Source organism: Trachypithecus francoisi, unplaced genomic scaffold (assembly GCF_009764315.1).
Source record: "Trachypithecus francoisi isolate TF-2019V2 unplaced genomic scaffold, Tfra_2.0 Lachesis_group12, whole genome shotgun sequence".
Taxonomy (NCBI): domain Eukaryota; kingdom Metazoa; phylum Chordata; class Mammalia; order Primates; family Cercopithecidae; genus Trachypithecus; species Trachypithecus francoisi.
This window is the reverse complement of record NW_022681457.1, coordinates 107,666,480-107,808,747: the sequence shown is the minus strand read 5'-3', so window position 1 is coordinate 107,808,747 and position 142,268 is coordinate 107,666,480. Positions and strand designations below refer to the sequence as shown.

Below are 142,268 nucleotides of genomic sequence, written 5' to 3'. Positions count from 1 at the left end.
ATGGAGGATACAGAGATCCACCCTGGGAAAGCCCCTGGTTTGAGGGGGAGGCTCAGCTTCTGCCCAGGCAGAGCCACTGGTCCAAGGGGTACCCCTAGGAGAGCTCCTGGTGTGGCGGGAGAGGCACAGGCTCTGAGGAGGCCCCCAGTTTGAGGGGGAGGCTCAGTTTCTGCCCAGGCAGAGGCACTGGTCCAAGGGGTACCCCTACGGGACCTCCTGGTGCGGCCGGAGAGGCACAGGTTCTGCCTAATTGTCTAATGAGGGAGGCTTAGCCTCTGTCCTTGCTCCCTGCTGACGGGGACTCTGGATGCCAGCAGATGTCCCAGGAAAGAAGAAGCAGGGGTGAGAAGGGGCTGAGGAAGGAGGAAGCTGGGCAGGGCTCTGGCCAGAGGCCCATCTCTCCTACCTCACCTTCCCCCATCTGCCCGAGGCCTCTGTACCAAGCCTGTGAGTAACTGCCTGGTGGCGGCACAGCCAGTCATGAGGACGTGATGGGGCGCCATGAGGAAGCCACGCAGGCCCTGGTGAGGAGGACCTGCTGATTCAGGGGCTCTCCAGGCGGCTTGTGCCCTGAGCCAGCTCCACTGTCTGCCTGGGCTGTGCCTGCCCCTTGCTGTGCAGCCCCAGGCCACTCCTCCTTCACAGGCCTCAGTTTCTCCATCTGCACATGGGGACATGGCCCTGGACAGCCTCTCTCCCTCTGTGGCTCGGTCACCTCAGGCCACAGACCCACCAGGAGCCCTCTATCTGGGAAACCTGGTCCTGAAGACCTCCTGCCTCTGGTTGCTGTCCTGGCTGGCTCCGTTCCTCACACCTTCTCAGCCCCATGGCCCCCAGAGAGTTCCTTTGGAAGATGTCTTTGCCACCACAGCTAAAGGAGAGTCTTTGCCTGCACAGTGACTTTGACTTCATGATCTGCGTATCCCCGGGCCGGATGGCATGACACGGTCCTGGTTCTCCTCCTGCTGCACCCTCCTGCTGTCTGTCACCCCCGCACCCCCACCCCATGTTGGCAGGGTGCATAGGGTGGGGGACGCTCAGCAAGAGGGCCCCTCTATAACAGTGACTCCCAGGGCTCATGTCCTGTGGGGCTGTCCCACGGGGGTGTCCCCAGTACCACCTGGCAGGATAAATTAGGAAGATGCTCGCCGCAGTTCCCCATGCCCTACTGTGGACGTGTGGAGTGATTGTCCCCTTCCTCATCGTCATTAGCGAGGCCTTTGTATTACCCTACCCAAGGGAGTGTTGGTCTGGGACCCAAAGCCGGGTACCCTTCAGATGCTATGCTCTAAAGAGTTGGGACTGAGTGTATCTTGCACATTTTTGTAGCCCAGTTCTGTCTTCCAGGTCTGGCACATAGGTGTTTAGTACATATTTTTAGACTCAATGGGTGACTGACTGGTGGAAGAAATGCATCACATGTTATCTGCACAAAGAGGTTGCATGATACTGTCGGCAAGAGAGAGGAGAAAGGCCTGTGAGGGCCCAGTACGGTGCCGGACGCACAGTCAGGGCCTGGTGTGGGCCGACAGTGGTCGTGACACCTGGCTGCAGTTTGACAAGGCTGAGTGATGTGAGCTTGCACCTGTTGCCGTGGGTTCCTTCGGACCTTGATTCAGATTCCTGCCCATGGCCTTTCGGATGGGTCCAGGCCAGCATCTGTCAGAGGAGCTCAGAACTTCTGAAATCTCAGCCTCCAGCTCCCAAAGACTTGTGGGGCCGTCCAGACCCTGAAATTGTAGGCCATGCCCTCAGCAGTAACTGGAAGGGCAACCAGCAGTCTTTAGAGGACTCCATCCGAAAAAACAAGGCCGAGGCAAGACTTCACATGGAGGGTGACTCCTGGGCTGTGCCAGGCTTTGGATCAGTCCCTGAGTTTCTGCTGAACACCTGAGGTGTGCCTTGCCTGGGGTGGGGTGGGCTCCAGGAAAGCTGTGCGAAGCAGCTGCTGACATGGAGTTTGGTGTCAGGCAGACTTGAAGTCAAACCCTAACTGGTGACCATGGAGAAATTCCTTCACCCCTCTGAGCCTCAGTTTCCTCATGTGGCCAGATGACTAAGTGATGCCCATTGGAGCATGGAGCGCAGCCTCGTATGCTGGAGCTTTAAGAAAACAGCACCTACCTTTTACACTTAGTTCTAGGATACGGTCTTGACCCTAAGTATCTCTCTCACATTCCAGCGAGGGAGATGGAACTGGAGAGAAGAAAGCTGGTAGTTCATGAATCCCACCATGGCATGGATCCCATGTGACATGCAACTGGGAAGAGCTGAGACAGAAGCTCATCTAGATTAGAGTGATCAGGGAGGGCTTTCTGGAGGAGGTGGCCCCTGAGCTGAGCCCAAAGGAGGAACAGGCTGTGGACAGGTGGATGGGAGAACAGAGGGTGTGTGGGCAGGGGGACAGGGTGTGGGAGCCGTGGTGGTGGGATAGGACCCATACACTGAACCTAGGTACAGTGTTAATGGGAGGCAGTGGGGTGACCTGTAGACTCTCAAGGACAATATGGGGTGTAACAAGAATGGGGTGGGAGGCAGGGCCCACAGTCTTCTGGTGGGGGTGCAGGTGAAGGTTACTGAGTTGGCCCGGTTTAAGGAAGGTTTATTCCTTCAGCACCCAGTAGAGTTGAAAATGGGTCTTGGCAGTTCAGGGGAGAGATGAGGGTGGGGGGCTACAGCCTCGTATCACCTTCAGGATAAAGTCCAAGCCCTCAACCTGGCCTGCAGGGACCTTTGGAATTGGGCTTCTTCTCACCTCTCCAGCCTGAGCATCTACACTCCAATCCTCTAGCCATGTTGTGGCACACCCAGTTCCCTGAATGTGCCTCTGCGCCACTGCTCCATGGATCCTTCTGCTTGGAACGCCTTCCCTCATAACCACCTGGCAGACCCCTACTAACCCCTTAAGACTTGGGTTAACATGACCTCCTCCATGATATCTGCCTTGATCTGCCCAGGAGGATGGTGGCAGGACACCCTCCTCTGTATCCCATAGCACTTGCTATCCACAGACTTCATAGCCAATTCATTTTGCTCTCATGATAACTGGCTGTGTGACCTTGGACAAGTAAATAAACTCCTCTGTGCCTCAGTTTCCTAATCTGCAAAATAGGGGCAATAACTGTAGCTGCCTTGGTTGGGCTAGCACTTGTAAAGACTTCAGAAGAGTGCCTGGTGCTTAATAAATAGTAAATGTTACCCATTATTAAAATATTATTCTGGCCGGGCGCGGTGGCTCAAGCCTGTAATCCCAGCACTTTGGGAGCCGAGACGGGCGGATCACAAGTCAGGAGATCGAGACCATCCTGGCTACACAGTGAAACCCCGTCTCTACTAAAAATACAAAAACTAGCTGGGTGAGGTGGCGGGCGCCTGTAGTCCCACTACTCGGGAGGCTGAGGCAGGAGAATGGCGTGAACCCGGAGGTGGAGCTTGCAGTGAGTGAGATCCGGCCACTGCACTCCAGTCCGGGCGACAGAGCGAGACTCCGCCTCAAAAAAAAAAAAAAAAAAAAAAAAAAAAAAAAAATTATTCTTACCTCATAGGGCTGTTATGAGGATTAGAAGTTAAGTGCTTGTATCATGCTTGGAACATAGTGAGCCCTAAGGAATGAGAGCTATCATCCCCACCGTCTTCATTGTCCTCCTCATCCCTGCCATGATCCTCACCATCCCCAATACCATCCTTACCATCCCCACTGCCATTTCCATCATCCCTACCACCATCCCCAACATCCCCACCATTTCCACCATTCCCACCATGGTCATCATCACCCCCACCATTGCCGTCATCATCCGCACCATTCCCACCATCCCTGCCATCCCCACCACCATCCCCATTATCATCCCCACTACTATCCCCATTACCATCCCCACCACCATTTCTACCATTCCCACCATGGTCACCATCACCCCCACTAACCCCATCATCATCCGCACCATCTCCACCACCATTCCCACCATCCCTACCATCCTCACCACCATTCCCACCATCCTTACCATCTCCACCACCATTCCCACCATCCCTACAATCCTCACCACCATCCCTACCATTATCCGTCATCCCCAATATCCCCACCACCATTCCCACCATCCCTACCATCCCCACCACCATTCCCACCATCCCTACCATCCTCACCACCATTCCCACCATCCCTACCATCCTCACCACCATTCCCACCATCCTTACCATCCTCACCACCATTCCCACCATCCCTACCATCCTCACCACCATTCCCACCATCCCTACCATACCCATCACCATTCCCACCATCCCTACAATCCCCACCACCATCCCTACCATTATCCATCATCCCCAATATCCCCACCATCATTTCCACCATCCCTACCATCCCCACCACCATTCCCACCATCCCTACCATCCTCACCACCCTCCCCACCATCCCTATAATCCCCACAACCATCTCTACCATTATCCGTCATCACCACTGTCCCCACCATTTCCACCATCCCTACCATCCTCACCACCCTCCCCACCATCATCCTCAACACCGTCCTCATTACCATCCCCACCACCATTTCCACCATTCCCACCATCTCCAATACCATCCCCACCATCATCCCCAATATCCTCACGAGCATCTCCATTACCATCCCCACCACCATTTCCACCATTCCCACCCTCCATGCCACCATCCTTACCATCCCCACCACCATCCCCACCACCACCCTACCATCCCCACCATCACTACCACCATTTCCACCCCCCCACCACATCCCCACCACCATTCCCACCATCCCCACCACCATCCCCACCATCTCCACCATCATTCCCACCCCCCACCCCTCCCATCCCCACCAACATCCTCACCATCCTCACCATCCCCACCATCCTCACCAACATCCCACCATTCCTACTATCCCCACAACCATCTCCACCATTATCCCCACCACCATCCCCACCAACATCCCCATTGTCCCCACCACCAACCCCACCACAATTTCCACTACCATCCTCACATCTCCACCACTGTCCCCATCATTCCCACCACGACTGTCACCATCCCCACCCCCACGATCTCCCCCAATCCCTATTATCTCATTATCATCTCCACCATCCCCACCCCCCATCATTTCCACCCCAATCCCCACCAACTTCACCACTATCCCCACCATCCCAACCACCATCCCCACCTACATCCCACCATCCCCACAACTGTCCCCACCACCATCCTCAACATCCCCAACATTCCCACCATCCCCACCACCATCCCACCATCCCCACCAACATCCCCACCAACATCCCCACCACCATCCGACCATCCCCACCCCCACCGCCACCAACATTCCACCATCCTCACCAACATCCCACCATTCCCACCACCATCCCCACCAACATCCTCACCATCCTCACCACCATCCCCATCACTATCCCCAGCAACATCCCACCATCCCCACCATCATCCCACCATTCCCACCACCATCCCCACCAACATCCTCACCATCCCCACCAACATCCCACCATCCCCACCACAATCCCCACCACCATCCCCAACAACATCCCACCATCCCCACCATCATCCCCACCACCATCCCTACCAACATCCCACCAACATCCCACCATCCCCAACAACATCCCACCATCCCTACCACCATCCCCAACAACATCCCACCATCCCCACCACCATCCCCACCAACATCCTCACCATCCTCACCATCCCCACCAACATCCCACCATCCCCACCGCCATCCCCACCAACATCCCACCATCCTCACCACCATCCCCACTATCCCCACTATCCCCACCACCATCCTCGCCATTCCCACTACCATTCCCTTCATCTCCACCACCATGACCACCACCATCCCACCATCACCCCTATCATCCCACCACCATCCCCACTATCAGTTTGCCCACTTGCCTCCTCCACACTGTGAACCCCTAAGGCATGGCTGTGCTTTGGCCATCTCTGATCTCAGTGGGATGCTCAGAATCAGGCATGTAGTGGGTGCTTGGTACACTTTTCTTGGGCAAATGAAGGAAGCAGGGCCCTGGCTTGGAAGCTGCTGAGGAAGGGAAAAGTGTGAGTGAGGTTTAGGAGGGAGAGCTGTCAGGACCGGAGCCCCATGGCTAGGGGTGGGGGTGGTAGGGAGAAGACTCCAGGCTGGTGCTAACCTGGAAGCTGCCCATCCTAGAGGAGCCCATCCTCTGCAAAGCAACTTCAAAACCCTTTGGATCCAGCCTCTATTGGAGCAGGTGAGTATTAAAAGGGATTTGGGAAAAAACAGATCCCCTCTGAAGTCAGCTCTCCCTAAGCCTCTGGTCTCGGGGACAGTCCGCAGCCTTGGACTCCACCCTTAGTCATAGCTGTTGATTCTATTGTAGGAGGTGGGGCACTGGGTGACAAGGTTGTACATACCTCCAGGAGGATCTTCTCAACAGCCTGAGATATGGATGGGGGAAGGGAGAGCCTGGGATGCAAGCTCACAGGATGGGAGAATTAGGGAGGGCTTCCTGGAAGAGGTGCTTGGAGCTAGGATATAAATCGACAGAAGGGATGAACGGCACCAGTGGACAACATGGAGTTGAGAAGAACGAGCTCTGGGTCCTCAGGAGCCCAACCTGTCCACCTCTTGCCACCTGATGCCCCTTCTCTGGTCCCAGCTCTCATCAGCCCCATCTAGCCCACTGCATCTCCCTCTTTCCTGCCCTGTCTCCTTAGCGTCCACTCCCTGCACAGCATCCTAGGCTCAGAACCTTGCAGTGACTCCCACCTCGCTTGGAGTCAAAGCCAAAGGGCCCAGCTGGAGGACAAGGCTCTGCATCCCAGGCCCTGCCTGCTGCGTCTGTCTTCCATCCCACCCTCTTCCCTCCCTCCCTTCCTGGCCACAGAGGTCTTCTTGCAGCTCCATAAATCCTGGAGGCAATTTTCCAGCCCAGGGCCTTTGCATAAACTTCCCACTAACTCCCCCCACTGCCCCCGCCCCCCGACCTGGAACGCTCTATTCCTGACCGTGTCTGGGGCCTTCTCATCCAAGGTTTCAGTTTAAATGTTGCCTCGCCCGGGAGGCTTTCTCAGACACCTCTTTATTTTCTTCCTTTACAGACCTAATCACGATTTATAATTAAGTGCACTGTTTTAAAACTTATTATCTCTTCTCTCCACCAATATGTCAGCTTCATGAGGACAAAGCTCTGTCTGGTTCCTTATTGTTACATCCCCAGAGCTCCAGGCAGTGCCTGGCATCTAAATAGGCCTTTGAGTGAAATGGAATTCTGTGCTTTGACATGAGGAAGGAGAATCAAGGAAGGCTCCCTGGAGGAGGTGTTTAGAGATGGGAAGAAAATGCAGAGAAGATGGGTGGTCAACAGTGAGGACAGGGTTGAGGTGCTCAGAGATAGGTGGAATGGGCCCAGGGGAGCCCCTTTACCCTCCCTGGAATATTTTTAGTCCTACCTGAGCCCCGAGAACTTCTGTCTAGGTGTGACCTTGCTTCAGGCAAGCTGTCCTGTAAAATTCCAGAGCCAGGTATACCCAATTCTGCAATGTGGTAGCTGCATGACTGTACAAGTCCCTTAACAACACTGGGCCTCAGTGACCTCATCTATTAAATGGGTTGGTGATGATAATGGTCAGCATTTATGGATGTTCCCACACGGTGCTAAGTGCTTTACACATATCAGCTAACTGAATCCTCACTGCTGCCAGTGAGGCAGGTACTATGAATCAGAGGCCCGGAGAGGGCTCCATGCGGTTGGTCATACTGGTGAAGAGCTTGGTTCCATGCCTGGTGAACTCTCAGCACAAGGGTCGCCAGTGAAACTCATGCTGCAGGCATTTGTTTCCCTCCGAGGGACAGCCCCAGTGCCCCTGGACGCTAACTAGGACTGAGTCAGGCCTATCCTCACTGGAGTCCCAACCTTGAGGCTGCCTGCACGGAGTGACGTCTGCAGATATGTGGGTCTCTCTCTGAACCTGGTCAGGCTTCACGCCCCTCAGAGCCTGCCCTGATGTTACCCCTAGCAGGGCTGTGAGTCACCTGGTTCCACCTCCCTGGCTGTGAGCCCAGCCAGCTGCTTTTGTGCCTCACATTTTTATGCCAGTTAATTACAGCCATTACTGTCATTATGAAAAAGTTATGTGATCTCAAGCAGGTCCGGGAAGGCCCCAAGGCACCTGGGGGAGCTGTCATCCATGGATGTTTGAGAGGAGGCTCTCCCGTGCCTGCCTGTTCTGTCTTCCATTGGACTAGGACCCTTTGAGGTTAAAGATGGTGTCCCCCATTAGGCTAGTGTCCTGGACAAAAATTCTAAAAGAATCTTTTAAAGGGCATGACTGAGCTGGCAAGAATGTAGAGGAAGCACTCAAAAGCCAAAAAAAAAAAAAAAAGAAAAGAAAAAAAAAGAATGTGTACACAAATCAATAGGGGGTGAGCCCTCGACTGGCAACTGGCCTAAAAGATTCCTGTAAACTAGAGCTTTGTTGTTTTTTAAGTTGTGGTCAACTTTACGTAGAGTAAAATTCACTCTTTTTAGTATAAAGTTCTTTGAGTGTTGACAAACGCAGAGTTGTGTACCCCACCTTCACAATCGAAGTATAGAAATTTCATCTGTCGTCAATGTCCCTGAGTCCTTCGGAAGTCAATCCCTGTTCTCATCTCTGCCACCTGGCAAGCACTGATCTGTCTTCTCTTCCTATATTTTTGCGTTTTCCAGGATGTTACAAAAGTGGAATCATCCAGCAACATGCTGTCTTTTGAGTCTGTCTTTCACTTAGCATAAGGCAATTGAGATTCATCTGTGTTGTGTTTCTAAGTGTGTTAGTATTGTGCAGATGTGCCACAGTCTGTTGATCACTCACTTGCTGAAGAACATCTGAGCTGTCTTCAGCTTTTGCTTATTATGTATTTTATTTATTTATTTATTTATTTAGACAGTCTCTCTCTGTCTCCCAGGCTGGAGCGCAATGGCGTGATCTTGGCTCATCGCAACCTCCACCTCCCAGGTTCCAGCGATTCTGGTGCCTCAACCTCCCGAGTAACTGGGATTACAAGTGTGTGCCACCATGCCCAGCTAATTTTTGTATTTTTAGTAGAGACAAGGTTTCACCTTGTTGGCCAAACTAATCTCAAACTCCTGTCCTCAAATGATCCGCCCTGCTCAGCCTCCCAAATTACAGGATTACAGGGTGAGTCACTGGGCCCGGCCTCATTTATTGATTTTTAAGACAGGATCTTGCTCTGCTGCTCAGGCTGGAGTGCAGTGGTACAATCATGGCACTGCAGCCTCAAACTCTTGAGCTCAAGCAATCCTCCTACTTCAGCCTCCTGAGTAGCTGGGACTACAGGCGTGTACCAACAGGCCCTGCTAATTATTTCTTTATTTTTTGTAGAGGCAGAGTCTCACAATGTTGCCAAGGCTGGTCTCAAACTCCTGAGCTCAAGCAATCCTCCCACCTCAGTTTCCCAAAGTGCTGGGATTACAGGTATGAGCCACTGCACCTGGCCTGCTTTTGGTTATTATGAGTAAAGCTGTTACAAACATTCATGCATAGATTATGGTATAAATGTAGTTTTTTCACTTCACTTGGGTAAGTAGCTGGCAGTGAGATTGCAGGATTGTATGGTCAGGGTTTGTCTGACTTCCTAAGAAACTGCCAAACCGTTTTTCAAAGGGGCGGTGCCATTTGGTACCCCCTCTCCCACTACAATGTAGAGCTTTGCTTTGAAGAGATGCAGGGGAGATAGAAGACGTAGCCCAAGGCCTGACTGAGTAGAAAGTGGGGTTTGAGATCCCACACGAAGTCAGAGCTTCTGCAGGCAATATCCTTAGTGAAAGGGCAAACTGGAAAAAGATCTTCCTTCTAACGGGATATGGCAAGAAAAGCGGTGGTCTTGGCTTTCACTCAGAATAAAGACGGAAATAAACTCTCCCCTGAGCCAGCCCTCAGGTGAGATCAGGGCCCAAATTCCCACTTCTTGCTTGTTCCAGAAACACCAGGCTGAGAACCTAGTTTCAAGGAGTCCCTGGTGAATAGAACTCCCAGGTCTCCAGCAAAAGCAAACTAAAATCCCTTCTAGAGAAATATGCATCAAACCACACCTTATAAAGTTCCTACAGTTAGAGTCCTAATGATCATGAGCTCACAATGAAAACATTTAAAAACATGCAAAGAAACCACAAACAGAGGAATCAGACCTGTAAACACTTCAGGTGTTGGAATTAGAGTATTGGGTAATAAGGGTGCTACATAATTTAAATAACAGCATCCCACTGGGCACAGTAGCTGACACCTGTAAGCCCAGCACTTTGAGAAGGTCACTTTAGGCCAGGAGTTCAAGACCACCCTGGGCAACATAGTGAGATCCCCCCCATCTCCACAAAATATTTTTCAAAAATTGGCTGGGTGTGACGGTGTGAGCCTATAGTCCCAGCTACTTGGAAGGCTGAGGTGGGAGGATCGCTGGAGTCCCGAAGTTTGAAGCTGCAGTGAGCTATGATCGTGCCATTGCACTCCAGCCTGGGTGACAAAGCGAGATCCTGTCTGTAAAAAAAACAAAAACAAACGAACAAAAACAAAAAAAGAAGCCTAAAGCATAAGCACACAACAAGAGACTATTAAAAAGGACCAGACTTAGTTTCTTATAAAAATTAAATGTACATTTACCATATGAGCCAGTAATAATTAAGTATTTGCCAAAGAGAAATGAAAACATGATCATGAGAAGATTTGTATATGAAAGTTCATAAAAGTTTATAATAGCCCAACACTGAAAACAACATGAATGTCCATCAACAGCGAGCAGATAAGTGAATCGTAATTTATAATGGAATACTACTTAGCAATAACAAGCAATGAGCTGTGGATACTTCCTTTTGTTTTCTTTTTCTCTTTTTTTTTTTTTTTGAGACAGAGTCTTGCTCTGTCGCCCAAGCTGGAGTGCAGTGGTGCGATCTCGGCTCACTGCAAGCTCCGCCTCCCGGGTTCACGCCATTCTCCTGCCTCAGCCTCCTGAGTAGCTGGGACAACAGGCACCTGCCACCATGCCCGGCTAATTTTTTGTATTTTTAGTAGAGACGGAGTTTCACCGTGTTAGCCAGGATGGTCTTGATCTCCTGATCTGGTGATCCACCCGCCTCGGCCTCCCAAAGTGCTGGGATTACAGGTGTGAGTCATTGCGCCCGGCCTCTTTTTTTTTTTTTTTTTAGGTATCCTTGGAAGAGGGCCAAGTGGGTGACTTGTGAGATCAAGTGTCAGATACGTTCAAAAACATGAATCCAAAAAACATTTTGCAGAGAGAAAAAAACAAGATGCAAAAGAATACCAAGTCTATGATTTCATGTATAATTATTTGCAGGACACGCAAAAATCTCATCTATAACCACAGAATGCATGTGAGTGGTTGCATGGGGACAAGGGCTGAGAAAGGGATTGACTGCAAAAGGAAAAGGGACCTTTTGGGGTAGTGAAAATGTTGTAGCTCTTGATTGGGGGCGGTGATTATGTGAGTTTATACATTTGTCAAAACTCAGCAAACCATACACTTAAAATGAATGCTTTTACTGTATGTAAATTATATACACATGTAAATTACACTTCAGTAAAGTTAATTTTATTTATTTATTTATTTGAGACAGAGTCTCTGTCGCCCAGGCTGGAGTGCAGTGACATGATCTCAGTTCACTGCAGCCTCTGCCTCCTGGGTTCAAGTAATTCTCCTGCCTCAGCCTCCCAAGTAGCTGGGATTACAGGTGTGTGCCACCACACCCAGCCAATTTTTGTATTTTTAGTAGAGATGGGGTTTCACCCTGTTGGCCAAGCCGGTCTTGAACTCCTGACCTCAAGTGATCCACCCACCTCAGCCTCTCAAAGTGCTGGGATTACAGGTGTGAGCTACTGCGCCCGGCCCTAAAGTTAATTTTAAAACTAAAAAGGCGTTTATCAGGATGGGAGGCCTAGCTGGGGTCACTTTTCAGATCTTTTTCTTTCACATGCTGATCATGCACCTTATCTATTTATTTATTATTTTTATTTCTTTTAGAAACAGGGTCTTGCTCTGTGACCCAGGCTGGAGTGCAGGGGCAAGATCTTGGCTCACTGTAGCCTAGAACTCTGGCCTCAAGTGATCTTCCCACCTCAACCTCTCAAGTAACTAGGACCACAAGTGTGTGTCACCACATATAGCTTATAAAGCAAAAAATATTTTTGGCGAGGGTTTGTGGCACGGGGTTCCACTATGTTGCTCAGGCTGCTCTTGAACTCCAGATTTCAAACAATCCTCCTGCCACCACTTCTGGTGATCATGCTCCTTCTTGAGACCCTCTCTCTTCTGGGACACCTCACTCTGTCTTGGGTTTCCTCCTACCTCCCTGGCTCCTTTGTTCTCCCCAAACTCTAGACGTTGGAGGGCTCAGGGCTCCGTCCTTGGGCCCCATCTCTCGCCTACCTACACTCACTTCCTAGGAGATCTCTGGCTTTGAAATTGTCTGCCCACTCCCACAATTCTATGTCCAGCCCAGACCTCTGACTTTGGAGTCCAGTGAGATTAACCAGTCCCCTCCCCTGTGTTGCCCCTTGGAGGTCTAATAGGCACCTCGACCTCACACCTGCAAAACCATCCTCCTGATGTTCAGCCCTGCAAACTCACCCCTCCCTGACACTTCCCCATGCTTCTGGGTGCTTGTGCCAAAACCGTGGAGTCATCCACTCCTCTCTTCCTCTCACACCCCACAGTTGATCCATCAGTGAACCCTGTCGGATCAGCCTCCAAAAAAATCATCTCTGACTGTTTGTTACCTGCTCCACTACTTCCTCCCTGGTCCAAGCCACCATTGCTTCTCACCAGGATTACAACTGCTTCTCTGACTGGTCTTTCTGCTTTCTACCCTTGCCTCCCTATAATCTGTGGTCAGCAAAGCAGCCAGAGGGATTCTGACAAGTTATGCCTCTCCTCTGCTCAAACCCTTCTGGCAACTCCTGATCTCACTCAGAGGAAGTGGACCCTTCCTTTGGCCTATAAGGTCAATATGATTCTGCCTTTCATCTCTCAGATTTCATCCCCTAGTACCCTGGTATGCTTTGGCAGTGCCCTCACCCAAATCTCATTTTGAATTGTAGCTCCCATAATTCCCACATGTTGTAGGAGGGGCCCAGTGGGAGATAATTGAATTGTGGGGGTGGTTTTCCCCATACTGTTCTCGTGGTGGTGAATAAGTCCCACAAGATCGATGATTTTATAAGGGATTTTCCCTTTGGCTTGGTTCTCATTCTCTCTCTTGCCTGTTGCCATGTAAGATGTGCCATTTACCTTCCGCCGTGATGGTGAGGCCTCCCCAGCCATGTAGAACGGTGAGTCCATTAAATCGCTTTTTTTTTTAAAATAAATTACCCAGTCTCTGATAATGTCTTTATCAGCAGCATGAAAACAGACTAATACATAACCTGTCCCTTCTCCTCCCCACCCCTGGGCCACACTAGCCTCCCAGTGGTTCTTCGAATGAGTCAACCAAGGTCCTGCACTTGCTGCTCCCTCTTCTGGATCTCAGATTCTCCAGGTGTTCCCATAGCTGTGTCCTTGCATCCTTCAGGTCACTCATAGTTTGTTTTGCTAGAGAGGCTTCCCGACCCCTGTAGAAATCAGTGCCCTTGCCCTGCTCTGGGTGCTCATCATCACCAAGGCAAACCTTGATCACCTGGCTGAGGTAGTGCTCATCAGTTCTCACTTGTTATGTGTTGAATTGTGTCCCCTCTACTCACCTAAGTGAAGTAGACTGAAATCCTAATCCCTAATACCTCAGAATGTGACCTCATCCGGAGACAGGGTCTTTACAGAAGTAATCATGTTAAAATGAGGTTGTGAAGGTGGGCACTAATCCAGTGTGACTGGTGTCCTAATAAAAAAGGGGACATCTGGAGAGACACGCACACAGGGAGACACTGTGTGAACATGAAGACGGTCATCTATAAGCCAAGGAGAGAAGCCTGGAATAGCTCTGGTATGATTAGGTTTTGTGTCCCCACTCAAATCTCATCTTGAATTGTAATCCCCACAATCCCCATAATCTCCTCATGTCAAGGGAGAGACCAGGTGGAGGTAATTAAGTCGTGAGGACAGTTTCTCCCAAGCTGTTCTTGTGACAGTGAGTGAGTGCTCATGAGAGCTGATGATTTTATAAGGGGCTCTTCCCCCTTCACTTCTCCTTCCTGTCACCTTGTGAAGAAGGGGCCTTTCTTCCCCTCAGCCTTCCGCCATGATTGTAAGTTTCCTGAGGCCTCCCCGGCCATGCTGAACTGTGAGTCAATTAAACCTCTTTCTCTTACAAATTACCCAGTCTTGGGCAGTTCTTTATTGCTGTATGAAAATGGACTAATACAAGCTCCTTCTTTCACAGCCCTCAGAAGAAACCAACCCTACCAACACCTTGATTTTGAACTTTCAGCCTTCAGAACAGTGAGAAATTTGGAAACAAATTTCTGTTAAGTGACTCAGTTGTGATATCTGGTTATGACAGCCCTAGGACATTGACACAGCACTGTAAAGTTACTCCCCCACCCCACCTGTCCATATTCTCCTCAGTAGATCTACATAAATTATTCTTCTCCATGGACAATATATGTTTTAGTCATACTTTTGTTTGCTTAGCCATTTGTTTATTGTCTGTTTCCCCCAACCAGACTCTAACGCCAAAGGTATTTTTGACTCTGTGATTCACTGCCATATTTTAGCACCTAAAACAGAGCCTGGCACACAGTAGGCACTTAAATATTTGGATGAACAAAATTAATGAGCCAGCAACGACAATAATTGGAAATGGAATGGAATAAATTATCTAGTTGAAAACATATATTGTGAGAATGGATGGAAAAGCAACTTTGTACTAGGGTAAAATATAAAATCAGGCCAGGTGTGGTGGCTCATGCCTGTAATCCCAGCACTTTGGGAGGCTTGAGGTCAGGAGTTTGAGACCAGCCTGGCCATCATGGTGAAACCCCATCTGTACTTAAAAAATACAAAAATTAGCTGGGCATAGTGGCATGTGCCTGCAATCCCAGCTACTCAGGAGGCTGAGATAGGAGAATTGCTTGAACCTGGGAGGCAGAGGTTACACTGAGCCAAGATTGCACCACTGCACTCCAGCCTGGGTGACAGAGTGAAACCCTGTCTCAAAAAAAAAAAAAAAAATATATATATATATATACACACACACACACACACACACACATATATACGTATATACATATGCAAATATACAATCATAGGAAGTAGAGAAGCAAAAGAATAGGGAGAGACACACCAAAAAAAAAAAAAAAAGCCAGCCCAAAGGAAATAGGTTCAGCTTTAATAAACGTAGAAAAGTCAGGCTTTAAAGCAAAAACGTTGTGAGGAAACAAGGGAGTTACCATATAATGTTAAATGGTTTAAGCATTGGAATACTGAAACAATTATGAATTTGTGTGATCTAATAACATAAGTTCAGAATATATAAAGCTGGGTTTCCTGGGTTTTCTTTTTGCCTCACATATCCCAAACCGGAGAAGCAGCAACCCAAAAACATCAAGGGATGCAGACAAGTAAGCCCCAAGAAAAGCTGTCTCTTTCTAGCCAAAGGACCAGGAAGAAGCAACTGAGAAAGACAAACTTTCAGATGATAACTGCTCTACCTCAGCCAAACACTGCAGAAAGAACTGTGACCTCAGCCTCACCCTTCCAGGGAAGGCTGAGCGGGGAACTTTGACTTCCACCTTTTCCAGACTACAAAGAGATGCCTCAACTTTTCAGCTGTGGTGATGTCAGACAAGGCCAAGGAGCTGGACTTTGAGTCTCACTAGGTGATAATGAGTACCTTCATAACTCTGTAATATCAGTAGACCATACGGTGGGGCCTGATCGTCCACCTCTACACTGCAGCAATGAGGAGCTGACTGTGGTGGTAACAGAGGAGCCCTAGAATTGCATCAAGGCTTTCACTACCATCCAGTGGTAATGAGGACAATCTCCACTTCCATGCCAACAGTAGCAGCCATATGGGGAGCAGCAACAAAACACCCCTGTCCCTCTAAGCCTGGTGGGGAGCCTGAGCTCTCACTTTCACTCAACGGTAATCAGAAAGCCCTCCCCACTAGATGTCAACAGAAGCTGAATGGGGAACCTGAACTGCTACTTCCTCCTGGCAAGAATGAGATGGTGCCTCTCTTTTCCTACTACAGCAGTGTCAGAGAAGGCCTGCTGTAACATAGGGTTTCAATAAGATCCAGAGTTTTATAACATAACACCCAAATGTCCAAGCTTCAATAGAAAATCATGTCATACCAAGAACTGGGAAAATCTCAAGCTGAATGAAAAAAGATAATCAATAGACATCAACATTGAGATGACACAGATCTTAGGATATTAGAATTATCTGACAAGGGTTTTCAAACAGCTATCATAAAAATGCTTCAAAGAGCAATTGTAAGCACTCTTGAAATAAATGAAAAGGTAGAAAAGCTTGGCAAAGAATAGAAGACACAAAGAAGAACCAAATGGAAATTTTAGAATTTAAAATACAATAACTAAAATTAAAACTTAATGGATGGGCTCAACAACAGAATGAAGACAACACAAGAATTAATCAGCAACTTGAAAATAAAACAATGTAATTACCCAATATGAACAACAGACAAAAAATAGACTGGAAAAAAAGTGAACAGAACTTCAATGACCTGTGGTTAATAATAAAATGACCTCAGGTTTGTTATATATATAAACTCATGTCAAGGAAAAAAGTAATAATAAAATGACCTAACATTCAGTCACTGGAGTTGCAGAAGTAGAGGAGAAAGAGGGTGGGGCTGAAAAAGCACTCAAAGAAATAATGGAAAAATTTCCCAAATTTGGCAAAAGACATGAACATACAGATTTAAGGGCTGAGTCACTCCAAACAAGATAAGCCCAAATAAATCTATTCCAAGACAAATTGTAGTCAAATTTCTGAAAAGTAAAGCCAAATAAAATCTTGAAAGTAGGGAGAAATAACATCTTGCTTATGGAGAAAACAATTTGATAGACCAAAGATTTGTCATCAGAAACCATGGAAGACAGAAGAATGTGGCACAACACTTTTCAAATAATCAAAGAAAAGAAACATTAACCTAGAATTCTACCGTCAGCAAAAATATATTTCAGGAATACAGATACACTCAGATGAGAGAAAATTAGGAGATTTTGTCACCATAAACCTACCCTATCATTTCCTTTATGGAGAAAGGAAATGATAAAAGAAGAAAATTTGAAACATTAGGAATGGAAGAAAGACAATAGAAAGAGCAAAATTATGATAAACACAATAAACTTTCTTCTCCTAAGCTGTCTAAATTATGTTTGATGGTTGAAGCAAAAATCGTAACACTGTCTGATGTGATTTTGAATGTATGTAGATGAAATATTTAAGACAATTGTAAACGGGGAAAAAAACAATGTGAAGAGAGACAAGTTTTCCATACTTCACTCAAACTGTTAAGATGATAATACCAGTAGATTGTGATTAGTTGTGTGTATATAATGTAGTACCTAGAGCAACCACTAAAAAAATTTATACAGACAGATACACTAAAAAACACTATAGATGATTAAAAAATTATAAAAAATAGTTCAAGAAACCCACAAGAAGGTAGGAAAAAGAAAACAGAGAAACAAAGTAAAATGGCAGGTCTAAACCCTAACATATAAATGATTACATTAAATACATTTAATGGTCTATATAGACTAATTAGAAGATGGAAATTGGTAAAGTGGATAAATAATACTACACTAACTATATGCTGTCTACAAGAAACTCACTTCAAATATAATGATATAAGTAAGTTTAACACAAAAGGATGGTAAAAGATATACCATGTCAACATTAATTGAAAAACAGCAGGAGTGGCTATATTAATATCAGATAACATAGACTTTAGAGCAAAGAAATTACCAGGGATAAAGAGAGTCGTTACATATGATAAGAGTCAATTCACCAAGAAAATATAGAAATCTTAAATGTGTATGCACCAAACAAGGGGTCTACAAAATATATGAAGTAAAAACTGATAAAACTGAAAAGAGAAATAAACACATTCACAATCATAGTTGAAGGCTTTAATACTCTTTCAACAATTGATAGAACAATTAGACAGAAACCAGCAAAGTTCTAGAACTCAACAAACACTATCAACCAACAGTATCTACTCAACATTTTGTATCAGCTCACCCAACCAAAGTAGAACACACATTGTTTTTCAAGAACCTGTGGGACATAAACCAAAATAGACCACATCCTTGATCATATAACAAATCTCAAAAAATGTAAAAGAATTGCCATTGTAGAGTGTGATCTCTGACCACAATGGAATTAAAATAAAAATCAGTAATGGGAAAATTTCCAAATGCTTAAAAACTAAACAGCACACTTCTAAATAATACATAGGTCAAAGAAGAAGTCTCACAGAAAATAAAAATACAACATACCCAAATTTATGGAACACAGCAAGTGCTGAGAAGGAAATCTAAATCACTAAATACTTACATTAGAAAAAAGAAAAAGCTTCAAATTGATACTCTAGGCTCCCACCTTAAGTAATTAGAAAAAGAAGAGTTGAAGAAACCAAAAGCAGCCAGAAGGAAGAAAATAATAAAGACAAGAGCAGAAACCCAAGAAAATAAAAATAGAAAAACAATAGGGAAAATCAGTGAAACAAAATCTGGTTCTTTGAAAAGATAAATACGATTGACAAATGCCTACAAGATCAACAAAGAAAAAAAAAAGAGAAGACACAAATTACCAATCTCAGGAATAAAATGGGAACATCAAGGCAGACCATGCAGACATCAAAACAATAATAATGGAACACTAAAAACAACTTTACAAGCATAAATTTGACAACTTAGATAAAATGGACTACTTTCTCAAAAAGTACAGACAAAATTCACCCAATGTGAAATAGGTAATTTCAATAGCCATATAGCTATTAAAGAAATTGAACTAGTAATTTTATTTTTTCATGTTTTCCTCTATTTTATTTTTATTTTTTTATTTCCATAGATTTTTGGGGGAACAGGTGGTGTTTGGTTACATAAAGAAGTTCTTTAGTGGTGGTTAGTGAGCTTTCGGTGCACCCATCACCTTAGCAGTATACACTGTACCCAATTTGTAGTCTTTTATCCCTCACCACACTCTCACCCTTTCCCTTAAATCCCCAAAGTCCATTGTATCATTCTTATGCCTTTGCATCCTCATAGCTCAGCTCCCACTTATGAGTGAGAACATGTAAGTTTGGTTTTCCATTCCTGAGTTACTTCACTTAGAATAACCATCTCCAGTTCCATCCAGGTTGCTGTGAATGCCATTATTTCATTCCTCTTTATGGCTGAATAGTATTCCATGGTGTGTGTGTGTGTGTATATATATATATATATATATATATATACCACAATTTCTTTATCTACTCATTGATTGACGGGCATTCAGGCTGGGTCCATATTTTTGCAATTGTGAATTGTGCTGCTATAAACATGAGTGTACAAGTATCTTTTCCTCAGGGAATTAAATCTAAGACCTAAAACCATAAAAATTCCAGAAGATAACATCAGAAAAACCTTTCTAGACATTGGCTTAGGCAAAGACTTCATGACCAAGAACCCAAAAGCAAATGCAACAAAAACAATGATATACAGGTGAGAATTAATTAAACTAAAAATTTTCTGCATAGAAAAAAACAGCAGAGTAAACAGACAATCCACAGAGTGGGAGAAAATCTTCACAATCTATACATCCAACAAAGGACTAATATCCAGAATTTACAATGAAAAAAACAAACAATCCCATCAAAAAATGGGCAAGAAAAAAACAATCCCATCAGAAAATGGGTTAAGGACATGAATAGATAATTCTCAAAAGAAAATATACAAATGGCCAACAAACAAGTGAAAAAATTCTCAACATCACTAATGATCAGGGAAACGGAAATCAAAATCACAATGTGATGTCACCTTACTCCTGCAAGAATGGCCATAATAAAAAAATAAAAAAATAAAAGCAGATGTTGGTAGAGATGTGGTGAAAAGGGAACACTTTTACACTGCTGGTGGGAATGTAAACTAGTACAACCACTACGGAAAACAGTGTGGAGATTCTTTAAAGAATTGAAAGTAGAATTATCTTTTGATCCAGCAATTCCGATACTGGGTATCTACCCAGAAGAATTAGTAATTTAAAAACTACTGAAAAGAAATCTCCTGGCCCAGATTGTTTCACTAGAGAGTCCTACCAATATTTAAAGAATTTACACCAATTCTACACAATTTTTCCAGAAAACAGAAGAGGAGAGGTCATTTCTCAATTTATTTTACCAAACGAGTATTACCCTGACATCAAAAGACATGAAGCTTAAATTGATGGAACTCCAAGAACTGGACAAATTTACTAATATAGTGGGAGATTTTAACATGTCTCAATAATTGATAAATAAAGCAGACAAAAAATTAGTAGTCAATAGGAGATCTCATGAACACAAATAAAGCTCCATCCAATCAATGTATAGGTGACCCTGCATGGGCCATTACACATTTTTCTTAAGCACATAAAACACACATGAAATCTGATTATGTGGGTATTGGCAAAAGCAAGTCTCAACAAAATCGAAATAAAGTGTATCATCCAGACCACATCCTCTGACTCTAATGCAATTAACTTAGAACTCAGCAAGGATAATAAGAAAACCCATGGCCGGGCGCGGTGGCTCAAGCCTGTAATCCCAGCACTTTGGGAGGCCGAGACGGGCGGATCATGAGGTCAGGAGATCGAGATCATCCCGGCGAACACAGTGAAACCCCGTCTCTACTAAAAAATACAAAACACTAGCCGGGCGAGGTGGCAGGCGCCTGTAGCCCCAGCTACTCGGGAGGCTGAGGCAGGAGAATGGCGTAAACCCGGGAGGCGGAGCTTGCAGTGAGCTGAGATCCGGCCACTGCACTCCAGCCTGGGCGGCACTCCGTCTCAAAAAAAAAAAAAAACCCTATTCATTTGGAAATTTTAAAAACCAGTCATTTAAACAACTCATCGATTAAAGGAGACATTGCGATGGCAATTCTGAACTGAACAGTAGAAAGGTCACATATGAAAACTCACGAACTCAACAAAAATCGTTCTTAGAAAGAAATGTATCATCTTGAATGTTTACAATAGGGACGAAGAACGGCAGAAAGTGAATGAACTAAGCGCCAAACTGGAGAATTTAGAAAAATAATGACATTAACCCCCCAAAAGGAAAGATCAATGTAAAAGTGGGAATTGGTGAAAAAAATAGAACTGGGGATCTCAATGGGCTTGAATGTGTTCCAAGGCCGGGTTTGCCTATGCCTGTCCCATCGCTTATCCCCAGAGAGTTCAGGGAGCCCACAGCCAGGGCTACAACTGGGGGCACGGCCAGCTCTGAACCACGGGAAGAGCCTAGCCCCTGCAGGTCAGGAGTTGAGGGGACAGGATGCTCTGGGCGCTCCCTGGAGGAGGCGGGCATCTCCTGAGGCCTTTCTGGAGGCTGCTAATACAGTGGGGAAATCAAGCATGCACTTTGGAAGCAGACCGAGCCAGGCTGGCATCCCAGCTTCCCACATAGGTGTTGCGTGACCTCAGGCAAACTGTCTCAACATCTGGAATCTCCTTTTTTTCTTCATAAAGATGCCTGGTCTTACAACCTTTGAGACTTGAATGAGGTAATGTTATGTTCAAGTGCTCTGCTCTGGGCTGGCACACGGTTGGTGGCCCATAAACAGTAAGTTTCACTCCTTTCCCAGTGGGAGCAGCTCAGCTGTCTCAGCAGAGCCCTTTCCACTGCTTCGGGATCCTGGTGGCTGGTGGGGGTGGGGACAGGGAGGAGGGGTGGTACAAACCTCTACAGAGTGCATATGTTTTAAGTGTAGAGCTCTGGGCCAGATGCCATGGCCAGGTCCTGGGTTAGCCTCCTCAGGGGATGCCATAGGGATGGATACAGAGCCAGGAGAACAGCCCCACAAAGGGCAGCCACCTAGGCCAGGTGCTGCGGCTCACATCTGTAATCCCAGCACTTTGGAAGGCCGAGGCGGGCGGATCACCTGAGGTCAGGAGTTTGAGACCAACCTGGCCAACATGGTAAAACCCCATCTCTACTAAAAATACAAAAAATTAGCCAGGCGTGGTGGTGGGTGCCTGTAATTCCAGCTACTTGGGAGGCTAAGGCACAAGAATCACTTGAACCTGGGACGTGGAGTTTGCAGTGAGCTGAGGTCATGTCACTGCACTCCAGCATGGGAGGCCTTGGGACTTGGTTGCTGACTGGAGCCAGAGACTCCATCTCAAAAAACAAAACAAAACAAAAACAAAGAGCAGCCCCCCAAGAAACCGTAATACAAAAGACCTTTCCGACATCCTAACCTGTCCCCACAAGGACAGCTGGAGGGGAAGTGCCGCCTTCCCCTGGCTCCAGTGTTGCAGAGAGCCCTGGCCCGGGATTGGGAGCCAAGGTTGGTGACCTTGGGCAGGTTGCCACCCTTTTCTTCTCCTCACCATTCCCACCTGTAAAAGGCAGGGGTTGGACCAAGTCATCCCCCAGGTCCCTTCTGGCTCTGACCTTTGGGGATTCCCAGCCCCTCCCAGCCTTGACTTTCAGAGAAGCTATGGGCTGGCCAAGGCTGCCCCTTGGCAAATGTTTCCCTTGGCTCACGCAGAAGCTGTGCCCCAGGCTCCCTAGTCCAGACCAATAAGCCAGGCTCATAAACGCCTGGCAGGGCAGCTGATCTCCTTCACATAAAAGTCATTTTCCAAACAGGATTGAGAAAGGCCAGCTCGGGGGCACTGGGGCAGAGAGTGCCCGGCTGGCTGAGCCTTCCCGGGCCACTTCCCTCTGTCATCTGCCTCTTCTTGGTGCCTCCCTCCCTCCCCCTTGCCCTCTGGAGATAAACCAGGGCACCAGTCCTGCCTCCTGTGTGGCCTTGGTCCTGTCACATCTCCTTCTGGGCCTCAGTTTCCCTATCTGTCAAACAGGGAGGCCCATCCCTGGCTGGCCGCACTCCTGGACTGTGAAGAGTCCTAAGAGAGGCAGTGTGTGACAGGCCTCGCCAGGAGTGAGCAGCGTGCTGGTAGGGAAGCAGCGTGTGACAGGCCTCGCCAGGAGTGAGCAGCGTGCTGGTAGGGAAGCAGCGTGTGACAGGCCTCGCCAGGAGTGAGCAGCGTGCTGGTAGGGAAGCAGCGTGTGACAGTGCGTTGTCAGGAGTGAGCAGCGTGCTGGTAGGGAAGCAGCGTGTGACAGTGCGTTGCCAGGAGTGAGCAGTGTGCTGGTGAAGAGTGGCTCTTGGCCCCTGGGTGACCCTCCCCATGCCCCCCAGCCCGGACCTCTAGTCTTAGCTCTGGCCTCCCACCCTGTCCCAGAACCACATGCCCAGAGGGAGCTCTGTGCACATGGGCAGAAGAGGCCTTGTGACTTGGTTGCTGGCTGCATCTGCTGGTTGTGCTGCCTCCCCCATCAGACAAGGAATCAGAGCAGAGGCTTCCTGAGGACCAGAGCTGCATCTCATCCATCAGACTAGGACCCATGAGGACAGCAGCAGCTTCGTCTCCACCCTCAGAAAGAGGTGGGTCTTGAAGGCAGCAGTGGGTCCTTTCCACCTGCGGGAAGAGCGTCCTGAGGCCTCCTCCATCAAAAGACTCCAGTGCAGGGCTGGGTCTTCCCCATTAGATTTGAAGGTTCTCAAAAGAGAGAGGGGCATTGCCTACCCCTTAACTCTTATATGACCGGAGCTGTGTTTCCCCTATCAGACTAGATGATCTGTGTGTTCAAGGGCTGTGCCTCCCCATCAGATTGGACGCTTCCAAGCACAGGGGCTGCTCCTCCCTGATTAGCAAGGAGGCTCCTGAAGGACAGGCCTTTTATCTCCATGCTGTCTGGGGTCTCACTGAGCATGACCTGAGCCTCCCCTTCAGACTGTGGGCCGCACTGTCTCCCTTCAGAGCCAGCAACTGGGAGGCCTGTGCTGGATGTCTGGGAGAAAGGAGGATGCATGTGAACTGAGGGGAAGTGGGGCAGGAAGCGTGTATTAAGGCAGAAAGGTGGCTCAGAACCAGGTGTCCACCCTGCCAGGCTGTGCTGGCACCTCGTGCTCCCAGGGCAGAGGGCCAGGGCAATCAACCTAGGTGATTCACACCCAGGTTGGAGCTGGTTGCTTCTCAGACTCAGCCCAACCCTGGCTGGACTCACTATGGGTTACTTGGGGGGAATCCTTGTGGGGACATGGAGGCTGGGGGCACTGAGATGCTGTAGGGGAGGGGACTCAGGAGATGTAAGCCTCACCTGGTCTCACTGAGTCAGAACTGGACAGGCCCCTGAGCATCAGCTACCCAAGTCCCTCCTTGGAGAGGAGGCAGAAGGTTGCACAGCCGGTCTCCAGGGTCTTAGGACAGGGACCTAGGGATCCTGACTCCTGGCCCAGTACTCCTTCCAAGCTGGTGACACAGCTTGTGTTGTTAGAGAGGCCCCTCCCATATGAGTGGGGAAGAGAGAACCTCCACTTCCACCTAATTGTTAGAACTGAGTCCAGCTAATCCAGGCGGCAGGGCAGGGGTCTTTCTGGGAGCTTTCCTAACCACCCCCATCCTTTCTTCCGGCATCATTCCTCCTCCTTCCCTTTTATTACTCTCCTCTGGCTTTGCAAGCCCATTCCTCTGAAAGTCTCTTATAAAGGGTCGCTTTACATAAGACTTTTCAAAACTGACCCCCCGGTAAAGACACAAGTAGATTCATGCAACCAGAGGTTGCAGCTACACAGGTTGGCTGTGAGCAGAGAATCTCCTTGAAGTTTCCTGCTTAATATCTGTGCGCGTGTGAACTGAGTTCCACTCCACAATACACGGCTGCTGTGAGTGGTTGGACAGGTTGTTCTCTGCATACAGAGGAGGAGTCGGGGCTGACTTCCCATCCAAGCGCCTCTTGCCAAGCTTTGTGCCTGGTGTGGGGCTCATCTATCCCAAAGAAGGGGCATGCTTTTTTTTACTTTGCACAAAGATGCCTTAAGGGCCAGCAGAGGCCCCGCCATGACACGGCCAGATTTGTCTTAACATTTTCAAATACTTTTTTTCTCGCAAATTGTTGGGTAAATTGATGCTGCTGCAGGGAGCTGGGCCATGTTTCTCAGGGGGCTTTGTGGATCTGGATCACGGCTTGAGAAGCTCAAATTGACCCCAGATCACAACCTCCTGCGTGGTAAATGAAGACGATGGGTTGGCTTTATCTGTAAATTAAAATTTGGGCTTTTAAATATCTTGTAGCAGGCCAGGCATGGTGGCTCACGCCTGTAATCACAGCACTTTGGGAGGCTGAAGTAGGTAATTTTTTTTTTCTTTTTTTTTTTTTGAGACGGAGTCTCACTCTGTCGCCTGGGCTGGAGTGCAGTGGCCGGATCTCAGCTCACTGCAAGCTCCGCCTCCTGGGTTTACGCCATTCTCCTGCCTCAGCCTCCCGAGTAGCTGGGACTACAGGCGCCCGCCACCTCACCCGGCTAGTTTTTTGTATTTTTTTAGTAGAGACGGGGTTTCACTGTGTTAGCCAGGATGGTCTCGATCTCCTGACCTCGTGATCCGCCCATCTCGGCCTCCCAAAGTGCTGGGATTACAGGCTTGAGCCACTGCACCCAGCCTGAAGTAGGTAATTAACTTGAGCTCATGAGTTCAAGACCAGCCTGGGCAACATAGAGAAATCCTGTCTCTACTAAAAATACAAAAATTAGCCAGGTGTGGTGGTGCATGCCTGTAGTCCTAGCTACTTGGGAAGCTGAGGTTGGGAGGATAGCTTGAGCCTGGGAGGTGGAGGTTGCAGTGAGCTGAGATCATGCCACTGAGCTCCAGCATGGGCAATAGAGCCAGACCTTGTCTCATAAATAAAATAAAATAAAAAATAAAATAAAATAAGATAAAAATCTTGTAGTGAATGTTATTTCTGGAATGCTTTTGACTCTAAGCCTACCAGCTGTACATGTGGTTACTTGACAAAACCTTTTCTGGTTTCTATCCTGGTTTGGGCATGTTTTCACTATATGGAAAAAAATGTTTAATTGCTTATTGAAGTTCCCATACATAAAGTACATACATTTTAAGTGTATAGCTCAATGTATGTTTACATATAATTACAGCGGTGTAATCACCACTCTGATCAAGATACAGAACATTTCCAACACCCCAGAAGGCTTCTTCATGCCTGCTGCTAGTCAATGCTGCCTCCTCTAAATGTAATTACTTTTCTGACCTCCATCACCATAGGTTAGTTTTGCCTGTTCTTGAACTTCACATAAATGGAAACATGCAGTATTTAGTCTTTTGTGTCTGGATTCTCTTGCACATCAATATGTCTGTGGGATTTATTCCGGTTGTTGCATGGAACTGTGGTATGTTCTTTTTCTTTGTTGTATAGTATTTCATTCAATGAAGGTACTGTAAAGTGTGTATGCCTCTTTCTATTGATGGACATTTGGGTTATTTCCAATTTGTGGTTATTTCAAGTAAAGTTGCTATGAATGTCCTTATACATATCTTTTGGTGGGAAATGGTCTCATTCTTCTACGGTGTCTAGGAGTGGAATTGCTGGATAATAGGTGTGTTAGTCCGTTTTCACACTGCTATAAAGAACTACTTGAGACTGGGTAATTTATAAAGGAAAGAGGTTTAATTGACCCACAGCTCTGCATGGCTGTGGAGGCCTCAAGAAACTTGTAATCATGGTGGAAGAGGAAGTAAGCACCTTCTTCACAAGTCAACAGGAAAGAGACAGAGAGAGTACAGGGGAAACTGCCACTTTTAAACCATCAGATCTTGTGAGAACTCCCTCACTATCATGAGAAGACTATGGGGGAAACCATGCTCCCCCATGCTCCAGTCACCTCCCACCAGATTCTTCGCTTGACACGTGGGGATCATGATTTGATATGAGATTTGGGCAGGGACACATATCACAGGGAAAGTATGTGTTGTGCTCCAACTCTAACAGGTACTGCCAACAGTTTTCCAATGTGATCCTACCAATTTCCTTTCTCACAGGGAGTGTCTGAGAGTTCTATTTTTTCCACATCCACATTGCCAACACTTGGTATTGTGAGACTTTTTAACTTTGGCCATCCTGGTGGTAGTGTGGTACAGTCTCCTTTTAGTTTTCATTTGCATTTCCCTGGTGACTAAAGAAGTCAAGCATCTTTTCCTATGTTTATTGGCCTCTTGGTTTCTTTTACTGTTTTTAAGTGAAGTACCTGTTCAATTTTTTTTTCGTTTTTGGGGGAATAGAGTCTCACTTTGTCACCCAGGCTGGAGTGCAGTGGCGCAATCTTGACTTACTGCAACCTCCGCCTCCTGGGTACAAGCCATTCTCCTGCCTCAGCCTCCTGAGTAGCTGGGACTATAGGCATGCACCACCACATCTGGCTAATTTTTGTATTTTTAGTAGAGATGGGGTTTTGCCATGTTGGCCAGGCTAGTCTCAAGCTCCTGATTTCAGGTGATCCGCCCACCTTGGCCTCCCAAAGTGCTGAGATTACAGACGTGAGCCACCACGCCTGGCGAATTTTTTTTGCTCATTAAAAAATTCAGGAGGTTTGCCTTTTTCGTATTTATTTGTAGCTGTTCTTATAAATTCTGGATGTCAGCTCTTTGTCAGATATAAGGATTGTGAGTTACCTCCTCTATTAGCAAATTTAACTTGCTTATTCATCAGCTCATTCCAAGAGCACCAATAATGAATGAGCCAGGCCCTGTGCTGGGTGCCGGGTTATCAGAAAGAGTATGATGTGGCCCTCATTCTTGAAGACAGTTCGACCGTGGTGGAGGAGACAGGCATTTAGAATGAGCAAGAAATAAAGGTGGCTGTTAAGGGGTCAGCTCCCCTCACCAAAGTAACTTTTGATTTACTTACAAAAATTTTCTTAAGATTTCTTCAGAACCCAGGTAAAGTAAAAAAGCAAGAGTTTCCTTATGCTTATTTTCTGGGCTGGGTTTTTAAATCCCTTGTAGTGAATGCTGCTTTTAGAAGATTCCTTGACTCCATCAGCTGAATGCGTGCTCATCTGCTGATCCCTCCCTTGGTTTCCACCCTGTTTTGGGGAATGTCAGGCTGGACTCACCAGGATGTGGTCAAATTCTTGGCCCTGGAATCCAGTTCCTGGTGCTCAGTGCAGGTAAGTCAGATCCAGCCAGGAGGGCAGAGGCTTTGGTGGGGAGTGGGGGTGGGGCCAGGCTGGTGAATGCTCTGGAAAGCTGGGGCCAGTTTAGAAATCGTCACCTCTCCTGAGAAAACTTGCCATGTCAGGCACAGCCAGACTTCCCCTCCCACTCCTCAGGCTGCCAGCCCTGATGGGGACTCAGGGGGGCTGTGAGTGGCATGGGGACAGAAGCCAACACATTGGAGTGAAGGGGCCACACTGAGGCCACAGGGGGTGGGCATCATGAAAGCCGGGCCCAGGACATGAAAGAAGCCCACGGCCAATCAGTCCATGAATGATGGGGGGCACCTTGGCAGGCTCGGGGGCATCGTGTCCTGGAGTCTGAGAACAGGCACAAAACGGCAGTGCACAGGGCACCGGGCAGGGCACAAGCCCTGCATTCTAACCTGGGCCCTGTTCCTAGCTCACCCGGTACCACCCAGCTTCCTTCTCAGTTCTCTGCTCTAGTGGCCCATGTGTCATTAAGGGCCCAACAGCTCTTACATTGTCTGTAGCTTATCTAGGAAGGAGGTACTGTGAACACCTGGGAGCAGGTAGGGGGTGGGACTGGCCCAGAGTGACCACAGGGAAACAAGGGGTGTGCTGGACACAGAGGCCTGACACCCAGTCCCTTCTTCACTCTGCTGCTCCACTGTCACCTCCCAGGAAGGGTCCTGACCATGGCTGGACCCAGAGCCCATAGTCCTGGGGGGGGCTTCTCTATGTTCATCATCTGAGACACCAAAATAGATGCCCCTTTATCAACTAAGATGGACCCCAAGGTTAAGGAAATAAAAGTTACCTACAGGCAGAAGGTCCAAGGCCTGGTTGGTATGGCAACTCCCTAAATTCCTACCACTGCAAGAATAACCACACCGGGCCGGGCGTGATGGCTCATGCCTGTAATCCTAGCACTTTGGGAGACTAAGGCGGGCAGATCACTCACGGTAAGGAGTTCGAGACCAGCCCGTCTTTACTGAAAATACAAAAATTAGCTGGGTGGTGGTGGTGCACGCCTGTCATCCCAGCTACTCGGGAGGCTGAGGCAGGAGAATTGCTTGAACCTGGGAGGTGGAGTTTGCAGTGAGCCAAGATTGCGCCACTGTACTCCAGCCTGGGTAACAGAGTGAGTGAGACTCCATCTCAAAAATAACCACACCCTTGCTAAACTCCCAATAATAAGAGCTGTCAGGCAAATCATCTCATCCTTCCTGACTTGGATTTATAACCCAGACCACTATAGCTCTGACCAGATAGAGGAACTGCCTTACAAACTTCTTCTTCTCCTTCTTCTTCTTCCTCCTCCTCCTCCTCCTCCTCCTCCTCCTCCTCCTCCTCCTCCTCCTCCTCTTCTTCTTCTTCTCTTCTTCTTCTTCTTCTTCTTCTTCTTCTTCTTCTTCTTCTTCTTCTTCTTTCTTCTCCTTCTCCTTCTTCTCCTTCTCCTTCTTCTTTCTTCTCCTTCCTTTTCCTCTTCTTCTTTCTTCTTCTTGTTTCTTCTTCTTCTTCCTCTTCTTCTTCTTTTTCTTCTTCTTCTTCCTCTCCTCCTCTTCCTCCTTTGTCTTCCTCTTCTTCTTCCTTTTTTTTTGGAGACAGGGTCTCACTCTGTTGCCCAAGCTGCTATTCAGTGACGTGAACACGGCTCACTGCATCCATGACCTTCCAGGCTCACGTTATCCTTACACCTCAGCCTCCCAAGTAGCTGGGATTATAAGTATGCACCACCATGCCTGGGTAATTTTTTTGTTTGTTTTTTGTAGAGATGGGGTTTCGCCATGTTGCTCAGGCTGGTCTCAAACTCCAAGCAATCCACCCGCCTTGGCCTCCCAAAGTGCTGGGATTACAGGCATGAGCCATTGTGCCTAGCCTCAAACATCCTCTTCTGATATGCAACTGCAGTCCTTAAGCCATTTCAGCAGCTTATAGAGTCCGCAAACAAAATGTCTTTGTGTCCTACACCTTTTGCTGTAAAGAGCCAAATTCCACCTCATTTTAGTACTAGAACCCTAGCCCAAAGTGAACATGGGATGTGCCTGTGTGCATACACTCCCCTCCCTTCATAAATATGGATAGCCTTTCCCCCAAACCTGCTGAATATGTGACTCTATTGTGTGATATGGGCTCCGTCAGGCACAAAACCCAACCTGCCCTTTTCCTCTCCTGAGAGAGAGCACCTCTGGGACACGCCAGAGACTGTCTCTTCCTGGTATGTAAATTCATACCACCAGTAAATCTCCTTTCTGCTATGTAGCCATCCTGGTGGTCTTTTGGGCAACATGCTTGTCTGGGAAGAGCTGTCTTGTAATCTCTGCGTCTGCATCAGACTCTGCCAGACGCTGCCCGCCCCAGATTGGGAGTTCTGAGAGGACGTGGGGCTGCATCCTACCCCAGCAGCAGGGTCGTCCCACGCCAGCAGCAGCATGCCAGGTTGGGGACACGTGATGGTGTATAGTGCAGCCCTGAGCAGCCTCAGGCAGACTCCCTGCATTCTTGTTCCCAAACCCCTCCCTCCCTGGGTCAGGAGGCTGGGGTGGGAGGCCAGGTAGATCACAGCATCCATGCCTAGATGCTCCCTGACCCCCAGGAGCCAGAAGTGCTGTCTCCTGAAGGTTCTGGAAACCCGGGATCAGCCTACGAGGCACCAGGGCCACCTTGGAGAGTGGAAATGAGGACCCCAGGCTCCAGAGGGCATGAAGGCAAGGTGAAGTTCAGGAGAGGTTGAGCCTAAGGACCCTCAGAGGCCATCACACTACCCCCTTCACCCAAATGATGGAGACAGGAAAATCATGACCTAGACTGGACCACCATGGCCCAAGAGCATCTCTGACTTGTCTTGTCCCCCAGCCAGGAAGGGTCCCCCTCTTCCCCACCTGCTGTATCCCAGGACACAGGGCATATACGTGGAGAAGGAAGGGCTGCAGGGCGAGGCGGCCCACACTTTGGCTCAGGACAGGGGTGGGACCAGGACACACAGGAAAACAGTCTGGGGTCCTGGTAATGGCAGGAGCATGAGCTCAGGGTCGGGCGGCTGGCCTGGATGACCTGTGGGACTCTTCCTCTCTGAGCCACGCTTTGCTCACCTCTCCCTTCCTTGTGGGATGCAAGAGGCCACGGCGAGCGAAGGTGTGTGCCAAGAGCTGCCACTCAATGTGAGTCAGCGTGCTGGCCTTCCCTCCCTTTCTCCAGGGGGCCTCAGTCTTTGAGGGGAGCCTGAGGACACGCTTCGCTGATGTCACTGTGGGGGGTGTACAAATGGCCACCCTGCTGCTTGTCGGTTCTACATGGGTGTCCAGGCTGGAGAGCAGGGTGTGGGGAGACGGAGATGCCACTGACAGGGGCCTGGTTCCCAGAAGAGAGGACGAGTTTGGGTGGTCCCAGAGGCGCCCTTCCCAGAAAAGAGAGTAGGAGGCAGGAGGTGGGCATGGAGAATGCGGAGGGGGCATTGACAGTTTCTAGAGTGTTGGCCACCGCCCATCTGATAAGACCTGGAGCCTCATTACCAAAGACTTAATGAGATTCACTTAGTTTTCTTAGGAGCCAGGCGAGGTGCCAGGGGAACTGGCTTCCAGCCCCAGGCTCTGCAGCTGGCTGCTGTGTGACCCAGAGCCAGGCACCACCCCTCTCTGGGCCTCAGTCTCCTTATCCATGACCTTCCTGCCTGCACCCTAACATTCAGTGTCATTGGCTGAGTTACCTGATGGCTCCCAGCCTCAGTTTCTTCATCTGCACATTAGGGATAAGTACAGCTATCCACCTGGGAGGTGTCAAGGGAGCGTGGCCCCAGCACCCAGCCCATGCACAAGTTCCGTGATCATTACCTGTCTCCCCCAGCCCTACCTGAGTGCTGGAAGCAGCAGACTTGGGAAAGGGGAACCCGCACGGAAGCAGAAAGTGGAGAGGGAGCACATGGGCTCTGGGGCCCCAGGGTTCCTGGGCTCTGTTCTGCCTGCCTGGGAGCTGTCTCCTGCTCTCCTTCGCAGGGTCTCTGTCCTTTTTTGTTCTGTTCCTCCCTCTGTCTTTCAGTTTGTCCTTCTCCATCTCAGTCTCTGGTTGTCTCAGTCTCTCTTTGCACCTCACTGTCTCTGCCTTTCTCTGCATCTCTCTTCCTTTGCCGGGTTCTCTCTCTCTCTCTTTTGTCCCTGTTTTGGGCTTTCTCTGTCTCTGTCTCTCTGTTTTCAGTCTGCTTCTTTCTGTTTCTGTTCATTTCTCTGTATGTCTTTGTCCCCTGCACTCCCGTTCTCCTCCCATGCTGTCCTCTCCAGGGGCCCCTCTGGCTTCACTGAGCCACAGGCCCAGGCTGGGGTGTGAAGAAGCAGGAGCTCTCCTGTCAAATGACGCTGAGTGCCCCAGTCAGGGCCATGGGGGCCACACTAAGAGCTCTGCTGAGGGGCAGCTGAATCCTTTTCCCAGGGAATGTGGGGGGTACTGGCCAGCTGTGGGATGGGCGGCTGAGAGCTCTCGTACCACTGCAAATCTAGATGTTTTTCACTGACATCAGCTTCCTGGTCCCCCTGAACCAAAGGCCTAGCAGGTCCCTTTCTGTGTCCTTTTGGAATGTGCAGTCCTGCTTACCAGAGTGACAAGGGGAATAGAGTTGAAACAGGTAATTTCCCAGCCCAGGAGCCTGTGGGGGCTGCTTAGAGAACAGCACATTCCCTGGGAGCCAGAGCCATCTGGGAGGGCTTCCTGGAGGAGGTAGATCACAAGGGATCAGGATGGGGACTAATATGTACTGAGTGCCTGGTGGTGCTTCATAAATATCAGCAGATTGGGAGATAAGCACAGCCGCCTCCCTGGGAGGTGTCAAGGGGCATGTATTGTAAAGGCCCAGAGTGGTGAAGCGTCTACCATGGTCAACCAGATAGTGAGTGGTAGCCTTGGGTGGGGCCTGCCACTGTCCCCATGCTCTGTCCACTACTGGTGTGGCTGCTCCACTTGTAACCATTGCTTCTTCCCCTCCACCCCCGGTGCCACTTCCTCTCTCCCTGGTTGTAGGGGAAAGAACATGGGCTGTGTGGCCTTGGGCCAATTGCTTACCCTCTCTGGGCCTTCTTACTGGTGACAAACAGACTGGTGATTTTCTTAGAGGATCTATACAACCTCAGGCTGCTGCACCAGGGTTACAAGGTCTTCTGGAGGGGAATAGATGAGCAGATAGGCTTTGACACCTGCTTGCTTTGTCCTGAGTGTCTACTATTTCATCTGCGTTAAATGCAAAGCCCGTGGGACTTGTGAGTTATCTCTAAGCTTTCTCCTTTCCTGACTTTCTGGGAGTGTGTGTACCCCCATTCCCTCACCCCAGCCATCAGGGCCCTTTCTGAGATGGGCCTCTTTCCTGGCTCTGGGCTAGACCCCAACCCTGGCCCTTTCCAAGGCCAGCAGGAACTGGAAGTTCTGCGCTCATGCCCTGGGAGGCTCCAGGCTCTAAGGGGTGCTGGAATGATGGAGTTGGGTGGCCAGTGCTCAGAGGACCTTCATGGTGTGGGGACAGCTGGAAACTGGGTGTTTCCTGAACCCTGTTGCCACCAGGCCTCTGTCCAGGAGGGCTGCTGGGGGCCAAGGGACCAGACACCAGACAATGACATCTTGGGCAGGGCTGAAGTTGGGGTGTGTGACACAATGGGAGGGCTGAGGCTGGCAGTCCCTGCAGCCTATAAGCACCAGCAACCCACGAAGTGATACAGACACCCTCTGGCCTCATCCTCCTAGGAGCCAGTTGGATGTAGCAACTAAAATGCAAGCTCCGAAGTTCCATGGACTCGGGTTGCTTCTCTGCTTCCATCCTAATTAGCAAGAGACCTTGGCCACATTGCTTAGACTCTGACACTAGATTTTCCCCCTCTGCGAAGCAGGGACAATAGCAGTGCTCCCCTCCCGGGTCTGTTGCAAGGATTAAGGATGATGTCTGCAAAGTGCTCTGTCAGAGCCGGCATACCATAAGTGCTCAATAAATGCTGGCTCCCATTGTTAGTATCCCTTCCCTCCCTTTATCATGGTGGAATAACCAACTCCCTGGTAACAACACGTTCACACTCCCACACTCCCCATCAACCACTCTCAGCTATAAAGCAGGCTGCGACCAGCTCCTCTTCATCTGTTCATTACCTGGCCCATGCTAGGGGCCCAAGAAATGTCTGCTGAATAAACGAGTGATTTTGGGAAAGGTGCTGGGCCCTTCTGTCCCGTGAAGGTCTTGTGAGACAGTGTCTCGTCAGCAACCTGGATTGTGAGAACCACAGCAGACGGGCCGGATCTAGATGGAGAGTCTCCATTGGGCAGAGCTGACCCTGGGAAAGAAAAAGAAGAGTTTTTCAAGAAGGCGTGGCAAGGGGCCCAAGAATCCAAGTTTCTAACTCTGGGGCCGGTTTTCTGTCTTTTACCGCAGTTTGCCTCTCCCTGGCTGTGTGGTTTATGGCAAGTCACTCTCTGCCTCTGTCTCCACGTGTTCAAGGAGGCAGCCGGTCCAAGGAGCCTTCACCGAAGAGGCTGCCGATATGTGAGCCCTGCACTGGGGATACCCTACAGAGGTGCTGTCCCCCACCCCCTTTCCAGATATGAGTGTCCCCCAGCTCTTAGTGAATCAGTAGAAGGTGCTGGACCTGAGCTGATTCTCACAGTGGGACTTCAACTCTAGCCCCACGTTGGCTGACTTTAGATGACTTTGGGCCCTGCTCTGGCAGCTGCAAGGACGAGCCAATGTCCTGGAGGGAAACCCCACATTCCCTGGGACTATTCAAACAAAGGTTTGGTTAAAACAAAGAATTCTCATGGAGAAGAGTCTGAAGGACCCAAAACACATACTTCTTTTTTTTTTTTTTGAGACGGGGTCTTGCTCTGTCGCCCAGGCTGGAGTGCAGTGGCACCATCTCAGCTCACTGCAAGCTCCACCTCCCCAGTTCATGCCATTCTCCTGCCTCAGCTTCCCGAGTAGCTGGGACTACAGGTGCCCGCCACCACACCCGGCTAATTTTTTGTATTTTTAGTAGAGACAAGGTTTCACCATGTAAGCCAGGATAGTCTCGACCTCATGATCGGCCCGCCTCGGCCTCCCAAAGTGCTGGGATTACAGGCGTGAGCCACTGCGCCCGGCCCAAAACACCTATTTCTATAGACATCCCATCCCAAAATAAACCCATGGATCAAACCAGACCCAAATATAAGGATGCTGTGAACCAGATGGCTCAATATTCCACACTTTCCCCATCCATTAAACTCCACCCAGGGTGGGAAGGGATGGATTTCCCTCAGTTCTCAGGGCCTAGAAGAGCAGGGCTTTTTTCCCTCAACTGGTTGAGTTTTACTTTGTGAACACCATGATTCCTAAAACCAGTTATATTTTCTTTTTCTCCTGGGCCACCAGGGAACTCATGGTGAAATCTACCAACCGGAGAGGATGTCCAGACCTGTCTTTTTCTTTCTTTCCTCATTATTTGACTTAATTTCCTCACTTGAAAAAAAAAAACAAAAAACAAAAAAACTCACCTTATTCAGGGTGTACTTTATGGGCAGTCTTAATTTTTTTTTATTAGGATGTGGGATGTAAATCTATAAAAGAAGTGAAAATGCTGAGTCTTCCTGTGGAGTAGGTGCTGGAGGGGAAAAGGTGGAGTCAGGGGAGGGAAGGGGAGGGCAGGAAGGTTGGTGATGGGCAGAGATTCACGGAGACTCCCAGATCAGGGAGCAATCCCCCAGTAGGGGCAGCAGGAACGCCCAGAGGAATTTTGATCGGGACAGAGGTTGGGCACTGAGTGAAAAGAGGTCCCTCAGAGGCTGGTCTCAGGGGACTTGAATGCCACACAAAGTGTCTATGTCTTGAGCATCAAGCATACGCCAGGCACCTTTTACATATGTTATTTCTTACTTCTAAATTATTCCAGATTTTAAGCCGGGTGCAGTGGCTCACACCTGTAATCTCAGCACTTTGGGAGGCCGAGGCAGGCGGATCACCTGAGGTCAGGAGTTCCAGACCAGCCTGGCTAACACAGCAAAACCCTGTTTCTACTAAAAATACAAAAATTGCTTGGGCGTGGTGGTACGTGCTTGTAATCCTAGCTACATGGAAGGCTGAGGCAGGAGGATTGCTTGAATCTGAGTGGCAGAGGTTGTAGTGAGCCGAGATTGTGCCACTGCACTCCAGCCTGGACTACAAAGTGAGACTCCATCTCAAAATCATAAGTAAATAGATAAATAAATTCAAATTTTACCATTTAGGAGACTGAGCCTCGGAGAAGTTAAATCACTTGCCCAGAGCCCTGAAATTGGAAAAGCAGCTGTGCCCAGATTGGAACCCTAGATGGTAGGGCCCCTTAGTCCTTCTCTATCTTGGGGGGATCCAGGGAAGGCTTTTCAGCAAGGAAATGATGCAATCGCATACACGTGTCAGAGGGAACATGACGGCTTGTGGCAAGGAATGCAGTAAGCCTGGGGCCAGGAAGACCAGGAGCTGCTGAGGTCTCAGCTGAGAGATGGTGGCTGGAACCAGGATGGTGATGGTGGAGGTGAGGATGGGGGCAAAGAGGAAGGGAAGGGTCAAGAGATGTTTGGGAGGTAGAGCTGACGGTTAGGAGGTGTGTGGGAGGGGGAGGGAGAGGTTGCCTGGGCTGGCTTGGGCGACTAGGGTGGAGGTGGCGCCATTTGCTGAGATGGGAAAAGTCAGCTGGGGGCAGGGAAGGGGCTGATGTGCTTGGAGGCTGCTGAGTTGGCCACCTGTGGGGATGACTCGCCTGGTCACAGCCCCCCAAGGGCAGAGGACACAAGCCTGCTCAGCTGGAGCTGTGCCATGTCCCGCCCTGCCCTATGAATGGTGTCATTAACACTGCTTGCTGATGCTGGCGCACGGAGCCAGGGATGTCCCCGGACTCGAGGAGGGAGTTGGTAATTCCTGCAGGTCCGCGGTGCCCAGCAGAGCCTGGTCTGGATTTTGGGTGCTGAGGGGCAGTGTGAATTGAGTTGGGTGACCTATGGTCCTCACCACTTCCTGCCATTAGAGCCTCCGATCCACCCTCTGGCCCTGTAGGAATCAGTGGGTACCCTATTTTCTCACAATGGCCAAGTCAGAACCCCCAAGATTTCTCCCCCATTCACCAGAAGGTCCGGGATCCTGCCCTGGGTGCCAGGAGCACAGGAAGGGGCTGGGTCAACATAGGGAGCTGAGCAGACTCAGCAGATGTCCAGGACTCTGACTTCTGGAACGGCATCTGCATATAAAAAGTGCCTCATAGATGTTTGTTGAATGAATGAAGACTTTGGATCCAAATCTGGCTTCTTGTGACTTTACTGTGTCACCCTGGGTGAGTCACTGCTTCTCTCCGTGCTATGGTTTACCCAGCTGGAAGTGAAGGGACTGGATTGATAGTTTCAGGGACCCTTCCAGCTTGAAGTTGGAGGATCCTGGAGAACAAGTGGAACTGTCCCTGTGGTACCCTGGGGGTGCTGGGAGGGGAGAATGGCCTCAGACAGGGGGTTACAAGAACTGGGCCCTGCTGATCCTCCCTACCCTCCTCTCCATGGGGTCCTAGGTAAGCTCAGGCACAGCAGGCAGCGCGAGTGTGTGTGTGTGTGTGTGTGTGTGTGTGTCTTAGGGAGAGGTCTCCCAGACCAGAAGAGCCCACAGCTAGTGTCAGCAACACAAGAGTAGCCCCAGAACCTACCCCGATTGGCCCCAAGGTCTGAGGCAGGCAATTTCCATGTCCTGATGGTGCCAAGGCTCCCTGGGGCCCACATTGCTTACCATCAAGGGTATCAAATGACTTCCCCAGCCAGAGTTATTCCCTCCACCCCTCTCCTTACCCACCAACACACAATAACCAATGCTAGGGGCCCAAACTCATGGCCCAAGGGCTGGGTCTGGCCTACCGGTGGGTTTTGTTTGACCTCAGTATTCTGTTCCTGAGAAACACTGACTTAATGTTTCTCATTAACCCAGCAGGCTCTGGTCCCTCTGCAGCAGTGACCACCCGTCCCTATTGTCTCCCAGCTGTCAACGTCACACATTTATATTATCTGCCTGCACCCGGAAGGTGTCTGAATTTGGAAACTGATCTAGCTTAACAACCCATTTTGTAGATAGGGAGACTGGGGAGTTGTGGGGGGTGATCCTAGTGTTTCTGGATGAATGAGGTCAGGCTGCTTGCTCTTGTGGGCCAATAAGGAGATGCAGACAGATTGAGAAAGAAGGGAGTTTATTTCTGCAACCGGTTACAGGGAGAAGGTCAGAGTAAGTCACCAGACCAACTTGAAAGCACAAGTTTTTCTCCAGTGTTGTATACATTCTAAGCTGTATGCCTACGTGTGGGAGTACACCTTACCAGCAACTAGGTCTGTTTCATTCCATCTTTATCTAATCTTTAGGGTCTAGGGTCTGGGAAGCTTTTTCTAGAGCCTTGGAAAGTTTCTTAATCTTTTTTTGAAACAGAGCCTCACTCTGTTGCCCAGGCTGGAGTACAGTGACATGATCTCAGCTGACTGCTACCTCTGTCCCTAGGTTCCACCAATTCTCATGTCTCAGCCTCCTGAGTAGCTGGGACTACAGGTGCACACCACGACATCTGGCTTAGTTTATTTTTTTAGTAGAGATGGGGTTTCGCCATGTTGCCCAGGCTGGTCTGGGACTCCTAGCTTCAAGTGATCCATGCACCTCAGCCTCCCAAAGTGCTGGGATTACAGGCATGAGCCATTGCACCCAGCAGAAAGTTTCTTAATCCTAAATGGGCCCTGGTATGAGGTGTATGTGTAAGAATACTTTCATTGTTTCATCAGACTTTTGGGTCTGAGAAAACCCAGGCGCGGTCTTAACGGGCTTGTTTCCACATTCCAACCCTCATACTCGGACACCATTTTCTTCAGTTCTCTAACGTTTAACTTATACATTCATCAGAATGAGAGGAAAGAGCTCTCTCTGTGTGTGTGAGAGAGAGAGTGGCTGCTCTAGCTGCTAATGGAAACCCGGCTTGCCACACTAGGTTCATGGAATCTTAGTCTGTAGACACCTGTTTTCCTGGGCTCTGTATCCGTGGAGTAAACTTAGAACTTGCCTTGGTGCCTTTAGGTGTAATGTACTTTGCAGATCAATAACGTTTGCAATAGGAAAGATTATTTCAAAAAAGACCTTCAAAATCAATAGTAACCAAATAAATGTTTATGTCATTATCACTAAGGTCTCATTTCCAGATCTCTGCTCCAATATCATTTCTTCAGATTGGCCTTCTCTGATCACTTGACTTAAAACAGCACCCCATCCCCTCCTCTCTTCTATTTTATTTGTCCGAATCACTTCCTGATATCACAGTTTCTATCCCACCAGCTTTCTACCTGCCTGCCCTCCGGGATGCCCCATGAGGACAGGGGCTTGGTCTATTTTATTCACTGTGGTATCCCCAGGGCCAGACTAATGTCTGGTACATTTTGGGTGCTCAAAAAATAAAATTGTTGAAGAAGAGTGAAAATGAGGCCCTGACCATTGTAGCCCCAGCACCAGACACCTTCCCTATAGCGGTTTCTCGGGTTGTTCCAAGGGCTTCCTGGGGTCATCTTAGAGTTCCCTAGTCATTGGGCAGCTGGCAGGCCTCTACCCTGCATGGGGCCCCGTTTCAGGCCAAGTGGGGCCGGCCTCCCAGCTTTATGTCCTCCTCCAGAGGAGAAGGGGGCAGTGATGTCACAGAGGTCATCGCTCCTCCCCAGTCTGACCGATCAAGGCTGAAATCCCAAGTTCAAAGCGACCACAGCATGGGTGTGCAGGTTGTGGCGTTTGTGGGCTGTAGGCAGGGCAGGGACCCAGGCGGGTCATGGTGTCTTAAAAGAATGTTCTTTGAGCTGGAATAATGAAAAAGGGAGGCGGGGAAGGAATAGCAGAGGGTGGGGAGAGAAGCCAAAAGGAGGAAACGCATCTTATTTTTCCTTGAAGAGAGAATAATGAGGGTGACTTCATTTTTTTTTTTTCCAACAGTAAAAATGTTGTTTGCTTATAAAAGTGATTCAAACAATACACAAAAGCATGGGGAAGAAATGACCTGATATTCTGCCTCCCAGGGATCTAGTCAACAATCAGCCCACCAGGGTCAGATGGCCTGGGCTCAAATCCCAATGGGACCAACTTCCAACTGTTGACTTGCGAGGGTCCTCAACTTCTCTGTGGCTCAGTTTCTTTTGCTGTAAAATAGAGATGTGCCAGTCCTCCTCTCCTCCTCCCTGCCTACCCTCTGCTCTTCCTCCTTGCCCCCTTTCTCTTTCTTCTATCTCAAAGAACATTCTTTTTTTTTTTTTTTTTTTTTTCCGAGACAGAGTCTTGCTCTGTTGCCCAGGCCGGAGTGCAATGGTGCAATCTTGGCTCACTGTAACCTCCACCTCCCAGGTTCAAGCAATTCTCCTGCCTCAGCCTCCCGAGTAGCTGGGATTACAGGTGCCCGCTACCATATCCGGCTAATTTTTGTATTCTTAGTAAAGACGGGGTTTCACCATGTTGGCCAGGCTGGTCTCAAACTCTTGACTCATGATCCACCCGCCTCGGCCTCCCAAAGTGCTGGGATTACCGGCATGACACTGCACCCGGCCCAAAGAACATTCTTTTAAGACACCATGACCTACCTGGGCCCTTGCCCTGCCCACAACTGGCCAAGGGCACATCCTGCACATCCATGTGGTCTGTTTGAACTTGGGACTCCAGGCTTGATTGATACCTGCCACCCAGTATTATTGTGAGGATTAGGTAAATGAATACATAGAAAGGTCTTAAAACAGTGGCACATGGTGAGGGCCATAGATGTGTTTGCATCATCGTTATTGTTGTCATCATCACCATCATCATCATCTTTTTAGACAGCTCTTTATGCACCAGCCTGCCTTTCTTCCTCCCTCCCTTTTTCCTATCGTTCACCTATCCATCTGTCTGTCCATCCATCCACCCACACATCCATCCATCCATCCATCCATCCGTTTAATCTTCTCTAATGGGAACACACCCATGTGTTCTGCAGGAACCTGCTTTTTCCACTCCGCATTCCATTCCATATGAAATGGACACGACTATGTCAATAAATGCTCTTAAACAAAATGACTGAGGTCCTGGTGGATTGGGGTTTGGGGTTTGGGTGATGGAAAACCATCCCTGAACACCTGTTTCCCTGAGTTCTGTATCCATGGGGTAAAATTAGACTTTGTCTTGGTGCCTTTAGGTGTAATGAATTTGCAGATCAATAATATTTGCAATAAGAAAGATTATTTCAAAAAGATCTTCAAAATCAAAAGTAACCAAAAAAATGTTTATGCCATTTTAACATTTCCTGTCTCCCTAATCAGGCTGGGGTTCCTGCAGGCAGGGACTGTGTGTCCCCCACATCTTCCATCAGACGGATAACTCTTCAGGCAAGGCTGTTTCTCCTCTGTCTCTCTCTTTCTTGCTCTTCACTGCCCTCCCACCCCAGCCCTGTGGACACCAGAGTTCTGGTTTGTGTGCCCCGTTTTCCACTCTGTATAACAGCACCCTAGAAGGAGAGGACCACATTACTGAGGAGGGGTGTCCTGTGATTCCAGAGGGAACGGCTTTTCTCATCACCCCTGATGCCCGATATGAAGGGAACATGTCACCTGCAATTCACCACCTCTACCCCAGGCTCTAACAGACATCTCATGTTGAATGAGTCCAACAGAGAATGGCCAAGCTCCCTGCCCAGCTTTCCTTCCTGCAGCCTTCCCCATCTCTCTGATGACAACTCCATCCTTCTAGTTGCTCAGGTCCTACATACTCCAGTGATCCTTGACCACTCTCTCTCTCACACCCACATCCAACTCATCAGCAAACCTCATCGGCTCTACCTTCAAGATACATTCGGGATCCAACCACTTCCCACCACCTTCCCTGTTACCCTGGGACCAAGTCACGCCATCCGTCACTTGAATAAAGGGAAGAACCTCAGTGTGCACCATCTAATGTCATACACACTTTACTCATTTAACTTCACCTATGATCTGTCTCCCCCAGAATATAAATGTCATCAGAGCAGGAATCATGGTCTCTTTTGTTCGTAGTTGTATCCTCACCACCTAAATGAGTGCCTACCACATAAAAGACGACTAACAAACACTTGTCAAATTAACAAATGAAGTTCTGCAAAGAGCCTCAGAACAGGCTGAAGCTTGCTGTGCTAAGCTGAAAGAAGAGGGATTTTCAGAAATGAGTCCATGCTCCCAGGTCATTGCTCTGAGCTCTTTTTCAAGTTCCCTCCTCTCTGGCTCCCCAAACTTGCCTGGGGTGGCTTCTGCTGTCTGTGCAGTCTGGGCACAAGGGCCTTCCCTCACCTGGTGGGGGTGGTATTGTGTGGTGAGACGGGTGAACCTGCGTGGAAGTTCTAACTCTACCACTTACTAGCAGTGAGGCCTGCGGCCATGATTCTCTTACCTGCAAAATGAGGATACAAGTCATAGTTGTTAGCATTTTAGTGAACACCAAGAGCCAGGGGCTGTGCTAATCTTCTTACATATAACTCATGTCTTTCCCACATCAACACAGTGGGACAGGTACTACTGTTATAGCTGCCAACTTACACATGAGGCAGCTGAGTCACCGAGAGGTTAAAAGATTTGATAAGGATCACAGGTGGTTAGAGGCAGAGCCCGCACATAGTCAGTCCTCAGAAACACTGACATCATTGAATAGGAGTTCAGGCACAAGGAGTCTTTGGAGGGGAGGACGGGGGTGCTGGGGAGCTCTGGAGGGTCTCCTGTTGGCAGCTGAGCCCTGCTCCACCCGGGGTCGCCAGCTGAAGCTCCCCTCCCCCGTCTCCCAGAGAGGCCATGGGCACCCTGACCTCCTGGATTGACAGCCCTGAATGAGGAGGGTGTGGAGCCAGGAGGTGGGGACCAGGCTCAGGCAAGCTAATCAGGTCACAGGGTGAAATTAAAAGGGAGGAGGAGGCACCAACCCGTCAGAACTCACACTTCTTCCTGGCAAAGAAGCGCCCAGGACAGGAGCTGGGGAGCCGGAGCTGTTTTAGGAGGCTGGGAGCCAGGTGACAGGATGGCCCCAAAGAGAACTGCGCAGCTGTCCCTGAAGATGCCTACCCACGCTGTGTGTGTGGTGGGAGTCGCGGCACACGTGGACGTTCGCAGGTAAGAGCTGGGAGGCACTAACCTGGCTGCAGAGGGCTGATTTAGAATGGAGGTCAATGCGGTGGGTGCCTGATAGACAAGTCAGGCACATTGGAGAGGATGCTGGCAGGAGATAGCAGAGAAGGTGGAGTTGGCTATGGAGCCTGGAAGGAAGGAACTAGGGTCTGGTCAGGTCCTCCTTGGGGCCCCAGCTTCTGGGCACTGGGCTCAGGACATTGGCCTCAAGCCCCTGGATAAGAGTCCGGCCTTAGAATTCTAACTCTGAGCCCTGGGGTCAGGATTTGGGATCTGGGCCCTGAATTCTGACACCTAGGTAGAATTTGTGTGGAACATCAGATGGCTCAAGACGGGGAAGAGAACCGGTCCCCCCATCCCTCAACTTCTTGCCAAGCCCCCATCTCTCTGAGGCGAAGGGACATGTGTGGTAGCTTGATCCTTGGAGGTCAGCCAGGGGTAACTAGATAGTTAGGAGTGGTTAGGAAATATTCGGTGAATTAACATGAGGAGAGAACCTGAAGCAAGAAGGCTGGGGATCGTGTTTGCTGTGACATGATGGTGATCACAGTGATTATGGTAATGAACAGTGGTGATGGCGATGATGGCAGTGATGGTGGCAATGATGACATCTGAGGAGGCAGCAGTAGCATTTGCTTCTCCTGTTGACCCAAATCTTTCCTGTGCTGGCTGTGCCCAGATGGGGACTCGAAGACTAGTTTCCCTACCTGACCACTAAGGGAATTGGATTTGGTGATCTCTGGTGGCACTTCCAACTCTGACAGGCTGTCTATGGATTCCATCCCTGCTGGACCAGGTGGGGTTGAACCCCCTGCAGATAGGGGGCTCATGGTGGCAGTCTCCCTCAAAGAGGGGCTGGGGGCTGGGGTCTGTTACTGGGTGGGATCTGAGCTCCTATCTCCCTCTTGGGACTCAGCCCCTGTACCTGCTGGTCTGGCTAAGGTATGCAAGACCCAGCTGCCCACCTGGCCTCCAGTGATCCTCTGCCCGAGAAGCCCTTCCTGCTTCTCTGTTGGCCAGTGGTCTGTGACCCCAGTGGCAGGGCTAGGGAGGAGAACCAGGAGCCATGGAAACCAAACTTTGACTTTAAGTTGCTGCTGGGAGCCCTGGTGTGGGGGGCTGGGTCTCTCGGGTCTAGGTGGCCAGCAGAGACCCCATTGTCTCTTGCCCTGTTAACATAGGCTTGCCAGATTTAGCAAATAAAAATATAGGATGCCTAGTTGAGTCTGAATTTCAGATAAATAACAAAAAGCTTTCTTAGTATATTGCATGGGAGATATTTCTACTAAAAAAATCTGCTGTTTGGCTGAAGCTGAAATCTTTTTTTTTTTTTGAGATGGAGTCTCACTCTGTCACCTAGGCTGGAATGCAATGGCACAACCTCGGCTCACTGCAACCTCCGCCTCCTGGGTCCAAGCAATTCCCTGCCTCAGCCTCCCAAATAGCTGGGATTACAGGCACCCACCATCACCCTGCTAATGTTTGTATTTTTAGTAGAGATGGGATTTCACCATGTTGGCCAGGCTGGTCTCAAACTCCTGACCTCAAGTGATCAACCCACCTCGGCCTCCCAAAGTGCTGGGATTACTGGCGTGAGCCACCGTGCCTGGCCGCTGGAGCTGAACTCTAACTAGGCATCCCACATTGTATCTGGGAATCTACTTTCACACCAAGAGTAAAAAGGGTCCCTTGCAGGCTCTCTTCTTCTCATTTCAGGCTTCTGCTCTCATCTGAGGGCATGACTGTTTCTAGAAGGTGATTTCAGAACCTCTGGCTCTACACAGTGCTGCTAAGGCCAGAAGCATTTCATGGGGAGCCAGGAGACCTGGTCTTAGCTCTGCCACTGACTTCCTGCCTGATGCGGGCCAAGTTGTTAGTCCTCTCTGGGTTTCATTTCCTCATCTGAGGCCCCGTGAGATAGCCAAGTCCGCTCTGCAATTCACTGTGGAGGTGAAGTACCCAGATCCCGGAGTCGAACACGCTCCATTCTCAGGCTGGCTCCAGGCGTGGCTGTGTGACCCTGGGCAAGCTGCTGTACTTCTGAGCCTCCGTTTCCACATCCGAAAATGAAGAAACAATAACGCCAGTTGTAGTGGGTTCAGGGGAAGATAAATGAGGCCGTGCATATATAAGGCCCCTCACACCGTGGGTGCCCTGGCAGCGCTCACAGCTCTGGTAGCTCTGTGAGTTCCCTTTTCTCCAGCATCTGTTCTTTCCCTCACACCTGAGAGGGTGGGAGGAGACAAGGACATCTCAGACTGCATGTGCTGGGAGCATAGGGTGTCTATAAAGCTCCTTAGCATCCTCAAATGCAGGCCCTGGCCCAGCGAAGGGGCAACAGGAAGTTGCCTGGGCTATTCATAGCTATTGTGCTCTGGTCGACTCTGGGAGGCAGAGGTTGCTCTGGGATCCTGAGTGAGCACAGGGGGCACCTCCACCCAAGAGCCCTTCAGGAAACTTCACCTGGGTGTTGGTGGTGACTATGGAGTTTCTAGTTGGTCTTACTGGTGGGAGGGGGAAGCCCCCAGAAAAGGAGGTGTTGCCAGTCACCTGAGCCGCTGGGAGTCTGAGCCCTCCAGGAGATGGGTGTGTGGGGATGACATCATAGGAAGTGATTCATTCCCCCAGGGGCTGTGTGAACTGGTTATTTGGAGAAACATTTGTGTTTAGGGTAATTGTGTGCCCCAGGGTGTCCCAGCCTAGGAAACCCTTAGGAATCCTCCACTCAGCATGTGCTACAGGTCCAACCCCACACCCCAGTGGGCTAGCCCACCACCCTGTCCACCCCTGACCCCAATGGGTTAGCTCACAACCCTGTCCACCCCCACCCCCCACCCCAGTGGGCTAGCTCACCACCCTTCCACCACCGACCCCAGTGGGCTAGCCCACCACCCTGTCTACCCCTGACCCCAGTGGGTTAGCTCACCACCCTGTCCACCCCCCCACCCCAGTGGGCTAGCCCACCACCCTGTCCACCCCTAACCCCAGTCAGCTAGCTCACCACCCTGTCCACTCCTGACCCCAGTGGGTTAGCTCACCACCCTGTCCACCCCCTACCCCAGAGGGCTAGCTCACCATCCTGATGCCCCACACTCCAGTGGGCTAGCTCACCACCCTGACCCCCACACCCCAGTGGGCTAGCTCACCACTCTGACTCCCTGGATCTGGCCAGACTGCCCTGGCTGTCCTTGTCCTTGCCTAAGGAGTTCAGGTGGCTCATGCCAATAAAGACAGGGGTGGGTAGTGTGAGGAATCCATCTGCAGTCCTGCATGGCCCTCCTTGACTGCCCAGAGGCCAGAACCAGAGCCCCAGGCTGGAGGCCATAAAGAACTTTTATTCTTTGGGATGCCGAAGGCTGGCCTTGTAGGTGACAGGGACATTCTCCTGCACTTTCCCCCAAGCCTTCCCTACTCCTGCAAAAGCAGCAATGCACAACTGACTCGGGATCAGACAGTGGTAGATTTGGAGGGGCACAGGGAGAAGGGACTCTGCAGGCCTCTCAGATGCATTTTCTGGAAATCCCTATATTTCAGAAAATGAAAATGCCAAAACAGAGTTTGAAAGCTTGTGGTACATGTAATGTGTACATCAAGTAAATTAATGCTTTTAACTTGTACAGAAGAACAATGAGGCATAATTGTACTCCTCAGGGGAAAATTATAGGATTGACTCCGACACTAATTTCCAGCAAGCGACAGGCTGCCGGCAGCTGGCTGGACACATTCTCTGCTCCATCCTGTCACTGTGTCACTATGGTAGGAAGGACACTCTTCACCAGAAGAAACATTAAAAGTTCAAGTTTCAGGGTCCTTGGAGAATATGAAGCTGGGGTCCTCCGCAAGTTCCAAGGGACCCTGATGGGTCCGGGGGTTGCAGAAACTGGACTCAGAATGGTGGAGGGTGGCATTCTTGAAACATAAAATATTGACATCAGGAAGGGCCTCAGAGGTCAGCCACCTCTTAATTCTGTGGAACTCCCTGCTCCCCTGTGTCCTAGCTGCCACTTGCCATTTTGGGACTGGCTGGGAATCTCTCCCCTCACTCTGGCCCCCAGGCCCTCCGCTTTCCGCCTCCTTACCCCTTCCTGGCATTTCCTGGATCCTAGTCTTGGAATATCTCCTCACTCCGAGCCTTCTCCTCTTCCCTTCTTAACTCCCATCCCTTTTACCCCCAGCTGGTCTTTGCAGGCTGTGTGATCTTGGGCCAGTCACTTAGCATCTCTGAGCCTGTTTTCTTCCACGTCACTCCCAATAGGAGTGACATCCCTTATTGTTTGTACCTGCGAAGCTGCCACCCTTATTTTTTCCATTTCATTTTATTTTTATTTTTGAGATGGAGTCTCACTCTGGTGCCCAGGCCGGAGTGCAGTGACATGATCTCGGCTCACTGCAACTTCCGCCTCCCAGGTTCAAGTGATTCTCCTGCATTCCTCAGCTCCCCAAGTAGCTGGGACTACAGTTATGCACCACCCCATGTTTTTAATGGAGACAAGGTTTTGCCATGTTGTCCAGGCTGGTCTCGAACTCCTGACCTCAGGTGATCTGCCCTCCTTGGCCTCCCAAAGTGTTGGGATTACAGGTGTGAGCCGTCTCACCCGGCATCAGTTTTTATCTTTTTTTTTTTTTAGTCATGGTCTCGCTCTGTCACCCAGGCTAGAGTGCAGTGGTGTGACCATGGCTTACTGCAACCTCAAACTCGTGGGCTCAAGTGATCCTCTGCCTTAGCCTCCCAAGTAGCTGGGATTACAGACCTGAGCCACTGCGTCCACCTATTTTTTTCCATTTTGCATTGAGGAATTCCACAATCCAAAGAACACGGACATGCTTTGGGGAGAGGAGAGGTGATTCACCTCTTGGACTCTAAATTCAGGGCCCTATCTCTCAGGGACATTCTGGTCCCCAGCCCCTGTTTACCTCTTCTGGGAAGACTAGTGAGTGAAAGTTGTCCCTCTTCTCCAGCCTCCATTCCTGGCTGGGTAGAGCTCCACTTGGGAGAAGGCTGGTTCAGCCTGCGCCCTCAGCCTGGGCTCTCTGGGCGTGCCCCTCCCCAAGCAATGACAGAGCATAAGGCACCCACTAGTGTGATTTCTGTGAATGACGGAGAGGACAGGGCACAGCCACATCATGTGTAATTCCTGACTCCTGAGAAAATGCCTGAGCATGCTGAAGGGTCTGGGATATCAGCCATTGCCCTCCCTCAACCTCCATCAGCCCCAGCCAGCCCCTGGGAGAGGACCCAGGGGAAAGCTAAAGCCAGGGTTGCAAGCCAGGGGACTAGGGGTTGGAGCTGCCCCTCCCACTGTCTGGTGCCCACACCTCACATCTCAAAGAACCTCCTGTGGTCTTTTCCCCAGGGCAGTCTGCTCCTGGGCACCTGTGCTGTGTTGGGCTCTGGCACTCGGTGATGATACGGCCCATGGCCACATGTGAGGAGCATCCTCTTAGTTGGGGAGTTAAACAAATTTCAGGATGTGGGTTTCAACGATTGCACACCTGACCCATTTTCTTGGTCAGGTAGGAGAGTGAAGGGAGGTGCCAGGGTCCTCTTGACCACAGGGCCCTGTGTCCTCTTTTGCCCAGGTCTGCCCACTCCTCCATGCCTTTCAGATGCCCTCTGTGGCAGTAATGATCATGAGGGCAGCCCTGGTTTTTGTTTGTTTGTTTGTTTTTGTTTTTGTTTTGAGATGGAGTCTTGCTCTGTCATTCAGGCTGGAGTGCAGTGGCACGATCTCAGCTCACTGCAACCTCCGCCTCCCGGATTGAAGCGATTCCTCTGCCTCCACCATGCCCAAATAATTTTTTGTATTTTTAGTAGAGATGGGGTTTCACCATGTTGGCCAGGCAGGTCTTGAACTCCTGACCTCATGATCTGCCCGCCTCAGCCTCCCAAAGTGCTGGGATTACAGGTGTAAGCCACCGCGCCCGGCCGGCAGCCCTGTTTTAAGTGCTCACTGCACTATCTCAATTAAACCTCACAACAAGCCTGTGAGATGGGGACTACTATAATCCCCATTTGCAGACACATGGAGACACAGAGAGGTTGAGAGACTTTTCTGAAGCCACACAGCCCATAAATGTCAGAGCTGGGATTTGGACCCAGGTCCACCTGGTTCTAAATTCTGTGAGCCCAACCCTGCGACTGCCCAGGCTCTGGCACTCTTCTATGTTGCTGGGTAAGTGAGGGGTGAAGTGAGGGCAGGGCAGCAGATGAGCTTTGTTGTCAGATCCAGGCAGGGGCCAAGCACAGCTGTGCCCCATCACCCACTGTGTGACCTCTCTGCATTTCAGCTCATTTTCTGTAAAATGGGGAGAAGAATAATCACTCCCCTATTAGCAGGCAGGGGCCATGGGGATGGAATCAGAGAATGGAGTAAAAACCTTCCGTAGACTCCGATGGACCTGCCCCTTGTGGACCCCACAAGGGCAAAGCCGAGGATGATTTGTCTCTGCTTTCCTGGTGCCCAGCGTGGAACCTGATGTATAGTAGGTACCCAGGAAGGTACGTTGAGGCAGAGTCACTGGCAGCACTAATGGGAGCCCTGTGTGCCCCAGGGGAGCTGCTGGCCTTTAGCGCTGGAGCTCACGGAGTGGCGGCCAGTACCCCGGGACTGTCAGTCTCCAGGCAGATCCCTGGCTCCAAGCAGAATCGCCCACGGAGCTGGTCACCCCAGAGGATTTGCTGGACCCTGCTGGCTGACCCTATGGCATTTCTTGTGGCTTCATTCCAGGACACCTAGCGGCTGGTACCTGTAGGGCTTCTGGCAGGCAGGATCCTGGCCAGGTATACAGGGGAGCCACAGGCTCAGCCAGCAGTGGCTGCTCTTCAGCCTTTTCATCCGATTCTGCCTGATTCTCCCTCTCCTGCCCCCACCACTCACCCAGCGCAGTGCCCCAGATGACCCCCAAGAGCACACGGGCCCCCACCCCCACCCACTTGGTTTCTGTCCCCAGGATCTGGCCATGTCCAAACTGCAGGGTAGGACAGTCGGCAGAGAAGCACTTCTTTGCGACTGCTGTATTTCTCTTCTCCCTAGAGACCAGGTGGTACATTTCTGAGCTGTTGACATGAAGTTTGGCCTGTGGAGCCCCAGTGGGCCGAGGCTTCTGGGAAGCAAGTCGCAACCACGCAAAAGGAAAAGCTTTCTAATTACCTGAGCTGTCAAAGCAGAGAGGGGTGGAGATAGTGAGCTGTCTGTCTTGGGGAGCGGGCAGGGGGCTGGCCAGGATGACCTCCGAGGCCCGCCTCTGACCTAAGGCCTACCCTATGCAAGATGCTCCTTGGTGTCTTCTGTCATTTTAGGGCAGACAAGGACAAGAAGATCACAGGCACCACCCGCCTGCCCTTGCCCTTGTATGTAGATGCACGGTGGGGCCAGGGGGCTGTGGCTTTCCTGCTTCGGTGCCACCCTCCCTAGGCCTCCCTGACCTGCTGCCAAAGAGCCATGCAGAGGAGCTCACATTGCACACTCTCAACACATTCCTGTTTCCTTCCGACATTCCCGATAGTCTCCTCCTTCCAGTCCCCAACAGGGGCATGCTCAGGGGACACATGCACTCATTTTAATACCAGCCAGGACAGCTCCTCACTTTGCCATCTGTGTGACCTGAGAAAGTTACTTAACCTCTCTGAGATTTCTTCATCTGTGAAGTGGGGACAGTAATGCGGAGTCTTCACTAGGGAAAAGGAGCCAGGCCGGTAGGAGCAGGGAAAAGTAAAAAAAAGAAAGCCGATCAGGTCCGAGCCTGGACCTTTCTTCATGGTCCAGGATACACAGCCCTCCTGTGCAAATAACTCACCATCTTCCTGGGCCCAGCTCTCACCAGACCCCTGCAACTAAGCTCCTCGCGGCCTTGGCATAATCAGTACTGCACAAAGCCCTCTTCAACAGATGGCGTAAACATCATCCTATAAAATCCCCAGCAAGTCTCTGTTTCTTTGCTGTCGGCTTCTTTCTTGCACCCCAGAGAAAGGCTTCTTTCTTGAAGGCTGACCGTCGTGTCTCTGGCGATGTATTTTCCTACTTTCTGTAATCAATCTGCTTTCCTTTGCATACAACTGTCCTGGTAAATTCTTTTACTCCTGCATTACTGGCCATCATTACCCTGTGACAAATAACACCTACCTCGGTCGGGAAGCAGGAGTTGGAGTGAAGTCGAGATGAGATCATGGATAGCAAAAGCTAAGCATGTGTCTGGCACATGGCAGGTGCTTGAAAATGCAGGCTCTTTCCCTGCCCCACTAGAACCCATGGAACATGCTGCCTTATGCCATAACCAGTGGGTGAACCTGCACCTTACCACAGGAGGCAGGCAGGGGTGGAGAGTAGCTGGTTTTGCATTCCTCATCCCACCCTCCACGTCTCCTTTGGTGAGATTCTCTAAGAATTCACCCCATCCTGCTCATAGCCTCTCTATTGAATCTGATGCAACTGGCCCTGCTCTGGGCATGAGGTTGGCAGGCATTGCAGGGTGAGTAGGAGGACGCTGCTCTGGGCGGCACAGACAAGATGTGAAGTGGCCACCAGGAAGGTCTGAACCAGGGCCATGGGGACACAGAGGAAGCAACAGGTTTCTGGCTGGAGTGAGTTGGGCTGTGTGGGGACTCTGAGAAGAGTAATCGTAACTATGGTGACAGCATCTAAGGCTGAGAAGTCACCATCCTGTGGAATCCCTCCAACGGCCTAGGAAGTAGCTCTTGGGATTATGTCCATTTTACAGCAGAGGAAAATCAAGGCAGTTGAGTGACCCAGTTTGTGGCCATGCTCCACACAGAAGCCACACTTCACTCCATGGAAGAGGTGGCATTTGAAGTGGGTCTTGAAGAATGCAAAAGATCCCCGCTCCCCACCCCGCACCGCGACCCTGCCCAGCGGAGATGGGGGAGCGGGCCTGGTGAGGGGCTGGTTCATCAGCATAACAGTGGAAACCATGATAAATATAACAGTGATTGCCAGGACACCTGACGGGGTGACTCCTGTAGTGGTAATGATTTTGGTTTTAATTTGGAGGGGTGCTTTCAAATCCATGACCTCACCTTACTATGCACTTGGGGACATGCCAGTACTGCATATCTGGGAGTTGGTTAGGTCTGGGGGCTACATCATGAGATATCACCAAAGAGAAGCATCTTGGAGAGAATTATTAGATTCAGAGGAAGCCGGGAGCAGTTCGGGAAAGCTGGCATGGCACAGCCCACTGTGGGGTGGCCTGGGGCTCCCCAAAAGCTCCCACTCCTGCCTGTCACACTTCCCAAGGGCAGCCCTTCATCCATGGCCAGTCACCTGATCTGGGCACCTGAGAGATAAGGAAAGGCAGTGTGAGCCCCATCTCCCAGCCCCGGGGCAGGGGAGTGGTGGGATGCCAAGGGAATGAGAATCAAAGGCAGCGCAGGGCGTGCCCGGCATAACCTGCCTTGCTTGGGTGCCAGAGAGAATAAGCAGTCCCCTCCTCCTGCCTCTTCCTGGTGGTCTTCAAGGCTCCTGCTGGGGTACCTGCTGCTCTTCTGTAGCTGAAGCTGACCTGGATGGGGATGATGGGAGCCAAGTCTTGAAGGCGAAGGCAGTAGGGCTGGGACTAGAACAGGCCCCTTCTCATGCCTGCAGGAGTGGCCCTGGGTCTCAGACCTGCATAGCAGGTGTCTCCTGCAGGAAGCCACCTTTCCCCCAAGGCCCAACTCCTCTAGGCACTGCCCACTCATCTGTCACTCACAGGGCAGTGACACACTGAGACCAGGAGCCCAGCACCCCAGAGAGAGGTGAACAGAGGTGTGAGCTACCGAGCAAGTTTGGGGTGGGGAGGGAGCAGATTCAGACTACAGGAAGCTGGGCTGGGCTTGGAGGGTCTTGATAGCCCCAGAGGAACTGTACCTGTCATTTCTTCCCCCTTCTGTCATCATCACCATCATCATGATCATCATCATCATCAATTTTCTACCAAGACTCCAAATAGGGGGCTGTGACTTGGAGATGTCAACTTTTGCCCAAAGCTGGGGATTGGCTCCACAGAGTCCTGCTTCCCTTGAAAGGGCTGTGTCTGGCACTGGTGGTCCCTGAGTGGGGTGGAGCAGGCGTCCCCCATGAGCTAGAAACCCTTCTGCTGCCAGCTGGGTGCCCTGAGCTTATGGCTACTTGCTCTTGGAATTCATGGGCCAGGCCGACTGGATTCAATCATGGCTCAGCCACCTCCCAGCTGGGCAGTCCTGAGAAAGCCACTCCACTGTCCTGAGTCACTGTGTCCTTGTCCAGAACTCATTGATTGTGCCCCTAGTTCACGCCAGGCACTAAGTTGGATGCAGAGATGACAGCAGCAATGCAGACAACATAAACAGAAAAAAAAATCTGCATTTTAGAGGGAGAGCTGTCAGGTGGCTGGGAGGTGGTGGCCGGTGCCACGGGCTAGAGTGAAGTTGGGGCTGGGGTACCAGGCTCATGGTGTCATTCATGTCACGCCATTTGCAACAGGCAAGAAGGGTGCATCAGAAGGGCCTTGTGTGCTACCCTGAGGGAAGGAAGTGAGGGGCTGGGTGGACTGCAGGGATCAGTGACAGGAACATTCCTGGTAGAGAGAGCTGCAGCCCTGGCATGCTCGAGGAAGGGCAGGGAACCAAGCGAGAGGGCGTGGGGAGGGAAAGCAATGGGTCAGGAAACCCTGGGAGTCCACACAGGCTCTGGCGACAGGCTCTGAGCAGGAGGGATGCGACGGGACTTCTCTTTTAAAAGGTGCCTCTGGCTGCTGTGTTAAAGCTGGACTGTGGGGAGAGAGAGGAAGCAGGGCACCGGCCTATGATAAAAATCCACGTGGAGGCAACTGGTGGCTTGGACAGGGTGTGAGCTGTGGCAGAGGTGAGAGCAGTCAGGGTCTGCAGTTGCTGTGAAGGTGGTGCTGATGGGATTTGCTGAGGGGCTGGCTGTGTGAGTGAGGGAACAAGAGGAGGTGAGGCTGAATGGGAAGGGGGAGACGCTATGGACAGACTTACGGTGGGCTGGGCAGGAGCAGGTTTGAAAGAAGTGGGGAAGGAGTGGGCATGGGGAAGCAAGCTTTTGGCTTTGGATGTGTGAAATTTAAAATGCCTGGAAGGGCCAGGCACAGTGGTTCATGCCTGTAATCCCAGCGCTTTGGGAGGCCAAGGCCAGCAGATCACTTAAGGTCAGGAGTTTGAGACCAGCCTGGCCAAAATGAAGAAATCCCGTCTCTACTAAAAATACAAAAATTAGCTGGGCATGGTGGTGAGCTCCTGTAATCCCAGCTACTTGGGAGGCTGAGGCAGGAGGATTGCTTGAACCCAGGAGGCAGCGGTTGCAGTGAGCTAAGATCGGGCCTTTGCACTCCAGCTTGAGTGACAGAGCAAGACTTTGTCTCAAAAAATAAATAAAATAAAATGCCTGGTAGACACCCAGGGAGAAACTCAGAAAAACAAGAAGTCTGGGAGTTCTAACCATATTGATGTGGCAGGTGGAGAAAACCAAGGGAGTGGGTGTAGACAGAAGAAAGGAGGAGAGGTGAGGGGAGAGAGGGGAGGAGAGGAGGAGAGGGGAGGCTGAGCCCTAAGCCAGGCGTGCTGGGGCCAGCCACACTCTGAAGAGTACCAGTGTGGGGATTCTGCCGTAGCCGATGGTGCCTATTCCAATTACACATTTTGGAACGTGGTGGGGTGGGGCGGAACCACAGATGGGCTCAGGGGCTCCCTGGACCCATTGTGAGATGAACCTGAGCTGAAAATCCATGGATCGCCTGGCTTGCATGAGCCCCTGCTCTGCCAGGTGGGCGGCAGTGATGTTTAGGGTCTCCTAGACCCGTTCAGGGCCAGTGTGCAGGAGAACTGGAAATGTACGATTACTTCCTTTTCCCCAGTGACAGTCACCCTGGTAAAAAGTTGTGCGTCCTCTTGGGGAAGGCTGGGAGAAAGATGAGCAGTGTAAGTTTTTGGCAATGTACCAGGGTCCTTCCTCAAGGAGATCTGATTGTTTATTTTTTAGGAAGGTTATGAGCCACTTGTTAAACACAGACACTATTTAAAATTAAATTGTACACACAATTAAACAAAGTATATTAAAAACAAAGGCAGTAATACTGAAACTCATCACTGCTTAATTATTTTACTGCATTCTACCGTCGTCTATATATAGTGGAAATAGTGATGCCACGAGGTGCTATTATGCATCTCTTTGGAACTCTGAGTCCAATGATGTTGGGCTGGTAACTTGAAACTGGCCAGAGTGGGAGTATTTACACCACAGACATTGGTCGAGGCTACAAATCAGGGCTTCATTCATGGTTTTATTGAATGTCTAGAGTTCGGAAAGTGATGGAGACAGGTTAACAATGCCAACTAAATTTAAAAGTATATCGCATCTATAGCCATGACATTGTGGTTAGTACCAAAAATTGATGAAATATTACTCCAGGATTATCTGATTCAGCAAAGAAGTTGCTCACATCCTAGATGAATGAATGAAGGGTGGCATGCATCTTCATTGTTTCCCTTTCATCTTATTCGTGAATGTAAACAAAAATATCAACCAACGTTTACGTCACATATCAGATTTAGTGACAATAAACTTATGGAGGAAAGAATAAACAGACTGAGATGCAATTGCATTGGCCAAATCATGGTCAAATTGCAACCACAGGTTGACTACAGTTGCAAGAGAGGGCATCTGGAAGAATCAATGGACTACATAGAATTTACAATACATCTTACAATAAAGAATAATATGTATTATGTTATTATTTTTACATTATGTGCTATACACTATTTATATCAGTAAAATTTATAATAAATTTATATATACATATATGTGCATAAGAACCCCCCACTCCAGAGAGCTGGTTGTTAAACATTTGCCAGCACACCACTGCCTGGAGTTGAGGGTAAGGGGGGGTAACACAGCGAAGGCGTCAGACGAAAGGCCAGGGAGTCAGAGGAGAGCAAGCAGAGCCCATGTCCCAGCTGCCAAGTGGGAAAGTGTTTCAAAGACAGGTGATCATCTGGGCCAAGTGCCTCTGACAAGTCAACGAGGGGAAGAAGAGAAAAGACCCATTGGGTTTGGCAACGGTGGGGTTTCCTTGGTGTGGTGGGGAGGAAAGTCTGATTAGAGGCAGGTTGCAGAGACAAAGAGAAGAAACAATTGGAGGTATCAAGGGAGCAGAAGAAATGAGGGGGTCGAAGGAGAATGAGTTTGGGGTTGGGTGATATTCACCATGTCTGTGTGCTGGCTGCAAGGGAGGGGAGAAGGGGCAAGGCCGGTGATGCCCTTGAGTAGGGGATGTGCCCCAGGAGGGCTGGTCTTGGGCAAGAGCCCAGGCAGCTCACTCCTCGCCCCAGGAGGGAGATGAGGTGGTGGGAGGAGGGAGGTTGAAGGCTCTGAGTGATGAGGGGGAGGAGCGGGGAGGCTTCCGGAGATAGGAGAAGATAGGACAGAGTCCTCTAGGACACTGAAAGAGAAAAGAGCCTGGAGCAATGCTGTAGGAGCACCAGGCATGTCATGCATCCCTTGAGGTCAGCAGTCATGAATCCAAGTGAACCGTGGTCAGCTGCGTGGTGCAGGTGCAGAGAGCATCGAAAGTAGGATCTGATTGTATAGCTGGAGCTCTGCCAGGCAACTCAAGAGAGGGAAGGATGAGCAAAAGATAAGGGAGTGGTGCAAGGGGGTGGCTGCAGTGGGGGCCTATGGGATCTATGGGACTATGCTGGGGAAGGGAAGAGGGAACATGAGGAGTGAGGGACAGCAGTGGGAAGTGGGTAGAGAGGATTCAGCCTTCAAAGGTCAAGCATCCCATTGGGCTGAAGGCTTGGTGGCATTGGTGTGTTAGGAGCGAGCTGGAATATTGGGAAGCGGTGCCCGAGTGGGTTCCTAACAGGGGAGCTTGTAGTGGGTGCAGTTTTTCGGTAATGACATTCTATAGTGCCTGCCCCGGGAAGGAGGGGATGAGGCCAGGTGGAGGTCATGAGCATTGGAAGAGAGGTCAAGGGGCTGAGGCACCAGGGTGCAACACACCATCTACATCGCCATCGAAGTATAAACTGGTGACGGCAGCAGGCTGAGAAACATGGCAGGAGCTGGCACCCTCGAGATGAGGACAGAGCGACGGTGTGCAGGGGCGTCCCTGTAGATGGGTGGTGTGGTCTGGAAATGTCAATGCAAAGCTGGGAGTTTGCGGAGTAAAGATGATGATCTGGAAGGGACATTGAGGAGCATGAAGGACCCTTGCCCACCTCCAGGCCCAGGGGCTGGAGGGAGTAAGGAGGAAGCAGTCACCATGGAGATGGCTGCAGGGGAGGCCATGCCTGCTGTTGGGGACAGGCTTCCTTTAGAGTACAAGGTCAAGAAAACTGTCCGGGGCAGGACTGAGGATACTGTGCAGATGATGGTGGCTGGGATTGAAAGGGAGTTGGGGAGGATGAGGAATGGAGTCAGACAAGAGGATGAGAGTCCAGGAGACTTGGGGTTTCCATGGTAACTGATGTAACTGATGAGGAAGAGCAGTTAAGATGGGAGGGCCCCCAAAAGTGCTGTGGAACATGGTGATCATAAGGCCATGAGTGGGGGATGGGGGTGGTGGGTCTTGCCAGCAGTCTGCAGGGGCTCTGGGACCCCTGTACACTCCTGCCTTATCCGTAAAATGGGGACTATCATCTTTGGGGGGTTGAGATGAGCATTAGGGAGCACCGAGTAGGACTTGTGATTAGGACTGTTGTCACTGCAGTCAATGGAGATAGTTTTTGATGGGGCCAAGTGATCATGGCAGAGGTTGCGGAGGGGGTCTGGTTTCTCCAGAGGGCTGAATATTTGGGTGGTTTTTAGGGGTCCAGGAAAGGATGAAGGCGGGAGAATATGCAGAAGGACCCCTTTTGCAGAGTGGCAGAAAGTGAGAATCCATCCATTCACTAACATGTGTTTATTGAGCACCTACTATGGGCCAGACACTGTTATAGGTGTTGGGGATGCAGCTGTGAGCAAAACAGACAAAATTCCTCCAGCAGCATCTTTATAGTCAGGTGGATGTCTGTAAGTGGACTTGACCTTGGGTGGTGTCCTGGTGGCTGATGACTCTGCCGTGGGGTATGATGTTGGAGAGCCCTGACATACAAAAGAAGCACAAGCACCAACGTGTAGTTCTCTGATTCAACCTCCCCTCCAGAGTGTGGGCGCCACGGGCCCAAGAGCCTCCTGGAATTCTGGGGATTAGTGCAGTGCCTGGCACAGAGAGGCCACAGTTCACGCGTATGCGGGGGATGAAAAATGAGATGCCACCCACAAAGGCTCTGTTGGTTTTGCTCTGGGTGCCCTGTAGCCTGAATTTGCAGTGCATCTCCCTCTGATGCTGTGGGCCAGGAAGGCTGGTCCCAGTCAGCTGTGGCTGGGAGCAGCTGGTGGTGGGAGGAGTAGGGTGGGCCCCAGAAGATGAGTGCCCCAGACTGGGGCCAACGCAGGTGGGAAGCTTCTCAACACCCATTTCTTGATCCCAGAGCTCTGGTGGATCAGGGGAATGCGGTGTATTGGGTGATGGAAAGAAGTTGCACTGGGTACTGGCATTAGTCAAATTCTAGATCACGACTCAAGTATGGATGGTCTTGAGTCCCCCTGCAGAGCAGCAGAAAGTGAGAATCCATCCATTCATTCACACGTGTTCATTGAGCACCTACCATGTGCCAGACACTGTTATAGGTGCTGGGGATGCAGCTGTGAACAAAACAGATAAAATTCCTGCCCTTGTGGAGCTGACCTGCCAAAAAGAAAGATGGACAGTTGACTGGCATTGAGGTGGGAGAATCACTTGAACCCGGGAGGCGGAGGTTGCGGTGAGCAGAGATCGTGCCACTGCACTCCAACCTGGATGACAGAGTGAGACTCTGTCTCAAAAAAAAAAAAAGAATAAGGGCAGGGGAAGGGAGATGGGGGGTCAGTGAGGGGGAAAGATGGGCAAGGTGCAGCATTAAATGGAGTGATGGGGGGGCGGGGTCTTGCTGAGAAGATGACATTTAGGCAGAGCCCTGAAGTAGGTGAGGGAGGGAGCGTTGTGGACATCTCGGGGAGGAGCAGTCGATGCAGCAGGAGCAGCCAGTACCAGGACAGCCTGGCATCTTCATGGCTCAACAGGAAGGCCAGCGTGGCTGGAGCTAAGTGAGTGAGGCAAAGTATAATAGGGAGGAGGCAGTCAGCAAGGTGGTAGGGGCACATCAGAAGGGCCTCTTATGCTACTCAAGAGGAGTCTGCCTTTTACTGAGTTTGATGGAAACCACTGCTTTTGAGCAAAGGAACAACATATTCTGCTGTGCGCAGAACAGACTGGAGGGGCCCGGGTAGGACCACAGACCCAGGAGAGCTACTCGGTGATCCAGGCGATGGGTAATGCTGGCTTGGGCTGCAGCGATGTCAGTGGAGGTGGTGAGAGGTGGTGGGTTAGTGGATTTCCTGTTGAGCTGGAGAGTTTGGAAGTGTCAGATCTGGAAGGGACTTGGGTATGGGCTGGGGGTGTCCAAGGGTCTGCCATCTATGCTCTGGCGTCCTGAAGCCCAGCCCAGGTTGGTCTCCTGGCCAGTGGCACTGCCCTGTGCCTCCCTGGCCTGGCTGTTGAGGGGTGCCATTTGAACGGCCAGGAAGCCCCAGGCCCCCACCCCACTGTGGCCCCTTCTCTGAGCACTGGGTCTCTTCCCATCTCCCTTCTCTGCCAGTGATGTGCCCAAGGGTGCCAACAGCTTCAGGGTCTCTGGAAGCTCCGGGGTGGAGATCTTCATGGTCTACAACCGCACACACGTGACAAAGCCCATAGGCAAGGCCCGTTGGCCACTGGACACTGATGCAGACATGGTTGTATCTGTGGGCACAGCCAGTAAGGAATTAAGGGACTTCAAGGTAAGAGGCCACTTTCTCACAGAAAAGGGTTGCATCTCCCCACCCCCATCCAAGGTAAGAGCCCCACCATGGCAATTCCCATTCCAAACTCCCCACTTAACCAAACCTCACAAAGCTGATCACAGTACACACACAGAACGTATCCTGACACAACGCCACAGACGCCCCAAACATGCAAACCTCCACCACTGCTCCAGTCTCACACATGAACACATGAGTACTCCCACAAAACACATGCTCTCCTAGTCACCCCCTCAGATTCATGGACAACTTCACATTAATCCCCGTATTCAGCCCACACACAGACCCAGCAAGAAGCCCCACACGACCATACAGCAACAACCCGTGCAGGTGCACACACACACGTCCACACCTTTGTGTGCACAGATCTCCCACGCCTAAGCCAACCTTCTCTCTCATCACCTGCCCGAAGCTCAGACGATTCCCTCCTCACTCGCCCCAGCCCTGGGCACCCATGGCACACAGTGACCCACGAAATCCTAGACATAACCTTTTCTCCCCGACAGGGAAAGGGCAGGGATGAGGGAGCTGTTGAGAGAGGGGTTCAGGAGCCCACCGTGGGCTCAGACCCCACCTCCTCTGCTTGCTAGCTGAGGGACTGCTGGGACTGCAGGCAGGACTGGGACAGTCTCCTGTTGATTGGGGCCATCCCAGGGGCTTACTGTGATGATGGAGTGGAGGTTCTCATTCCCATTTTATAGAGGAAGTACCTGAGACTTAGAGGAGCTGAGACACTTGTCTAGGTCAATGGAGCTGGCTGTTCCTTCCTCATCTGCCAGCTGCACCTGCTGGGCGCTGCCCTGCCTTTCCCATCCCTCCACCCTGCCCCCACCCTCCTTGCTCCTCGCACCTGCCCTGGGAGCCAGGGTGGGCTCCACAACTGCTTGCTGGAGAGGTAGCTCTGAATCCCAGCCGGGAGCCCTTGAGTGTTGGGACTTCAGAGACTGGGAGGGTCTCCATGCCTCCTGTGCCTCTAAGTAGGGCTGTCAGGGTGTGTCCCCCATCTCCTCTGCCCCTGCCATCTCTGAAGGTGGTGGCCATGCAGGCTTAGGGCTGTGTTCCGCAGGTGAGGGTCTCCTACTATGGGGAGCAGGAAGACCAAGCCCTGGGCCACAGCATGCTGTACCTCACTGGCGTTGGTAAGTAGCAGCTCCCTGGCTGCCCATCTATCCCCTCTTTGCCACTCCAGGTTGCCTGTTTGAGGGACTTAGTGAATTCTTTGGAGTGGAAGACCTATGGCCAGCTTCCTCCATCACTGAGGGGCTTGGATTCCTCAGAGACCTTCTGTCCACTCTGGAACCACAGAGATTGAGACCCAGCAGTCCTTAGGACTACAAGGATCTTGAAACTTCACTGCCCAGTGAAAAACAGCTAGACCCACAATAAGTCTCCTTCATCCAGAGTCCCATGTATACCCTCATTAGACCTCCAAGACCCAGCACAGAACGTGCCCCCTTCAGCCAGGGCCCAGGGCGATGGAATGGCAGAACCCAGCCCCTGCAACCTCAGGCCATGTCCCCAGTTGCCAGAGTTTTGGGGTCACCAGCATGTGATTTAGAACCCCAAAGCCAGCAAGAGCTAGCAGGTGGACATGCACAGGCAAGCAAGTCATTCAAGAACCAAAGGCTTGGGTCCCTCCAACTCCCAGAACCACAGGGCAAGCCACAAGGGCCTCCCAAGTGTGGGGTCTGACCCCCAGGCAGGGCATCCTGGTCCTCACGGGTTTGGGGCGGGGTCAGAGTTTGCCCAGCCTGGACTTTAGGGGTGTGAAGATGGGGCTGGATGAGCCCTGGCAGCCCCTCTCCATCTCTTTGCAGATATTTCCCTTGAGGTCGACACAGGCCGCACAGGCAAGGTGAAGAGAAGCCAGGGGTACAAGGTGAGACCCTCGTGGGCACTCCAAGACTGCAGGGTTGGAGGGCAAACTTGGGGTGGTCCCGGGTGGATTGTGCCCTCCCTATGGGAGAATGATGGATTCCCAGGGTCTGTAGTATCCAACCATGTAGGAGACCCATCTGGGACAGCCAAGTTGGCATGAATGGATATTAACCTACACGCTGTAGCCAACAGGCTGTGACTGCTGGCAAATAGCTCACCCTCTCTGGGTCTCTCTTGTGCCGCTTTGAAATGGGGATTGGTTCTTTTGCTTGCTGCCTTTTTTATTTTGAGGGTGATATTTGGACCCCCACACATGTGGGAGTGCTTCCTAAAAGGTTGTTGAGTGACCGAAGGCAAGGAGAAGACAAGCCTTCCGGTAGAGAAGGCTATGGTGGCCAGCCCCAGGTAAAGCCTGAAGAGTAAGGAGGAGGACGGAGTGGGCTCAGGGCCTCCCCCTACAGGAAGTATCTAGAAGCTTTCCTGGGAGGGCTAGAAGGTACAATTTGAAGAGAAAGACTCCAGAGAGGCAGCCTGGATCACAAGGCTTTGAGGACAAGGTGGGCAGGGCTGCCATGGATGGCAGTGCGGGTCGTTCACTGCACAAGAGTGCTTGCGCATGGTGGCAATTATGATACAAATCATGTCTGGGACCCTACTGCAGGGTGGCGTCTACCCAGAGGTGTGGGCAAGAGTGCCATAAAGGCTAACAGTAGCTCTAGGCAATCCCAAGGACCTGGGTTTGAAGGCCAGCTATGCAGCTTGGGACTCACCTCCCAGAACCTCCCCGCCCCCTTCTGTGAAATGGGGAAAGTGAGCCCTGCCTTGTGGGTCTGGTGGGGAGGCGTGTTGGGGACAGCGGCAACCACAGAGGCAGGGAGCGCTCCAGCCATCTTTCCCGCCTTGGCTCAGACCTCAGTTTGCAGATCCTGCAGGACTGCAGGCAGATGCCAGAGATATCTATGGGACGGGTCCCAGGAGAGTGCTGGGATGAGGAGGGTCTCCCAAAGATTCTCCAGATCCCGACCCTCATCAAGGTCATGGTGGGCAGCCTCTGCCCCCCCCAGGCAGAGCTAAAGCTTAGCCAGCTTTTGAGGGCCATTTCTGGGTATGGTAACACTTTTGCTTATCCAGTGTGATGGCTGGGTGGAGTCATTGTGTATGGTAGTGCAGATTGTTCACCGCACAAGGATGAGGTGGGTCTAGAGCCTTATCTGTAACTCCATTCCCCAAATAATCCTTTTTAAAATCCTTAAGCAAACCAAGAATATGAAAGTATACAATCTAACAAAGCAGCCGGCCCTGGCCATGTCTAGAACCCCTTCCTGGAGCCTCCTGGGTCCCACTGATCCCAAGGCATCTTATTTTGCCACAGAAAACCTGGCGCTGGGGCCCTGAGGGCTATGGGGCTATCTTGCTGGTGAACTGTGACCGGGACAATCACAGGTCCACAGAGCCTGACCTCACCCACAGCTGGTTGTCGCGGGCTGGTGAGTGACACAAGGTGTTGTCTGGAGAGTGGGGTGCAGGGATGGGAGGGGATCCTGTTGGTGGGGGTGGAGAAAGGGTGATCTCAAGGGGTCCACTCTCTCCAGACTTGCAGGACATGTCCCCGATGGTGCTGAGCTGCAATGGCCCCGACGAGCTCTTCGACAGCCACAAGCTTGTCTTGAACATGCCCGTCTCTGATTCCAAAAGAATGAGGGTCTTCTGTGCTCGGGGTGAGTGGCCTGACGGAGCCTTGTCCTCCCAGCTCCATCCATGTCTATCCTCTCCTCCCCATTTCTCTCTCTTTCTTTTTCCATCACCTTTTTGTAACTCTCATTACAGCTTACAAACAACCACTCCCTCAGTACCAAATATAGTCCTCAAGGAGGAGGGTCAGCAACGAGTTCCATTTTATGGAGAGGAAAACTGAGGCTCAGATGCAGGAATTCACTGTGGCACAACCATCTGGGGTGGAGCAGGCATTCCAACCCAGGTGTCTTGGGTGCACCAAAGTTCCTCCTTTTACCATTGCCCCACTCCCGTTCCCTCCTCTGGTCAATCATTGTGGACTGAACTGCATGCCAAGCACTGTCCAGGCAGGGAGGGCATGAGAACTAGCGAGGCTGAGGCCCAGGCCCTGCCCCTGGCCCCAGAACCCAACTTTTTCACCAGAGTTTTTATTAATCAGCCTGTGGCTTTAAAAAACATGGCCAAGGCTGGGCGCAATGCCTCACGTCTGTAATCCCAGTACTTTGGGAGGCGGATTACCTGAGGTCAGAAGTTCGAGAGCAGCCTGGCCAACACAGTGAAACCCTGTCTCTTTCTAAAATACAAAAATTAATCCCAGCACTTTGGGAGGTGGAGGCGGGCGGATCGCGAGGTCAGGAGATCGAGACCATCCTGGCTAACACGGTGAAACCCCGTCTCTACTAAAAAATACAAAAAACTAGCCGGGCGACGTGGCGGGCGCCTGTAGTCCCAGCTACTCGGGAGGCTGAGGCAGGAGAATGGCGTAAACCCCGGGAGGCGGAGCTTGCAGTGAGCTGAGATCCGGCCACTGCACTCCAGCCTGGGCGGCAGAGCGAGACTCCGTCTCAAAAAAAAAAAAAAAAAAAAATTAGGCCAGGTGCGGTGGCTCACACCTGTACTCCCAGCACTTTGGGAGGCCGAGGCGGATGGATCACAAGGTCAGGAGATCGAGACCATCCTGGATAACATGGTGAAAACCTGTTTCTACTAAAAAATACAAAAAAATTAGCCGGGCGTGTTGGCGGGTGTCTGTAGTCCCAGCTACTCGGGAGGCTAAGGCAGGAGAATGGCATGAACCCGGGAGGTGGAGGTTGCAGTGAGCTGAGATCGTGCCGCTGCACTCTAGCCTGGGCGACAATGCAAGACTGCATCTCAAAAACAAAAACAAAAAAAAACAAAATTAGCTGGGTGTGGTGACTCATGCCTGTAGTCCCAGCTACTCGGGAGGCTGAGGCAGGAGAATCACTCGAACTCAGGAGGCAGAGGTTTCAGTGAACCAAGATCATGCCACTGCACTGCAGCCTAGGTGACAGAGCGAGACTTCGTCTCAAAAAAAAAAAAAAAAAATTGGCTGTGCGCAGTGGCTCATGCCTGTAATTCCAGCACTTTGGGAGGCCAAGGTGGGAGGATCACTTGAGCCCAGGAGTTTGAGACCAGCCTGGGCAACATGGCAAAACCTCGTCTCTACAAAACATACAAAAAAATTAGCCTGTAGTCCCAGCTACTCTAGAGGCTGAAGTGGGAGATCATTTAAGCCCAGCAAGTCAAGGCTGCAGGGAGCCGTGTTCATGCCACTGTACTCCAGCCTGGGAGACAGAGTGAGACCCTGTCTCAAATAAATAAATAAATTAAATTAAATTAAAAATGTACCACTCCTTAACCCTGGAGTGCTCTTACTTGTTTTTACAAACAACAACAGGCTTCTAGCCCTTCCTGATTCCCCTTCACCCTCCTCTGTTCAAACTGACTCAGAACTTATTGTTCCAGCTAAATGAGCCTGGCAGGGGCCAGAATGTTCCCTCCCATGCACCAGTGGTGGACGTTTAGGCAGAGGACTCAGCTTGAAAGCACTTAATGTGACACCAGGGCATAAGCAAAGTCTCGACAAGTGAATGGACAGCCTCTCCTGCGGTGTGCGGCCACTGAAGTGCTTTCTGTATCTCTGGAATTCCCTATCTGGATATTTCATATCAATGGAACCATACAGTAGGCTTATTTCAGTTAGCATAATGTCTTCAAGTTTCATCCATGGTGTAGCATGAATCAGTGCTTCATTACTTTTCTTATGTTTTAGAGACAGGGTCTCACTCTGTTGTCCAGCCTGGCGTGCAGTGATACTACCACGGCTCACTGTGACCTTGAACTCCCGGGCTCAAGTGATACTCCCACCTCAGCCTCCCCAGTAGCTGGGACTACAGACATGTGCCACCATGCCTGGCTATTTTTAAAAATTTTGGGGGCCTGGCGCAGTGGCTCATGCCTGTAATCCCAACACTTTGGGAGACTGAGACAGGTGGATCACGAGGTCAGAAGATCGAGACCATCCTGGCTAACACGGTCAAACCCCATCTCTACTAAAAATAAAAATAAAAATAAATTAGCTGGGTGTGGTGGTGGGCACCTGTAGTCCCAGCTACTCGGGAGGCTGAGGCAGGAGACTGGCATGAACCCGGGAGGTAGAGCTTGCAATGAGCCGAGATCACACCATTACTCTCCAGCCCGGGCAACATAGCAAGACTGTCTCAAACAGAAAAAAAAAAAAAATTTTTTTTTGTAGAGATGTGGTCTCACTCTGTCGCCCAGGCTGGTCTCAAGCAATCTTCCCACCTTTGCCTCCCAAAGTGCTGGGATTACAGACATGAGCCACCATACCTGTCTGGTCATTACTTTTTATGAATTAATAGTATTCCATCTTATGACTATATCATATTTTGTATATGTATTTATCCATGGGTAGTTTTCACCTTTTGTGCCAGGTGCTTCTATCTCTTTATTTAGCTTAAAGTTTATATTGGCCTCATGAGAAAATGTTAACCATTTTACAGATAAGAAACTGAGGCTCAGAGAGGTTTCTCTCAGAGCCAGTGAGAAACCCAAGCAGCTCTAACCAAAAAGGGGGCTCTGTCCTGGATTCCTGGGCTTGCAGCCCCTCACCCCTGTCCCCATGCTAGTCCCTGACTCTTGTTCTTCCTAGGTGGGAATTCTCTCTCAGACTACAAGCAGGTGCTGGGGCCCCAGCGTCTGTCCTACGAAGTTGAGCGGCAGTCGGGGGAGCAGGAGATCAGGTTCTATGTGGAGGGGCTGACTTTCCCCGATGCCGATTTCCTGGGGCTGGTTTCCCTCAGTGTCAGCCTGGTGGACACGGGGGTGTGTACAGCACTGGGGGGTGGGCATGGAGGCTGAGGGGTTTGGGGACCTAGTTTGGAGGCTCCAGGGCTGGGCAGGCTGGGGGCTGGGGGGCTTGAGGCAGGCTAGGGGTCCCTGCAGGGCCCACCAAGTCCTTATTTTCCCCTCAGACCCTGCCTGAGGTGACCCTCTTCACAGACACTGTGGGCTTCCGCATGGCCCCCTGGATCATGACGCCCAACACTCAGCCTCCTGAGGAGCTGTATGTGTGCAGGTGAGGCTCCTTCCCTCCAGCCCTCCCCCAGGTCTGGAGTGCAGAGGTAGAGACAGAAGCTGCCTCCGGGCTGCGCGCCTCACTCAGACTAACGGATTCATTGTGGGCACCAATTCAGCTGGTGGCAGGACAGCAGCAGGTGGGCTGGGGCCCCACCCTACCCAACCCTGACCCACCCTGCCTTGTGCAGCTAAGGCCCCTCCCAGGTCACTGGCTCAAGCTCTGGTTTTCCTGCCCATCCTGTCCTGTGGCTGCAGCCCCAGAACATCTCAGATTTAGTCTGGGCAGTGGGACCAGGCTCTGCACAGGCTGCTGGTGACCATCGGAGACCTACCCTCACTGTGACATGGGTACAATCCCGTGCCTGCTAAGGACGTGGGAACCCAGTCCTCGGGTCTCACTGCAAGCCTGATCTCACCCAGCTCGCTGGTCCTTCTGCCATCTCTCAGAATCCTCACCATGCCCTTGAGGGAAGGACCAGCCTCGATTGGCAAAGCCCTGCCAGGCCTCTGTGCCAGAGGTCAGACCACTGGAAAAAACCACAGTTGAGCTGGACATAAGTTAAAAGGCTGGGAAAGGTGTGGCCAAACAGGTTTGCTCTGCTTCCCTGGGTCTAGGTGTGTGTAGGTATTAAAAAGAGACTCTTCTCCTGCTTGCTAACCCCACCCTGACCCCTTTGCTTAGGCCAGTTGTGTGGAACAGGAGTAGACGGGGCCACCTGCCCTTCACTGCTATTTTAACCCAAGAGATTCAGCCCCAGGTCACCTCTGTGGCGACTTCCCTGACTCCCTGTGCTGGGTTAGGTGCCCTGCCTCTGGGCTCCACAGCCTGCGCTTATGCCTCACCTTGCTCCTGTCACCTGATATGATCTGGAGACTTTATCCATCTTCCCCATGGGCCTATGAGCCTCTCAAGGTCATGAACTGGAACCCCTGTATCCCAGAGGCTGCACAGGGCCCAGCACAAACTGAATCAAGGCCACTCACATCTCAGCCACAGTCAGAGGCCATTAGCATGCTCCCCTCTCCCTGCCTTTTACAGTGTGACGGACACTCACGGCTCCAATGAGAAATTCTTGGAGGACATGTCTTACCTGACGTTGAAAGCCAACTGCAAGCTGATCATCTGCCCTCGAGTTGAAAATCGAAATGACCGCTGGATCCAGGTGGGAGCCGAAGCCGACTCCAGAAGAGAGCTGGGGGCAGCCTGGGAAGCCTGCAGCCTGGCTTGGGGAAAGGGAAGCCGCACAGGTGCCTGATGGACCTCCGTGTCGCTAGAGAAGCCACGGCAGCCTGGGCCAGGCTTCCGGGGCGAGGGCTTTTCCGCTGCCTGCATCAGCCCCAGCCTCCACTGCTGCCCTCCAAACGATCTGGTCCCAGACGAGAGTCCTCTCCTCCCTGGGGTCCTAAGAGGTCTCACTTCTACCTCTGCCCCTCACCAGATCTTAGGGAAGATCTGCTGCCCTGCCCTGCCCCAGGCCCGGTGGGGACCATCCTGTTCTGTAACCCACCCGAAAAAGGTCACCGTGGCTTTTTCATCTCTCCCCTCCCAGGACGAGATGGAGTTTGGCTACATCGAGGCCCCTCACAAATCCTTCCCCGTGGTCTTTGACTCCCCCCGGAACAGAGGCCTGAAGGATTTCCCCTATAAGAGGATCCTGGTATGTGGCGACAGGCAGAGTGCGGAAACCCTGGCTGGGTCCTCCTGGAGGGGCACTGGTGGAGTCTCTTCTGGGCTTGGTCCTATAAGGCTCGGAGAACAGGAAAAGGAGGCAGAAGTATACAGGAGGTGGGACAGCAGCAAACTGGGGAGCCAGTGGGGAGTTTGGGCAAGAGATGGAAATGATATGCAAATCACATGCAAATAGGCAGCAGCCTGATTATTCCTGTGTTGAGAGGGGCAGGTCAGCAGAGCTCTTCTGGAGAAGGGACTGACTGGTCACCAAGAGGGAATTGGCAGCATGGTCAGCTTTGGGGAGACCAAGCTGCCTTTTGGAGGGAATGTACCCTTAGTGAGCCTGCATGGCTCTTGTTCTTCACAGCTAGGTCCTCTCTTTAGGTGTCAAATGTTTTCTGAACACCTACGATGTGCCAGGCACTGTGCTACCTCCTGTGCACAAGATGGCAACAGCAGCACCCACCATTACATATTGAGTTCCAGGCACTGTCTCCTAGCTTTCTATGGCTTACCTCATGAATTCCATGGGGCACACCTGTACATAAGTGCTATCATTATTTCCTCTTTATGGATGAGGAAACCAAGGCTCAGGGAGGTTAAGTAACTTGCCCAAGGCCATGTAGCAAGTTAATAGTGGCACCAAGATGCAAAGCTAGAGGGGCTGTCCCCACAGCCCTGCACTCAGCCTCAAGTGCACTACCCCTCCAGGTGAGCCCATGGTCTCTGCCTGTTTCCCGGCTCCCACTCCCCCACTGCTGGGACAGTCCCAGTCCAGGTAGGAGCTGTGATGGGATGCAGTCTGTGGGCACACAGAGCAGGGACATTCATCCCAGCCTGACGGATCAGGTGACAATGAAGCCAGCAGGTGAGTGCACCTGCCGGGGCCAGTGTGCTGGAGAGAGACCCACCTGACCTGCCCCGGGCTTGGCCTATAGGGGCCAGGGGATTTTTTCACTGATTTCTGCTCTCCTCTTTATCACTTTCATTTTCCACTTTCTTCGTGTTTAGTTTGCTGTTCTTTTTCTAGCTTCAAATGGAATCTAAGATGATTCAGCCTTTTCCTAAAAAACACACGTGTTTTATTATTTATTTATTTATTTTCAAACGGCGTCTCGCACTGTTGCCTGGGCTGGAGTGCAATGGCGCGATCTCAGCTCACCGCAACCTCTGCCTCCCGGGTTCGAGCGACTCTCCTGCCTCAGCCTCCCAAGTAGCTGGGATTACAGGCGCCCCCTTCCCCCACCACCATGCCAGGTTAATTTTTTGTATTTTTAGTAGAGATGGGGTTTCACCATGTTGTCCAGGCTGATCTCGAACTCCTGACCTCGTGATCCACCCACCTTGGTCTCCCAAAGTGCTAGGATTACAGGCATGAGCCACCTTGCCTGGCCTACTTTGTTTTATGAGACAGGGTCTTGCTCTGTCACCCAGGCTGGAGTGCAGTGGTGCAGTCCTAGCTCACTGCAGCCTCCACCCCCTAGGCTCAAGCCATCCTCCCACTTCAGCCTCCTGAGGAGCCAGGAACTCAGGCATGCCTCACCATGCTCGGTTTAAATATACATGTCTAGAGCTCTGGCAACTCCCTAGCAGTGCTGCCTCACCAACATCCCATGAGTTTTAATGTGCTATCGAAAGACAGCAGATTTTTATGAACTTTCACTTCAAAATCTTGTCTAATTCCCTCTTTGATTTCTTCTTTGATCTATGGATACCTTAGATGTGTATTGCTTAATTTCCAAACATTTGGGGGAATTTCTAGTTATCTTTTGGTTATTGATTTGACTTTAACTGCATGGTTCTCAGAGCCCGGGGGGATTTGTAAAAAGTGGACAGAGATCGTTTTTCAAGCACCAGGAGCCATGGAGTGGGAGGCCCCCAGCATCTTCCCTTTGCTCCAAGAAGTGCCTCGTCCTGTCCTCACTGACCTCTCCTTCTTGGGGCCGGGGTCTCGCTGGTCCTTCCATAGGGTCCTGACTTTGGATATGTGACCCGGGAGATCCCACTCTCTGGTCCCTCCAGCCTTGACTCCTTCGGCAACCTGGACGTCAGTCCGCCTGTCACGGTGGGCAGCATGGAGTACCCTCTTGGCCGGATCCTCATTGGGAGCAGCTTCCCCAAGTGAGGGGCTGGGGTGGGAGGTGGGGCGGCACAAGGGGTTGACCGCAGCATCCACCCTCCCTGTGCCCCTATCACAAACACAATTCCCCAGTCTGATAAGTGGTCTTAACTTCCTGTGTGGAATCCTGTAATCAAAGACTCGGCAGCCTAGGATCTCAAAAGATCACAGAATCTTAGGAGAAAACTCACGTGCTTGTGGCCTGTGATCTTTTGATCTACCTCATTTTATGGGCTTAATGAGTCATCAACATTAAAGAGATATCAGGGGGCCTCCCATAAAAAGCCATGTTTCTGGCTTCTCATGAAAAACTGGAGAAGCTGGGGAGGTGAGATATAGTCTGGCACAGAGACGGAGGAATAGACTCATTGACTTCTCCCATTAGGAAGTCAGACTAGCTTCTGTCCTAACCATGGCTTAAAAGGGCCCTGAGGTCATGAAGTTCCCAGAGCAGGTGGCTGCAGGTAAGCAAGTGACTGGCCAGGATACCCTGATGACAGAGGTGAGTCAGTGGATCTCACCCTGAACAGATGTGATGCAGCAGGAAACAAGATATTTAGGTTTTAATGCTCAAACAGGTGGCGATGTCTGTTAGGTCCTGCTGAATGGGTACACACCCTCCCTGCAGGTAATCAAAGAATGGGGTGTGCAATGCAGGGTCCTGGTGGGTTCCTCTGTTTCCTCCCTGGAGATGACACCCACTGCAAGCCCTGGAGTTCACCTTCCTATTTGTGGGGCTTTTGCATGGCAGGGGTGCCCCCACTTGCCCCCCAAGCCCTGGCTGACCAGCTGGTCTCCAGCCCAGAGGAGTCAGGCAGTGCTGAGAAGGTCACAGCCTCACCTGGTGAATCTGGCAGTCTCAGAGCTCTGGATCGGATGAGGTAAGGCTTCCTGGCACCCACCCAGGCACGTAACTGGGTGCCCAGGCAGGGTGCCTAGGGCTGAGACTGGCCAGGCGAGAGGCATGTGACTCATGCCCAGACACTACTGTGTGTGCTGTTCTGCCCACACCCTTGGGGGCAGACAGGCCTTGAGGCCTCAGGACGGTCTTTCTCTAACTCAGGGAGGAAGCTGTGAGGAAGGAGCACAGGCTTTGGAATCAGATGGACTTGGGTTTTAGTCCTGGCCCTGCCACTTGCCAGCCACACGATTTGGGATGTGTCCCCCAAACCAGTGTTTACCATAGTGCCTGGCACACAATAGGTACTCAATTAATTCATTTAAAAATATTTATTGTGTGCCAGGCACAGTTAAAGGTACTGGGGATACATCAGTGAACAAAAGAGATGCATTTTAAATGAGCAAATTATTTTATACTCCATGCCTCAGTTTCCTTATCTTTAAAATGGGCCTGATGAAAATCCCAGTCCCAGCTATAGAATCAGCATTACTGGGGATAAAGAATTCGCCTCATCCACCTCTTGAATGCTTAGGTATTGTTCAGTTGGCCCCAGTAGTGGAGCTGCTTCACAGCAGGTGGAACTCATTGGACAAAATGTATTGACCACCTACTACCCACTACGTGTCACACCCATAGTGCTTTTCTGAGGCTACCTCATTGAATTTCTACAACAACCCTGTGAGGCTGAGACCATCATCATCCCCATTTTACAGATAGGGAAGCTGAGGCTTGGAAAAGTTAAGTTACGTGCATTCTTTCATACATTCATTTACCAATTCAGTAAATATTTATGGAGACTTCCTATAGGCCAAGCCCAAGGTTGAATGCCAGGGATACAGAAATGGCTGAGGAGCTTGCCCTTGAGATTTAGAGTCTAATGAGGGAGACAGTGAAACAATGGATCAGAGAGGGGATCACATATCATCCCACGTGCGGTGTCCCAGAAGGCTTCCTAGGGGCAGCCAACGATATTGACGCATAATCATAAAGGGTAAGCAGACTTCAGGCAGGTAAGGAAAGAAGCAAAGTAGGCTGGGCGCAGTGGCTCATGCACTTTGGGAGGCCGAGGTGGGTGAGTCACCTGAGGCCAAGAGTTCGAGACCAGCGTGGCCAACATGATGAAACCTCGTCTCTACTAAAAATACTAAAATTAGCTGGGTGTGGTGGTGCACACCCATGGTCCCAGCTACTTGAGAGGCTGAGGCAGGAGAATTGCTTGAACCCAGGAGATGGAAGTTGCGTTGAGCCGAGATCATGCCACTGCACTCCAGCCTGGGCAACAGAGCAAGACTCCATCTCAGGAAGGGAAGGAAGGAAGGAAGGAAGGAAGGAAGGAAGGAAGGAAGGAAGGAAGGAAGGAAAGTAGCGTGGAGTGGCCCAGTGTTGCAGGCAGAGGGAAGAGTACAGGCAGAAGCCTGGAAGCCAGAGAAGGTACAGCTCAAAAGAAAAGTGGAAAGAACTTGGTATGGGTGGCATGCAGATGAGCGGGGATGGACTGGTAGGACCTCAGGCAGGAGGGGGCTCTGCAAGTCCAGCTGGGGACAGAATTCGGGGAGAAATCATTCTGTTCAGATGCCTCACAGGGCGGTTCTCTCCTCCGGGATCCCTGGGACCTGGGCTCAGGGGCCGAGCTCAGAGGATGCAGGCTCAGGAAGGGGAGGGGCTCCTTGGTGTTCTCCAAGGACTTTGCTTCCTTCTTTGTCCCAGGCTCCTGCCCCAGTCTCTGTATCATGCTGCAACACATGGGCATCCTTACCTGTCTGCTCCCACAAGCCTCACGAGCCAGCGAACCAAGCCAGGAGCCTTCTCTCAAGGGTGCAGGGGTCTGTTCTGGGAATTCCCAGGCACAGAGCAAGGACCCCACATGGAAAAGTGAGGGGTCTCCAGTGTGGACGTGTCCCCATTCCATTGGCTGTTGCATTGAAAACCAGGAATCAGGCCTTTGGTGGACAGATGGGACCTGAGGTTTGAAAAGGGTTGGCTACGTACTTAGGACCACACCGCAAGTTAGCAGTACGGTCAGAACCCAGGTCTCCTTCTACCTGGGCCCCAGACTCAAATTTAGCACCTCAGGCTGCTATCCAGTGACCCTGCCTTGGTTTCTGACCTTAGCAATGGACAAAACAGACAACCAAACATTCCGGCAGCGAGAAACAGACAATAAGTGAACAAAACAAATAAGTACCTCCGATCATATGTATGAATATAGTATGAATGCATGAAGAAATGCACATAACTTTAATTTTCTGGGCCTCAGCTTCCTCATCTGTAAAATGGGGACAGTAATGGTCCCCACCCCACAGGGCTGTCATAAGGATTAAATGAGGTAGCCTGGGTAAAGCATGTGTGTGGCACATGTCAGTAAATGTTTGTCTCAGGTTTGCTGAGAGTCTGATGTTTAAACAAAGCCTTGAAGGAAAAGAGGCAGTTAGGCCAGACACAGTGGCCCTCACTTGCAGTCCCAGTGCTGTGGGAGGCCGAGGTGGGGGGCTCGCTTGAATCCAGGGGTTTAAGACTAGCCTGGGTGGCATGGTGAAACTCCACCTCCACAAAAAATACAAAAATTAGCCCTGCGTGGTGGCACATACCTGTAGTCCAAGCTACTCGGGAGGCTGAGGTGGGAGGATCGCTTGAGCATAGGAAGTTGAGGCTGCAGTGAGCCATGATCACAACACTGCACTCCAGCATGGGTGACAGAGTGAGTGAGACCCTGTCTCAAAAAAAAAAAAAAAAAAAAAAAAAGGAGAGAGAGAAAGAAAGAAGAAAGAAGAGAAAAAAGAAAGAAGAAAGAGAGAGAGAGAAAGAAAGAAAGTGAAAGAAAGAATGAAAGGAAGGAAGGAGGGAGAAAGAAAAGAAAAACGAAGAAAGAGAAAAGAAGGAAAGAAAGAAAGAAGAGGCAGTTAAAGATGTGGCTACTTAGGAGAATATTCCAGGGTGTAGAAACAGCCATACAAAGGCCCTGAGGCAGGAGCAGGCTGGAGACAGCAGACCAGCAGGGAGGCCAGTGGACCTGGAGCCAAGTGACCAAAGAGGTGTGCAGGGGGAGTGAGGCCAGACAGCTTGGCCGAGCATGCTTCAGATGTAACTTTGAGCTGGTATTTGTATGTGTATCATAGGGTCATCAGGAGGATTAAACAAGACACTTAGTGAGAGTACCCTAAGGACAGCACACAGTAGGTGCTCACATGCCCACACAAATCCACAGTCCATTCTCTGTTGTCTTGGCCCCTCCACCCTCTACGCCCCACATTTAAAGCGTTCTTTGAGCAATCCCGCCCCCTGGTGGCAGATCTGATGATGACTCAGAGGCAAGACCTGATGCCTCCCAGGCACAAGGTGACTGCCCGCCCTCTCCCTCCTGGCCAGGTCCGGCGGGCGGCAGATGGCCAGGGTGGTGCGGAACTTCCTGAAGGCCCAGCAGGTGCAGGCACCCGTGGAGCTCTACTCGGACTGGCTCTCTGTGGGCCATGTGGACGAGTTCCTGACCTTTGTGCCTACCTCTGACCAAAAGGTACGTCCCCTCCCTCCCTGCTTGAGCCACCTCTGCCCCTGTCTGACCTGATGGGATAAGTTAGGGCAAAGCCATCTAGAACCAGCTCAACCCTGTGCCCCGAGTAAGCTCTGGACTGGGGCATTCTCTGGGTCAGGGCACCCGGACACGCTCATCCTCACACTTCCTGGGTATTTGTGCTTGAACTCAAATCCCTTAGCCAACAGTCAGGAATGATATTGATAATAATTGGTAATATTTACTGAGCACCTACTATGTGCCAAATACTCACATGTTTTAATTCATTTAATCCTCCAACAAGCCCATCAGGTGGGTGCAATTATTATTGCCCCATTTTACAAGTGAGGAAATTGAGGCTCAGAAGGGCCATTAACCCATCCAAGCTCACCCAGCTTGCAGGTGTCAGGATATGATTCAAATCCTGGTTCTGGGCCTCTACAGTAAGCCTTGCAGAGGTGGCTGGGGAAGACATGGCCAGGGAGCCAGCAGCCTGAGAGAAGAGGCTTACCAGTGACCAGTGGTTACAGCTCTGCTAGGGACAGCTCTGACAGTGAAGGAGGAGACATTTGAATTGGGTATTTTGTTTTTGTTTGTTTGTTTGTTTTTGAGACAGAGTCTTGCTCTGTCGCCCAGGCTGGAGAGAAATAGTGCAATCTTGGCTCACGACAACTTCACCTGCTGGGTTCAAGTGATTCTCTTGCCTCAGCCTCCCAAGTAGCTGGGATTACGCCACCATGTCCAGCTAATTTTTTGTCTCTTTAGTAGAGATGGGGTTTCACCCTGTTGGCCAGGCTGGTCTCAAACTCCTGACTGCGGGTGATCCGCCCACCTTGGCCTCCCAAAGTGTTGGGATGACAGGCGTGAGCCACCACGCCCAGCCCTGAATTGGGCCTTGAAGGAAGAAGTCAGAATGCCTTGGTAGGCAAAATGCAAAGGGCTTCCAGGGAGGGAGAACGGCACAAAGTTCTGGAGGTGGGAACCTGCTTGGAGGACCGGGAGAGCTGCAGACAGTGCTTTGTGGCTGGGGTGCAGACTGAGCGGGAGAGGGGAGTCCCAAGCACTGTCAGGCCCCTCCTGAGTCTGGGGTCTCCTGTGTCTAGGGGGACCCTGTCCACTGAGCCATTCTCCCTCCCTCTGTGCCAGGGCTTCCGGCTGCTCCTGGCTAGCCCTAGCGCTTGCCTCAAACTCTTCCAAGAGAAGAAAGAAGAGGGTTATGGTGAGGCGGCCCAGTTTGATGGTGAGTGCCAATGACCCGGCCACCCCTGGGGAACCCTGCCCTTTCCTCACCATCCTTGGTTACAGTCCCTGCACCTGCAGGGCTCTCAACTGGGCTCAGAACCCAACACCCACTCTCCGTGTCTTGGGCCCCCAGGTCCTCTGATGGGTGAGGAAGTTCCTGGGCCACACCCCAGCAGAGGAAAGGCACAGGAAACCATGAGTGCCCCTGGTGCCAGTCAATGCCAGGCACGTTCTTGTTCTCGCTCCCGTCTGATCTCTCCTCCCTCTTCCTTATCCCTGTTCACAGAAGTGGAAACTGAGGCTCAGAGAGGAGAACTGGCTTGGCCAGGGCTGTGTAGCCAGGGAGCAGCAGGGCTGGGGGCTCGAGAGAGGAAGGAGGAGAAACCAGGCTTGGTCAGGGCCCCTCTGCAGAGCTTCCTGGAGGAGCTAACAGACCCTCCAAGGGCTTGCTTGGCCCACCTCCCCTCCTTGTCACAGCCTCGGTGTTCTCATCTGGCAAATAGAGCATTGGAATGGATGTGGTGCCGCTGTCCACAAGGATAGTCCTGGGTTTAAATCCTGGTCTTGGCATTTGCTGGCTCTGGTATCAAGGGTGTGTTCTGAACCTCTCAGTGCCTCAGTTTCCTCTTCTCTGAGTTGTAGGTGATAATTAATCCCTCTTATAGTTGCTTTAAATATTAATAATACATTAAGTGGGATGTCCAGAGCATGGCAGACATTCAATAATGGTACCTGTGCCATAATTATTAGGCTCCGAGTCCTGAGTCACTTCCTGAGGGGTTCCTTATCCATCACCAGGTTTTCCTTGCAGCCAGGGCCTGGTCCCATCAGGGTTCTCAGTCTGGACTTTCTCTATCCTGGCTTCTGACCCTGGCACTGAGGTAGGAGAGAAATCCTGGCCTGGATTACGTAGCCCCAGGCCGAAGAGGGCCTCCAGGCAGTGCTCCCTGAGCTATGCATTATCTTTCTCTTCTTGCAGGGTTAAAACACCAGGCAAAAATAAGCATTAATGAGATGCTGGCAGACAGACAGCTCCAGAGAGACAATCTTCATGCACAGGTGAGGGGCAGGACCACCAGCTGCTCTAAGGGATCCTTACCCTTCCAGGGAGAAGCAGCCCCAGGAACTGCTGGCAGGGATGGGTGGCGGGGGAGGGGGGGGGACGACGTTGTCAGGGATTCGCTGGAGCTCTGACGGTCCTGGGGACTGCTGGGGCCTGTGGGTAGGATAGAGCCTCTGCCTTCAGGAACTCACAGTCTGATGGAAGAGACAGAGCCATGCCCTCAGGGAGCTCCCAGCCTAATGAGGGAGACCTGGCCCCACTCTGAGGCAATGACCTATTTCCACAGAGGCAAACCTGAGCCTCTCATCCAAGAAGTCTGGTGAAATGCGAGACGAGAGACATGGTGGGGAAATAGGACCTTGCGGGGCCCAGAGGTGGGGCGGGTAAGAGTCAGGGGGATTCTGTGAGAACAGGTAAAGCAAGGTGTCAGGAAGGGGCAGGGCTCAACCCAAGATAAAAAGTGCCTGCCCTGTGCGAGGTGAAGGGGCTAGTGCAGAGTCGGTGCTCAATTAACGGGAGGAGGCCCCTTCCCCCTTCCCGGTGGTGCCCAGCACTTTCTCCTAAGCTGCTGAGAAGAGACAGCGGCACCAACCACACTGTGGCTGGGGCTGAGACAGTGTGTTGTACTGACAAGAATATTTGCATCCAGAAACTGTGTGGGTTCAGACCCCAGCGCTGGCACTTCCTAGCCGTGTGCACTTGAGCAGGTTGCTTGAGCCTCAGTTTCCCCCAGACAGCAATGGTTTCTACGGCATAAAGCTGTTGTGAGGCTTCAAGGAGCTAACGGGCCCAGAGGGCTCCACACGGGCCTGGCACACAGTAGGTGCTTGGCTAGTATTATGTTCTTCCTGGTCCCGGGCTACCCAGCTGCCTCCTTCCCCAGAAATGCATTGACTGGAACCGTAATGTACTGAAGCGGGAGCTGGGCCTGGCAGAGAGTGACATCGTGGACATTCCTCAGCTCTTCTTCCTGAAAAACTTCTATGCAGAAGCCTTCTTCCCAGACATGGTGAGAGCCCTTGGGCAGGGTCCTGCTGGGGGGTCTGCGGGGCTCCCAGAAGAAGCACTCACTGGCCCAGGGCAGGCTGGTGCAGAGGCTGGAGGGCCCTGCGCACCTCTCCAGGGTCTGTTTTTGTGAATATAGAGAACATTCCCATCAGTGACTCTCAACTGGGGCAATTTTGCCCCCAGGGGATTTTTTGTTGCCACAGGGAGGTGCGTGCCCCTGGCATCTGGTGGGTAGAAGCCAGGGATTTCACTAAACATCCTACAGGGCATAGGATGCCCCGCCACAAAGCACTTTTTTTTTTCTCACCCAGACGGAAAAAGAAAACGTGGTTTGGTTCCAAGTGTTTCAGGCTTCTCTCTCTGGGTCTCAACTGCCTGCTGTGTTCCCACCACAGTCCCTCACTTGCTGCTCCCCAGTGGGGGGTCCTGTGTCACGCAGGCAGGCAGGCGGGGGCGGGCGGTCGCCTCACTGACTCTCATTAACTGGGCAGCTGACAAGGAGATGGGCAGATGTGATCTCAGCTGGGAGAGATGTGATCTCACCTGAGCGATGCTATCGGGGTGGACCTGGCCCAAGTGCCCATTAACCTCGTGGGAAAGGATGTTGGGGTGCTGGCAGCTGGGAGGGATGGTCCCCCAGGATGGGGATAGACCCTCTTTCTTTACACTGCGGTCTTCAGCTTGAATCCCTCTCTTAGGACAAGCCGAGGGTTGAAAGTGAATGTTGGAATCAGGATGCAGGTTGTGGGAGGTGGGGAGGACCCGTGTGCTTTCCTGACTCCCCCTGGGAAGATTCCAGCCTGTAGGTCCTGGCAGAGACCCCCAAGCAGGATTTCTCGACTCTGTAGCTCTATTGCTGTTTTAGGCTGGATAAGCCTTTGTTGTAGATGCTGTACTGTGCCTCGCAGGATGTTTAGTGACCTCCCTGGTCTCTACCCACTAGATGCCAATAGCACTCTCCTAGTTGTGACAACCAAAAATGCCTTAGTGGACAAAATCATCCCTGATTGAGAACCACGGCTTGAAGTCAGGCAGTATTGTCTGTTAGAACATTCTGTGCTGATGAAAATGTTCCATATCTGCACAATACAGTCCAGTAGCCACTCGGCTACCACTTGAAATGTGGCTAGTGTCGATGAAGAACGGAAATTGTAACTTTATGTAAGTTTAATTTTAATTTAAACAACTGCATGTGGCAGTGGCTACTGTGGTGGACAGCAGAGCTCTAAGGGACTACTAAGCTCTGGTTCTGGCTGAAGGTGCGGGGAGGGCCTAGGCTGAAGCGTGTGTGACTGTGGCCTGGCCTCTGTCTGCTGGAAGACCCCTGCCTGTGGGCCATCCTGTGGGGATTCCCTAGCTTCATTCCAGGCTCTGCTGAAGGAGCCCAGCTTGTCTTCACTGGAGAGTCCCATAGGGAACACCCATTTAAACCCTTGGTTTGTCAGATGGGGAAACTGAGGCTTAGAAGGAGCGTGGGTCATGTGTCTGAGGTCACACAGTGAGTGAGTGGCGGAGTTGGGACCAGCCCCCAATCCCATGACTCCTCATTTAGGAGGAAGCAGATGCCCGGCTGGCTCTGACCCTGGCCCTGGTCCTGGTCCTGGTCCTGGTCCTGGCTCTTTTCTCCTCTTTCTGCCTTTTGCCCCCTACATGCCCCACCCCCACTCCCACCCCAGCATGTTCTGGCCCATTAGTAGGCAAAGAGGTAGTTCAGGGTCAAGGCCAGGGGACTGACCTCACGGGACCTTCCAGCTTTATGTTGGTCCCTGACATGGATGAGGGTGGGGCGGACTTGAGGGTTGGGGGCAGAGCATGGAGAATTTGAGAGCAGAGTCCAGGACAGGCTCACCACGAACCCAAGATAGCCCAGAGCTGCCCTCTAGAGAGAAGGTCCGGAGTCCCCTTCGAACACCAAGGATTGCCCTTTTTGACCTCTTGCCATCAACCTGGGCAGATATTTCCTCTAAGAAACCCCCATACCACTGCATGGGGGAGAATTCCCATCCCTAGGATTAGGGCCCCAAGCCAGGTCCACAACCAAGGGAAGGAGGGGTGCCCCCAGAGTTAAACTCAAGTCTCCCCAAAGGCTTTCAGCCTCTTCCCCCAACTCCTCAGTCCCACAGGTGGCCAGATACAAAGAGCACGGGTTTTGGCATCGGTCAGATCCAAGTCCAAATGTCAGTCTCATCATTCTCTGGCTGTATGATTATGTGATTTAACCTGTCTGAGCCACAGCTTCAGAGGCAGGCTGTGAGATTTAGTGATGATATATCTGGCACATAGAAAATGCTCAATAAATGCTAACAATGATCAGGGCTGCCAAAGACAGTTAAGCAAGCTGTGCACTGCAAAAGCACACCACACTTTGGAAGACATTCACACCACAGACCTTGTAGGTGTGTATATTTGTTGTACAAGCTTCTGGCAGATGACACAAAAATCTCTTGTTCTAACAAAGTTGCTATAATATGACAGTTTTCTCATAGATGGAAGAAAGTGTTGGAGAAGTGGTTCTTTTTTTTTTTTTTAAAGTACAAAATTGCTGGTAGCCCTGGCTGTTGTTCAACCTTATTTCCAACCCTGAATCGGTTTCTCCTCTGCTTTCATAGACCCTAACTCTTGAGCAAACCCCAGTCCTAGAGCCCTTTGTGGGCTCTAGCGAAGGCCAACCCATTCCCCAGGGCCTGTCTTATTCCGCCAAGGAAGGGGTGCCAGAAGCACAGTGCTTGCAGCCAGACAGCCTCCCTCTTGCCTTTTCTCTCTTGCAGGTTAACATGGTGGTCTTAGACAAGTACCTGGGCATCCCCAAGCCCTACGGGCCCATCATCAATGGCCGCTGCTGCCTGGAGGAGAAGGTGCAGTCCCTGCTGGAGCCTCTGGGCCTGCACTGCATCTTCATTGATGACTACTTGTCCTACCACGAGCTGCAGGGCGAGATCCACTGTGGCACCAACGTGCGCAGGAAACCCTTTCCCTTCAAATGGTGGAACATGGTGCCCTGAGCCTGCCCCCACCCGCCATCCTCTCTGCCCTCTTGCTGGGGAACCCCGCCAGGGTGAGGGCAAGGAACAACCACCTGGCCTCCATTCTCTTGGGGGAGCCTTGGCACTTTGCAAACATCCTGGCCCCCGTGGGCACCATGACACAGGGATGGATACCACCCACCCTCGCCTCTGGACTGGCCTACCCAACCCGAGAAGAACGCACATCATTCTTCCCTCGCCTCTTCCCCACCCACAGCCCCCAGAGGCTCCGGACCAACAATGTTAGCATGTTCGAGAATGGCTGTGGGTGGCCTAGGGAGATGGGCCCCACTTTGAATTGCTCCCCCTTCATTCTGATGCCTCCCTGGGGAACAAGGACAATAACTTTGTGTCTGCACCAGGAATGGGGCCCGGAGGACCCGGGGTCTGGTGTGCCAGGCACCAGGCTGCCTCTGCTCTTGGAAAGCTAGGAAAGGAGATCAGAAACATCCTCCGCCCCATCCAGATTTCTTCTCCCAAAGGGGGTCCAAGGCTGTGACACTTACCTCCACCCCCATCCAGCACCCTTCAGCTGTGTGTGGACAAACAAGGACAGAAAAACCCAGTGTCCAAGGGCCGATTTCAATAGAAAAAAAAAAAAAACACAACAAAATTTTAATAACTGCCTCCAACCTCAGAAGAGTGATTGTTACCTTTCTGGAAAGACTTTAATTACCAGAGCCGACTTCTCCCTCCTCAGAAATGCTGAGAGGCCAATGTGAGGCCTGAGGACACACGAAGGAAGATGGGGCAGGAGGGGACGAGGTCAGGATGGCAGAGTGTGTGATGATGGATTTGGGGGCCTAGAGGTGTCCATGGCTCCTGGGCTGGGATTTTGAACTCTGGATCTGAAGGGAGCTGGCGCTTCCAGATGTAGCAGGGGTGGGGGTCCAGATGTTAGAAGAGGATGTGTGTGTTGGGAGGAAATTAGGTTCTCTCTGAAGGTGGAGTTTAATTTCCTTTAATAGTCTTTAATTATTCCCCTTCATTCTGCAGGCAGTGGGAGGGGAAGGCTTGCCCGGTCTCTCTTGGCAACCCAGGGACCCTGCCCATAGCATGGGTTTCACCCCTGAATAAACCGCTGTGCCAGGCCCGTGTTCCCTCCCACAGCAGGGAAGACAGCTGCCACGGGAGGTTCACAGGCCTGAGTGCGGTCACTGAGACAGGCACAGGCAGTCTGGTTCAGCTGGGCTGCAGGGCACGGGCAGGAGAAAGCCAGCCTCCCCTCTTCCCCCACCGCCAGTGTGGCCACTGCAGGGCAGTCAGCCCTAGAGCCTCTGCGCATCTAGGTTTTTGGTGACCCCTGGGGAGACCTCACACTGAGCCAACTACTGTCACTCTTTTAAGCAACAAAAGCTAGCCTGGAACTCCTATGGTTAAGCAGTGCTATGGTTAAGTGGATGAGCAGGAACCTGAAAATCCCCTTCTGGAAGGTTCTACAGAACCGCATTTGCAAGCTCCTGCTTTAACCTGAGCACCCTCTGCTCAGGATCATACCCCAGGCTGCACTGAGTCAAGAAGGAGAAGGAGGCTCTGAACGGGCCGGGGGTGTGAGCTGGGGTTGGGATTCCCCCGAGAAAGAGCTGTGGGTAGGAGGGGAGTGGGCATTGCAGAGATAGGGCTGGGGGTCAGGGCCACCCTGGGTATGAGAAGCTCTGGAGTTGCTGCTGGGCCATCGAGGGGCCCTGGTGTTGGCTCTGAGAATGTTCTGGGTGACCAGTCATCTCCTTTCTGATCAATAAAAATGTCGACATGCATTTCTTACAGGGCTGTCTCCCCAGCCTGTTTGTTGGGTTGGGGAGGAGGGGAGGAAAGCGGAGACGCCTGCTTCCAGTTCCACCCACTATGCAGCTGCTTGGCTCAACTTCTGCTGCCACAGGCAGACCCTGCTCAGCTGGGAGAGCCTCACAGTGCCATGGCCAGTGCCAGGCAGGCTGATTCAGCAGGATGACTGGCACATGCCTCTTGCTCTGGGGCTGATGGCCCTGCTGAGATGGAGATCAGATCGGGGGAGGGATGGGTCCTGCCTCTTCCTCTCTCCTCTCTTCCTTCAGCATCTCCTCCATCTCTCAGGGAGGACAGGTCGGGGAGGCAGCCTGGGTCCTATTAACAGAGGTGAGAGTTCCCCAGCAGGGCTAGTTCCCAGGGCCACAGGCCACTACAGTTCCCTTTCTGGTTTTTGTTTAGTTTTGTTTTGTTTGAGATTGAGTCTTGCTCTGTCACCCAGGCTGGAGTGCAGTGGTGCGATCACAGCTCATTACAGCCTTGAATTCTTGTGCTCAAGTGATCCTCCCACCTCAGCCTCCTGAGTAGCTGGGAATACAGGCACAGGCCACCATGCCCAGCAAAGTGCTAATTTATTTTTTACAGAGCTGGGGTTTTGCTGTGTTACCCAGGCTGGTCTCAAACTCCTGGGCTCAAGCTATCCTCCCATCTTGGCCTCCCAAAGTGCTGGGATTACAGGTGTGAGCTACTGTGCCTGGCCCAATTCCCTTCCATTTTTGCCTCCGAAGCTTCTAAGTTACCCGGCTTCAGTGGTCTGATTTTGGATGCCTAAAAATGTCACCCTCTCATCCTACACATTTACTGCTGCCTCAAATTATACCCTTTGATACTCACTTTATTTTAGCTTTTGTTGTGGACTAAGAGGGCAAAAAGTTGCTGCCTGTTAGTCATTGACACTTTAGTCTGAGTTAACCACACACCAGTTTCTAAAAGTTGGTATTAACGGGGGAGAAGTGAAGGCATGAGTCTCCTTCCAAAGGCACATACAGTTCTCTGAGAAGGAGGCAGGTAGTGGGCCAGCACCCCAGGGAAAGCCCCTACTTTCTGCATCTATTCCCCATCTGTGCTCACAAGCAGGCTAGGGAGACTAAGGCTTCCTCCCGAGCGCTCACTCTCACCCAGGGCTGACACAGCCATCAAGCCGTTCCACAGCTGAAAACAGTGAAGCTCTCTCTTGGCCCAGCAGCCCAGCAGCTCTCCTTGAAAAGAACATCCTTTCCAGAAACTGAGATATGGAAATGACAATCTTAGGTCCTGCTGAGGTCCTCGAACTGGTGCAGATGTCCCAGCTGGAGGTGCTGGGGAGCGGGTCCTGGAGCCCATCCTGCCTCAGGCTGTCAGCACTGCCAGGGAGAAGGGAGGAAACCTGTATTCAGTACCTCCTGAGCCTCCCCCAGGCAGGGTGCGTCTTCACTATTATCTCCGCCAGCACCAGTGATTAGCTGCATTTTCTACAGATGAGGAAACCGAGTCTCCAAGAGGGGGGGACACTGGCACCCAAGGCCCTATTGTGGGTACACAGTGGAGTCTGCATCTGAACCCAAGACTTCTCTCCCCAGAGCCCTTGCTCCTGCTCTTCCAGGAGCCCAAATGCCCCCTCTGACTTCAGTTTTCCCGCCTGACGACTGAGCCTTCCTACTCTGACATGTCAAGCTCCCCCTGGCTGGAGAGAGTTCTCGCCCTCATCATTTACCCCTTTCAGAGGTTTTTAAGATCTAATGACAACAACAGTAATACAGTAACGCCAGGCTCCATTCCAGAGCTCTACCAACGCTGCCCATGGGGCCTCACAGCAACCATTTTTCAGATGAGAGAAGTGAGGCGCGAACAATTAAGAAACTTGCCCAAGGTCACCCATCCAGGAAGTGGCTGAGGCAGGGCTGAAACCCAGGCCTGGCTCTAAAATCCATGTCAAAAAAAAAAAAAGCTGGTGTTTCTCAGAGGACATCAAAATGCGTTGGGGAGCTTATTAAAAACTCCAGAGGAGAGGGCCGGGTGTGGTGGCTCATGCCCTGAGGCTGAGGCAGGTGGACCACCTGAGGTCTGGAGTTCGAAACCAGCCTGACCAACATGGAAAAATCCCATCTCTACTAAAAATACAAAATTAGCCGAGACTGGTGGCACACGTCTGTAATCCCAGCTACTCAGGAAGCTGAGGCAGGAGAATCACTTGAAGCCAGGAGGCGAAGGTTGCGGTGAGCTGAGATAGCACCATTGCACTCCAGCCTGGGCAACAAGAGTGAAACTCCGTCTCAAAAAAAAAAAAAAAAAAAAAATCCAGAGGCCAGGCTGCACCCCTAACCTGCTGGATCAGAGTGGACAACAGACCTGGGAATCCGCATTTTCACCAGCTCCCCAGCAGAGTAAGAAAGCTCCCCATTAAATTATATTGTCTCTGAAAACGCAGAAAATGGAGGTGAGGGGGAAAGAAGCGTCCGAGACCGGTATCATATATCTCTGCACCCCTTCAACAGCACCTGCCCCCAACAGTTCCTGGTGCCTAGCCAGGTACCTGTGGGGACTTGCTTCCCAAGAAATTAACTTCCTGGGTGCCGGGGTCGGGACAACAGGTTCATATACAAATACTGGGTCCCTTCCAGCCTATCCTGAGCTCTCAGTTTTGGGAAGGGGCTGGGCTTTCATGACTGGAGCCAATGAATCGGCACCCTGGGCTGGAGGGGTGGGGCCAGGGGCTTTTAAACCTCATCCTAAGGGGCCTCGGGGGCAGTGTGGGGGTTGGCGGCCACAGCTAAGTCCAAGACCAGCATGTCGCTGCAGAGAATCGTGCGTGTGTCCCTGGAGCATCCCACCAGCGTGGTGTGTGTGGCTGGCGTGGAGACCGTCGTGGACATTTATGGGTAAGAGTCAGAAGTCTAGTGGTTTGCAGGCCCTTGGTGCTTACGCCCTTGAACCTTCCTCCCTTGGACCTTCCTCCCTGCAGGCCAGGCAGGGCTTCTTCAGGGCCCACTCCCCAGCCTTGGCCTCGGAACAGCAGCCAATCAGGGAAGCCTCGGTCCTCCTCTTGGTCAGCTGAGTTTCCTGAAGACCTCAGTCAGGGAATTTGAAGTTTGGGAGGCTGAGCGGGGTAGAAGAGGCTTCAGTGGCTGAGCTCCAGACCAGGGGCTTGGAGGGGGCTGGTACTACGAAGAGACGGCACTTTTCTGTGTCCAAGGGATCCTGCAGGTTAGGGTGAAGATCTGTCTGGGGCACACAAGAATAGGAACAGGCAGATATCCTCAGCCCCATCCTGAGCCTATGAGCCTAGAAACAGAGCGTGAATCATTTTTTAAAAATAGGGGTTAATACATAGCACTTACCATGTGCCAGGCACTGTTCTAAGAGCTTCACAAGCCTCTTGAGTTAACTTTCAAACTTTAATCTTGAATTTAACCCTTACAACAACCCTGTGAACTAAGTTTATTATTAGCATCATCTCATCAGACAAATGAGAAAACCGAGGCAGAGAGGGCAAGCCATTTGCTCAAGCCACACAGTTACTACGTGGCAAAGCCAAAGTTTAAACAAGCTTGTGGTCTTACTCGAGAGTCTTATGGTTTTAGCTGCTCTGATACTTGGAAAATAGAGATTTCCAACCTGATTTCCTCCAGACACTCAATGGCCATGCATTATGCCCCTACTGTGTGCCAGGTCATGCATTTAAGGTCCATGGTGGAGGGAAGTAAGGCCCTGTCTTCTCTCTCTTAGGAAGAAAAGAGGGTTAAAGTAGAGTTGTAGGAGCTGGGCTCTGGGGACCACCAGGGAGCTGGCTTCTTAGGCTTTTGGGGAGTCTCCAGGTACCTGGCTTTGAGGTAATCGGGATATTGGGAGAGGAGGGTGCAGAACTGTGGGACAGCTCCCGCCTCCCAAGTCTCCCAGCCCTCTCCTCCGGCCAGGTTTCTCAACCTCAGCACTACTGTCATGGTACCTCTTTGTCATGGGGGCCACCCTGTGCACTGTAGGATGGAGAGCAGCATTCCGGGCCTCCTTGCTAGATACCAGCAGCACACTCCCGAGTTGTGACAACCAAAAATGTCCCCAGACATTGCCAAATGTGCCCTGGGGTGGGGAGCAAAATAGCCCACCCATTAAGAACGAGTCTCCGAGACTAAGACTTGAAAAATCAGGGTGAACTTGGGAGCAGCGATGGGGTTGCTCCAGGGCATTGGATGAGAGGGGTGAGGAGCTGGTCATGGGAGGGAACCAAGTCTGGAGCAGAGCCAGACCAGGAAATAAATCCTGGTATTGGGTGGGTGGATGGGCAGTGAGGAGGAGGAAGGGAATTCAGTGGTTCTTGAAGGAAGGGGAAGCCACGGAGGCTATGCCACAGGGGTAATGAGGAAGGAGGGGTAGCTGCCACTTGGCACCACTGTCTGCCTGCCATGGGGTGACTGGGCTGCGTGCCATGGGGTGACGCACCTGCCCCTGCTACCTCGTGCCTGTTGGGCAGATGTGTCTCCGGTTAGACCTGCCCCAGGAAGCCTGGGGCTGGCTCCTCCTCAGCAGAGCTTCCTTAGAGGATAGAGGATGGATTGGGGTGATAAGAGACAAAGGCCATAGCTTCCTGGAGTCACCTGAGCCACACTGGAGGTTTGCAGAGAAGGCCGTGGGTGGGACAGTCACAGGGTGGGGGATGGAAGCTCTGATACGTTCAAATGAGGGATTATTGGGCCCTGATGGCCGAACGCCCCAGGGGTGGGAGTGGAGAGCTCCTAGTTCGTTCATTCACACATTCTTCAAGTATTTCTTTTGAGTCTAGTGTGTGTACCAGTCAAAGCCTTGAAGGATGAGCACAGGCTCTGGGGACACACACAAGGGTGCAGAAGCAGCCCCTCCCCTCTGAGAGGCCAGCAGAGGCCGGACAACCTTCTTACAGGGGTGCTGTAGAAAGGACTCCTTTCTGGGAAAGGGAGCTGGACTGAGTTAGCTCTGAGGTCCCTCCTGGCTTGGAGGTGCTATGATGTAACAATCCTGGGTGCTCAGCCTGCGGGCCAACAAGAGAAAGGGCAGTAGGTGTGGTGGCTCAGTCCTGGCTCTACAACTTCCCAGCTCTCCGACTGTGGGAAACTCCTTTAACTTCTCTGAGTCTCTGTTTCCTCACCTGTCGCCTGGGGATGATAATACCAGCAATGACACTTAATGCCACTCCCCAGCAGTGCTGGTCCTAAGCACTTTCCATATGTTAACTAATTCTCACACAATTCTAAAGTGGGTACTGTCATCATCATCATCTTATAGATGAGAAAACAGAGGCACAGAGAGGTTAAACAACTTTCCCAAGGTCACACAGCCAGTGAGTGGCAACGCCAGGATGTAACCCAGTTTGGCCTTACTTCAAAGGGCAGTTGGGGGGATTGAATGAGATTGTGTGTGCAAAGCATGTAACTAATACTGATTTGTGGTGAACATTCAGTTATGTTAGCTGTCACCATTATCATCATCATCGGTTTAAGGCTTTGTCCTGGGCCTGTGGACAGCCTCAAGCATCCCCAAACCTGCCATATGCAAGATGTCTGGGGAACAGCCTCTGGACCATATTGGGAGAAGGAGTTGAAAAAAGATAAATTAGCATAGCTGAGTCAGGGCAGGCTTCCTGGAGGAGGGGCACCAATCAAAGCCTTGAAGGATGAGGACAAGCAAGTCTGTTGGGCCTCTCTATCTGTGGCAGTGGATTCAACTTTATCTTCTTGCCTTTCCATGAGTTGAAGATGACCCAGGCATGATATGGGGGCTTTTCTTTCCTGAGCAGTGAGTCTTAGAATGGGGAAAGGGAAGGAAGGGTACCCTGGTGCACTGAGCCATGCACTGGGCGTCTGGTGGCTCATTAACTCCTCCGTGCAACTGGAGGCAGGCTCAGAGGGATGGTGGTCTGACAAGTGCTATCCCACTGGGCTGTAGGACTTGAACCCAGATCCCATCAAGTTCCACAGCCCAGGTGGTTTGCTTGGTTCCACACAGCTCTTTCTCAAGGTTCAAGCATCAGCGCAAACCTTAGCACAAAGTCTTGGTGCAGGAAGAAAGCTGCTTTCTTTCTTTCTTTCTTTTTTTTTTTTTTTTCTGGAGACAGGGGCTCATTCTGTTGCCCAGGTTAGAACATAGTGGTGCAAACTTGGCTCACTGCAGCCTGGACCTCCCCAGGCTCAAGCGATCCTCCCACCTCAGCCTCCCGAGTAGCTGGGACTACAAGCGTGCACCACCATCCCTGACTAATTTTTGTATTTTTTGTAGAGATGGGGTTTTGCCATGTTGCCCAGGCTGGTCTTGAACTCCTGGGCTCAAGTGATCCGCCTGCCTGAGCCTCCCAAAGTGCTGGGATTACAGGTGAGAGCCACCATGTCTGGCCTGGTTTCATTCTTAATGGGCAAAATCAAAATCCCAGGACGACCTCTGGTGGAGAGGGCTATCCTCAGGGCCTCTGTCATTGGTCCTCCAGTAGTAGGGATGGACTGGACCCACTCCCACTGGGCTTTCCCGTAACATGTGGAGATGCTTCCTGGAGTCTGTTGGGTTGTGGCTGCGCATGTGGCTGAGGGGCCCATGAAGCTGGTCACCTTTGGGATTCATCACAGGTGGCCTTGGAGAGCAGTCCCCAGGCTGGTTCAGTGAGACATCTCTGGAGTCTTATCCACCCCTTCATTTTTCACTTGGGGAAACTGAGGCCATAGCGAGTTACATAGCGAGTTAGGGACAGAGCTAAAACTAGAAACCAGATCTTCCCGTTCAAACGAAAGATCTCTGACTATTGGTGAAGAGGAAACTGAGTCACAGAGGTGCTGAGACTCACCTGGATTGGAGGTCCTGGTGGGGCTTGTGGTACTTCTGTGCTGGCACACTTGGCTCTAAGGACCCCAGAGCTCCAGGTATTCTCAGATGCACATCTGTGTAGGCCCCACAGTCAGAAGGTCCCAGAAGGGTCAGGTCCCATCTACATGGCTGCAGAGGGGGCCCAGCACACATAGCAGCCTGGAGGGCAGCTGAGTCTGTTCTCATGGCAGCCCAGACACCTCTAAGAGGGGGCCACCTCGACCTAAGCAGGTGCACAGCTCCCGTGCCTGAGAATGACCTCAAGTAGCAGCACATGGAAAAGGCAGAAGGCAGAGAGTCCACCGCTAAGGTACCCCAGGCAGGTGTCTCCTAAGGGACCACACCTGGTGATGAGCCATCAAGCTCCTCTTTTCTCCAGCTCAGAGGTTCTCAAGCCTGGTAGTGTGTTTCAATCACCTGGGGACCCATAAAAAAATGGATGCCCAGGCCCCACCTTGCGAAACCTGATTCAACTCATCTCTGAAGGGTCCCAGCACCTTAGGTTTTCCAGGATCCACTGGGGATGAATGTGCATCTGGGGCTGAGAACCGCTGCCCTTGTTGGGAGGACAAACAGCTCATGTCACCCTGTCTCTGCAGAGGCTGCCTAATGGAGCCAGGACCCTGGGTTCTGGTCCTAGTTCTGTCGCCACTCACTGTGTCATCTTGAACAACTTTCTACTCAACCCTGGGCCTCAGTTTCTCCATATGGACCCTGAAGGGGTTGGCATAGAACAGTGGGTTTCAAGTTCCACTCATGGAGGCCTCTGAATCCCCTCGCTGATTTGACAAAGCAGCTTCCATTCTGTCAACATCGGATTTTGTTTGATGTGAGAGCTCTGACCTGCCTGTGCAGAGAGCTGGGCCCTGGGGGAGCTGGTGCATTTCTACCCTTTTAAATACGGGGGATTTGGAAAAAGGGTGCCTGTGGCTGCCACTTTCCGGGGGTGGGGTGGGGCAGGGCCATCCAGGATTACAGTGGGACTGTGATTTCCTGAACCTGGTTTTGTTGATGAGGCCGGCAGGGTCGGCGGATCTGGGATTCTTGCTGACTGGGGAGGGGCAGCTGGAACTGCCACCCAGAAACCCAGCTGCCTGGGTCTCGGTCTCCTCTGCTCCCACAGTCCAGCTCGGTGGAGACCTTGTTGGTCATCTTGTCAGCCTTTCTGTGTTCAGCCATGGGGACCTTTCCCATAGGTGTCTCAGCTCCCGAAATATCTGGTTTTGTTCTCCCAGAAGAGTCCAGGCCCTGAGTCCATGAAGGGAGAGGGTGGGTTTGGGTTTGCAGGGGAGTGGGGACAGAGCTGGCAGTGAGTCCTGGCTCTGTCATTTACTATCTGTGTGACTTTGGGCAAATCACCTGCCGTCTCCAAGGCTCAGTATTCTCATCTGAAAAGTGGGGATAATAGCACACATGTCATATGGCTGTGGGGGATACCTTCGTCACCAATGCCCCATCCTCCTCCTCACCATTGAAGAGGGTGATACACGAGGGGATGGGCTCACACTGAGTCAACTCTACACGCACTGGAGGGACCAGGCTCCAGCATTTCTAAGACAACCTACTCTAAGCCGTGATTCTCAGATGTCAGTGAACATCAGAATGGCTTAAAATGAGGTTCCAGGGCCCTGCCTGCAGCACTGTAAGAATCTACATTTTCAATAAGGTGGATCTGAGGTTGGCTACTTTTAGGGAGGCCAACTGTTCCTGTTTGTCTGGAACCTGGCAGGTTTTAGCACAGCAAATTCTGTATCCAGAGACAGCCTTAGTCCCAGCAAACCAATGCTGTCGGCCACCCTACCACGTTTTACCCCCCACTCACCATCTTAGGCTGGCTGTGCCATGGGAGCAGTTGAGTTCTCGGGCTGGCTGGGAGGGTGTGGGGCTGGGAGAGCCCTGGACAGGCCTGTGTATGGAAGCTTCAGCAGGGGAGGGCCCAAGGCCCTGAGCCAGGGCTAGACCAGAAGCACTGCCTAGAAAACCCAGAAGCCAGCATGTGGCGACTCAGCCATGCTGGCAGCTCAAGGTGGCCTGGAGAGGAAGGACTTTGTCCAGGTGAGGCTCCAGGTACTTCCCCTGTTCTCTAGGAAATGGGAAGCTAGATCCTCCCGTACCTGATGCAGGATCTCCTCTCAGCAGCTGCCCCTTTCATTTTCTTAACACACAGCTTTCATGACAGGCATGAGCACTGGACTGGGAGTCAGCAGCCCTACCTTCTAGTTGCTCCTCTTCTGGGCCTCAGTTTCCCCAGCAGTGAAATGAAGGCATGACTTTTGCTCATCCTGAGTGCTTTACCCACACTGGTTCCTTTCATCTGCTCCTCATCCCCACCAGATAGATGTAGATGCTGTGGCTGAGGGAGGCAGTCACTCACTCAAAGTCACACACCTAATGAGAGGTGGGACTGGGATTTGAACCCAGTTGCCTGGCTCCAGGGACCACAGGCTCAAGTACCTCACCATGGTTCCATCATGTTGCCCCTCCTGATCAAGAGCCGTCGCTGGCTCCCCATTACATAGGGATGAAATGAAAACAAGCTCATTATAGCCTGAGTCTAAACTAGACCTCTTAAGGTTCCATGGTGAAAACACCTTCCCCTCACTTGTGTCTCCTCTTGGTGCCTTCCCTGGGGAACCTGCCCTAGCTGCCCAGCCCACTGTCTCATCCTACCTCCAGACCTGTTTCCTGCAGCCTCATTTACTTTAATAACCTCTTCCCTGTCCTGGGCCAATGGTGTTCCAAGCCTTTCCCATCTATTATCACACTTGAGTTTCATGATTGCCCATGAGGTTGGCCAAGTGTCATTATCCCACTTTATAGGTAAGGTTAATGGGCCCAGAGAGACTAAGTGATTTAGTCAAGCTCAGCTGGCTGATGTGTGAACGAGCCTGGTCTAGAACCTAATTCTTGACTCTGGTCCCAGCATCACCTGAGCCCTCGACTTCTGTGGCCCCGCCCTTCCCCAACCTCAGATGTAGCTTGTTCACCTTCTGTGCGAAGCCCTTGTTCAGACTGTGGCCCTGGGGACCCTCCTGGACAGGAGGATCTTCATTGGGAATCCCCCAGCATCTCACACAGAGCCTGGCACATGGAGGGGCAAGGGCGCTGGGCTGAAGTACCCCACACCCAGAGGCTGGAGCCTGGGGACTGAGTGGGATTTTCACCCAGAAGGACCATCAAGGGTGCTCAGCCCTTGCCCATGGACGCTCGGGGCCCAGGGAACAGCTTTGGGGTTGAGGGAGTTCCATAAAAAGTTTACAGGCTTCAGCCAGGCGTGGTGGCTCATGCCTGTAATCCCAGCTGGGAGGCTGAGGCAGGCGGATCACTTGAGGTCAGGAGTTCAAGACCAGTCTGGCAATATGGTGAAACCCTGTCTCTACTGAAAATACAAAAATTAGCCGGGCACGGAGGTGGGCTCTGTTGTCCCAGCTGCTTGGGAGCCTAAGGCATGAGAATTGCTTGAACCTGGGAGGTGGAGGTTGCAGTGAGCCGAGATTGCACCACCGCACTCCAGCCTGGCCACTGAACTCTATCTAGCCTGGGCGACAGAGCGAGACTCTGTCTCAAAAAAAAAAAAAAAAAAAAGGCTTACTTGGGAGGTGGAAGTCAGGTGCCTCAGGAGTGGGGCTGAGGGTGTTCCCGAGGGTATAAGAGGCTGCTCTTCCTACCTGGGTTGTCTTCTTGTGTCTGTCTTTCTGACTCCCTGTCTCTGACTCTCCATCTCGCTGTCTCTCCAAGTCTCTCTGTCCCTATCTCTCTGTCTCTGTGTCTTCATGCCTCTCTACCTGGTTCTGCCATTTCCCCTGTGGGGCGCTGCCCAGGGCAGAACGGGCCAGAGGGCTCCACCAGCCCTGGAAATTACAGCCTTTGGGAGTAGGGTTGCCAGAAAAAATAAAAGATGCCTAGTTAAAATTGAATTTCAGATAAATAATTAGTAATTTTCTAGTATAAGTGTATCCCAAATATTTCATGGGAGTTCCAAACAATGATTGACTGTTTATTTGAAATCCAAGTCCAACTGAGCATTCTGTATTTTTATTTGCTAAGTCTGGTAGCCCCGCTTAGGAGGAGAAACAGGTGTGTCTGTCCCTCCCACCTGGGGAGGACACCCGACAGGGACCCGGACACCAAAGTGGGACCCGCCTGATGGAGAGAGCTTGGGCTTGGTTTATTTCCCTTTTTATAAAAGAGCTGCTGTAAGATGTATCAGAATCATGTTGGTGGAAGAGTGAAGAGGGTGTTTTGGGGGAGATCTGCCTTACTCTGAGGGAAAATGGGAAATGGGGGGAGTGGCCAGCTGTGAAAGCTCGGGGAGTCCTGTACGTATCCCAAGCCTCGTTTCCCCATGTGTAAACAGGAGTAATTATCTCATGCTGGGACTGCAGTGAGGATCAGATGAGCTAATGTACAAAAAGGCTTGGCCAGGCCTGCTGTGGTAAGGGCGCAGAGGCTGGGGGCTTTTTGTCTTATGGTATTGTTGTTATTACTACTCCTGGGGAGGTGGTGGGCAAGACTGTGGACTGAGGAGCCACATGGCTGGGTTTGGATCCCAGCCCCACCACAGACCTTGGGCAAGTTACTTAACCTCGGCTTTCCCATCTGTATAATGGGAGACAGTAATAGATGGTGCCTCCCTTCTAGGGTTATTGAGAGGATTGCATAATGGGCTGGCACAGAGCATGAGCTCAACAAGTGTCAGTCACTGTTATCCCCCAGGGGGGTGTGTGCCGCTTCCTCCAGGAAGCCCTCCAACTCACAGTGGCCTCTCCCTACATGGGTTCCCACTAAGCTGTGATCCTGTGGCCCTGAGCCCTATCTGGCTCCCCTGGACAATGTTGGTCCTCAGCTCCCCAGCGGGATCAACAGCTCTGGGGCAGTGCAGAGAGCAGTGGGTGGATCGGTCCAGCCAGGCAGTACCTGAGTGCACAGTGGGCACTCCACAGTCAAAGGATGCACAGGCTGGTTTCCAACGAGGAACCCTAGACTAGCAGGAACGAGGGAAATGCAATCTCAGGGCCAGGTGACATCACAGATATTTTAAACCTACAATTAGTGCCTCGTTGTCTGACCAAATCTGGCCAAGTTTCCCGGGTGACACTGCAGAGCTGTAGAACAGCAGGGGCTCAGAGTCAGACCTGGTGCACACCTGGCTCTGCCATTTGATGCAACCTCAGGCTTGTCACTAGGCCTCCTTGAGCCTCAGTTGCTAATATGTCAAATGGGGATGATGTTGCTCACCTTACAGCTTGTAAGAGTGGAGGGAGCTGTGTGTGCCAGGTGCCTGCCATGCAGCGGGCACTCAACCAGATTGAATTCCCTTCCCAGGGAAGAATCCGAGGATATCTTCCCACCCACTAAGGAGACATGTGATGGGATCTGCGGTGAGAATTGCTCTTTTTAAAGCTCTCAGAACTGTAAGGGGCTCCACCCACCACTGGCTGGTGTTCTCCGAGCTCTTCATGCCCAGCCCTGCCCTGGGGATTTATCCAGCACATGGCTGGGTTCTGACTTCTGAGGAGCTCACCATTCTGGTGGGTGGTAAAGAAACTCACAAGGGAAATGTTAATGACATTAACACAGAGGCTTAGAACGTCAGACTGTGTGTATGTTTTTTGTTTTGTTTTGAAACAGGGTCTTGCTCTGTTCCCCAGGCTGGAGTACAGTGGTGCAATCTTGGCTCACTGCAACCTCTGCTTCCTGGGTTCAAGCGATTCTCCTACCTCGGCCTCCCCAGTAGCTGGGATTACAGGCACATGCCACTACACCCGGATAATTTTTTGTATTTTTAGTAGAGACGGGGTTTTACCATGTTGGCCAGGCTAGTCTTGACCTCAAGTGATCTGCCCGCCTCGGCTTCCCAAAGTGCCTGACCTCAAGTGATCTATCCGCCTCAGCTTCCCAAAGTGCTAGGATTAAAGGAGTGAGTCACCACACCTGGCCGACTGTGTATATGTTTGTGTGGGGTCCAGGCTTGACTCCTGGGAACTTGCTGTGAGGATCTGAGGGCCCTGGGTGGCCAAGGAAGGCTTCCTAGAGGAAGCAGGGCTTGAGCCAGAGTTCAAACATCTGAGCAAACACACCTCCTTCAGCACCGCCCGTGGCTGTCTGTCCTGCCCAGGTCAGTGCCTGAGGGCACAGAGATGTTCGAGGTCTATGGGACGCCTGGAGTGGACATCTACATCTCTCCCAACATGGAGAGGGGCCGGGAGCGTGCAGACACCAGGCGATGGCGCTTTGACGCGACTTTGGAGATCATCGTGGTCATGAATTCCCCCAGCAATGACCTCAACGACAGCCATGTGAGCTGGTCCCTGGTGGGGAGGGGAGAGGTTGTGGGGGAGGCAGCTGTCTAGCTCTAGGAGGGCCCAACATTCTCTTTCTCTAGAGCGCAGGGCAGCACAGTGGGTAAGTGCCTGGCCTTGGAGCCATGCTGCTGGTTTTGAATCCCAGCTCTGCAAGTTACAGACACATACCATGTGTCCTTGGAAAGCCGTGTCACCCCTCAGGGCCTCTGTCTGCCATCTGTAAAATGGAGTCATCAGAACCCCTGCGTCCTATCATTGCTGCGGAGTGCCACAAGAGCCAGTGTTGCTCCTTCTCGTGCTTCCCAAGACCCCGTGGAGAAGGAATTGTCTCAGTTCTCCGGAGTTGGGTCTCAGTTTCCCCATATGTAGGCTGAGGGTTGATTAGGGGATCTCTGCCACTTTGAATGAAATAAAGAAGGCAGGGACAGGAGAGGGACACTGCTACCTGGGGAGACCCCTTCCTAGGTGACATTTCCCCAAGGTGCTTTGCTGTCCTTAAGCCACTCTCTTCCTGACCCTTTTTGCAGAGTAGGGGACATTTAACACATGGGAGAAATGGGTGGCCTTTAAACTTGGCACAAGTGATGTTCACTTCAAGGGCTGATGGGGACCAGGACTTGGAGGGTGGGAGTAGTGGGATCTACTCCATGTCAGAAGCGATGTTTCAGAAACTGGCCCTTTAAGGAGCACTGACCACGTGCCAGGCACTGGGCAGCCATGACTGCATCCGGCCCTCACAGCAGCCCAGAGAGGCAGGGAACTGATGCCCATTTCACAGATGGGACAACTGACAACTGAGGTTCAGAGTAACTGTCCCTGGACCACATACTAATGGTCAGGAGAGCTAGAATTCAGTGCAGACCTGCCTGACCCCTGGGGGCAGTCTCCCTCCACCACCCCCACCTCTGTTCCCAGCTATGCATCTGAATTGAGCCTCTCCACTGAGCTCCGTGAGGCACATGGTGCAGGACCCAGTGAACCCATTTAACAGGCAAGAAAACTAAGATGGAGAAGGGGCGTAGCTTTCCTGAAGTCACATGATCTAGCGAGTGGCAGAGTTGGTGAGAGTCAGGACAGAGTCCCAGGGGCAGTGCAAGAGGACCGGCCAGCCTGTGAGGGGCCTCACCTTGGTGCCGGTTGAACTGGGGATGGTGTGGGTACCCACCGCCTTGAATTCCTTGGCCATGATGGCTGGTGGGATGGAGGAAGTTCAGAGTCTCTCCCACTCTTCCCCCTGCCCGCCACATGCCCCTGCTCCCAATCCAGCCTTTGGCCAGCATCCTAGTAACTGTATGTTTGAGGCAAGCATCACTGCTGGTGATTGACACGTGGGGGTCAGTAATTGCAGGATTTAGGGGCTCCCAGGACTAAGGAGGTGAGTGGCCCCTGCAAGATCCTCCCCTCTGGCTGAAATTCAAACATCAGAAGCAGAGAGTTGAGAGACCCACATCAGGAGGGAACACCCCAACAGGAGGGTCATGCTTTAAAGGGAATTTGGATGCCTTGGATTCCTCTGCCTCCAACCAAATATCATCCTCGCCATCTTCATCCTCACCCTGTAACAGTTCTTGGGTGCTCACTGTGGGCCAGGCATCAAGCTGCACATGCCCCATGCATGACTCCTTTCATCTTCACAGCCTCTAATTAGTCCTAAGGGGTAGGAACTATTATTATCCCCACTTTACAGTTGAGGAAATTGAGGCTCAGAGAAGATCAGTAACTTTTCCTGGGATATTCAAAAGTGGAGGATCCAGAATCTGGGCCCAGGTCATCTGACCCCAGAGCCCTGCATTTAACCACCCCCCCACCCTACCAGATGCCATCTGCCCACTGATAACAGTAGCTGGTATTTCTTGGGCACTTCCTATGGACTCAGTCTTTTACATTTATCATTTCCAAGCTGCACTGCAAGCCTCTGAGGTAGAGACCTGTAGAGGTAGAGACCTTTTCCCATTTTGCAGATGAGAAAACTGAGGTGGCTCAGAGAGGTGAGAGGCCTTGGCCAAGGTCATAGAGTGCCCAGAGGTTCCAGGCTCAAGCCCAGGCCTGAGTCCCACAGACAAGAAGGTTGGCTTGGAGAGTGTCCCTAAACCCTGCCCAGTCCAAACCCTTTATTTTACAAATGACAAAACTGAGACCCAAAGGGGAGCAAGAGCTTGTCAAAAATCACGGAGTAGGTTATTGGAGGGACTGGGACCCAGGTCTCTAGAGAAGCTCTTACAAATAGCTCCCATTTTACAGATGTGCCAACCAAGACACAAAAATAAATGGCACAGAGGGGGTTAAAGAAAGAGCAAGGTTCCTGGGGCCCCTTCCCCTCCTTACCAGATCCCCAAGAACTATCTTTTGGGGCGGGAGCTCTTGGCTTCTGCTGGTATCACTCTATGCCCAACTCTCCACAGGTTCAGATTTCCTACCACTCCAGCCACAAGCCTCTGCCCCTGGCCTACGCAGTGCTCTACCTCACCTGTGTTGGTAAGTTGGGGGCCATGTTGATGGTGTGGCCAAGGGCACATTTTAAAAATTCAAGCAGTACAAAAGAGTATACATTGAAAATTAAACCTCCTTCCCTCCAACTCAAGACCTCTAGTTCCCCAAACCCAGCATTTTCCTAGAGATCTGCTGTGCTTATATATGAAGGCACATACATACCTGTATATCCCCACTATTTTGTAAGCACATTGAAGCATACTATAGACATGAAACTGGACCTTGCTTTTGCCAGCTTAACGTTTTTCTGCTAAGCCTCCACAAATGAATACATAAACTCCATGCAAGATGACTCAGATGTTGGAGTTATCAGACAGGGCATGCAAAGTAATTGTGATTAATATGTTAAGAGTTCTAGTAGTAAAGGTGGACAACATGCATGAACAGATGGGGAATTCCAACAGAGAAGAAAATTGTTAAGAAAGAGTCAAATAGAAATGCTAGAAATAAAACCATAATAATGGAGATTTAAAAAATGCTTTTGAAGGTTTCACCAGTAGACCTGACACAGCTGAGGAAAGAATCAGTGAACTTGAAGATAAGTGAATAAAAGTTACCCAAACTGAAACCCAAGAGAAAAAAGAATAAAACAAACAAATGAAAAAACATAAGAGATCTAAGAGCTCTGTGACAGTATCAAACAGTCTAAATTCAATGCAATTCCCATAGAAATTCCAACATGGCTTTTTTTTTTTTTTTTTTTTTTTTTTTTTGATGGAGTTTCACTCTTGTTGCGCAGGCTGGAGTGCAATGGCACAATATCAGCTCACCGCAACCTCCGGCTCCCAGGTTCAAACAATTCTCCTACCTCAGCCTCCTGAGTAACTGTGATTACAGATGCATGCCTTCACGCCCAGCTACTTTTGTATTTTTAGTAGAGACAGGGTTTCACTGTGTTGGCCAGGCTGGTCTTGAACTCTTGACCTCAGGTGATCTGCCTGCCTAGGCCTCCCAAAGTGCTGGGATTACAGGCGTGAGCCACTGTGCCCAGCCCCAACATGGCTTTTTACTTTAACTTTACAGAGCTGATCCTAAAACTTGTATGGAAGAGCAAAGGTCAAGAGTAGATAATAATAAGATGATTTTGATGAAGAACAAGGTGGAGGGATTGACAATTCCAAATATCAATACTTTTTTTTCAAGCTATAGTACTTGAGGCATTGTGAAATTGGTATAGAGCAATGGAGCAAATAGAGAACCCAGAGACAGACCCATGCTTGTGCGGCAATAAATGAACTTGGAGCCCTACCTCACACCATACTCAAAAATAAATTTCAAGTCAGTTAAAAATCTTAAGGTGAAAATCAAAATTGTAAAGCTTTTAGAAAAGAATATCTTTGTACCCTCAAGAGAGTAAAGATTTTCTTTAACAAGGCAAAACAAAAGTGCAAAGACCATAAGGAGAAAGATTGCTAAATTAGACTGTATTAAAATTAAAAATTTATATGCAACAGATGACAAGTAAAAAGCCAAACTATGAACTAGGAGAAGAAATCTGCAATGCTGACTTAGTGCATATAGAATATGAAGAACTCCAATCAATAAGAAAAGGACTAAAATAATAGAAATGGGCAAAAATGTGAATAAGCAATTCACAGAAGAGAAAGCCCCGGTGATCAAAATCCAAATTAAAAGATGCCTAACTGAGCATTGCCAAGGTGGTGACGCTGGGAAACTCCTTACAAAGGAGTGGGTGGGAGTTTGCTTTGGCTCACACACTTGAGAAGCAATTAGCAAAGAAGTTGAAAATGCTTTATCTGTAGGAGGCATTTTTTAGAAGCCAAACTTCTAGGTTATAGAGAATCTATAATTTTTAACTTGATAGATATTGCCAAATTGCTCTCCAAAAACACTGTATACATGTCTGCCAACTGCATATATGCTTTGCCAATACTGCATTATCAACTTTTTCCCTTTTTGCCAATCAGTTGGCATCTCACTGTTGTTTTACTTTGCCTTTCTTTAGTTAGGAGTGAAGTTGGGCATTCCCCATCTGCAGCCCAAATACATACACACGTGATCATTGGAAAATAACATAGACAGAAAAGTACATAAAGCTTTATTTTACATACATATGTGTATGAAACATATGTACACACACACACATGAATAATTGCAAAGCAAACTGAAGAATAGCCCAGGAAATAAACCCAAGAGTAGCCCAAGAAATAAAACACTACCAGCACCCCAAAGTCCCCCTCAATGTCCCTCTCTGATCATAACTCCCTCCTTTCCCTACAGGCAACTACTATCTTGTGATAAGTATTTTCTTGCTTTTCCTTAGGGTTTTATCTCCTGAATATGCATACCCGAATAACATGGTCTCATTTTACCATCTGATTTTCTACGGATGCAGTCATATCATGTATATTCTTTTGTGTTGGGCATCTTTTGCCCCATGTTATGTTTGTGAGATTTATCCACTTGTTGCATGGTGGTTGAGTATCTTTTCACAAGTTTAAAAATCATTTCAGGGCCGGGCGTGGTGGCTCAAGCCTGTAATCCCAGCACTTTGGGAGGCCGAGACGGGCGGATCACGAGGTCAGGAGATCGAGACCATCCTGGCTAACACGGTGAAACCCCGTCTCTACTAAAAATACAAAAAACTAGCCGGGCGAGGTGGCGGGCGCCTGTAGTCCCAGCTACTCCGGAGGCTGAGACAGGAGAATGGCGTAAACCCGGGAGGCGGAGCTTGCAGTGAGCTGAGGTCCGGCCACTGCACTCCAGCCTGGGTGGCAGAGCAAGACTCCGTCTCAAAAAAAAAAAAAAAAATCATTTCAGGCCATGCGTGGTGGCTCATGCTTGTAATCCCAGCACTTTGGGAGACTGGAGTGGGTGGATCACTTGAGCCCAGGAGTTCAAGACCAGCCTAGGCAACATGGTGAAATCCTGTCTGTGTGAAAGATACAAAAATTAGTTGGGCATGGTGGCATGCGCCAGTAGTCCCAGCACTCAGGAGGCTGAAGTGGGAGGATTACTTGAGCCCAGGAGGCAGAGGTTGCAGTGAGCCATGATCATGCCACTGCACTCCAGCCTGGGCAACAGAGACCCTGTCTTGTCTCAAAAAAACAAAAAAAACAAAAACAAAAATCCTATCCAATTTATTCTTTCTTCTCTCCCTCCGTACTCCTGACTGCTTCTTCTTTAAGAACTAAGAAGACTACTTTTTTTTCAGAGCGGGAAGATTGATCTGACCTCTTGAATGCTCCATTTGCGTTGTGAAATCTCCCCCAGTGTCTAGGGATAAATGTTAAGGTGGGATGGGGGTGGGATTTGGGGACTGTGAGTGGCTCAGAGAGGACACACAGTCAGTAGGTGGCAGAACCTGAGTTCGTGTTCACATCTGTTTGACACCGAAGTCCAGGTTGGAATGACACCCCATTCCAAGGAGATGAGGCGGCTTTATATAGACAACAATGTTCCTGGAGACCTGGGCTCAGTTCAGGGCGTGCCTGGGACTGCAAGGGCTGCAAGGATGCAGATAGGAAGTGGTCAGGGAAGGCTTCCTAGAGGGGGCAGCATTTGTCCTGGGCTTTTGCTGTGACCCTGCTTCTTGCCTCAGGCCTCTTTCCCCAGCCCAGAGGGTGCAGATGCCCTCACCTCTTGGATGGTGTCTCCTTGGAAATGACTTGCCTTTGCCCAGCCCCAGACAAGCCCTGAGATCAAGACCTGCCCTGGGCTCCTGGGAACCTTGTAGTGACTTGCCCTCCGCTTCCTCTTACAGACATCTCTCTGGATTGCGACCTGAACTGTGAGGGAAGGCAGGACAGGACCTTTGTAGACAAGGTAAGCATCTGTGCCTGGGCCCAGGAAGCAGGAGTGCATTTGGAGCTTGCTCTAGGTTGGGTTAAGAAGGGTGAGGCCATTACAGGTATCCCCCTGCCTCCCAGATGATGCTGAGGCCAAGGGAGCCAAAAACAGAAACCAGGCATGGCTGGCTGGGGATCTTCTTTCACCAGAAGAAAAATCATCACCAGGAATTATCAGGCATGGAGGTACCCAGCCCTGAGCTAGGCCTTGGTTTGTGGGATCAAGACCTTCTGGACTCATAATCTAGGTCAGGAGTGGGCAAACTTTTTCCATGAAAAGTCACATAGCAAGTATTTTAGGCTTTGTGGGCCATATGGTCTCAATTCTGCCATGATAGTGCGAAAGCAGTCACAGTTAATACACAAACAGATGTGACTGTGTGCCAATAAAACTTAATTTATACAAACAGGCAGTGGGCCTGATTTGGCCCACAGTCCATAATGTGCTGATCCTGACCTAGGCGAGAAGAAAAACCAAATATGAAACTGTTGAAGAACTTGGGACTCAATTGTGTTGGAACTTGGTGCCCTGGGAGTTAAAGGAGAAAGTCGAGGTGGGCTGGGCAGGAGAGGGAGGCTTCCTGGAGGGACGTACCCTTGAGCTGGGCTCTGAAGGGATGCAGGAGGGATGGCATTCCAGGTGCAGGGAACGGCAGGAGCAAAACTAAGGAGGGTTTAATGGAGGAATGAGCACAGAGTAAGGCATGTGGTCCTATAATCAGGAGGTTGCCTATTGAGAAAGAGGATGTTGGCTGAAGGCCCATCACAGACAGCCATGAAAGACAGCTCTGCGCTTTGGACTGGATAGTGTGGGCAATAGAGAGCCATTGCCATTGCCATGTCTTGAGAAGGTATTTCGAGAACATGGACTGAGCCTCACAGGGCGGGGTGGTTATAGGCCAGGCTGGGGTTCCTGGGCAGGGAGGCACAGGTCTCATCTGAGCCCTCATCACTGGCTATGTTTTGCCATTGACAGCGGCAGTGGGTCTGGGGGCCCAGTGGGTATGGTGGCATCTTGCTGGTGAACTGTGACCGTGATGATCCAAGCTGTGGTGTCCAGGACAACTGTGACAAGCATGTGCACTGCCTGCAAGGTGAGGCCAGGGCAGCCTGAGTCCCTGGGTGTCCAGGGTCACTGCTCAGTTACCCCTTGGGAGTTCCAACCCACCTGTGGGACTCTGAGGCCAGAGTCCAGGGGAGAGCGCCAGCCTCCAGAAACTCCTCAGTGCTCCTCAAAACCCATCTCAGGCTGGCAGCTGCCCCTCCCTAGTGTCTCTAGTGTCAGCAGGCACTCACATGCCAGGGCAGAAGCTCTGGAAATGAGCCACTTAGCCATTCTCTTCCTCCAGAGGAGCAGAGGATGCTAGCATTGTTTGAGCACCTACTGTGTGCCAGGCCCTTTCCCCAAATTCTCGTTGAATCATCCAAGTGGGATGGTATCATCACTCCAATTTAGAGATGAGGATGCTGAGACTCAGAAGCCAGGAGACACCCTGAAGACGGTGTCTGATCCAGGGCCTCCCCTCTCAAACCCAAATCTGGGCCTCCTCCTTCTGCACCTCTGGCCTGCATTTCTGTGACACCCCACCTCTTGCTAAGTCCATCTGTCCTAAATTCCAGCCCCATGGAGAACGAGCTGCAATATTCCAGGGTGTGCTAGGTGCTGTCCATGGAAGAAGCCCATGGCTGCCTTCTGAAGTGGGCACCATTGGAGATGGGGATGCTCAGGCTCCAGAAGGGAGGGGCTTGTACGGTGTCACAGGGAGGGATGCTGGGACGGAGACCAGAACCCTCACCTGCGAAATGCCCCCACGGCCTTACCCTCCTCGCTTCTCTGGAGCCTCTGTTGTGTGTCAGACACCGGCTAGCTATGCCACACTTCATGTTTCTCTGGGCAATTGAGGAAACATGAGTCTAGGAGAGCACAGATGTCTTCGTGGTTTGTTCTTGATAGCTTCCAGGGTTTTCACAAAGCTGGGGCTGGGAGATTCAGGTCTTGATACCCACTGACCAGGGGAGGGAGCCAGGCAGCAGAGGAAGGGGCCAGTGGCCAGGACTCCCATGAGTCACTACCACTCTGTCTGGCTTCACAGACCTGGAAGACATGTCTGTCATGGTCCTGCGGACGCAGGGCCCTGCAGCCCTCTTTGACGACCACAAACTTGTCCTCCACACCTCCAGCTATGGTGCCGAACGGGCACAGGTCTTCCATGTCTGTGGTGAGTTTGTGCCACTCCCCCTTGCTGTCTGTGCCCTGTTGCCAGGTTGCCTGCCAGGGAACCTCGTCTTCCTGCCTTGGGCCATGGGCAGGTCCTGCTCACACTCTGGGAGATGCCTTGGTAGGTGGCGGGTCGCAGTAAGACTAGTCAGAAGTGGGGGCTTTGGAACTGACGAACTGGTGCCCCCAGCACAGCACCTGGCCTGATGTCATTTTATTGGATGAATGAACTTTTCAAATACATTTTAAGCATATGTAGAAATTCTTATCAAAAATGTCAAACATACACAAAAAGCAGGCTGATGAATTACCACACGCCTGTCACTCAGCTTAAACAATTATCACTGTTTTGTCTGTCTCGCTGAAGTATTGCAAAACCAACCCCAAACACCGTAAATTTCACCCCTAATTAATTCAGTTTGTATTCCCCCCAGATATAGATGGCTGCTGTTTTACATAGTCACAGTGCCAAATCACAAGAAATAAAGTAAGAATCTAAATGCCTTTGAGAAAGTAAAACTGTATACAAGTAATAATATGGTTTTTTTTTTTTTTTTTTTTTGACGGAGTCTCGCTCTGTCGCTCTGGCTGGAGTGCAGTGGTGTGATCTTGGCTCACTGCAACCTCCACCTCCCAGGTTCAGGTGATTTTCCTGCCTCAGCCTCCCAAGTGGCTGTGACTATAGGCATGTGCCACCACCCCCAGCTAAACTTTTGTATTTTTAGTAGAGACGGGGTTTCATTGTCTTAGCCAGGATGGTCTCTATCTCCTGACCTCGTGATCCGCCCGCCTTAGCCTCCCAAAGTGCTGGCATTACAGGCGTGAGCGACCACGCCCAGCCGCTTATTTTTTAAATAATGACAACGACATTTTTAAACTAATGACAATTTTTAAAATAAAGACAATATGGAAGTATAGAAAATGAAACCTGAGACTTCTCTACTCCGTCTCTAAATCTGACTTTTTTATTTATTTATTTATTTATTTATTTTTGAGTCAAGGTCTTGCTCTGTTGCCCAGGCTGGAGTGCAGTGATCTCAGCTCACTGCAGCCTTCACCTTTCAGGCTCAAGCAGTCCTTCCACCTTAGCCTCCCAACTAGCTGGGACTACAGGCATGTACCACCACACCCTGCTAATTTTTGTATTATTATTATTTTTTTTGTAAAGACAAGGTTTCACCTTGCTGCCTAGGCTGGTCCTGAACTCCTGGGCTCAAGCAGTCCACCCCCTTTGGCCTCCCAAAGTGCTAGGATTACAGGCGTGAGACGCCACACCTGGTCTAAATCTGACTCACTGTTGACGAGTTGGGTTGTGCACTTCCCCACTTTACCATACATGCTCTCCAGCATGTGTCCATATGCTGCTTTCCAACCGGCTTCTTTCACTGAGTAATAATCCCACACGTCTTTCCTGGTATTTATTGAGCTCCACTTCATTCTTTTCCACTGCTGTATAATATTCCTAAGCATAGAGGTGCTGTGACAGTTCTCTGAACATCATAGTGGTTTGCAGTGTTTTGATTTTATAACAGTGCAGGTTGCTTGAGGTCAGGGGCTTTGTTCAAGGCCAGAACCATGCCCCATGGGTGCACTGTAGTTGCACAGTAAATATTTGATGAATGAATGAATATCGAGCACTCTTGTACAGAAATATTATGTGAATTTGTACCTTTTATTGTTTGTTTGTTTTGTTTTTTGTTTTTTTTTGAGATGGAGTCTCGCTCCGTGCCCAGGCTGGAGTGCAGTGGTGTGATCTCGGCTCACTGCAACCTCCGCCCCCGGGTTCGAGTGATCCTCCTGCCTAAGCCTCCTGAGTAGCTGGGATTATAGGTGTGCACCACCACCGCCCGGCTAATTTTTGTATTTTTAGTAGAGACAAGGTTTCACCATGTTAGCCAGGCTGGTCTTGAACTCCTAACTTCAGGTGATCCACCACCCTCAGCCTCCCAAAGTGCTGTGATTTATAGTCATCAGCCACCATGCCCAGCCTGTAGATGTATTTTTGTAGGAAAGATACCTAGTAGTGAAATTGCTGGGCTAGGGTAAACATTACTTTGTTGGATGCTGCCAAATTGCACTGCAAAAAGACATGAGCGCCAGTCTTAGAAAGGAAGATCCTTTCCCCCAGCCGCACCCGCACTGTGTATTACCTGTCCTCTCCTTTGCTAGAGGAGGTGAAAGGATGGAGTTCTTGGAGGACTTGGAATTTTTGGTGAAACTGCAGACCTCTTCCTGTGTCCCTCATACTCATGCTCCCTGGGCCCACAGGGAGTCACAGCCACCCCTTCCCTCCCCTTCCAGGTCCTGAGGATGTGTGTGAGGCCTATAGGCATGTGCTGGGCCAAGACAAGGTGTCCTACGAGGTACCCCGCTTCCATGGGGACGAGGAGCGCTTCTTCGTGGAAGGCCTGTCCTTCCCTGATGCCGACTTCACAGGACTCATCTCCTTCCATGTCACTCTGCTGGACGACTCCAACGAGGTAGGGACAGAGGGGGTTCAAGAGGGGGTCCACTCAGGACCAGCGTGGGCAACATGGTGAAACCCCATCTCTACAAAAAAAAAAAAATTAGCAAGGCACGCTGGTGTGCACCTATAGTACCAGCTACTTGGGAGGCTGGGGTAGGAGGATCACCTGAACCCAGGGGTGTTGAGGTTGCAGTGAGCCATGATCACCTCACTGCAGTCTATAGCCTGGGCAACAAAGTAAGACCCTGTCTCCAAAAAATAATAATAATAAAGGGTGGTGGGGAGGGCTCCATTCCTAGTAAGTCTACCAGGCACCACTGGTGTGAAAGACACCAGACTTCTTGGTCCCCCCTCTGGTTCATTTCCGTCTTGCAGAGAAGCAAGGGGCTTTCTTACAGACCACAGTGGTGGACTCAGAGTCCCCCCAGGCCTCTGGACTCCAAGTCCAGTGCTCTTTCTCCCCTGGTCTGCCCCTGCAGGATTTCTCGGCATCCCCTATCTTCACTGACACTGTGGTGTTCCGAGTGGCACCCTGGATCATGACACCCAGCACCCTGCCGCCCCTAGAGGTGTACGTGTGCCGGTGAGTCTTGGGGCAGTGGGTAGCCCCTCTGGCCCCCAGGCCCCGGCTCCATCCTGAGCCCCTCCTCCCTGGGCTTCTCCATAGTGTGAGGAACAACACGTGTTTTGTGGATGCGGTGGCAGAGCTGGCCAGGAAGGCCGGCTGCAAGCTGACCATCTGCCCACAGGCTGAGAACCGTAACGACCGCTGGATCCAGGTAACCACGCCCGCTGGGCAGGGCCCGGCCAGGACACCATCCTGGAGGGAGAGGCCTTTATCTGGAGGCCACCGAGAAACATCCAGGAGGACCTGGGTGCTCCCCAGGGAACTTGCTGCCCTTTCTAATGTGAGACCTAGAGGCCTCTCTCCAGAACTTTCTGGAGACCCAGACACACCCATTCACCCACCGGATCTGGGCTAGACACTGGGCTAGGCCCGTAGGGGTGGCGCAGGTGTGAGACACACACTCCCTGCCCTCAACAGCTGAGGCCAGTGGTTCTCATCAAGAGGCGATTTGTCCCCAGGAGACGTTTGGCAGTACCTGCAGACAGCGCGCAGGACAAGCCCCCACAATAACATCATCCGGTCCCACGCATCAGTAGCATCGAAGCTGAGAAACCCTGGTGTGCAGAATGATGGCTACAAAAATACCTACTCCTACCATCTAGGGTGTAGCTCGGGCAACATGGTGAAACCCTGTCTCTACAAGAAAGTTAAAAAATTAGCACGGCATGGTGGCGTGTGTCTGTAGTCCCAGCTACTCTGGAGGCTGAGGTCAGAGGATTACCTGAGTTTAGGAAGGTCAAGGCTGCAGTGAGCTGTGGTTGTGCCACTGTACTCCAGTCTCGGCAATAGAATGAGACCTTGTCTCAAAAAAGAAAAGAAAAGAAAGGAAAAGGAAAGGAATGGAATGGAAAGGAAAGGAAAGGAAGAGGGAGGGAAGGAAGGAAGGAAGGAAGGAAGGAAGGAAGGAAGGAAAGAAGGAAGGAAGGAAGGAAAAAAAAAGAAAAGATCTAGGGTGCAGAGGCTGTCAGCAAGGCACCAGCAGGGTTTCGGGGTGCAGCATCACCTCTGCCCAGGGAATCAGTGAAGACCTCTGGGAAGGAGAGCGTCTGAGCTGGACCAGACTTGGCAGATGGGTGCACATGACTTCTGCCATTTACACAGCATTTTCTGCAGGCCAGGCATCGCATCATTTCTTGATAACCTCCTGTAAGTCCACCATAATTCAGGAGCTCTTAGGGGAGCATGACTGGGCCACAGAGCTGGTACAGGCAGTGCTGGGACTCAGGCTGCCAAGTACCAGGCTGTACAGGGTGGTGATCCTGGCAGAAACCAAGCATGTGCAAAGGCCCGGGGTGGGAGGCAGGAGAGAGAACGCTGTGTGTTCTTCTCTGTCAGGGCACTGGTTCTGAGAAAGGCAAGGGTTGAGGTGGGAGACCTCGAACGCCAAGTTAAGGAGCTTTCCTCTTGGCTGGAGGTCAGTCCAGTGAGAGGGTTTGGGGCAGGACTCTGGGGCAAGATGGGCTGGGTTTAGAGCCTGGCTGTGCCACCAACTGACTAGCTGTGAGCTTTGGGACAAATATTTTTTAATTTTTATTTTTTTAATTAATATATTTTAAATTTATTTTTCTTTTTGGAGACAGTGTCTCTCTGTCACCCTGACTGGAGTGCCATGGCGTGATCACAGCTCACTGGCAGCCTTGAAGTCCCAGGTTCAAGTGATCCTCCTGCCTCAGTCTCCTGAGTAGCTGAGACTACAGGTGCAGCCATCAGGCTCAGCTAATTTTTTGTAGGGATGGGGTCTTGCCATGTTGCCCAGGGTTGTCTCAAACTCCGGACCTCAAGCAATCCTCCACCTCATCCTCCCAAAGTGCTGGGATTATAGATGTGAGCCACCACACCCGGACTGGATAAATAATTAGACCTCTTAGTTCCTCATTTTCCTCATCTGTCACATGGGGTAATTATGGCACCCACGTCAAGCGTGTCATGAGGATGAATGGAGTTAATGTTTATAAAGAGTTTAGGGCAGGACCTGGATGTGTAGTTCATTCACACTGGGCCATCTTTTCCTCCAGAATCTGAGGGGTCAGGACTGACCTGAGCACATTTATGGGTCTGAGAAGGAGGCATATTTGTATCCCCACAGGGCCCCTCAGCCCTGTCCAACTCAGGCCACCGTGGGAGCTTCTCTGTGTTCACCTGCCCTGGCCCAGCACTCATGGGGACACCCCCAAGGTCATGTCCATGTTCTCGTTCACCTCCGGCCTCTGTCTTGCTGTGTGACCTTAGACAAGTGCACCCCCTCTTTGAGCCTCCAGCCCCTCCTCCAGTCAGCAGGCACCCTGACCTCGGTCCTCTCCATGTCTAAGCGCAAAACATGCTTGGGACAGGGGTCTTGGTGAGCAGTCTGCACACAGGGCTCAGAGCCGAGCCAGCAGGGGCAGCTGTTGACTGTCACAGCTGTGCGTCTCTCGCCTCTCCTCACTTGCAGGATGAGATGGAGCTGGGCTACGTTCAGGCGCCACACAAGACCTTCCCGGTGGTCTTTGACTCCCCAAGGAATGGGGAACTGCAGGATTTCCCTTACAAAAGAATCCTGGTGAGTGGTCCCCGGCTGCAGCCCACCCTGAGAGCTGAGAGGCCTTACCCCAAGGGCCACACCGGGGTGTGGGGTACAGAGGGCAGCAGTGGGAACTGTGGTCTTTAGGGATGAGGATAGGGTTGCCAGATAAAATGCAGGAGATGCCCAGTCAAATGTGAATTTCAGACCAGCAACAGGTTAACTTTTTGGTGTAAGTATGTCCCAAGTATTGCATGGGATATACTTACACTAAAAAAAGTTGTTGTTTATCTAAAATTCAAAGTTAATTGGACATCCTGTATTTTTATTTACTAAATCTGGTAGCACTAAATAGGGGAAGCAGGATGGTGCACATGTTCAGAACACAAACTTTAGAGTCAGAACAACCCTGCTCCATTACTTACATGCTGTGTGATGTTGCGTGAGTTACTACCACTCTCTGAGCCTTATTTTCCTCATCAGTAACAATGATATTTAGGTCCTGGCCTCACAGGTGTTTGTGAAGCGTCTCATCATCACAGTACCTGCATGGAGGGAGTGTGTGTGCGCACACACCACTGTTAGCTGGTATCATTATTGTAATTAAAAAGGATAACAGGGAAGGCGATGGTTGCTAACTAGGACCTCCTGAGAAAAGACGAGTGACTTGCTTGGTGCCATAAAGAACAGAAGACCCCTCCAACCCCCTCACTGATTACACAGATGCTAGGAGCTCGCTCTCCTGACCCTTGATGTTGTCGAAGTTCCTTCTGAGAGATGACCCTGGGGAGGTCTCCCCTTCTGTAGAGTTCAAAGACAGAGGCCCAGAGGGCCATCAGCAGCCTCTTGGTTCCCACAACTGGCCACTTGGGCTGCCACTTGCCCTTGGTCTGAACTTGGCAGGAAGGCTGTGTAGGTAAGGGGGTGGGGTGGCCATAGCCTCAGGCTGCATGTCTGATGCGGAGTGGTGGAGCGACTAGAGCGCCCCCTGCTGTCTTGCCGTGATAAGGCAGCAAGGCCAGAGAGTCCGAGCACTTCCCAACTTTGCCTTCTATGCGTGCATGAAATTTTGGCTGGCTCAGATCCCCCACCCACCGCCAATGACTCTGTATTTCCATCTGAAGAATGGATGGCCTTTCCCACCCTGTCTTGAAGGAGCTCAGAGCCCAGCAAGTTGATTCAGGCTCTTCCTGGTACCCTCCACCCCCGCCTAACTTGGTTTCCCTCTCCAGGGTCCAGATTTTGGTTACGTGACTCGGGAACCACGCGACAGGTCTGTGAGTGGCCTGGACTCCTTCGGGAACCTGGAGGTCAGCCCCCCAGTGGTGGCCAATGGGAAAGAGTACCCCCTGGGGAGGATCCTCATTGGGGGCAACCTGCCTGGGTGAGAGAGTGACAGGGAGTGGAGTTCCTGGGGTGGAGGCTGAGGGTTGGGGGTGGTGATGATGTTGGAGCAGGGGCCATTCCACTCCTTGAAGAGAACCAGAAGCAAGGAGTGATGAAATTATACTCCTGGATGTGATGAGGGTGGTGGGTGTTCACCAGACACGGTCCACACTTACCTCAGGGACTTTGAAACCAGAGAGAGCAGAGACCTAAGAGATCATTCGGTCCAACACTTTTATTTTACAAGTGGGCCCAGAGAGGGTAAGTGAGTCACATAGAAAGCAAAGTTATAACTAGACTCAGGTTTTCTGATTCTGAAAATAAATAGATGATACTAGTAATAGTCAATTAATAGTAACAGAAGAAGACCAGGCATAGTGGCTCATGCCTGTAATACCAGCACTTTGGGAGGCCGAGGTGGGCGGATCACGAGGTCAGGAGATCGAAACCATCCTGGCTAACACAGTGAAACCTCATCTCTACTAAAAATACAAAAAAAAAAAAAAAAGTTGAGCGTCGTGGCGAGCACCTGTAGTCCCAGATACTTGGGAGACTGAGGCAGGAGAATGGCGTGAACCTGGGAGGTGGAGCTTGCAGTGAGCCGAGATCATACCACTGCACTCCAGCATGGGCGAGAGAAGGAGACTCTGTCTCAAAAAGAAAAAAAGTAACAAAAGAAAAAGTTTCCATTCCCAACAGTCCTGGGAGAAAATACCTTTAGGTCAAAGCTTGTTCATACTACCATGTAAATGGCAATATCATTTTTTACCAAAACAAATGATATGTTGTTCAGTAGTGACACAGGGGTGCTGATGGAAAAGGAATCCTATCATATTGGTTACTTGCTGTGCACTAGACGAAGACATTGAGCTAACCAAATGCAACAAAGCTGTTAGAACAGACTTGGGATCAAATAATGAATGAATCCAGAGTCAAGCTTTGCAGGGGACTCACTGCCCTCAAATACATAATCCCATTAAAAGAGGAAGCTGGACCATGCCCTTAGATACATTTTCCTAAAGATTGAACATGGGGGTGAAATCTATCTCTTGGAGAATAAGAACCTGGTGTGAGGGTGGTTCTGAAGATTTTCCTGGATGGTGGGACCTGGTGGGTCATTGCCCTGGTATGACCGACCTGTTCTGAGTCTGCCTCATGCAGAACTCACCCTGAGTGGAATTTTAAAATATACATATCTGACTGGGCACAGTGGCTCATGCCTGTAATCCCAGCACTTTGGGAGGCCGAGGCGACCAGATCACTTGAGGTCAGGAGTTGAAGACCAGCCAGCTAACATGGTGAAACCCCATCTCTAGTAAAAATACAGAAAAATGAGCCTGGCCTAGTGGTGCACTCCTGTAATCCCAGTTGCGTGGGAGGCTGAGGCAGGAGAACCCCTTGAACCTGGGAGGCAGAAGTTGCAGTGAGGCAAGATGGTGCCACTGCACTCCAGCCTAGGTGACAGAGTGAGTTTCCATCTCAAAAATAGATAAATATATATATAAAATAAAATATACATATTTATTATCTTTCCTATTTATAAAAGTAATGCATATTTTTTGTTTTTAAAAAATCAGATATTGCAGGAATGCTAAATTCTTGTCATTTTATTTCTGCATGGAGTCTTTTTAGTTAAGCGACTTTTTTTTAACCTCGTGGGTCCCAGGTCAAGTGGCCGCAGGGTCACCCAGGTGGTGCGGGACTTCCTCCATGCCCAGAAGGTGCAGCCCCCCGTGGAGCTCTTTGTGGACTGGTTGGCCGTGGGCCACGTGGATGAGTTTCTGAGCTTCGTCCCTGCCCCCGATGGGAAGGTAAGAACGTGGTGCATGACGTGTCTCTCCCTGGCATCTGGGGCAAGAACTGAGCTCCAGGGCGCCACACCAAGGCAGGAGGCTCAGCCGAATCTGTTCTCTGCACACAGGGCTTCCGGATGCTCCTGGCCAGCCCTGGGGCCTGCTTCAAGCTCTTCCAGGAAAAGCGGAAGTGTGGCCACGGGCGGGCCCTCCTGTTCCAGGGGGTTGTTGGTGGGTAACAGCGCCATGTCCCTCCTTGCAGCTTGCCTGCCCCTCACCCAAATTAAGACACATTATGGCTTGAGATGGGGAGGGCAAGTTTTAAAGCAGGGGTGTGTCCCCAAATTCAGGGCTTCTCACTCCTGCCCCAGCACACTTTGCTTCACCAGATACCACTGCCTACGGCTGGGGCCAAGCTGAGGCAGGGAGCGGGGTGATGGAAGGTGGGCATGGACTGAGCAGGGATATAGTGGCTTCCCAGGCAGGCGACCAAGGCAGTCACGCTGTGGAGCTTTAATGTTCTGCAGTCACTGTCCTGAAATCCCCTTTTATTTCTTTTTTTTTTTTCTTTTTGAGATGGATTTTCGTTCTTGTTGCCCAGGCTGGAATGCAATGGTGTGATCTCCACTCACTGTAACCCCTGCCTCCCGAGTTCAAGTGATTCTCCTCCCTCAGCCTCCTGAGTAGCTGGGATTACAGGCATGCGCCACCACGCCCGGCTAGTTTTGTGTTTTTAGTAGAGACGGGGTTTCTTCATGTTGGTCAGGCTGGTCTTGAACTCCTGACCTCAGGTGATCGGCCCGTGGTCGGCCTCCCAAAGTGCTGGGATTACAGGCGTGAGCCACCGCACCTGGCCGTCCTGAAATCTTAATTCTGTTTTGTGAGGTCTGATGGATCAATGGAGCGTCTATAGGGCTTGGAGCCTCTGCTCAGGCACAGTCCTGTCTCCTAGCCTCCCTGCCTCCCTGGCACAGATTATCTGCTGCCTACTCCTGTGCTCCCTGGAGCCCCAGTGCCAGGCCTCCCCATCTCTGTCACGGTCCTGAGATGCTGCAGCACTGTGCCCCCAGCAGGAGCCTGGGCATGGGCACATGTGCCACTCAGCATCTTCATGGTATCAGTTGTCCCTGCCCTGTAAGGGTATTTGGTGGGCAACTTGGGAGGGGTAAGTGTCCCTCCCAGCCTTGCTCAGGTACCCAGCACATACCCAGAGGCCACAATACCCTGGAGGTCACCCATTTGCCTTGGCTTGGGGTGGCGGGCCTGTGGGAAGGAGAGATGCCAGGCTGGACCTGCTGGCCCCATTCCAGGGCACAGTATGTGGGTCTCACAGCAGAGGCATGCCCAGGCACAGCCCACTGGGAGCTAGGCCTCCACTCTGAGGCCCACAGGCCAGGCCCTGACACCAGCAAGGGTCTGCCCAGCCCCAGGCGTGTCCCCAGCAATGTGAAATAGCAAATAAAAACCACCTGAGAAGTCAGGAGAGAGATTCAGGGAGAAAGAAATAGCTTTATACGATAGTACCTTTAATGGTACTCTTTTCTCTGCTCTTTAAGCAAGGAGCTGGCATTTTCTTTTTCTTTTTTGAGACAGGGTCTATCAGCCAGGCTGGAGTGCAGTGACATGATCTCAGCTCACTGCAGCCTCAACCTCCCAGACTTAAGCGACCCTTCCACCGCAGTCTCATGAGTAGCTGGGACCACAGGCATGCACCACCACGCCTGGCTAACTTTTTGTATTTTTTGTAGAGATGGAGTCTCACCATGTTGCCCAGGCTGGTCTTGAATTCCTGAGCTCAAGTGATCTGTCTGTCTTGGCCTCCCAAAGTGCAGGATTACAGGTGTGAACCATTGTGTCTGGCGAGGGCCCACTTTTTTTTTTTGTGCACTGGAGGAATTTTGAGAGAGAGAGATGGCTGGACTGGAGTCATCATCTGGCAAATTTGCTGGAACGGTTCTCAAATTCACTCCCTTTCCAGCCCCAATGAGACTGCAGGAATTCCAGAGGATCCTCCCTTTCTCAGTGACCCCAGAGGTCACAGGGCAAAGACCCTTTGGCAGGCAGAATCGTAGGTTTTCTTGGTCCCATGGCCTCAGGGGAGGCGTATAGCATCCTAGACCAAACACAGCTCAGAGAGAAAAACACTCCTTTAGAACTTAGATGCTCCCAGATATAATAACTTCCAAAGTCCCCTCGCTCTCTGTTTGCTAGCGTTAACATCTTCCAACACAACCCTGGAGACCTAGCAATCAAATGGAAGAGAAATAGTCTTTCTTGATCCTGTTGCTGCCAAAGGGACCCTGACTAGGCATTGGTGAACCTAGAGTAAGTCTTAGAAATCCTTAAATCCAAATTATGTACCACGCAGGGAAAAATGCCACCTTCCATCTTTCCTGGGAGAACCATGTTTATGGTGAGCAAGACCCAGGAATGGGTTGAACAAAGTTATTCCAACCTGCCCAGCTGGGAGGGAGCGTGGGAGAAGTCACAGATGGCAGGCCACAAGCAGCCACCCCACCCTTGAGGGCCGACACTCAGGCAGTGACTGTGGCGACTAATTATACAGACACAGAGGCCAGAGCGCTTATTAGGCACCTCAGTGCGCCAGGCCTCACACTGCGTGCATCACACGTGTTATCTCATTTGATCTCACGAGAGCCTGTGGGATGATCATCACCCACCTTTATACCCAAGAATGTGAGGCTCAGAGAGGGGACGTCATTGGCTCAGAGGTCTCAGCAAGATTGCAGTGGAGCTGGGACTGGACCCCAGCTGCCTGCCTTAAACTGGGGTGAAGCGGGCGTTGGGCCTGCAGATGGGTCCGGGCAACCCTCTCCTTTCCCTTGGTCAAGGCTTGAGGCCCTGTGCGAACCTTGGGCTTGGGTTTGAATCACAAGCCTCCACATATCCTACCTGTGTGACCCTGGGCAAGTCTTCTGACCTCTCTGAGCCTCAGTTTTCTCATCTGTAAAGTGGAGATCATAATGCATACCTTGTGAGGGTCACCATGAGGGTTAAATGAGATGCCGAACGTGGGCACTGCCCTCGGGGCCTGCTCATGGTAAGCGCTTACTGAGTGGCAGCCATGAGGACTGTGTGCCATTGACTCTAGCCTCTCCTTCCCTGTCCAGTCTCATCTCCATGGGCACCCCATCAGGCTGAGAAAATCTGGGCCCCTGGGAAGTCCCCATTTCATGCAGTCACTCCTGGAGGGCAGGGTTGGGGCCTGATGGTGTCCGAATCCCGGGACTGGCTGGTTCGCTGCTCAGTGAAACTATAAAACCTGACTTTCTGATGGTGGGTGGGTGGGCAGCCACTGACCCAGCTCCCGGCTAAGCCAAAGCAGGAGGAGTCCTCATGCAGTGCCCTCGGGCGGTTGTAAATTTCCAGTGAAAGGCGTTACCACTTCCGGTGAACTCAAATAAAGGTCTAAAGTTCATCCCACTATGGGAACCAGACCCTCCCACTCCTTACACACCCAGATGTGCACAGTGGCCAAGACAAGCTCAGATAGGTGGGCCCACCCAAGGCCCGGGAAAGTCAGAGACTGCTGACTCAGCAAGACCAGTAGCTGTGAACTTGGCTCCTGCCTGTCCGCTTCCCTAAACAGGGGGTCCTCATGTTGGTGCTGTCCCTGTCCTTCCCTTTCATCTCTCTCCTTCACAGATGATGAGCGGGTCAAGACCATCTCCATCAACCAGGTGCTCTCCAATAAAGACCTCATCAACTACAATAAGTTTGTTCAGGTATAAGGGCTGTGGTGTACCTGTGGGCTGTGACTTGGGAGCAGGCAGGCCTGGAGGCAAGGATGGGATACTGACATCTAAGGCTCACCGTTCATGAAAGCTCAGGTTAGAACAGGCCCAGATAGAGGGGTCCCCACACCCTCCTTTGACCCAGGAGAAATGAGGGGAGCGAGGCATGTGTATGGGAAGAAGACAGGCGTTCCAGGCAGAGGGAACAGCACAGGCGATGGCCCTGAGGTGGAACGAACAGGCCTGGAGTATTTTAGGACAAGCCAGGAGGCTGATGTGGAGCCAGAAGAGGCCAGGTCACATCACGTGAGGCCTTGTAGGGCATCACTGGAACTTTGGCTGTGACTCTGAGTGAGATTTGAGGCCATTAGGGGATATGAGCAGAGGACAGACCAGTCTGACTTATGCTTTAAAAGATCTCTTGGCCGGGCGCGGTGGCTCATGCCTGTAATGTCAGCACTTTGGAAGGCCGAGGCAGGCAGATCACAAGGTCAGGAGTTTGAGACCAGCCAGTCTGAGACCAGCCTGGCCAACATGGCGAAACCCCTTCTTTACTAAAACTACGAAAATTAGCCAGGTGTGGTGGCGTGCGCTTGTAATCCTAGCTACTCAGAAGGTTAAGGCAGGAGAATTACTTGAACCTGGGAGGCAGAGACTGCAGTGAGCCAAGATTGCGCCACTGCACTCCAGCCTGGGCAACAGAGCAAGACTCCATCTCGGAAAAAAAAAAATCTCTCTGTTGCTGTGTTGAAAACATATATTCTGTGGAGGTAAGGGGTGACAGTAGATTCCAACGGGAAATACATGGCACCTGGAGCTGTATAACTGCAGAAGAGGTTGATAAAGGACATATTTACAAAGGTACAGGCAGGCTCAAGGAAACTAGCAAAGGACTGTTCAGTATCCCAGGCTAGGATGAGCAGGAAGTGTTACCACCCCTACACCTGAAGGAATGAGGGAAGGGAACTGTTCCTGGAACCTGGAGAGGCCACCAGGATAAGAGGCTACGAGACAGGAGATGTGACAGCCAACCCACAGTGAACTGGAGGGAGGGAGCTGCAGGGACAAATACCTCAGCTGTATTCTCCTCCTTCTTTGCCCCCGTTGGCTCAGCCCAATCAGGAGCCAGAGGGCACTGGAGTCCTTGATTCCTAGGGATCAGCCTCCCCGTGCACAGAGCAGAGATGGGCATACAGTGTTCCTGAAGGGCAAACAGAATTTCCCACATAGGGACTGCATGAGTCGAAATCCTCCAAGAATGTCAAGATGGGGTTAAACATGTCAGGGTTTTATTAGTGAAAATGTCTGTGTGAGGAAATAGACTGGGAGCCAGAGAAGACTGGGAGACCCCGAGTGAAAGAGAGAAGGAAGGTGAGGTGCACGCACCCTATACTGCATACAGCCTGGGGAATCTTCAGCAAAGCTGTGGGGGATCCCACCAGCCACAGTCGCCCACCAGAGGAGTCCCTCGTCTCTCAGAAATGGGTCTGCCTGAGTGCACTATCACTCTCAGCCATTAGTTAGGAGCAGTCAGTGAGGTGTGACCTTAAACCCAGGAAGGGCTTCAGAGCTGAGCAGCAAGCACCCTTGGTCAGTTACACTCCCAAGTTGGAGGTGTGCAAGAGGAGTTATCATGGCTGCCACGTGGGGCAAGGGCAGAGACCCCATAGGAAGCCATCGCGGTCCACCAGGCTGGAGTGGGTGGCCTTCAGACCAGGTGGGAAGGGGGCAGATTGGGAACAGATAGCAAAGGTAGCACCCACAGGACTTGCTAATGAATTGGATTTGGAGGAGGGGACAGGAGACATCAAGAATAACAGCAAGACTTGTGGCCCTGACAGCTGGGTGAACAGCAGTGACACGTACTAAGCTGAAGAACCCTGGGGGAAGAAGCAGGGTAGTGGGGTAGAAATTAAGCATTTCTCTTTGGACGCATCATATTTGATGAGCCTGTTAGACACCCACGTGAAGATGCTAAGTAGGCAGCTACACTCACATGTCTGAGCTTAGGAAAGAGATGGGCTTTATAAAGAGGTTGGGATTAGCCGGGCATGGTGCTGGGTGCCTGTAATCCCAGCTACTCAGGAGGCTGAGGCGGGAGAATCACTTGAGCCCAGGAGGCAGAGGTTGCAGTGAGCCGAGATTGTGCCAGTGCACCCTGGCCTGGGTGACAGAGCGAGACCCTGTCTCAAAAAACAAAGAGGTGGGGAGATGCACATTTGGGAGTTGTCACTGTATAGAGGTGTTTTAAACCATGAGACAGGCCGGGGGCTGTGGCACATGCCTCTAATCCTAGCACTTTAGGAGGCTGAGACAGGCAGATCACCTGAGGCCAGGAGTTTGAGACCAACCTGGCCAATGTGGTGAAAGCCTGTCTCTACTAAAAATACAAAAATTAGCTGGGTGTGTTATGGTGGGCACCTGTAATCCCAGCTACTTGGAAGTCTGAGGCAGTAGAATTGCTTGAACCCAAGAGGCGGAGGTTGCAGTGAGCTGAGATCACACCACTGCACTCCAGCCTGGGAGACAGAGCAAGACTCCATCTGAAAACAAACAAACAAACAACAACAACAATAACAAAACATGAGACAGAGTGAGATCCTCTAAGGCATGAGGGATTTGAAGAAGAGGGTCAAGGACGGAGCACTCTGAAACACTCATTTTTAACCTTATGGGGTAGAACTGTGAGGGGTGGACACGGGATAGGTATATTTTGACAAAGAGGCATGCAGATAAGGTCTGTGTGGACAATTGATCTATGGGCACTTGGGTATCCTGCCTCTCCTCAACTAGACATGATGCCTTGAGCGCCCCCAAAACACACTGGCAAGGTGTCCCCAACTCTAGCCCTCCCCTGCCCCAGAGCTGCATCGACTGGAACCGTGAGGTGCTGAAGAGGGAGCTGGGCCTGTCAGAGTGTGACATCATCGACATCCCGCAGCTCTTCAAGACCGAGAGGAAAAAAGCAATGGCCTTCTTCCCTGACTTGGTGAGGCCACCACCCATGACTCCAGACTATGTCAATTCAGGCTGCAAGCCTCTAAGCCCTAGAGGGGAAAATTGTTTGGTCACAGTCATATTTAGGATTGTGGTGGCCAGTGGGGATGGCAGGGAGAATCAGGGGTCCTATGGTGCTCCTCAGAAGGGCTTCTAGCTGGCTGACCACCATGGTCCCTGTGGAATGCTTGCTGGCCAAGCCCTGGCCCAAGGGGCATCAGGGAAGGGGACCACTTGACATTTGTGGAGTGAATGAATGATTGCATGAGGTCGCGTGTGCAAAGCACATGGCATCAGCTGGGAACCCCGATGCTCATTCTGCTCTCTTCCTCCCAGCTTGCAGCTGTTCATCCATCCCACAGGTATTTAGGGTTTCCTGTGGCAGATGCAGAGATGATTAAGAATGCCCCCTGCTCTCAAGGGACTTTCAGTCTAATCTGTTGAGAGGGAAATTCTTCCCCTCTCTGAGGACATGTCCAATGATCTGTTTTGTAGGATAAGGCGATGTGGCAGTTTGGAGGTTAGACAAAGCACTTCCAGCCTAAGAGGTAGAACTGGAGAACCAAGAGGCTTCATGGAAGAAGTGGCCTTTGACTGAGCCTTGAGGGCTTTGCCTCTGATGCTTTGCCTCTGATGCTTCTAAATCTTTTTTTTTTTTTTTTTTTTGAGCTGGAGTCTTCCTCTGTCGCTCAGGCTGGAGTGCAATGGCGCGATCTTGCTCACTGCAACCTCCGCCTCCAGGGTTCAAGCAATTCTCCTACCTCAGCCTCCCGAGTAGCTGGGATTACAGGCGTGCACCACCACACCTGGCTAATTTCTGCATTTTTATTAGAGATGGGGTTTTGCCATGTTGGCCAGGCTGGTCTTGAACGCCTGACCTCCAATGACCCACCCGCCTCAGCCTCCCAACGTGCTGGGATTACAGGCAGGAGCCACCGTGCCCGGCCTGCTTCTAAATCTTGAGCTTGCATTTGAAACACCTGGATAGGTGGGGCCCCACCCCATGGTCCTGATTCAGCAGGTCTAAGGCAGGGCCCGAGGCACTGCTGCCTCGCTAACAAGCGCCCAGATGGTGCTGATGCTGCGTTTTAGAGGAACACAGTTTGAGCAGCACTGCTACAGGCCACCCAGCTCCCCTCCCCACACCTTCCCACCTCCATCCCCTAGAAGAACTCAATTTGCCCATTGTCAGAGCCTTGTGGGGAACCTGTCCACACCACTGTTGCTTCATGCCTCCCTTTTTCCTTCCCCTTTTCAGGCAACTTTTTGCCCTCCACTCGCAAAGCCTCTTGCCACTCCCCTTCCTTCCTGTTCGAGGTTATCTTGTAATTATATATGTGCCCCAAGAAGCTTGTGCAATGATTCAGGTTCTTGTGTTCACAAGAGAGAGTCCTACTCAAGCCAGCTTCAGCCAGAGGGAGTCTTAATATAAGGACACCAGAAACCTGAGGGCAGGATAGCTGCAGCAGAGCCTGGAATCCTCTCTGTTTCTGTGTCTACATCATTCATTCTCTCTTTTTCTCTCACCCTCTCCACCTCCTACTTCCCCTCCCTCTTCTTCCAGCTTGGCTTCCTTTGCTTCTCTGTTCCTGGGGACAAAGATGAGTATGGCCATGCACAGAGACACTGACACGGGCAGAGACGACTAAACTCTCCCATTGTCAGTTTCAAATTCCTGGGAGCGGGACTCTGATTGGTCCATCTTGGACCAGCTGTCTTCCCTGGCCCAATCAGCTATGGCCTAGAAGGTTGGGATTCTGTAGCACAAACATGGCAGCTGCCACAATCCACAATTCCAAATTCACATTAGGGCAGTTTCCAGAGGACGTTGCCAGAGTGAGCTCTGTAGATGCTCCCAAAGGTACCTGGCTAAAGTGTTCTTCCCAGCCCCTTTAGCCAGTTACCCTCTCATTGCACAGGAAAGGGTGAGCAGCTATTGATAAGACTGGCTAAAACACAAATCCAGGTCCTGCAGATAGAGGTGTGAGGTGGGAGCCCAGTGATGAAGTTCTGTCTCCCCTTCGGACTGCAGGTGAATATGCTGGTGCTGGGGAAGCACCTGGGCATCCCCAAGCCCTTCGGGCCCATCATTAATGGCCGCTGCTGCCTGGAGGAGCAGGTGCGATCCCTGCTGGAGCCGCTAGGCCTCCACTGCACCTTCATTGATGACTTCACTCCATACCACATGCTGCATGGGGAGGTGCACTGTGGCACCAATGTGCGCAGAAAGCCCTTCTCCTTCAAGTGGTGGAACATGGTGCCCTGAGACAGCTCCCACCCACCATCCTGTCCCCCTGGGGCGGGCACTGGCCCAGGTGGTGGAGACAGAGACAGGCCCCTGAACGATAAGCACCAAGAGACCCCAAGGCTCCAGATGGAACACTGAGGGTGACCGTCCCTCTCAGAAGCTTTTTCCCTGGAAGTGTCCGTGCCTCACCTGCAACCCATGTGGTTCTCAGACTTGAATCTTCTTGGCCCCACAAAAAGAAGGACCTCATTTCTTACAGCCTCTCCTATGATTCAACACAACCCATGGAGATGTCCCCTCCTCACTCTGAAATCATCCATTTGGGGACAAATCCACATTGGGGTCTAGAAACATCCATGTATCTCATCAGCCATCTTGTCCTGTTTATCCTAACAGAGGAAGGATCCATGATTCTGCTTTGGTCCAATTGCTTCCTCTCTGCAGAGGAACAACCCTAAAACCAGATCACTCCACACAGGACAGGCAGGAGAGATTCTTCCTAAAGCCTCCCCCATAAAAAGGGAGCTGTGGATCCACTTAGATCAGGGCGGGACCATCTTTTACCCTGCCAAGTTCCTGCCCAGATGTTGACCCTCACCCAGCATGAGCTGTCACATAGTATGAGCTTTTAGATGCGTGTGGAAGCAATGAGAATTGTCCCTTAGCCTTATAAACTCCCCGTCATCTGACATGCAGAAATCCAGCTTTGTCCAGAATCCTCCTGGAATTTCTTAGAGATGAAATTATCTGGGGGATTGTTGGGTACTGGGAAGACTGGGTACAAGGGTGAAAAATATCTCCCATAATACACATGGTTGACTATGGTGATCCACCTTGTGATGGTTAATATTAGGTGTCTGGAGAAGGATGTTTCATTGGCCCTGGGACCTCTCTCTGCAGGAGGAGAGAACCCTGCCTCTCCTCTGGAATGGTCCCAGGCTCTCTATTGGCCTTGGTCAGCGTTTCCACATAGCTGCAGAAGAGGGGGTTAAAGGGGCTGGGTCCACCAAGACAGCTCACAGCGGGAAAACTCTGGGAATGAACCACTGAATTCAGGGGATGGCGGTTGGGGGGGGGGCGGTTCTCGAGATGTGTGCCAGCTACATGTGTATTCTGTATGGGTCCAGCTGCGTTTCCATCACTCGCTAATAAATCAACAGAAACACAAATGGCTTGGCTCTCATGTTGAGCCTTCTTTGAGCTTAGAATGAGACAGCAAAGAAAGAGGACTTTCTTGCAGCTGAAGCATTTGCTTTCTTGACCCCCAAGAATTTGGGGCTGACATCCCAAATTTTGATAAGACTCAGATTGCCTTGTCTTGGCCAGAAGATGGGTTAGGGCTGCCATGGACAGTTGTGATGATATGGACACATAAAAGCAAGCCTGGGGGTAAAATGCTAGGCTACCAGGATGAGTGAGCATGGCCGGGCTGTGGCCGGAGGTTGCACTGTGGAAGGAGGGGCAGTGGGGAGCATGTGGAAGCCTTTGCGTGTCCTTAGCAGCATCCTCCTTCCGCCTGCAAGAGGCTGCAGGAAGCCTTACTTCAGAGCACTCGGGCACTGTCCCTCTGCCCTCCACCCTCCCAACCCCCTTATTCTCCCTCAAGGTGCAAAACACAGAAACACACTCAAGCTCACCCCGGGCTGGGTGGCTAGAGCTGTGTAGGTTTCTCCAGTGCTGCCTCCTTGCCATAGATTACTTAGGTTCTCTGAACAGATTCCCGGTGTCCCCTCACATGCCCGGATTTTGACAAAATAAGCTCCCTCCCCCATTTCCCCCAGCAGGGGAAGCTGAGACAGATGAAGAGGCTGAGAACATCTTATTTTCCAAAAGGGTTTGGGGAGGGAAATGTGACTCTCTAGAAGGCAAATGCCTAAAATTCGGAGAAGAGGGATGAGTTTCCAACAGGCTTTTCTTACCCCCAAGACTAGACACAGGACTCTGGATGAACCCAGCATAAAGCCCTGGAAACTTCTTGCCTCTCAAAGTTGCTCCCTGTGCTCTAGGTTGGTGTGGGTGGGGCAACTGAGCAGTGAAAAACCTAACCCAAAGGCGGACGAGAAGCAAAACAGTTGAACACGGCATCCACCTGTCCGCACAGCAAAGGACAGGGTCAGTGCATTACTTTTCGAAGGCTGCTATAACAAATTACCATAAACGAAGTGGCTGAAAACAACACAAATGTATTATCTTATGGTTCTGGAGGTCAGAAGTCTGACACGGTGTCATGCTGGACCTCTACTGACCTCAGTAGAAGCTGGGCATGGTGGTACATGCCTGTAGGCCTAGCTATTCGGAGGTTGAGGAAGGAAAATTGCTTGAGACTAGGAGTTTGAGGTTACAGTGAGCGAAAATCACACCACTGCACTCCAACCTGAGTGACAGAGTGAGACTCTATCTCAAAAAAAAAAAAAAAGATAGGGATGGCACCATGTTTGAGAGACCAAAGAAGAGACGTGGAGCCAGTGACCAAGACAAAGTTTATTGAGGGGACTTATGTACAGGGCAATCCGGTGGTGGTGGGCTGGATAGGAGAACCACCTCTGCTTGTAAAAAGCATGCAGTTGGCCAGGCACAGTGACTCACGCCTATAATCCCAGCAGTTTGGGAGGCCAAGGCGAGTGGATCACGAGGTCAGGAGTTCGAGACCAGCCTGGCCAAGATGGTGAAACCCCGTCTCTACTAAAAATACAAAAATTAGCCAGGTGCAGTGGAGGGCACCTGTAATTCCAGCTACCCGGGAGGCTGAGGCAGGAGAATTGCTTGAACCCGGGAGGTGGATGTTGCAGTGAGCCGATATGGTGCCACTGTACTCTAGCCTGGGCGACAGAGCAAGACACCATCTCAAAAAAAAAAAAAGGAAAGCAAAGCATGCAGTTTGTATAGCATTTTCACTGAGCACTCTCACCCTAACAACCTCCTCCTGGCAATCTTCATTTCACCCATAACAAAGGTCCTCAATTCCCATACAGCCTGCATTCTATGAGATAAGCGGTGGGTACCAATGTTCCTCATACAAAAGAAATGAATCTCTGGTTTGGGCACTTTCCATAGCTGGGAATCCCAAATGCACATTCGTCATAGACTGTAAGGTCATTCTCAGGGTATGCTCCAGTTAAGCTATTGCTGGCAGTGTGTCTGCCATACACATGGCTCTCACTGATCTAAAGTCAACATCTTGGAAGCGCTGGTTCCTTCTGGGCTCTAGGGAAGAATCCTTTTTCTTGCCTTTTCCAACTCCTAGAGGCTGCCTACACCCCTCAGTTGCTGGGCTTTTCCTCCATCTTCAAAGCCAGCAGCGTAGTAACATTTTTGTATCTTCCTCTGACGGATTCTTCTGCTTCTTTCTTCTACTTGTAAGGACGCTTGCGATGCCATTGGGCTCATCTGGATAAGCAAGGTTCACCCACCATCTCTAGGTCAGCTGATGAGTGAACTTCATTCCATCTGCAACCTTCATTCCCTTTTACTAAGAAGGTCATATACTCAGGAGTTCTGCAGATTCAAAAGTGGAAATCTTTGGAATTTTTCTGCTGATTCAAAAGTGGAATTTTTCTGCTGACGACAGGCAACCAGGCCCCGACTGCCCTTTCTGGCCTCCAAGAGTGAGACCATACCCGGTCCCCTCTGAAATCCACAGAGGCAGCAGCAGAAAGATGCAGTCAATGAGCCCTCACTCTGGGACTGGTGTTCAGTTCTGGACCCTCAGCTGGGCTGAGATCTGGGATCCCGTGGGTGCAGGCTGGGTGGCTCCAAAAAGTACTGGAAGCTGCCTCTACCAGGCCTGGGGTCAGGGATCACCTCCACTGGCCACTGCCTTCCCAGACAGCTGCCCATGCCACACTTCCTGCTCCCTTCCAGGGCCTGGTTCTCAGGCCTGGAAATCCCAGGGAGACTGGGTTGAGGCTTGGGTTCTTGTGGGGAAACTTCCCCTTCACCCTATTGTGGTTCCTCTAACACCGTGGACAACCTTGACCAGGCCTGAGGATAAGGGAAGACAACCCAACTGGCTCACCTACTCCCAGCTGGCTGCCTGGAACCCCTCGGAGTTGGACCATTAGTTGCTGAACTTGTACTCTGTAGCTGAGCACTTAACCTGTGTGAGCCTCAGTTTCCCCCTCCATAAAATGGGCAAAATAACTGCCTGCCTCATAGAGCTTGCATGGGGATGAAGTAGGGTAACTCACAAGACACACTTAGTGTTAACAGCACAGTGCATGGTGCATAGTAAGTGCTCAGTAAATGCAGTAAATGATGACCGTTGTTACATAACATCCCCTAGCCCTTCCTCAAGCATCTGCTGTGTAGAACACTCCTAATCCCTGCACTTTAATAGATGTCAAAGACCCTCTGAGACCCAGAGGCGAGATGAGGGAGGTACAGAAGGGACAGCTGTCCTGGCTATTCTCAGATCATACGCTGCTTGTCTCAGCTGTGTGGGAATGGCCCAGGTGGAGGCTCCTGCCCAGACAAGAAGCCAACAAGAAAGCCTGTCTTTCTTATGGGGATTTGCAGCTCTGGGCGGCCCTGACTCATGCTTTATTCAAATTTGGAATAAGTAGCTGCAGGGCTTCGGCAGGCATTGCCCAACCCTGTGGCCTCCTGCGGCTTCCAGCAGCCCAGGAAAGAGGGCCCTGGGTGAGGATGGCTGGAAAGGAATTCTGGATGGCTGGACAGAATCTGTGGGACCTGTCACTTCCTACAAAGTCACTGTCATCCCAAGTCCCCTCCAGCATAATGACAGTGAGTGCAAGCATTGTGCCAGCAGGTACTGAATGCTCCCCGAGCACCATCTGATATATTCCTCACAGCATGCCAGCAGGCAGCTATTATTATTGCTCTCACTTTATAGACAGGTTCAGCCACATAAAAGAGCTTGCTCTGGTCACAGAGTTATTAACACTAGACACGTGACCTCTGTACCCTGGGTTCTTAACCAGTCACACCAGTGGTTCTCAACCCATCTACACATTAGAATCACTTGGAAGGCTATTAAAAGCTAGCAGGGCCAGGCCCCCACCATCAGAAATTCTGTCTGGACATTGGGATGCTACACAAAGTAACTCGGTGACTCAGGTGTGTAGCCAGGACACGGCAACACTTTGGGAGGCCAGGCGGGCGGATCACCAGAGGTCAGGAGTTTGAGACCAGCCTGGCCAACATGCCAAAACCCCGTCTTTACTAAAAATACAAAAATTAGCCAGGCATGGTGGAAATTGCCTGTAGTCCCAGCTATGCGGGAGGCTGAGGCAGGAGAATCACTTGAAACCGGGAGGTGGAGGTTGCAGTGAGCAGAGATCGTGCCATTGCACTCCAGCCTGGGTGACAAGAGTGAAACTGCCTCAAAAAAAAATAAAATAAAATAAAATAAAGAAAAAAGAAAAAGAAAAAAAGAAGTGGCCAGGGAGGCCTTCAAGGGAGGTGGCATCTCAGGCTGGGTGTGAAGGATGGGAAGGAGCCAGGGAGGAGAGGGTAGCTCGTGCTATGCCCTGAATGGGGACTGGCTCCATGTGTTCCGGATGCTGGCCGAAGGCCTGTGGGTTGGGGTGTGTGGGCTCAAGGGGCATGACATTGGATAGCATGAATGGAGGGCAGGTCCCTGTCTCTGGGGTCTGGGAGGCCCCAGCGATGAGCATGGCTGCTATCTGATGCAGTGGAAGCCCTCTAAGCAGGGTGTGACATGAGGTGCTCTGCATTTTTTAAAGCAACAGTCCCCAGCGTTTTTGGCACCAGGGACCGCTTTTATGGAAGACAATTTTCCACGGACATAGGGAAGGTGGGGATGGTTATGGTTTCAGGATGAAACTGTTCCACCTCAGATCATCAGGCATTAGATTCTCATAAGGAGCATGCAACCTAGATCCCTTGCATGCGCAGTTCACAAGTGGCTCGGGGTCCTAGAGAATCTAATGGCGTCCCGATCTAACAGGAGGCGGTAACGCCCGCTTGCCTGCTGCTCACCTGCTGTGAGCAGTTCTTAACAGGCCTCAGACGGGTACCAGTCTGCAGCCCTGTTTTTTTGGTTTGTTGTTGTTGTTGTTGTTGTTTTGAGACGAGTTTTGCTCTTGTTGCCCAGGCTAGAGTGCAATGGCACGATCTCGGCTCACCACAACATCCACCTCCTGGTTTCAAGCGATTCTCCTGCCTCAGCCTCCCAAGTAGCTAGGATTACAGGCATGCACCACCACGCCTGGCTAATTTTGTATTTTTAGTAGTGATGGGGTTTCTCCATGTTGGTCAGGCTGGTCTTGAACTCCCGACCTCAAGTGATCCACCCGCCTCAGCCTCCCAAAGCACTGGGATTACAGGTGTGAGCTACTGCGCTCAGCCTACCCTGTTTCAAAGAATGCTCTGGGCTGGGCGAGGTGGCTCAGGCCTGTACTCCCAACACTTTGGGAGGTGGAGGAGGGCAGATCACCTGATGTCAGGAGTTGGAGATCAGCCTGGACGATATGGCCCATCTTTACTAAAAATACAAAAATTTGGCCGGGCGTGGTGGCTCACGCCTGTAATCCCAGCACTTTGGGAGGCCGAGACGGGTGGATCACAAGGTCAGGAGATCGAGACCATCCTGGCTAACGTGGTGAAACCCCGTCTCTACTAAAAATACAAAAAATTAGCTGGGCATAGTGGTGGGCGCCTGTAGTCCCAGCTACTTGGGAGGCTGAGGCAAGAGAATGGTGTGAACCCAGGAGGCAGAGCTTGCAGTGAGCCGAGATCGCGCCACTGCACTCCAGCCTGGGCAACAGAGTAAGACTCTGTCTCAAAAAACAAAACAAAACAAAAAAACCAGAAAACCTGTGTACTCTCAGCATCTTCTCTTTTAAAAAGGGAACATTCCAAACCCCTCTGCAACCCTATGGGGGCGCTTCCTACTTCCTCCTATACCCGGGATTCTCACTCATCTGAAATTTGCGTTTATCATTCCTTTGCTCCTCTTTATAATTTCCCCATGTGAGTATCCCTGAACTGCATACTGTTTAGTTTTGCCTGTTGTTGGAAACTTTTTCATAGGGCCATGTTAATGTTGGTGTTCTGTGCTTCTCTTCTTTCATTCAGCACTGTATTGGTGAGTTTCATTCATGTTGTATGTCACCATAATTCATTCCTTATTGCTACAAAGCATTCCATTTTATGAATTAAATGTATTATATTACTATTATTTTGAGACAAGTTCTGGCTCTGTCACCCAGGCTGGATTGCAGTGGCATGATCTCAGCTCACTGCAACCTCCAGCTCCTGGGCTTAAGTCATCCCCCTATCTCAGCTTCCTGAGTAACTGGGATTACAGGCGTGTGCCACCATACCTAATTTTTGTATTTTTTGTGGAGACGGGGTTTCACCATGTTACCCAAGCTGGTCTCAAACTCCTGAGCTCAAGCAATCCACCTGCCTTGGCCTCCCAAAGTGCTGGGATTACAGGCGTGAGCCACTGACCGGCCAGATGAATGGAATTTATTATATACAATTTATTCATACTTTTTTGTCAACAGACACGTGGGTCGTTTCCATTTTTTTGTTATAATAGTCAATGCTGCTGTCAACATTCTTAGGGATGTTCCTGGCGTGCGCATTCACGAATCTTTCTAGAATATATATCTAGATGGTTTCTGGCTTTACGAACAAGGAGAATGGTAGAGCCATGGGGAAAGAAGGGAAAGGATCAGTCTGGAGGAAACAATCACTCACTCAGGTAGGCTAGCTGCTCTAACAAATAGACTAAAACATGTATAACTGCTCAGTCGCAATATATGTTTATTTCTTGCTCGCGTTGACCCTTTAAGGCTGGTCAAGTCTGAATGGTAAGTATGCATGTGTATCAGGGTGGGGTGGGGGATCTCTGCTCCACACAGGCACTCAGGCTAATAGAGGCCCTGCTGTTTTCCAAATGTGACTTCCAAGATCACCCTGGATGTTGACCTTGAGCCAGCAGAAAGGAGAAGAGAAAAGACGGAGAAAGCAAACCTGCTTCTTAATCACATCGGGCCAGAAGAGACACACATGACTTCCACTTACAGTCCACCAGCAAGAACAACTCAGTGGCCATATCTGGATGCAAGGGGCTCTGGGTAACGTGGTCCTCGCCTGGGCAGCTGCCTCTCAGAGTCAAATCCATGCTGTAGAAGAGGGAGAAGGAGTTCTTTGCTGACTCAGAAGAGAAAAAGAATGGGCCAGGGGAAAAAATAAATCTCTCCCCAAGGGAGGCATCCCAGGTCTGAACCTTCAGTTTGTAGCTCCAGTTTTATTGCTGCTCACTTCGTGGTATCCTATCCTTAGGGATTGAGAGTCAGCCTTCCTCTCCTAGCTGTGGCCATACAGAGCTGGACTTAGCCCCTGTAGGTTCCTCTCTGCCTGCCCTCTCACCCCACTCCCAGCACATTCATCCTGCAGTCCTGTGCTTCAACCACTGATCAACAGCCACAGCAAGTAGTTTCCTGGAGAGAGACGAATGAGTCAGTATAAGCAGAAAAAAAGGGCCCATCAAGGGTGACTGATGAAGGTGTTTGGAGAAATGTCTCTTTCCATCTTTCCTGTTTCCCTGTCAGTGGGAATGAAGCAATGGAGATGCCAATGTGGAAGCAGGGTGAGGCTGATTGCCAGCCTGTACCTGCCCACTGCCCACAAATGAGAGCTTCGCAGATGGGAGGTGGAACTGGAAGCCGACTCTCAAGTACACTCCCATTAATTCATTAGATGTTTATTGAGCATGGACTGTGTGCCCAGACAGTAAGTGGCAATGGCTGCAGCATAGTTGAAAGCATGGATTCTGAGGCCAGACTGCCAGGGTGTGCTTCTTGGCTTTGCCACTTGTCAGCTGTGTGACATTGGGGAGGTTACTTAACCTCTCTGAACTTTGCTTTCCTTGTCAGTAAGATGGGGCTAGTAGTGGTACGTATCTTGGGGAGCCATTGTGAACAGTGTTAAGAGGTGGTCCAGGGAGGAGCTCGGCCTCGTGCTTGGCAGTCAACAAACAGCAGCTCTCTGTCAGGGAGGGATATAACTTGAAGCAGCTTGTCCAAGTAAACGAAAAAGACAGGTGTGCTTGGCTCTGAAGACTCGGTTTTTCTGCACTGCCACCCAAGGAGTCTCTTACCCACTTTTTCCTGGTGACAAATATGTTTTTAGAAAGTTACAACTGGACACTTAAAAAGTCTGGCTATAGGCTGGGTGTGGTGGCTTATGCCTATAATCCCAGCACTTGGGAAGGCTGAGGCAGGCGGATCACAAGGTCAAGAGATTGACACCATCCTGGCCAACATGGTGAAACCCCAACTCTACTAAAAATATAAAAATTGGCTGGGCGTGGTGGCAGGAGCCTGTAGTCCCAGCTACTCGGAAGGCTGAGGCAGGAAAACTGCTTGAACCCGGGAGGCAGAGGTTGCAGTGAGCCGATATCACGTCACTGCACTCCAGCCTGGGCGACAGAGTGAGACTCCATCTAAAAAACCCCCAAAAAGCCTGACTACAGCAAAGCTTTGATAACAAAGCAGGTATGTGTATCCCCCATTTGCCCACCATGATGGGCCAGTGGCCACTCCCCCAGGACTCACAGATGAGTCAAGCAGTGGGCAAGTTTTTTTGAGGCTTGGGGCAAGAAAAGGGCTGGGATCCCTGTTCCCCCAAGTGCATCCCCCCAATTCTGGGCCCCAGGCCTGGGTCTCCTGGCTCACAGCATTTCATTGTTACGTTGGTGGTGAGGATTTGAGATGGTTCCTGATAGGATGTCAGGGGGCAAGGGTCACCGTCCGTGTTCCTGGAAAGGAATGCACACTCAGAAACCCAGGCTGAACATTGCTGGCGTGGGCGCTTGGTGGATGTGTGTGTCCTGAACCAGCAGATGGAAAGAAACCACCGCTCAGCTGGCTCTCTGAAGCAATGCTGTCTTTCAAGAACTGGAAGCCAGCACTAAAGCTAGCTCCGTAGTTTCTTTTCTGAACCCTTCTTGGGTCTTTAAATAAGTCTTGGCATTCTGAGAAACTGCATCTCAATGCCAATTATCTTAACCCAAAACATCTCAATCACAGAAATTATAGCTGCCTCGGGCAGTTTCCAGTCTCCAGCAAGCAGGGACCTGAGCAGGGCTGGGCAGGGCATCGTTCAGAAGTAAGTGTTTATGTGAGTAATGCTCCCCAAGAGGCTACTGGACAGCTCAATCAGCATATTTACCTACTGTTTTTTTTTTTTTTAATTCCCTTGACACATTCCTCTAGGGATTTGAGGTGACTTATATTAAGAGTACGTTCAACAAGCTGATGATTACTTTTTTTTTTTTTTAATTAAGACACCAAGACCAGGCGCGGTGGCTTATGCCTGCAAGCCCAGCACTTTGGAAGGCTAAGGCAGGTGGATCAGTTAAGGTCAGGAGTTTGAGACCAGACTGGTCAACATGGTGAAACCCCATTCTACTAAAAATACAAAAATTAGCCAGGCATGGTGGTGGGTGCCTGTAATCCCAGCTACTCAGTAGGCTGAGGCAGGAGAATCACTTGAACCCAGGAAATGGAGATTGCAGTAAGCCAAGATGGTACCATTGCACTCCAGCCTGGGCACTGGAGTGAGACTCTTTCTCGAAATAATAACAACAACAATAATAATACACCAAAACAAAAAAAAAATCCAGAAAATGAAACCCACAGGAAAGGACAAATATATGACTATAAGAAGCAAACTATAATTAGGATCGGAGCTTCCCAGCAGCCCATGCAAGAAGGGAACCAGAGTCAATCACCTAATTCTCATTATCAGAAGGAAGACAGCATGCCAAAATGATTCCCATCATACATGGACCTTTATAAAGGAACATGGAGTGGTCAGTGTGCTCAACCACCTTGCAAGAGCAAATTCTACATTTGCTCTTAGCCAAAAGGCCAAGAAGCAGTTGCAAGACCAAATTCGATGGGAGATTTCTTATGGCTGAGCCTCCATTTGCTTATCTGTAAAATGGGAATAATGCTTACCTTCATGGGTTGTTTGAGGACTAGAGCAGTACCTGGCAGACAGTAAGAACCTAACAAATGTTTACTTCTTCATTTTCTATCCCCGGCAAGCTTAGTGCCTTCTTCATCCTCTCCAGGGTAGCTACTTAATCCTCACACCTATTTTACATGGGCACAATTTTCTCTACTATGTATCCAGCTCAGCAGCAGATTCTGGGGATACAGAAGTGGGTGAGCAGATATGGAGTCTGCCTTTAGGAAGCTCACAGGTTAGTAGAGAAGCAGAGCAAATGGACAGTAGCAACATGGTATGATAAGTACAATTGTAAAACCATAATAATAACTGTAATAGCTTCTATTTTTTAGCATGTAACCTGAGTTTGTTACTGTGCTTGACAAGAACAGAATAAGAAAGAAAACCTATAGACATAACAATAAACCCATAAATGCAAAAATTCTAAACAAAACTATTAGCAAACTCAATTCAAAAATCATCAGATTATACAATACCAGATCAGAATAAATTGATCCCAGGAATGAAAGGTGCATCTTAGAAAATCAATTCAACAGGTTAATAGATCAAAGAAAAAATTTACATGATCATCTCAACAAATCAGAAAAAAAGTTAATACAATGATCATTTATGATTTTTAAACAAAACTTAAGCTAAGAGTGAAAAGAAACTTCTTTAACCCCATAAAGAATAGCTATGGGCTGGGCATGCTAGCTCACTCCTGTAATCCCAGCAATTTGGGAGGTTGAGGTGGGCGGGTCATTTGAGGTCAGGAGTTTAAGACCAGCCCGGGCAACATGGTGAAACCCCATCTCTACTAAAAATACAAAAATCAGTGGGGCATGATGGCGCGTGCCTGTAATCCCAGCTACTCAGGAGGCTGAGACAGGAAGATTGCTTGAACTCAAGAGGCAGAAGTTGCAGTGAGCCGAGATCACGCCACTGCACTGCAGCCTGGGTGACATAGCAAGATTCTATCTCAAAAAAAAAAAAAAAAGCTACAATGGTGATTCTCAACGTGTGGTCCCCAGACCAGCATTAGCCTTATCAGCATTACCAGGGAGCGTGTCCAAAATGGAAGTCCTCAGGCCCACCCAGACCTTCTGAATCAGAAACTCTGGAGGCTGGGGGAGCAGCAGGTCTGTGTTTCAATAAAGCCCTTCAGGTAATTCTAGTGCCACTGAAGTTTGAGAACTACTGATCTATAAGAAACTCACATCAAAAATTATTCTTAATGATAAAGTATTGAAACCATTCCTTCTAGGATCAGAATAAGAATACCCATTATCATAACTGTTCATCAGCATTGAACAGAAGGTTCTTGCCATTGAGTTATAAGATTAGAAAGGAATTATCATATATGCAGAAAATCCAAAAGAATCTACAAAGCAGAAGAATTCATAAGAAGGTTTAGCGAGGCTGTCACTATAAAACCAATATACTGATGGGTGCAGCACACCAACATGGCATAAGTATACATATGTAACAAATCTGCATGTTATGCACATGTACCCTAGAACTTAAAGTATAATAAAAACAAACAAACAAACAAACAAAAAAAAAAACAACAAAAAAAAAACCAATATACAAAATTCAATTGTATTTTTTTTTATTGTGGGACAGGGTCTTGTTTTGTCGCCTAGGCTGGAATGTAATGGCTCAGTCACAATATACTGCAGCCTCGACCTCCTGGGCTCAAGCAGTTCCCCCACCTAAGTCTCCCAAGTAGCTGGGACTACAGGTGTGTGACCCCATGCCTGGCTAATGTTTTTTTTTTTTTTTTTTTTTTTGTAGAGACAGGATCTCGCATGTTGCCCCAGCTGATTGCAAACTCCTGGCCTCAAGCAATCCTCCCGCTTTGGCCTCCCACAGTACTGGGATTACAGGTATGAGTCACCACACCTGGCCCAACTACATTTCTATATACTAAAAAGAAATAGAAAATGGCATATTTGAAATATACCATTTATAATAGCATCAAAAAGTAAAAAACAGCATATCTAACAAAAGATGTGCAAAAACCTTATGGAGCATACTATACAACTGTATTGAAAAAACATTAGCGGAGATCTAATTAATGGAGAGAGACACCATGTTCATAGATTGAAAGGCTCAATATTAAAAAGATGTCAATTCCCTGCAAGACCTACACATCAGTGTAAATCCAATCAGAATCTCTACAGGGTGTATGTATGTGTATGTGCACATGTGAGAGGGGAGGGGAGGGGACGGGAGGGGGGCAGGGAGAGGCGAGGCGGGGCAAGGCGGGGCGAGGCACTGGACGGGAAGGGGAGGGACTGGACAGGAAGGGAAGGACATTTATAAGGTGATTCTAAAATTTATATAGAAGTGCAAAGAGCCAAGAATAACTAAGTCACCCTTGAAGATGAAAAGATAAGAGAACTTGCTCTACCAGACATCAAGACTTATTATAAAGCCACAGTTATTAAGACAATATGGAACTTATGCAGAGACAAATAGACCAATTACACAAAAGAGAGGGCAAGACATTTTATTATTGAATGATAGAAGTTGTTTATTAATCCTATATACTCATCAATCATCATTTGCATGTGTAACAAATACATTTTCTCCTAGTTTGTGGTTTATATTTCTACTCTGTTAACCAGAGTTATGTCTACTCTTTCAAAAATCAGAAGCTCTTACTTTTATTAATTATATTACATGCATTAATAATATATTAAAATAGTTAAATTTATCATTCTTTCCTTTTTATCATTTTGTTCTTTGTGAACCAGTATCTAAGACGTACAAACAATGCTCCTACCATTCAACAAACATGAGAAAAAGAAGATAAACAATCCAACAGAAAAGGTATTCAACCTTATTAGTTATCAGGGAAATTCAAATTAAAACCTCAGTGGCACAGTTTCATTCTGTGGGTTTCATTACATGCTCACCACTTAGGAAAAAAATAAATATACAAAATAGAACTGGTGGCAAGGATGTGGAGGAGCTAGACCCCTCACAACTGCTGATGGGAATGAAATTGGTACCAGCCCTGAAAACCAGCTTGTGCTACTCATTGAAGTTGAAAATGCCTACACCCAATGCGAGAAATTCGACTCCTAGGTAATACTTAGAGAAACCCTTGTTCTGCCTCAGGAGACATGAATATCCACAGCAACATTGGTCATGTTATCCAAAAACTAAAAACAGTGCCCATCACCAGTAGAACAAATAACTAAATAGTGGTCTATTCATACAACGGAATATTAGAGAGTGGTAAAGATGAACAATTTATGACTCACACATCTGTGGCTGACAGCCACTGTTACTGCTTGAGACCATCACCAGACTGAATGAAGAAGGGATGAACGTAAAAATGAAAACTTAAGGCTGGGCTCGGTGGCTCATGCCTGTAATCCCAGCACTTTGGGAGGCCGAGAAGGGCGGATCACGAGGTCAGGAGATGGAGACCATCCTGGCTAACACAGTGAAACCCCGTCTCTACTAAAAAAAAATACAAAAAACTAGCCGGGCGAGGTGGCGGGTGCCTGTAGTCCCAGCTACTTGGGAGGCTGAGGCAGGAGAATGGCGTAAACCCGGGAGGTGGAGCTTGCAGTGAGCTGAGATCTGGCCACTGCACTCCAGCCTGGGCGACAGAGCGAGACTCCGTCTCAAAAAAAAAAAAAAAGAAAGAAAAGAAAACTTAAGACAAAAGAAACTATTTTAAAGGAAGGGGAACCAGGCAGGAAGAAGAGAGCTCCCTGCTTCTAGTGAGCAAGGCAGCCCCCAAGCTTCCACAGCCCTTCTCATTTGCTGGGTAGAAAGAGCAGGGAGGAGGAGGCAACAATTGGTCAGCTGCTTAATTGATCACAGGTTCACATTATTACTAACAAGCTTCAATTACACCTTATAACAAGAAACACTTGTGCCTGGGTCGTGACTGCCCTTGACAGTCCTTCTGGGTGGCAGACGCAGTTTGTCAGTTTGCCAACATTCTGCTTTCATGAGCACAGCTTGCTGTTTACTCATATAGCCTCCAGTGGTATACTGAGTTGATCATGACCCTTACTCCTTCAGCCTCCAACATACATAAACGTGAGAATTTCACAAACACCATGTTGAGTGAAAGAAGCAAGTCACAAAGGAATAAAGTATGCTTTCATTCACATAAAGACAAAAACAGGCAAAACTAAACAGTAACCAATGCACTTGACCCACAATGTCAGCACTTTGGGAGGCCAACGCGGGAGGGTCACTTGAAGCAGGAGTTTGAGGCCAGTGTGGGCAACATAGTGGGAACCTGTCTCTACAAAGAATAAAATAAAATAGGCCGGGCACGGTGGCTCAAGCCTGTAATCCCAGCACTTTGGGAGGCCGAGACGGGCGGATCACAAGGTCAGGAGATCGAGACCATCCTGGCTAACACAGTGAAACCCCGTCTCTACTAAAAAAAATACAAAAAACTAGCCGGGCGAGGTGGCGGGCGCTGTAGTCCCAGCTACTTGGGAGGCTGAGGCAGGAGAATGGCGTAAACCGGGAGGCGGAGCTTGCAGTGAGCTGAGATCCGGCCACTGCACTCCAGCCTGGGCAACAGAGCGAGACTCGTCTCAACCAAAAAAAAAAAAAAAAAAAAGAATAAAATAAAATAAATTAGCAGTCATGATGATGTGTGCCTGTAGTCCCAGCTACTCAAGAGGCTGAGTTGGGAGGATGAGTCCAGGAGTGCAAGGCTGCAGTGAGCCGTGATTGCACTACTACTGCCCTCCAGCCTGGGCAACAGAGAAAGACCCTGTCTCTAAAACAACAATAAAGTATAAACCATAAATGCAAGGGAATGATGATCACAAAAGTCAGCGTAACTGTTAGTTCTGGGGGTGGGAAGATGTAGTCAGGGAGATGTCCCCAAAGGTGGCTCACTCCTGTAATCCCAGCACTTTGGGAGGCAGAGGCGGGCGGATTATGAGGTCAGGAGATAGAGACCATCCTGGCTAACATGGTGAAACCCTGTCTCTACTAAAAAATGCAAAAAAAAAAAAAAAAAAAACAAAAAAAAAAAAAACAGCCAGGTGTGGTGGCGAGCACCTGTAGTCCCAGCTACTCGGGAGGCTGAGGCAGGAGAATGGCGTGAACCCAGGAGGCAGAGCTTGCAGTGAGCTGAGATCACACCACTGCACTCCAGCCTGGGTGACAGAGGAAGACTACGTCCCAAAAAAAAAAAAAAGCGTACTGAAGACTTTCTATTTCTTAACCTTGGTGGTGGTTACTTGGTATTCAGTTTAGTATTATCCCATAAATGCACATATGTTTACACACTCCTCCAGATGTATATTTTGCAATTTTAGAAGCTGCACACAGATACAAAGGCAATCATGAATGCATATGTATGTGAAATTAATCCAGTTACTCCACACTGTTCACACTGACGGGACAAAGAGGAGGTCTGGCCTCCAGCAGGCAGATTGCAGAGGACTGAGTAACCCACGGTGGGGGCACTGGGGGTGGGCTGGCAGGGGGCCAGCTGCTGGAAGCTTAGGGAAGAGCAGGGTGTTGCACAGTGGCGGACCACACCAGGATGCCATCACTGAGCCGCCTCTCTGGAAAAGTCCCTGGGCACATGTGGGTGGGTGGCAGCTGTGTCAATGAAGTCTTGCCTATTTCCTGGGGAGCACAGGTGCATGGGCGTGGGGGAAAGAGGAAGGACCAGTCGCCAGAGGAAGATTCAAGTCAAGAATCTTAAACTTGGGTCCCCAGGTGGGGTCCATGGGTCCATAAATCCGTCCAACTGTACACTGAAAATTCCATGTGTCTTTCAGGAGAGTGTGTTCCCAGCTGTCTTCTGCTGCCAGAAGGAGTGTTAACCCTCCTCTAGCCTGTAGAAGATGCCATGTGTGCCCACCCACTCCTCCTACAACCCCTCCTTCAGCTCAAAGAGACCTGGACTCCAAGTGCCAGCACCTGCACTGTTTGCCTGAGGCCTTCTCTGACCACTGGAGCCTGTTGACCAAAGGGCCAGGGAACTAATACCACCTGGAGCAGCCCTCAGCCAATTGCAGAAGGGAGTGGGAGTATAAATGCCCCAGCTCCCTTGCTCCTTGGGCTAACTCTGAGGCATGGGCTTCACCCTACTTCTAGCACTCCTCAGGCGGGGTGATCTTCAGTTACCCACAGGTGGTAATCAGCTCATTAACAGACCCTTTATTCACTTCTTTCCTTCCCTGACTCATTTTCCCACTCTACCTGTGTATCCTGCACCTCCCAAATAAGCCACTTGCACACAAATCCTAGTCTCAGAATCGCCTTCTGGGGGAGCCCAAACTAAGAACCTCCCAGAAGATGAAGAACGCTAACTGAAGTCAGAAGAGGAAGCCCCTGCCTTCATTCTGCATCCACTTGCCTGTAGCTTAAGGCAAGTTACAGCTTCTACCTGAGCCTCATTTTCCCCACATGCAAAAAAAGGAAAGCAAAGGGCATCTTGTCTGCTTCCTTTAAATGTTCAAAAGGTTAAATCACCCCATAGGATTAGGAACCCTGCCTTAACCTATGTGTTTGGTGCTGGTTAATTTTTTTGTGTCAACTTGGCCAGACCACCAGCTCACAGATGTTTGGTCAAACACCAGTCTGGATGTCGCTGTGAAGGTGTGTTTTGGTTGAGATTCACATTTAAATCAATAGACTTCTAGTAAAGCAGATGACTTTCGTTTGTGGTGGGCCTCCTCCAATTGGCTGAAAGCCTCCAGAGAAAAAAGACTGACACCCCCGCAAGGAAGAGGGAGTTGGAGTTCTATGCCTGTTGGCTTGAGCTGCAGTATCAGCTCTTCCCTGGTCTCCAGCCTGCTGGCCTACTTAACAGATTTTGGATTTGCCAGCCTCTACAATCATGTGAGCTGAGCCAATTCCTTGAATTCTCTCTCTCCCCCACTCCATGTATACAAACATACAGATATAGATGTATCTACATCTATATCTGTACATCTATATGTTCCATTGGTTCTGTTTCTGTGTGTCCCCAGTGCCTAGGACAGAGAGGTGCTCAGCAGAGGGGTGCTTAGCAGGTGTCTATTGAATGAATCTAAACCAGAAGATCAGAGGGTCTGGGATCTTTTATCTCCCCCTGTATTTGGCCAGCAAAACCTGTGGTTAAGGCTTTGCAATCAGCTAGATCTGGGTTCAAGTCCTGATTTCTTTTGCTAACAGTTGTACAATCTTGGTTGAGTCATTCCTCTTCTCTGAGCCTGTTTCCTTGCCTACAAAATGGGGTCAATAATGACTTCCTCATGGGGTTGAAATAAGAATTACGTGAGGCCGAGTGCGGTGGCTCACGCCTGTAATCTCAGCACTCTGGGAGGCCAAGGTGGGCGGATCACCTGAGGTCAGGAGTTCGAGACCAGCCTGGCCAACATGACAAAACCTGTCTTTACTAAAAATACAAAAGTTAGCCAGGCGTGGTGGTGTGTGCCTGTAATCCCAGCTACCCAGGAGGCTGAGGCAGGAGAATCGCTGGAACCCAGGAGGCGGAGGCTGCAGTGAGCCGAGATCACACCACTGCACTCCAGCTTGGGCGACAGAGCGAGACTCCATCTCTTAAAAAAGAAAAAAGAATGACATGAGATGGTGCATGTCAGCAGCTCAGCCTGAAGCCTGCAGAGGGCTCAGCACACCATAGTCAATGTCACTGGCTGGGAACACGAACATTAGGACCTACCATTCTCTGCATAAAGGTACCTGAGGAAATATTATTTGGGGGCAGCATTTGGGGAATCAGAACATTCCAGAAAAATTGAGGCCTGAATTTCTTGAGACCTGGAAAGAGGGCCTGGCACATGAGTGTCAAAGAAATTGAATGGAGGAGGGGTGCACAAATAGTATGTTACAGCCATTTGAGGGCCTGATTAGTGAAAAATAGGATGAGAGCACTAACGTAAGAGGAGATATAGCAACCTCATGCCTAACTCTTCTCCATCATGGCTTCTGGGTCCCAGACTATAGGACCAAGAGGCATGTTCATTCTAAACCATTCTAAAGGCAGCTGACGACGCCTGGGCAACTCTGCTTAGCAAGAAGGAAAGCTTGGTGACGTCTGGGGCACCTGGGAAGAGAAGAACTAACCACCAACTAAACAGGCAGCTCTGCCAACACCCTTGGGACTGCATGATCCAGCCCTACCTCATGACTTCTGCTGGGTGTGAATCACAGAACAAATAAATTTTGGAAAAGAGAATCACTCAAGCCTGACAGAGGAGAATGTGAGGCGTCAGAGTTATTTTAAACCAGCCCAAGGCACAAGTTTTATGGCAATGTTACGTGAACACAGTTCCAGGTTCAACCTTCAATTTGCTGTTGGAAGGATACAATCACAGTCCTACCCAGAAAAAGTAAAGTGATGAATTTGTGAGGTTGCAAACTGCAGCGCTCCAGTTTCCCAGCTTTGAACCATCTCCCAC

At 50.6% G+C, this 142,268-nt stretch overlaps 2 protein-coding genes across 2 annotated transcripts; both read left to right on the top strand.

Annotated features, from left to right (window-relative positions):
* Positions 1 to 43,102: 43,102 nt before the first annotated feature.
* Positions 43,103 to 83,489, top strand: PADI1 (peptidyl arginine deiminase 1). Its single transcript, XM_033228119.1, has 16 exons — positions 43,103 to 43,283; positions 59,974 to 60,154; positions 61,242 to 61,314; positions 61,993 to 62,054; positions 63,426 to 63,540; positions 63,646 to 63,771; positions 66,762 to 66,934; positions 67,066 to 67,187; positions 68,229 to 68,352; positions 68,740 to 68,847; positions 70,831 to 70,982; positions 75,248 to 75,392; positions 76,536 to 76,629; positions 77,611 to 77,690; positions 78,578 to 78,703; positions 81,471 to 83,489. The coding sequence occupies exons 1-16, from the start codon at positions 43,192 to 43,194 to the stop codon at positions 81,702 to 81,704; spliced, it is 2,007 nt and encodes a 668-aa protein (XP_033084010.1). The 5' UTR covers positions 43,103 to 43,191; the 3' UTR covers positions 81,705 to 83,489.
* Positions 83,490 to 86,242: 2,753 nt separating this feature from the next.
* Positions 86,243 to 124,076, top strand: PADI3 (peptidyl arginine deiminase 3). The gene is made up of 16 exons (XM_033228118.1): positions 86,243 to 86,368; positions 96,430 to 96,610; positions 99,019 to 99,091; positions 102,831 to 102,892; positions 103,892 to 104,009; positions 105,009 to 105,134; positions 107,435 to 107,613; positions 108,080 to 108,183; positions 108,268 to 108,379; positions 110,660 to 110,767; positions 111,961 to 112,112; positions 113,781 to 113,925; positions 114,036 to 114,138; positions 117,574 to 117,653; positions 120,526 to 120,651; positions 122,692 to 124,076. Exons 1-16 carry the CDS (start codon positions 86,277 to 86,279, stop codon positions 122,923 to 122,925), a joined length of 1,995 nt encoding a protein of 664 aa, XP_033084009.1. The 5' UTR covers positions 86,243 to 86,276; the 3' UTR covers positions 122,926 to 124,076.
* The last annotated feature ends 18,192 nt before the right edge of the window (positions 124,077 to 142,268 follow it).

What these genes read in the sequence shown, in the direction of transcription:
- PADI1 (XM_033228119.1), top strand. Translation starts at nt 43,192, where the DNA reads ATGGCCCCAAAGAGAACTGCGCAGCTGTCCCTGAAGATGCCTACCCAC. An exon ending in AGGAATTAAGGGACTTCAAG is followed by an intron (nt 60,155 to 61,241) that starts GTAAGAGGCCAC and finishes TGTGTTCCGCAG; the next exon opens with GTGAGGGTCTCCTACTATGG. An exon ending in TGAGGCGGCCCAGTTTGATG is followed by an intron (nt 76,630 to 77,610) that starts GTGAGTGCCAAT and finishes CTCTTCTTGCAG; the next exon opens with GGTTAAAACACCAGGCAAAA.
- PADI3 (XM_033228118.1), top strand. Translation starts at nt 86,277, where the DNA reads ATGTCGCTGCAGAGAATCGTGCGTGTGTCCCTGGAGCATCCCACCAGC. An exon ending in ATGACCTCAACGACAGCCAT is followed by an intron (nt 96,611 to 99,018) that starts GTGAGCTGGTCC and finishes AACTCTCCACAG; the next exon opens with GTTCAGATTTCCTACCACTC. An exon ending in TCCCTTACAAAAGAATCCTG is followed by an intron (nt 110,768 to 111,960) that starts GTGAGTGGTCCC and finishes TTCCCTCTCCAG; the next exon opens with GGTCCAGATTTTGGTTACGT.